Below are 144,179 nucleotides of genomic sequence, written 5' to 3' on the forward strand. Positions count from 1 at the left end.
AGATTGCCTTAAGGACCATATTTCATTTAGAACTCAAATACGTTGTGAATGATCCATCTCCACCAATGAAGAGTCATAACGATATGGGTGTCCAAGTTTATTTAGATCAAAAGAGATTCAATTCAGAGTTAAATAATTACATTTTTACGCGATTTTTCTAATGCTTTAAAATCTGTATTTAATCTTTATCTTTTGAAAATTGCATTTAATCTTCAAAATCACTATCATGTTGATAGTTTTCAGAAATAGAAGCTTCATTCGCCTTTTCTTTACGCAATGGTGCAAGAATTATAAAACGCAATAATGGAGAAACAGAAGAAACGCAACAATGGAGAAACAGAAAAAAAGAAGGAAGAAGAGAGAAGGAAGAATTCTAAATAGAGTGACTAACTAGGGAAGGAGTAATATTGAAAAGAGTAAAAGTATTTTCTTTTTACCTTACCTAGATTGTATCATATAAGGAATAAAATAAAAATAAATATTATATTAAATTAAATATCAGTCACTTGTAAAATAAAAAAATAATGATGGAAAGACTAAAAGTTTTTACTTTTACCTTACCTAGATTGCAGCACATAATAATAAAAAAATAATTATTTATCAAAGAAAGTAACGTGTTTATTTATTAAAGGAAGTAACGTATCGAATTAAAAAACATCCATAAATTTAGGCACGAATTCATATAAGGAGGGAGAGAGTAAAATCGGAAACTGAATAATTAACTTAAATTAAAAAATTAATTAATTTGTTAAGTTTGTAATTTTAAAACTATATTTGTAATTAAATATAAGTATATGTATATACGGTTAATTAAAAACTTAAGTTGTATATTATAGTAATTTTTCCTTTCAAATAAATAGATTCATTAACAATAATATTTATTATTCATAAATTCTTAACTATTATTATTTATATTATACAGAAAGAAATAAAAACAATGCTCATATAATTAACTACTCCCTCCGTCCCTTTTTAGTTGTCCACTTTAGAAATGACACACAGATTAAGGCAACAATGATTAGCACAGTGAAGTTACAACTTTACCCTTATGACAACTTTTCACTTCAAAATTACAACCACTTATTTGAATTAAAGTGAAATAAATTGGAGGGAAACAACATACACTTTTACAATTTTCAAGAAGTGTAAATAAGGGTATAATAGGAAAAAATTTGTTGTCCTTTCTTGATTTGTCAAAATGGACAACTAAATAGGGACAACTAAAAAAGGAAATATGGACAAGTAAATAGGGACGGAGGGAGTAACAAAGAGAGAAAAAATATCTAATAATGATGTGCCAGTGATTATCGCCGCCACTTACAGCTATGAACTGCACATTGCAGTTTTCCTTTTGTTTTAATTTTTTTTTGACAAAAACAAAATTAGAAAAAAAAACATTTCCTTTCCAAAAATTAAAGGAATCCTTAGCAGTGGTTGCCTATAAACAAAACATCATTTATTTTTCTAAGAAAATAAAATTAAAATAAATAATCAACAATCATCATAAATGGGAAAACTTTTACACTATGCACCTAGTAGCCGCCTACAATACCATTAATGATGGGTGCAATCATTAAAATTCTTCTAATCCCATTATAATCAACTAATTAGAATACATAGATGGCTTCATTCAATACCGTGCAAAGCAGACTAACCCAATTGGCAAATTTAGAAAATAAAGAGAAAAGAACTTACTTTGCAACAAATAGTCTACCACGGTAATGGCCCGATGCAAAGTAAAATCGATATTTTCTTCTTTCCAAGTATCATACATAATCAATGTGTATTTTATATTTGTTATCTATTTAGATGCAAGCAAGGCTCTGATATCAAATTGTTGGATGCACAGCGGAAGAATATCATAATCTTACTGCTTACATGAATAATAAATAACTAATACCGTTTATGCTAGAACACACAAACTTACTGAAATTTAAGTCAAGAATTACCTCTTGAAGCGTGATCAGGTACATTCAAACGAATCTCCAAGATAGACAGACCTTCAAGCGAATCTCCAAGATAGACAGACCTTCAAGCGAATCTACAAGATAGACAATAGCTATGGTTATGGTCTTCTACAGTGATCCCAAGTTCACATCCAAACTCTCTCAATACTTGGGTGGACAAGTATGAATAGATTACTAATCAATATTTTTCTAGGTTAGGAGAATATTTATTTATAGAGCGACTGTTCCAGGGGTTGCTCCAAAGTAACTTGTAACATTCTGCACAAAGTTACTTTCATTGGTGAAAACAAACAGGGCTATATTTTCTTCAATGTACTTCACATCAATAAGAAATATGGGATTGTTTTATTTGATATTATAGACTAGGGATGTGGTGTTTAATTTGATACTAGATGCAAAAATATATGGCTCATCTAAAATCTATTTCCAAGGAATTGATGTAATAAGATTTCTTTTACCAAAACTTAAATTTAATGCAAGTACAAGTTTCTGAATTTACATAACTAAATACTATGTAAAGACTAGATATTACTAGGAGAAGGAAACCCAGTTTTCTTGAAAAACAAGAAAACACATGCCTATTCCTTTTTCCCCTAAGAAATAGGATTATGTGTTTTAGTTAAATATGGGCACTGGAGGGACCACATAATTAATTATTGAGGCTTCCTATTATGGAAATAATTCAAACTAATTAATTTGAATTATTCCACTAGAAATTCGTAATTGCACTTCTCTATTTATATTTCGTAATTCCCCATTAAACACTTAGGTAATTCCTCATGTTATGATTTCAGATATTAATCAATAAATTAAATTACTGAAGAATTTAACCTAATGATTAATTTCCTTTAGAGCACTACTTAACTTATTTCATGTGTCGAATTCATAAATCCACTTGCAAGGTTTGACACGCTGAAAACTTATAAGTTTCTCAAAAAGGCATATCAATCAATCTCTATAACGAGACATGAATTCTATCAACTAACTTATTATTTCACCAATATATATTATTATCATCCAACTTACCAGGCATATTGACCCATCTCAGAATCTCACCTTTTAATAAATCAAAACGATAATTAATATATACAGATCATAACAGTTATATCAAGATTAATAATATATGTACATTTAATAGTTTAGAGAATATGTTTTGTCAGTCAGTCTAAAACAACTATCTCTACTCGGTTCCGTTCAATACATACAAAATGCACTAGCACAAGAAGTTAAAACTATACCGTTCCCATAATCAAGACAAATTACATATAATCTTGTGCTACAATCATACCGATGGAATGTCCAATTTTCATCCTAGATTGTGAACAGAAAACTTATACTTATAAGAACTGATGATTTAATCCTCTGTGTATAAGCTAAAACTCTACACACTAAATCATCTACTATATAAGTAAACAGACACCATAAACGAATATATGATCTATTAAAATTGGGCAAATATTTATTCTATAATAAATATTATTTCTTAACACATGGTTAATAGTATATATCCCAACAACATTTTCATTGTCCATTTGAAGCATCTTTGTAAATGACTCGATAAATTATTGCATACATTTAATCTGCATATCCTCAGTGCTTTTATGAGTTTTCTGACTTGCACTATATTCTTTAAAGAAAAATAGACATCATTAGAAAAGAAAATAGGTTTTCATGGCTTTATGGCTTTAGCTTTTAAGATTTAGGACTAAGAAAAGAAAAATATATAATTATTGTTATGTATAATGGTAAAATATTAAATGAGGCTAATATACCTAAAATAAAAATGTAAGTATGGTAACTCTTAACGGGTTAACGGTTTACTCAATAAGGAAATTGAATAATCCATCCCCACATCGATAAGCCATTAATTATAAAATTTTAATCCATTCCCGATTCCCCAACATAGTATTTGATAACCATTAACCAATAAACCATAAGTCAATTTTGCGGTTGGCTTATCGGTTACTATTCGATTTTGAAAAACCTAAAAGGAAGGAAGGAAATAAAGATACCAAACAAATTCTTACACCACATGTCCAAATAACTGCATAAATCCAAATATTATAATTCCAACACAATAATGAAAAATTGATATTGGTAATTTAAGAGAAACATAAGGTATAATATCAACTTGAAGGTACAACGTTTGTACTTTTCAAAAGGAGATTATTTACATGCATGTAGATGCTTTAGGCAAAACATGATGAAAAATATGCATGCACCTAATATTAAAAACAAAAAGAAACTCAAGTAGGATATTTTAAATCCTTATATTATAATTTCCATACAATAATCCAGTATCGAAATGATCCCTTAGAATTTTTGGCTTAATTTCAAGCAAGGAATTGACAATGTGGGTAAATCGAACACCGGTGACAAATAAAATATTGTATCTACAATCTGCATTCTACAAGGTATAGCTTCTCCAATTGTGAAATTCCTACCTCTATGTTCCCAAGACCTTTTAAAGTTATTCTTCAACCTCTACAGTTGAATATCTAACACACAAAACTTTTTGTTTGCAAAACAAGTTGCAACCTTATTGCCTTCCTTGTTCCACCACACTTCAAAAATATTGTCATCGCCATTGTAAGTTTTTACAATTTTGGCCACCTTCACTCACAATATATTCATGCATTTATTCAATAAACCACTTTCCATGTATTCACCATTCAGACTAAATGAAACAGAGTAAACAGCTTCCCTGGATTTAAAATGGAAGAGAACCTACTCAGTAAAAAATAAAAACATTCCACAAGAACGATACCTTTAACTTATTTTCACTCCTCTCCCCTCCCCTCACATCCCCACCCAAATAAAAGGAATAGGTATATAGGTTATCGATAGTTCAATTGAATACGAGTAAACAAACCACTGAATACTTGAGCCTGTATTTGACAGTTAAAAAGTATAATTTGATTAAGAGTCCTTATTTTTATCTCCAGTGTCCAAGTAGACATTATGAGTTCACATCCGTTACCTGTGTCCATTCAAGCTCTGAAGAAGACGCCCTTGTTATACATCCCATAGCTTTACAGTGGAGTCAAATGAAGCACTACACATATAGACAATAAAACAAAACCAATATGCTAAAGGAAATAAAAGGTTAGGTGTAATACATTAAATCAACACACACAAAAATTCCATTTGTTGGACGGCTAAAGTGAAATTATATCTCCGAATTATTTTACTCGCATGGCGATTATGAGTGAGATTGAGATCATTCTATATACATTAAAAAGTGAACAACAGAAGCATTGAAGACTACTAGTGATACATGTAAACACAACAAAGACATATAGCATAAACCTTTGCGTCAAAAATTACACGAAGTTCGTGAATGAAAAGTGTACTAACTCTTATGATTACTTGTTGAAGGTGGAGAGTATTGCTTATGCCGATGAGTCCTCAAAGAATGATAGTATCTCAAAGAAAAACAAAAGTGTTGAATCATTGGATGAGATGAATGACTTCTGGGAACCATTAAACAAATTGGTAACAAAAGGTGACACCTTGGAAAATTCCAAAGATCCAGTTCCAAAGTTCATCAGTAGTACTCCACTAATCAATCTTGATGATTATGAAAATAAGGCGACAATGATGATGAAGAAGAAGACAATGCGTATGTGCCTTCGCCAAAAGTTAAGGAACACAAAGTTAGCAAACAAAATGTTCTTAAAAAATTAGATGTTGTTCAAGCTATAGAAGCGCCATCAATTAGTAATAATAAGAATATTGATAAATGAAAAGGGAAAAAGGGACGATGTGAAAGAAAGAAAAATAAACAAATAGTCCTCCTCATCCACCTCTTATTGGACGCGGTGGTGATAGTGATGGATGTTGTGGTGGAAAAAATATTAATGTGGAACAACTTCAAATTACTACTGATACAACATGAGGTACAAGCAGTGGTAGTACAAGAGTAGTGAATGAAAGAGTTCATCCACTGCTCTTGTACTACCACTCCTTGTACCCCCTGTTGTCTCAGTAGTAACATGAACTTGTGCCAAATTAATATTTTTTCCACCACCATCAATATCACCATCACCACCATGGCCAATAAGAGGAGCAAGAGGAGGAGGATTATTTTTTTCTTTTTTCTTTCTTTTACATCGTCCCTTTTTCCCTTTTTCTTTATCAGTATTATTATTATTACTACTTGATAGTGCTTTTATAGCTTGAACAACATCTAATTATTTGTAAAACATTTTGTTTGCTAACTTTGTGTTCCTTAACTTCTGGCGAAGTCACATTCTCATCGTCTTCTTCTTCATTATCATCGTCGTCCTCATTTTCATAATCATCAAGATTGATTAGTGGAGAACTACTGATGAACTTTGGAATTGGAACTTTGGAATTGTCTAAGGTATCAAATTTTGTTACCAATTTGTTCAATCGTTTCCATAAGTCATTCATTCCATCCAATGGTTCAATACTTTTGTTTTTCTATGAGATACTATCATTCTTTGAGGACTCAACAGCATAAGAAATACTCTCAACCTTCAACAAGTGATCACAAGAGTTACTACACATTTCATTCACTAAGTTAGTGTAATTTTAGAAAAAGAAGAAACACAATAAGTAGATCTCCACTAAACAAAGAAAAAGAAGAACACACTACTTTGCATCTACCACTTATTTAAACTTTCTTAAACTCCAAAGAGTCAACTGATGAATATTAGTTGTTTCTTCCGCAGATCCGGAAGGCCATCCTTTCAATAAGGTCTTCCCTGTCTCGGGAAAGGGTCCTCCCTTTTACTTCCGGGGTTTAAATTTTGTTAAAGAGTTATTGAATGCGTTGTTCCACCAACTCCAGAAAAACAGTAGGCACATGCTCTAAAAAAGCATGAAGTAATACATGGCGATCACACCTTTCATTTTCAACATCTTGAATTCTTTGATCAACTTGAGAAAGTCTTTGAACTCGAATCTTGGGGCTTTAAATTCGTTGGGGCTTTAGGTGCGCCTTTGGGAATAGTGTACTAGAAAATATTTTAGAGGTAAGTCAACCCCAAAGAACCCAAGGTTGACAGCTTTTAAGTCAGGTGTCATTTTGTCTTTTCCCTATGCGTTGGACCCCCTAAACTACGTCATTTAACCCCTAAACTATATGGTTTTGCTCAGTTTTAGCCTTACAACTAAATTAGAACATACCCTAATCAATCATTCACCAAAATCAAGAAAAAATTTAGAGCAAGAGAGAGATAGTTGAGCAGGCCTTCAGGAGAATACATTAAGGCTTTCATCAGTTCCAACATTGAAAGATGTCTTTGTGAATTTCATCACCAGGTATGTGGGATTTCACTAGTGGGTTCCTTTCACCCATTAGGCCCCTAAAATTCAGTCAGATTCTTGATTCTCTATATCATGTTAGACCTAGGGTTTCTACAATTTTAGAATTTATGTTTTGATTCAGTATTTAGACCAATCCAAATCAGATTATCATGCTTTTCATGGAATTATTGCTTAGTTCTTGCTTGAAACTCAGAAATCTAGTTGTGTAGATTAGTTTAGTTCGTGAATTACACTTGCCAGGTCAGTTTATTCAGTTGTACATGCTTCAGTTAAGAATGTTTCATTATCAATATTTTAATGTTGCATTTTCAGTTGATATGTAGAAATCTCGAGTTATTCAGTTTATTACAGTTTGTTGTATTTCCGACATTCTATTAGGATTAGGCTTAATATTGAGTTGGACTAGGGTGAGTCACCCTCATAGTCCCAGATCTACATGGACCGTAGGTAAGTACCCTTTGTGGGCATTATACTTAGTGATCACGCCAGTCTCGATGAGGCATATACATCGGACTCCACATTCAGCTCATGTGGTTATATCGGTTATTACTTGCTCCCACAGACAGATTCTAGTGTATTGACTAGGTTATCAATTACAATTGAGCATTCAGTTTCAATATGCTATAAACTTGGTCATTATATTCAAATAGTTCATGCTCCACATGTTTTATCATATTATCATGTTCAGATTATATCATTGCTTTGTCGCTTTGTTCAGTTATATATTTTATTCAGCTTTATTCTCTCCTGCATACTCTGCGCTACATCTTCTTGTGATGTAGGTTAAGGTCCTTAGAATTCAGATCATGCTTAGATCGGCTCCCGATCTCCAGTTCAGCAGAATCAGTGGTAAGTCCTCATTCTTAGAGGACGATTCACATGATTACCTTTCTACTTTCAGTCTTTAGTTTCAATTTTTGCTAGAATTAGCTGGGGGCTTGTCCCAACATCTCTAGTTAGTTAGAGGCCTTATTTCAGACATAATTAGATTCAGTTTTTTCTTTTGAGTTTGATCTTGCAGTTGTCATTATACTTTTAGTTTATTTATTTAGATAAATATTGGGTATTCCCCATCATTCTAGTTTTATGATGTTTTAAGCTTCCGCACAGTCTTTTCTTTAATCAATTTTTCTCCTATGCTTATGATATGCCAACATGGTTAGCTTTGGGTCACTCATGATTCTAGGTCTGTGTCCACATCTTGGGGGTAGCCTCGGGGCCTGACAAACTTGGTATCTACTAGGTTTAAGAGTCCTAGGATGTCTGAAAATCCGCACTAAGTAGTGTCCTTTTCATTGGTGTGAAGTGCACTACGAAATGTTTTAGGAAAACTTCACTTTCTTTTTTAATCTTATCTTGTGTAAGGTATGATCCAACTTCTCTTTTCTAATCTGTCGTTATGTGTTTCAGATCGTGCCTCCTCGTAGAGCTTACAAAAGGAATGTTAATGTAGGCAACGCTAACGCAGCTCCTCTAGTCCCAGATCAGGAAGTTTCGAATGCAGAGTTTTAGAATGCTATTCAGCCTCTGGCTCAGAGTGTGATCAACCAGAACAATCAGTAGGTTGCAGTTCCTGCAAATACTGGTGGTGGATTAGTGGCGGCTAGGGTCCATGATTTTGTAAGGATTAATCCATTTGAGTTTCTAGGGTCGCAAGTTGGAGAAGATCCCCAGAAGTTCATTGATTAGGTCAAGAAAATCTTTGGAGTGATGTAGGCTACCGGAAATGATAGAGTAGAGTTGGCGTCCTATAATCTCAAGGATATAGCTCACATATGGTTCACGGAGTGGAAAGAAAACAGCGGTGAGAATGCAGATCCTGTGACTTGGTAATGCTTTACTGGAGATTTTTTGGATAGATTCTTTCCGAGAGAGTTGAGGGAGGCTAACGTTCAGGAATTCATGAATTTGAGGCAAGGTACAATGTCAGTCCAAGAGTACAGACTCATGTTCACCTAACTCTCCAGGTATGCCTCGCCTATGGTTGCTAATTCGAGGGCACAGATGTCTAAGTTTCTATTTGGTGTGTCTAACTTACTGAAGACAGAGTGCAGGAGTGCTATGTTGTTTGATCACATGAATATCTCTAGGATTATGACTCATGCTCAGTAGGTTAAGGGAGACAAGATTATGCAATAGGCTAAGGACAACAAAAAGTCTAGGAAAGGCAACTATGATTAATCTTAGCAAAAATTGGGTAGTTTCAGTAGAAATCTTCAGCTCCAGCACCTTCATCAGCCAGTGTTCCATCCTGCATGTTTCGACATGATCATAAGGGTAGGGCACTAGGCTCTAAATCTTAGGGGAGTGTTTTAGGTACTAGGACCTACCAAACTTGTCCTAAGTGTGGTAAGAACAATCTGGGCGAGTATCTTGCAAGAAAGGAATGATGTTTTGGGTGGTCAGATAGGTCATAGGTTGAGAGATTGTCCTTCTTCTAAACAGGGTCAAAGAGGTAATAATGGTAGAGCTCAGTCCACAACTTCATCAGCACCTGCAGGTCGCCCGACTAAGCAGGGTAACTCATCTGGTACAGGTGGCGGTCAGCGCCAAAACAAAATGTATGCTCTTCAAGCTCGCAAGGATGAGAATGATTCTCCTGATGTGGTCACAGGTACATTACGAGTCTTTCATTTAGATGTTTATGCTTTGTTAGATCCATGGTCTACTCTTTCCTTTGTAACTCCATATATAGAAATAAACTATGGTGTCAGTCCAAAAACTCATTCAGAACCCTTCTTAGTCTCTACTCTAGCTAGTGACCCAGTTATGGCTAGATGGGTATACATAAATAACTCTGTCACAGTCTCTCAGAAAGTCACCTAAGCAGATATTGTAGGGTTAGAAATGGTAGACTTTGATATCATTCTAGTCATGTATTGGTTACAATCTTGTGATGCCTTAATCGACTGTAGAACTAGGATCATTCGTTTTCAGTTTCCAGACGAACCAATATTAGAATGGAAGGGTAATAGCTTAGAGCCTATGGGTCGTATCATTTCTTACCTTAAGGCTAGAAAGTTTATCTTAAAGGGTTATATCTATCATCTAGTTTGGGTTAAGGATTCAAACTCTGAAACCCTAAATCTTGAGTCAGTTCTAGTAGTAAATAAGTTTCCTGAAGTTCTTCCCAGAGTTCCGCTCGAAAGGGAAATCGACTTCAAAATTGATCTCCTTCTAGATACCCAGCCTATTTCGATTCCTCCTTACAGAGTGGCTCTAACTGAGCTTAGTGAATTGAAAGAACAGTTGAAAGACCTTCTAGATAAGGGCTTCATCAGACCTAGTATTTCTCCATTGGGTGCACTAGTGTTGTTCGTTAAAAAAAATAACAGTTCTCTCAGGATGTGTATTGACTATCAGCAGTTGAACAAAGTCACAATCAAGAATAAATATCCCATCTCCAGGATTGATGACTTGTTTGACCATCTTCAGCAGGGTGTTAGTAATTTTTTCAAAGATAGACCTCAGATCCGGTTATCAGCAAGCTTAGAGTCAGAGATAGTGACATTCTGAAAATAGCCTTTAAAACTCAGTATATTCATTATGAATTTGTAGTTATGTCATTTAGACTAACCAATGCTCCTGCAACTTTTATGGATTTAATGAACAGAGCGTTCAAGCAGTATTTGGACTTGTTCGTTATCGTCTTTATTGATGATATCCTCATTTACTCTACAAATGAGGAAAGACATGCGACTTATTTGAGGGTTATCTTGCAAACTCTCAAAGATCGCTAGTTATTCGCTAAGTTTAGCAAATGTGAGTTTTGGTTGTAGTCACTTGCTTTTCTGGGGCATATTGTGTCTAGCGAAGGGATCCAAGAGGATTCTCAGAAAATAGAGGCAGTGAAACAATGGCCCAGATCTACCTCTCCTACATATATCAGAAGTTTCTTGGGTTTAGCTGGTTATTACAGAAGGTTCATGGAATGATTTTTATCCATAGCTTCTCCATTGACTAAGTTAACTCAGAAAAAGGTTAAGTTTCAGTGGTCAGATGAATGTGAGAAGAGCTTTGTAGAACTGAAAACTAGGTTGACTACAACTTCTGTTTTAACTCTACCAGAGGGTTTAGACGGTTATGTGATCTATTGTGATACGTCCTGAGTTGGCCTAGGTTGTGTGTTGATACAGCGAGGTAATGTTATAGCTTATGCTTCTAAACAATTTAAGGTGTATGATAAGAACTATCTGACTCATGACCTCGAGCTTGCAGCCGTAGTATTGGCCCTTAAGGTTTTGAAGTTATTACTTGTATGGTGTTCATGTAGATGTGTTCACAGATCATAAGAACCTCAGTATGTGTTCACCTAGAAAGAATTGAATCTTCACCAGAGGAGATGGCTTGAGTTACTCAGGGACTATGATATGAATGTGCTTTGCCATCCTGGTAAGGCCAATGCAGTAAAAGACGCTCTTAGCTGACTATCTATGGGTAATATAACGCATGTTGAGGAAGAACGGTAAGAACTAGCGAAAGATGTTCACAGGATTTCTCGCTTGAGAGTTTACCTTATAAGCATATCAGATGGTGGTGTGACAGTACAAAATGGGTCAGAATGTTCATTGGTAGCGGAGGTTAAAGAAAAACAAGACAGTGATCTAATATTACTACAATTGAAGGGTGCAGTTCATTTGCAGAGAGTTAAGGTTTTTTCCCAAGGGGGAGATGGTGAGCTTCATTATCAGGGTCGTTTATGTGTTACTAAGGTGGAAGAGTTGAGATAGCAGATCCTTACAGAAGCCCATAACTCCAGGTAATATATTCATCCAGGTGAGACTAAGATGACCGTGATATATGGGAAGTCTTTTGGTGGAATGGCATGAACAAGGATATAGCAGATTTTGTGGCTAAGTTCCCCAATTGTCAACAAGTGAAGGTAGAACATTAGAAGCCATGAGATATGACTCAAGAGATCAATATTCCTACTTGGAAGTGGGAAGTGATCAACATGGATTTCATTACAAGTTTACCTTGTACTCCCAGACAGCATGACACTATTTGGGTGATAGTTGACACAGTTACTAAGTCTGTGCACTTTTTGGTTATTAAGACTACATATTCGGCGGAGGATTACACCAAGCTTTACATTAATGAGATAGTTAGGTTGCATGGGATTCCTTTGTCTATCATCTCAGATAGAGGTCCTCAATTTACTTCTCATTTCTGGAAGTCATTTCAGAAAGGTCTTGGTACTCTGGTTAATCTTAGTACAACATTTCATCCACAGATGGATGGTCAGGCAGAATGTACCATTCATACCTTAGAGCACATTTTGAGAGCTTGTGTGATCGATTTCAAGGGAAGTTGGGATGATCACTTTCCTCTTATAGAGTTCGCCTATAATAATAGTTGCCATTCCAGTATTTAGATGGCCCCTTATGAGGCATTGTATGGCTACATATGTAGATCTCCAGTTGGGTGGTTTGAAGTGGGTGAAGCAACCTTGATAAGGCCAAATTCGATTCATGATGCCATGGAAAAAGTTCAGCTCATCAGAGGTATACTTAAGACAGCCCAGAGTCATCAGAAGTCCTATGCAGATGTAAGGAAAAGAGACTTGGAGTTCCAACTTGATGATTGGGTTTTCCTGAAAGTGTCACCTATGAAGGGGTGATGAGATTTGGCAAGAAAGGAAAGTTCAGTCCTAGATATGTAGGCCCTTACATGATCTTGAAAAGAGTTGGTAAAATGGCTTATAAGTTAGAGTTGCCAGCAGAACTAGCAGTAGTTCATCCGGTCTTTCACATTTCGTTGTTGAAGAAGTGTGTGGGTGATCCAACATCCATACTACCATTGGAAAGTGTGGCTGTGAAAGATAGTCTCACTTATGACTATGTGCCAGTTGAGATTCTTGATCATCAAGTTCGAAGGTTGAGAAATAAAGAAGTCACTTCAGTGAAGGTTTTGTGGAGGATTCAGTCTGTAGAGGGAGCTACTTGGGAAGCAGGAGCAGCCATGAAGGCCAATTATCCTCATCTCTTTCCTTTCATTTCCATTCTAGCGTGAGGTAATAGTTCCTCTCCATTTTTTCAGTCATTCATGCATAGATTCAGTCTTATTATCTTGTTCCTTCAGCTACACTTGCATATGCAGTATAATTGCATGTTCTTGGAACTTAGTTCAGTCAGATTTCAGTTTCCTGTGTTTAGTGGTAGGGTTTGCAACTATTTCCCTCCTTATTCAGCTAGTTTAGTCTTCATTGGAGGACGAATGTTCCCAAGGGGGAGATAATGTAACACCCCGTATCCTAGAAAGACCTGAATACAAATTTCAGAAGTTGTTGGGGCCACCCAAATACCGTAGGGTGACCCACAGACCGTAGATGGGGTCCGTGGATGACCACCTGCAGCCCTCCCTAGAAAGTTCAAAAAATTTGGTCTAAGGGTCGACCCACGGCCAGACCCACGGACTGTAGGTCATCCCACGGGTCATTTTCCTGGTCCATGGATCGAGACCATAACTTCTAGCTCCTAGTTACCAAACAACGGCCAACCAGAATGGACCGTTGGTGACCCCCGATAGCTTTTAAGTCAGGGGTCATTTTTTCTTTTCCCTATGTGCTGGACCCCTAAACTACGTCGTTTAACCCCTAAACTACGTCGTTTTGTTCATTTTTAGCCTTACAACTAAATTAGAAATTATCCAAATCAATCATTCACCAAAATCAAGCGAAAACTTAGAGAAAGAGAGAGAGAATATCGAGTAGCCTATCATGAAAACGCAGCAAGGTTTTCATCAGTTCCAGCCCCAAAATCGAAAGATTTCTCCATGAATTTCGTCACCAGGTATGTGGGATCTCACTAGTGGGTTCCTTTCAGCCATTAGTTCCCTAGAATTCTGTCAAATTCTTGATTCTCTATATTATGTTAGACTTAGGGTTTTTAGAATTTCAGAATTTATGTTGTGATTCAGTATTTAGACCAATCCAAATCAGATTATCATATTTTTAGTGAAATTATTTCTTAGTTCTATCTTGAAACTCAAAACCCTAGTTTTGTAGATTCGTTTAGTTCATGAATTACACTTGCCGGGTCAGTTTATTAAGTTATACAGGTTCCAGTTAAGAATGTTTCATTATCAGTATATTAATATTGCATTTACAGCTGATAAGTTAGAATCTTTAGCTATTCAGTTTATTACAGTTTGTTGTATTTCATTCATTTTATTGGGAATAGGCTTAATACCGATTTGGACTAGGGTCAGTCACCCTCATAGTCCCAGAACTACGTGCCTAGTAGGTAAGTCCCCTGAATGGGCATTATACTTAGTGATCACGCCAGTCATGCCTCTATACCCTTGGAAGGGGATATTGGGTCATCTCGATAGGGCTCATACATCGGTCTCTACATTTAGCTCATGTGGTTTTATGTCGGTTATTACTATCTCCCACAGACATATTCTTGTGTATTAACAAGGTTATCAGTTACGGTTCAACATTCAGTTTCAGTATATTATAAACTTAGTCATTATATTTAAATAGTTTATGTTCAGAATGTTTTAGCATATAATCATGTTTAGATTATATCATTGCTTTGTTGCTTTGTTCAGTTATATGTTTTATTCACCTTTATTCTATCATGCATGCTCAGTTGCTTTCAAGTACTGATGCATACTTTGTGCTACATCTTCTCGTGAGGTAGGTTCAGGTCCTCAGCATTCAAATGACGCTTAGATCGGTTCCCGATCTACAGTTAAGCAGCATCAGTGCTGAGTCCTCATTCTTTGAGGCGATTGACATGATTACCTTTCTACTTTCACTCTTTAGTTTCAGTTTTTGCTGGATTTAGCTGGGGCATGTCCCAACATCACTAGTCAGTTAGAGACTTTATTTCAGACATAGTTAGATTCAGTTTTAGCTTTGGAGTTTCATCTTTCAGTTGTCATTAAACTCTCAGTTTATTTATTTAGATTGTAATGGGTATTCCCCATCATTGAAATTTGATGATGTTTTAAGCTTCCGCACAATCTTTTTTTAAATAATTTTTTCTCATATGCGTATGATATGCCAGAAGGGTTAGCTTCGGGTCACTCATGATTCTATGTCCCGTGTTCGCATTCTGGGGGTAGGCTCAGGGCGTGACATTAAATATTTATCATTAAAGTGAGTGAAGATCATGGAGACTAGAGTTTATATCCTAAAAAGGAGATAAAGCTTTTGGTAATTACTTCCTATCGACCTAAACCTTGATAGGCAGGGTAAAGGTGTTGTCCTAGTGGAAGGCAAATAAGTAAGGTGAGGAAGGAATGTATCGCGAAATATGAGATGGGGAAGCGAACAACTGGTAAGTTATATAAAGGGGATGAAGTTAGTCAGCCATGGAAGAAGGTGTCATGGAACCATGGAGAGGATGATGAAGAATGAAGGGGGTGTTTGGACAAATATAAAAACTTTATTTCTTAGCTATGAACAATGATCCAACCATTATATACAATACTGATGTGTAACATACATGTAACTGAGAACCTATTGCTACCACCACATGTGAAAGAAAATTATGATAACATGATTGGTACCAATAGATAGAATAACTTGCCAGCAACAACTGTTGATTCGTATTGCTTGTACCAGCACCAGTTGGACTCCATTTGATGGTAGATATCTCCTTAAAACATAATAGTTAGCAGTTGATGTCTGATTTAATTAAATGAATCAACAAAGAAAAAAGAGAAAAAAAAATAGATACTTTGCGATGTTCTTTGAAATCATGCAAGCATGCATCTTTTTTCATGCTCCATATCTTACCTGAAACAATGAATTATTGATCTATTTATTTTAAATAGCACAATAGATATTCAAAGTACTGTGGTATCTTAAGAGCATGAAGCCGATAGGGAATCAGAGGGGTCCCACTCAATATCATTGATTTCATTCTGCAATGGCAAAGTCAATAACCCTTCAGTGTTCGAATCAAGCACAGATTCAGTGTTCAACTGGTAATTCAATTTGAACTTTGCACAAAAAGTCAAATTATTTAGAACATCATCTAGTTAATCTGTAATACATCAAAGTGATAAAGAGAAAATGTATATTACGCCATCAGTTTAGAACACCTGATGTCCAGAGAAATTTTTGACTGGTCTACACTCACCAACTTTACAAACGTAGATTATGCCATTAGTGGAGCTGGTGGAAAAGGCATTATTTTTTCGCCAATCAACATCAAGTAATGGACCTGAATGGGGTTGTATAACAATGGTGAGAGTATATACAAACCTATAAAATTAAGACAAAACAAGGGAAACAAATCACCTGAATGAAATTCAAATTGCTGCATCCATTTGCCTGACCACACCTAAGAAAAGTATATATCAATGAACGTCAGCCAAAATAAGGGAATAGAAAACTCACTTTTCAATCAAGTGTCATAACATTCTTGTTTTTCTAAGTTTTTCGCCTTTGGATAGTAGAGTTATATGGACCATCTCTAATAGACCAAATTCTAGTAGTAGAATCTTCAGACCTAAATTGATATTACACATCATTAGCTATAAGAAATATGATTCCTTAGATGAGTCTAAAACTACTCTCAACCTTGATAAAATCTCGGTGCTTATGATGGTCATTTCCAAAGTCGTAAAATGACAAGAGAATTAGAAACAAAAGTAGGATTATGATCATGAGTATACATAGACGAGAGCAATAAAATGAAGAAATGCAAGTAATGCTTACCCAGATGCAAGAAAAGACCCTTCTGGACTCCAAGCACGACCAAAAACCTAGAAGAAGAAAAAATTGTAATGCTAATATAGAAGACAGAAAAGATATGATATTTATCATTTTTCCTATAAAGAAATCATTTTGGATTAGGAGGAACTTATAAAGATGCGGTCAAACCTTAGATGTATGTCCTTCCAAAGTCGTTACATCATAACTAAGAATTTCACTCGGCAAAGATGTTGCGACTGTGCTGATATACATAGGCTCCAAATCTGTCTTGCAACAAAAGAAAAACTTTAGTGTCATAAGACCATCAAAACTTGAAAGATCACTTAAAGATACTGAATTGAGCACAAAAATGGAAGCTTCTATCGTTTGTCATCTAGAAAAAAGAAACGCAATATGCAGTTCAACTATAAAAATGAAACAAAAAGCACATGACAATTGACATGGATTCTTGGAGGCTAAAAGCTAGCACAAAAAAGGCACTCCTTTTTACATTTGTGGTGTTTGACCAAAAGCACCACAAAACACAAATTATTTTTCTACAAAAGTACTTTTCTGTAAAAGTTTTTTTGACAAAAGTGTCTCTAGATCAGAATAATATTAATTCTCCTACCTTTGAGGCAGTAGCGGAGCTAAAAATTTTAATAAGGGGATTCAAAATCTGAAGAAGTAAACATACGAACTAATCGAAGGGTGTTCGACATCTACTGAATATACATAAAAACTAATTTTAATCATGTATAAATAGTAATATTTTCCACCGAATGGGGTTCGGATGAACCCCCGACATACTGCTGGCTCCGCTCGTGCTTTGAGGTATATAGACTATTTTTGATAAACTCTCGATTTAGAAAAAAATTAACTTTCACAAAATTTAACTCTTTCAACAACAACAACAACAACATATTCAATGAGGTCTGAAGAGGGGTGGTTTATACTCAAGCCTCAAGTAAATCATATCAAAACATATAATAGAAACAAAACATCAAAATCTCCATAAAAAATAGTTCAAAAGAAGATGAAAATTGAATTACCGAATTCAAGTAGGAGGAAATCATAGGGTGAAGAAGCCATTGTTGTGAATTGACGACAGCTTAAAGAAACATACAAAGTGTCAAAGGATTGCTCTTAGCTATGATATATATATAGAGAGAAAAAAATATGGTAAGTGAGAATTTTGAGAAACAAAGTATTTATATATAAGACTGGAATTAGATATGTTTTTATTCCAAAAGACATTGTGAATAAAGTGTCGAATGACAATTGTATCCTCAAGTCATTTCAAAGAGTTGAAAGATTAAATTTTTTTAATGTGAGATAGATTCAGAATTTAAACCATATGTTTAAATTTGAAAGTATATCACAATATATTTAATATTCTTAAGTTCGTTTTATTGATTTTCTTAGTTCTCGAAGTTAGAAGATCTAAATCTTATTGTAGAATTATATCTTTTTAAACCTAAACCCTAATTTTATTAGTACATATAATTTTTTCATGTTTGTTTTGATTTGATAGTGTTTTAGGTTTTTAAGTTGTTACAATACCTAAATGCTTATTTTTTAGAAGTTAGAATTTTTTGAAACCTAAACCCTAATTTTATAAGAACGTATATTTTTTAAAAAATTCAACGTGTTGGTATATACATATATTAGGTCTGACCTAAACACTGGTTTTATTTTTTTTGTGTATTTTGTTTGTATTAATTTCTCAAAGATTTCTTTTACCAATTATTTCTCGTTAGTATTATTCATATGTTTTTTGGTTAGTTTGAACGTTGAAGTTTTTTTCCTTATTGAGTTATGAATCTTAATTCCTATATGACTTTTTTCAAATAATTTCTTCTCTAGGATTTTTTGACACATTTTAAAATGACTTTAATGGTAAAAAGTTGGGATTTGAAAGTTTTTTTTTTAGAAAAAGGGATCAATGACACAATATCCACTGAAAATTAGATGCATTTACCTTTAGGGAATATTCAGGTGGCTGTTAGGAGACCTCAGCTAGGAAATCATTGAATTGTCAAGTTCAAGGGTGAACCAGTTCGTTCAAGATATTGTGGATTCATCTAGGATCTTAGTCCATTTCCTTCGGACTTAGACCTTATAGACTCTTCACTTTATGTTTAGTTGTTTTGGGAATTGCATCCCCTTATATTACACCGTTTAGTTAGATGTTTTATTACAATGACTTTTTGGTTCTAGGGGTTGAATTTTCACTAGGTTATGTTGGTTTTTGATAAATTACTGAATTTATGGGAACTCGGATTTAAATAGATTATATAAACATGTTTCTCCATCTTTAAATGCTTGTCTTTTGGTTAGTATCGTTTATTTGGGTTGTAATAATGTTTCTCCAAACGGCGGGTTAGTGTTGGTGCCAATTACGGTTGTTTGTGTCGAGACAAAGTTGGTATCAGAGCCGTAGGTTTGTTGATCTCGTTGAACCAAAATGATTTTGGTAGATTTTTGCAGCTATCTTTTTCTTCGAGAGTTTATAGGACTTTAGGAAAATCTCTCCATCATCTTCTCCCTACGTGGTATAACTTGATTCTGATTGGCATATGGTGATCCAAATTGGTATTTAATCTCTTTAACTCTTCGATCCACATATCATTAACATGCAACACAATGGTGCCAGGCCGGTAACTCCTATCAATGAGCCAGAAGGGGAGCCCACATCGAGAGTATGTGACTGAGGTTAGGGTAGAGGAAGAGGAAGGAAAGAGGTCGAGGAAGGGTAGCACCCGCCAGTGATATATCCCCAGCTAAGAATGTACCTAGGGAAAAGGGCCCCTATCGCACCCAGGATGAGGTAGAAAAGAATGTGGAGATTGAGTTGGAAGAACAAGATGAGGATGCATAAGTAGGGACTGCAGGACTCCCCCTTTGAATAGAGCTATAGCTCATCAGTTTTTGACTTTTCTGGGTAGGTTGATGCAAGCTACTTAACCTCCAGTCATATGTTTATTGTTAAAGACCCTAAGATGGATGGAGTGTTGAATGCTGATACCTTCTTCCGTCCACTTTTGGGCGCTATGATGACTGACAGTAAGACAAGATGCTCACCAAGTTTTTGAAGTTAAAGTCGTCAGTGTTCCATGGTTATGATAGTGAGGATGCCTATGACTTCATCCTAGATTGCTATGAGAGACTTCAGTAGTTTGGCATTGTGCACCAACGTTGATTTGAGTTTGTGACCTTTCAGCTTCAAGGTAAGGTTAAGCAGTGGTGGAGAGCTTTTGTGGAATACTAGTCGCAAGTCTTGCCTTCACTTACCTCGGTTCAGTTCAATGCCTTGTTTCTGCAGAAGTATGTTCCTCGGACATTGAGGGACCACAAGTAGGATGAGTTCATGGCTTTGGGGCAGGGTGGTAAGACTGTAGCTGCTTATGATACGAAGTTTCATGCCTTCTCCAAATATGCGACGCAGTAGGTGACTACAAAACAAATGAGGATCTATTTTTCGTCAAGGTATTGAATCTGGAAATGCAGTTATTTTCTGTTCACATCACCTCTGCAGGTAAAAGCTTTAATGAAGTGATGAACTTTGTGAAGAAGGTAGAAGGAGTTCGACGGGATGGACAGGCCAAGGCATTTTCTAAGAGGCCTAAGAATAGAGGTAACTGTAATGGTTCCAACTCAAGAGGATTAGCTAGGCCGACAATTGTAGCTTGGCCAAGTCATTTAAATATGCCCCCTTATATGAGTTGTTACTAAAGAACTACAAAACAGATTCCTACTCAGGATGGCTACTATTTTGCACCAAGCAACAGGTTATCTCTTGAACTTTGTTGTTACAATTGTGGAGAACTAGGACACATTAGAAGAGATAGTCCCCACCCGCGCATGACTAAGCCCATACAACAGCAACCCAGAGCAGTGTACCGGGGGTAGATGAAGTAATGGCAGAGGACGTCCACAAGGTGGGCGAGGAGAAAATCAGAAAGGTTGTAGAGGCTGGGGAAATGATGATGCAGGTAGGGAAGCATTGCAACTAGACAGAGGGGTCGCCCGCCAGGATAACCTGGCTCAGTTTTATGCCTTTCGAGGCAAGACCGATGCTAAGGCGTCTGATGTAGGGATCACAATTATTGTTTTTGTCTGTGACCGGATGGCTACTGATTTGTTTGATCTGGGTTCTACTTACTCCTAATTATCAGTACCATTTGTGTGATGACCCAAAAATGGACGTGATGGCACTCGTCTTATCCCACCAAGACAAGTCAGCCTAAAGCTCAGGCTTTACGATAAAAATGCGAAAATTTATAATCAACTTAACCCCAAATCCTTGTTGTCACATGTACAAACCTCTAATGTGTTATAACAAAATTGAAAGAAAATACAAGTTTCAAATTACATTGTTTCTACAATAGAACAAGATCATAATTAAGGAGAAAGAAGGTCTACTGAAATGACAAGCAACTACCTCACAAACCTCCACAAGAAGCCTCAGACTAGGAGAAGAGAAACTATCACAAATGTCCGGGCAAGCAACCTACAAAAAAATGTAGTAGCAAAGGGTAAGTACCAAACAACACGGTACTCAACAAGTAAACCTCTAAACACAAGCTAAGGAAATAGAATACGAGTACTCCTTACACTACAATCGAATCTCCACAACTACAACCGCAATTCAACCAGCCCAACCTAACAGTTCACAATTTACAAGCTAGCACAAAAAAGGCACTCCTTTTTACATTTTTGGTGTTTGACCAAAAGCACCACAAAACACAAATTATTTTTCTACAAAAGTAATTTTCTGTAAAAGTTTTTTTGACAAAAGTGTCTCTAGATCAGAATAATATTTATTCTCCTACCTTTGAGGCAGTAGCAGAGCTAAGAATTTTAATAATCGGGTTCAAAATTTGAAGAAGTAAACATACGAACTAATCGAAGGGGGTTCGACATCTTCTGAATATACATAAAAACTAATTTTAATCATGTATAAATAGTAATATTTTCCACCGAAGGGGGTTCGAATGAACCCCCGACATACTGCTAGCTCCGCTCGTCCTTTGAGGTATATAGACTATTTCTGATAAACCCTCGATTCAGAAAAAGATTATACACTAAAATGGTTATAGAAAAAAATTAACTTTCGCAAAATTTAACTCTTTCAACAACAACAACAACAACATATTCAATGAGGTCTGACGAGGGGTGGTTTATACGCAAGCCTCAAGTAAATCATATCAAAGCATATAATAGAAACAAAACATCAAAATCTCCATAAAAAATAGTTCAAAAGAAGATGAAAATTGAATTACCGAATTCAAGTAGGAGGAAATCATAGGGTGAAGAAGCCATTGCTGTGAATTGACGACAGCTTAAAGAAACATACAAAGTGTCAAAGGATTGCTCTTACCTATGATATATATATAGAGAGAGAAAATATGGTAAGTTAGAATTTTGGGAAACAGAGTATTTATATATAAGACTGGAATTAGATATGTTTTTATTCCAAAAGACATTGTGAATAAAGTGTCGAATGACAATTGTATCCTCAAGTCATTTCAAAGAGTTGAAAGAGTAAATTTTTTTAATGTGAGATAGATTCAGAATTTAAACCATATGTTTAAATTTCATAGTATATCACAATATATTTAGTATTCTTAAGTTCATTTTATTGATTTTCTTAGGTCTCGAAGTTACAAGATCTAAATCTTATTGTAGCATTATATCTTTTTAAACCTAAACCCTAATTTTATTAGTACATATAATTTTTTCATGTTTGTTTTGATTTGATAGTGTTTTAGGTCTTTAAGTTGTTACAATACCTAAACGCTTATTTTTTAGAAGTTATAATTTTTCGAAACCTAAACCCTAATATTATAAGAACGTATATTTTTTTAAAAATTCAACATGTTGGTATATACGTATATAAGGTCTGACCTAAACACTGGGTTTTTTTTTCCTCTATTTTGTTAGTATTAATTTCTCAAAGATTTCTTTTAGCAATTATTTCTCGTTAGTATTATTCATATGTTTTTTGGTTAGTTTGAACTTTGAAGTTTTTTTGCTTATTGAGTTATGAATCTTAATTCCTATATGACTTATTTCAAATAATTTCTTTTCTAGGATTTTTTGACACATTTTAAAATGACTTTAATGGTAAAAAGTTGGGATTTGAAAGTTTTTTTTTAGAAAAAGGGATCAATGACCCACTATCCACTGAAAATTAGATGCATTTAACTTTAGGGAATATTCAGGTGGCTGTTGGGAGACCTCAGCTAGGAAATCATTGACTTGTCGAGTTCAAGGGTGAGCCAGTTCGTTCAAGATATTATGGATTCATCTAGGATCTTAGTCCATTTCCTTCGGACCTAGACCTTATAGACACTTCCCTTTATGTTTAGTTGTTTTGGGGATTGCATCCCCTTATATTACACCGTTTAGTTAGATGTTTTATTACAATGACTTTCTTGTTCTAGGGGTTGAATTTTCACTTGGTTATGTTGATTTTTGATAAATTACTAAGTTTGTGGTAACGCGGATTTAAATAGATTATATAAACATGTTTCTCCATCTTTAAATGCTTGTCTTTTGGTTAGTATTGTTTATTTGGGTTGTAATAATGTTTCTCCAACCGGAGGGTTAGTGTTGGTGCCAATTACGGTAGTTTGGGTCGTGACAAAGTTGGTTTCAGAGTCGTAGGTTTGTTGATCTCGTTGAACCAAAATGATTCCAGTAGAGTTTTGCAGAATGGTACAGAGACGTCTATCTTTTTCTTCGAGAGGTTATAAGACTTTAGGAAAATCTCTCCATCATCTTCTCCCTACGTGGTATAACTTGATTCTGATTGGCATACGGTGATCCAAATTGGTATTTAATCTCTTTAACTCTTCGATCCACATATCGTTAACATGCAAAACAATGGTGCCAGGCCAGTACCTCCCATCAATGAGCCAGCAGGGGAGCCCACATCGAGAGGATGTGGCTGAGGTTGGGGTAGAGGAAGAGGAAGGAAAAGAGGCCGAGGAAGGGTAGCACCCGCCAGTGATATAGCCCAAGCTAAGAACGTACCTAGGGAAAAGGGCCCCTACCGCACCCAGGACGAGGTAGAAAAGAATGTGGAGATTGAAGTGGAAGAATAAGACGAGGTTGCATAAGTTGGGACTGCAGGACTCCCCCCTTTGAATAGATCTATAGCTCATCAGTTTTTGACTTTTCTGGGTGGGTTGATGCAAGCTACTTAACCTCCAGTCATGTGTTTGTTGCTAAAGTCCCTAAGATGGATGGAGTGCTGAATGCTGATACCTTCTTCTGTCCACTTTTGGGCCCTATGATAACTGACAGTAAGCACAAGATGCTTACCAAGTTTTTGAAGTTAAAGCCGTCAGTGTTCCATTTGTTATGATAGTGAGGATGCCTATGACTTCATCCTAGATTGCTATGAGAGACATCACTAGTTGGACATTGTGCACCAACGTGTATTTGAGTTTGTGGCCTTTCAGCTTCAAGGTTAGGCTAAGCAGTGGTGGAGAGACTTTGTGGAATACTAGTCGCAAGTCTTGCCTTCACTTACCTCGGTTCTGTTCAATGCCTTGTTTCTGCAGAAGTATGTTCCTCAGACATTGAGGGACCGCAAGTAGGATGAGTTCATGGCTTTGGGGCAGGGTGGTAAGACTGTAGCTGCTTACGATACTAAGTTCCATGCCTTCTCCAGATATGCGACGCAGTAGGTGACTACAAAACAAGTGAGGATCTATTTTTCGTCAAGGTATTGAATCTGGAATTGCAGGTATTTTTTGTTCACATGACCTCTGCAGGTAAAGCTTTAATGAAGTGACGGACTTTGTGAAGAAGGTAGAAGGAGTTCGACGGGACGGGCAGGCCTAGGCTTTTTTGAGAGGCCCAAGAATACAGATAACTGTAATGGCTCCAACTCAAGAGGTTTAGGTAGGCCAACAATTGTAGCTTGGCCAATTCATTTAAATATGCCCTCGTATATGGGTGGTTACTGAAGAACTACACAACAAATTCCTACTCAGGATGGCTACTATTTTGCACCACGCAACAGGTTATCTCTTGATCATTGTTGTTACAATTGTGGAGAACTAGGACACATTAGAAGAGATAGTCCCCACCCGCGCATGAGTGAGCCCATACAACAGCAACCCGGAGCAGTGTACCGGTGGTAGAGGTAGTAATGGCAGAGGAGGTCCACAAGGTGGGCGAGGAGAAAATAAGAGAGGTTGTAGAGGCTGGGGAAATTGTGATGCAGGTAGGGGAGCATTGCAACGAGACAGAGGGGTCGCCCGCCAGGATAACATGGCTCAGTTTTATGCCTTTCCAGGAAAGACCGATGCTAAGGCGTCTGATGTAGGCATCACATTTATTGTTTTTGTTTGTGACCGGATGGCTACTGATTTGTTTGATCTGGGTTCTACTTACTCCTAATTATCAGTACAATTTGTGTGACGACCCAAAAATGGACGTGATGGCACTCGTCTTATCCCACCAAGACAAGTCAACCTAAAGCTCAGCCTTTACGATAAAAATGCGGAAATTTATAATAAACTTAACCCCAAATCCTAGTTGTCACGTGTACAAACCTCTTATGTGTTATAACAAAATTGAAAGAAAATACTAGTTTCAAATGACATTGTTTCTAGAATAGAACAAGATCATAATTAAGGAGAAAGAAGGTCTGTTGAAATGACAAGCAACTACCTCACAAACCTCCACAAGAAGCCTCAGACAAGGAGGAGAGAAAATATCACAAAGGTCCGGGCAAGTAACCTACAAAAAAATGTAGAAGCAAGGGGTAAGTACCAAACAACACGGTACTCAGCAAGTAAACCTCTAAACACAAGTTAAGGGGATAGAATACGAGTACTCCTTACACTCCAACCTGAATCTCCACAACTACAACAGGCATACAACCAGCCCAACCTAACAGTTCACAATTTACAAGCGCATATCTCCACAACAACATTCTAACAATCACATATTCGCAATAACAAGCTCAATATTCATCAATTACAACCTCCCCAACTACAACCTGCTTAAAACCAGCCCCACCTAATAGTTCATAATTCACATAGCACACAACTCAACAACTACACTCTAACAGTTACATATCCTCAACAACAAGCTCAATATTCATCAATCAAAGTACCACAAAGAGGCACTCACAAGATCAACAAAACACAATATCAAGTTCACTAATGATAAATATATGCAATGCAATGGAATGCAATGTCAAGTATAATGATGCATGTCTGCCCTAATGATACACACCCGTTGTCTCTCAGTCGAGACCAATGGGGGACATATTTTTCCATGCATCCATTGCGGCGCATGATACAACCCTCGATAATAGTAACCATCGCGATGCGCCATACGTACCTCAAAATATAGTATACATCGCGGCACGCCATACGTCCCTCGAAATGGTACATCCTCTTTAATTTTCTTTCTCTTTCTCAATTCACATAACACTTGTCACAACCATGTCTCAAAACAGTGCAAATGACATGTTCACACAAATAATGAGGAGATGACCATTTTCATAGCATTGCACAGCTCACAACAACACAATCATGATACAACATCAACAATGATTCAACAAGCCTTTCAAATCATTCTCAACACATCACACAAACAATTAATCACATTGCCTTTTTATTACCCCTTTTCCATCATTAGAACTAATTAATGTGGACAAGTCAACCCATCACCAAGTCTCATTAACCCCAAACACATATTACAAGGAAATACATGAATTCCATACACTTAACAAGGGTTTAGAAATCCACTTGCCTCAAATAGTCGAACAATCACTCCGAGATTTGAGCCTTTCCCTTTCGTTGGACTTCCAAGTCAATACAATCTATTCAAATAAATGACCACGATAAGATTTCGAAACTAACAACACTCATATTACTCTATGTTCAACTTGCCCCAAGAGCTCACCCAATCCTAAAATCAAGTTCTTATATCTTAGTGCCAATTAACATGTCAACTCTCATATTTTCTAAATTTCAAGCGTAGGGTTAAATTCCAATTTCTCCACATATCATAAGAAATTTATGAAGAACTAATGAAACAATAACAGGCCAACTTACTATAGTCAACAATACCCAGATTCCATGCACCCTAAAATATTCCAAATAATTAGAACATCCAAGACCTAATTCCAACTTTAACGTATAGTTACTGATCATAATGGCTTGTTCCAAATTTTTCCAATCAAAATTTTCACAACATCACTCAATTTATATATATACATAATCACTCCCCATCATTACAATTTCATGACCTTCCTCCCTTTTTAAAAATAAATATTTTTCGTGTCTACAATGACAACTTTCTCACTTTTTAATTCTCTTTTAATTTCACTTATAATATAATACTGATAACAGGGACACTACCCACCACATCTAATGATTCATTAATTCAAACTTCTACATATAATTAAAGTTACTGGAACGAAATTGAGAAACATTCACCTGAAGCTGCCGTCAACTTTCTCTGCTAATAGTGTCGCGGTCGTTTTTAAGTTTATGAATCAACCTAGGAACCTTAATTATTATTAATTATGTTTTACATATGGGTCAAATTGTATAAGTCTTAAATAAATTATCACTTTAGCTCACTAACTATCAATTAAGTCAATTATCTATAATTACCCATCAACTAATTAACTAAAGTTAAACGAATAGTTCAGAATTTCCAACAATGATATTCTGGGTCATTACATTATCCACCACTAAAATGTATGTTCGTCCTCAAACATAAGGAAGAAGAAGAAAGCATAACCGACGTTGCCAAAAGTTTTAGTTATGACCTACCTGTCAGTGTTTATCTCTCCAAGTGAGCTTCGCCTGAAGACAATTCCATCAAGATCAACTACTAAGAACTAAACTTTTGAATCAAACTTTGGCAGATCTATAAATCATGAGTAATTATCAAGCCACATATTAACCCATGAACTCAATCTAAATTGAAACTCATTGGACCTTAACACAAACCATCATGACGAATCTTTTCTCACATAAACAAGATAACTTTCTGAATCAATACTGATTACAACCAGAAATGAGCCTGAATCAACCACCAGACACTCATAATGCACATACCATCACATATCTTATCACGATTCCCTTTTCACAACACAATCTTTTCACGAGCTTAAGTTATAAAAATCTTATATTTAGACACTGGGTACTCATCAAGGAAGAATCAAACTTATCTAATCCAAAGAAGGAAATGATCAATTAACCACCTAGCGAGCGATCACCCAAGCATATAGTTACTCTAACAACACCACTGTTAAAATGTTAGATCACTAATTGTAATTGTAGACAACTCTTAAGAATGATAAAGCTAGACCCAATGCACCTTTCACATTCAATCACACGTAGCCGGTACGGGACCTCGACAACAAGATGAATAGTAAAATTATAGGACAACTTTAAATATATATGGTAGCTCTTCTATACATTTTCATAAGCAAGGTGGTACATGTAGAACCACTAGAATACTTCAACTTCTCCAAGATAACATTAAATATGTGATAAAAAAAACTAACCAAGTTTTCCCAAGGATGCCATTTTACCAAAAGGATAATTGTAGGATCGGTACACCCGATCCACTAGTAGGAATTCACCCATAGATATGAAAATATGGATGGGCATATGCAGCGAATCATACCCCAAACCATGTCTGGAACGAAGTAGGAGGTCACATAAGAATGCACATAACCAAGGTTGAATAACACAAAATACTCTCTCAATAGTGCTCATATCAAACATCTTCATTCATCTGGCTCCATTTCCTCGAATTTTTTTTCCACCAACAATCAACTAGTCTAGTCCTTATTACAATCGTACACATACTCGATTTATAAAACCTCACATACTTAACATAGTACTCCATTGAAGTCAACTTTTTTAATACTAACAAACATCATAACCACACCGGTCATTTACCTAACTCTCAAGCCATCACTAGTATCAAAGTCTTCTTAGCAAGCACATTGTAGCCTCCAAAATTTTTGAATTATGACTCCCTTTCTTTCCATTTAAGCATCTCATGATAGATATGGGTCTACCCAAGGATGGTAACACTAATTCCAAATTTGATAGAATTTTCTCCTCGAGATAAAGCCATTGAATCACGTCTAATGTCAACTCCACACAATCTTTCACATGCCAAGTTTCAACTATTATTCAAACCATCATATACCTCATACCAACACTTAAGAAATTCTTGGTCACTCCAATAATTCAGTATACTATAAGCTCATAACCTCTACTCACCATCAAATGCCTATGTAACACATCATAACAGTCCATGTTATCTAATAAAAATAGTAGTTTCAATCCCCTCAGAATCATCAATAACCCTCTAAAACTGTAGGTCCATAGTTTTACGTATCCACAAGTCACCACCATAATCTGAACAATTTAGCCCCACATAACAACACATAATCATACACACCTCACTATTTTTCACTCAAATCAAAACTCAATCTTCATAGATATTGCTGATAAATCCCTAGTAAGTCTGTACCGAACCAATTCACAACCATAGTCATATTAGAAATTATATGAAAAAACATGCATCCTCCAACTTCGAACCAAGAGTCTATATGAGAGGTCTTATTACTTCGCATCTCTTAAATTCTTCCTATGACGCAAATTTTAAATACCGTGAACTCTTCAATACACCATACTCTATTTCCTTTCACTGACTTGCTTACCAATCTTATCATTTGACGAACAACCCATGATATTTCTACCTTATCCTCTAAATCAAAACATTACATGAAACCCCCCTTAGGTATAACAATCAAAAGTAACCAAATTTACTACTCAAATTAATTAAAGTCCTTCCAAATACTTCATACTCAATGCGATTGATCATTTCTCACCATACCAATCCATACCTTGACAAAACACACTACCACAAACCTAAACTCACCATGAAAACTTGAATTTTGAATCCAACCGTGTAACTCAATCCCTTTATATATCAACATTAGCTCATACCTTGAAGATTTTTATGAAGTCATGTAGCTTATCTTGTCATTGATCTCCTCTCCTTCGATCTTATCATATCCTTCGCTAAAAATTGAACCATACTCATTATCAAACTCAAAACCAAAAAAGAACTTATCATCACACTCAAGTCAAATGTCTGTAGACTTCTTTTTTAAATTTTATCAAATATTATTTAACTAATATGAAAGAACCCGTGACACTATTACCATAACAAGAGCAAAACAAAAGAAACCACGTGTCTCTGAACCCAATTCTCAACCCCTTTGAAGATACCTCCTTAGCCCTTGCAATCAGATTAAAATATTCTTGTTCTCACCTCTTTCTGAAGGCTACACTTCATCCCATAATTTTTTTTCCTCATTATGACTCTAATTCCTTTAAGTTCTATTCAAGCGGTGTTCCTGTATCTTCTAAAACTTTCCATACAATCCCGTTACTCACCAAATACTATAAAACCACAACCTTAGATACTCGCGAGTCCTTATTAGTATACAAAATTTGTTTAACCAATAATCCTTATTATATAGTTGCATTCCAATCATAATTCATTCTAAAGCTTTATTACCATCATGCTTAGTTAGCCATTGCCATCACCACGAATTCAACCTCGCCATCAATATGACATCCCAAACCCAACTATGCCAACCATCCCAGGGACTCACTCAATTTATACACACTTTCTTACTAAAATTCTCAAATACCTTCACACATGAATACTCGTTGGAAATTTTCTTTCCCCATAAACTATTCATTCTAATATCGATCCACTTCTGTGGAGCCTACAATAAAATCACCACTCATTTAAAATTCTCAGGATACACTTTACAGCCTAAACACATTAATACCATACCAAAGATCCACCACTAAAGGCTTCCTTATAAATGATGCTTAACTGAAGCATCTGTAGTAACAAACTAGTTGATTTCTCAAATGTGAATGCAACATCAAATCAAATTGTATGAGCATGTGATACAATTGATTACTCCTTAAGTAGTTAGTATTTTCACTTGACAATCGATGTATCCATTTCCATAAACAACTAGTACCATACTGCGAAAGTCTGTTAGATCTACCACTAGAACACATCATACCTACCGAGAAGATTGTACCCAAATAGCCCACACATTTCTACCTATGGAATAACTGTAAAATATTACCAAATTCGTTACATATCTAGCCCAAGCTATATGTATTCTTTTGTAGGTCAGGTCGATAAAATAGTAACACACTCCATAATTCTAATCAATTACCCATCGATACCATTGTATTAGTTGTATCATGACTCTCTTTGATACACACACAATCTATGAAAGATTCTAACCTCAATTAGTGCAACATCATTCTCATCATTCGCTAAGCAATCCATACATGTTATAACAACTATACAACGTGCATTTTTCAAGTTACAATGTTCATTATCTAGCCATCACCTAACTCAACCCCTTCAAATTACTAAGCATTACGAATCTGACTACACATCCTTTTCATAAGTTTATCACTTCCACTTTAGTCCTAGGTCTAACATCAAAGACATACATGACACACAAACTGCTCACATGAAGAACTATACACGAGTCATCACTATAATTGAAAGAGAATGGAAAGAAGCGATAAGAATCATTCCAGATCAATAACGCACGATAGAGATTCAAGAAGTGAAGATTTTCCTAAAAGTCATTATAGCCTCTCAAAGATAAGTACAAACGTCTCCATACTGATCCTCAAGACTTTACTTAGACTCGACTTGTATACATGTGAGACCTATGAACCTAGGGCCCTGATATCATATTGTCACAACCCAAAAATGGACGTGATGGCACTCATCTTATCCCACCAAGACAAGTCAGCCTAAAACTCAGCCTTTACGATAAAAATACGGAAATTTGTAATTAACTTAAAAATACCCTAAAATCTGGTTGTCATGTGTACAAACCTCTAATATGTTATAACAAAATTGAAAGAAAATATAAGTCTCTAATGACATTGTTTCTAAAATAGAATAAGGTCATAATTAAGGAGAAAGAAGGTCTGCTGAAATGACAAGCAGCTACCTCAGACACCTCCACAAGAAGCTTCAGACAAGGAGAAGAGAAAATATTACAAATGCCCGGGATAGTAACCTACAAAAAAATGTAGTAGCAAGGGGTGAGTATCAAACCACATGGTACTCAGCAAATAAGCCTCTAAACACAAGCTAAGGGGATAGAATACGGGTACTCCTTACACCCGAACCGAACCTCCACAACTACAACCTGCATAAAATCAGCCCAACCTAATAGTTCACAATTGACAAGCGCATATCTCCACAACAACATTCTAAAAATAACATAATCTCAACAACAAGTTCAATATTCAACAATTACAACCTCCCCAACTACAACCTGTTTAAAACCAACCCAACCAAATAGTTCATAATTCACATAACATACAGCTCAACAACAACACTCTAACAGTTACATATCATCAACAACAAGCTCAATATTCATCAATCAAAGTCCCACAAAAAGGCACTCAAAAGATCAACAAATCGCAATATCAAGTTCACTAATGATAAATATATGCAATGCAATGGAATGCAATGGCAAGTATAATGATGCATGTCTGCCCTAATGATATACACCCGATGTCTCTCAGTCGAGACCCATGGGGGACATATTTATCCATGCATCCATCGCGGAGCACGATACAACCCTCGATAAGCCTTTCAAATCATTTTCAACACATCACACAAACATTTAATCACATTGCCTTTTTATTACCCCTTTTCCATCATTAGAATTAATAAATGGGGACAACTCAACCCATCACCAAGTCTCATTACCCCCTAACACATATTACAAGGAAATACATGAATTACATACACTTAACAAGGGTTTAGAAATCCACTTGCCTCAAATAGTCGAACAATCACTCCGATATTTGAGCCTTTCCCTTTCGTTGGACTTCTAAAGCAATACAATCTATTCAAATAAATGACAACGATAAGATTTTGAAACTAACAACAATCATATTAGTCTATGTCCAACTTCCCCCAAGAGCTCACCCAAACCTAAAATCAAGTTCTTATATCTTGGTGCCAATTAACATGTCAGCTCTCACATTTTCAAAATTTCAACCATAGGGTTAAATTCCAATTTCTCCAAATATCATAAGAAAAATATTAAGAACTAATGAAACAATAACATGTCAACTTACTATAGTGAAGAAAACTCAGATTCCATACACCCTAAAATATTCCAAATAATTAGAACACCCAGGACCCAATTCCAACTTTAACGTATAGTTACTGGTCATAATTGCTTGTCCAAATTTTTCCAATCAAAATTTTCACAACATTACTCAATTTATATATATACATAATCACTCCCCATCATTACAATTTTTAATGACCTTCCTCCCTTTTAAATTTTTTTTTTTTTCATGTCTACAATGACAACTTTCTCACTTTTAAATTTTCTTTCAATTTCAATTATAATATTATACGGATAACAAGGTTACTACCCACCACATCTAATGATTCATTAATTCAAACTTCTAGATATAATTAAAGTAACTGGAACAAAATTGAGAAACATTCACCTGAAACCGCCGTCAACTTTCTTTGCTAATAGTGTCGCGGTCATTTTTGAGTTTATGACTCAACCTAGGAACCTTAATTATTATTAATTATGTTTTACATATGGGTCAAATAGTATAAGGTCGTAAATAAATTATCACTTTAGCCCACTAACTATCAATTAAGTCAATTATCTATAATTACCCATCGACTAATTACCTAAAGTTAAATGAATAGTTCAGAATTTCCAAAAATGATTTTTCGGGTCATTACAATTTGCCTTTGCATTTGATGTGATTTGTGATGTCTTTGATTCCTCTACCCATATTTATACCCCAGTTGGAAAGTTTGTCGTAGACACCTATGTCGATCGTGCTTGTTCTATCCTGTTTATAGGTTTTTAGACTTTGACTGACTTGGTTGTTTTAGATATGACTGAATTTGATTTAATATTAGGCATGACTTAGTTGTCCCCCTATTATGTTTTGCTTAATTGTAATGCTAAGATTATTACTCTAGAGATCTCGGGTTGGGAAAAGTTAGAGTGGGAAGGGGTGTAGAAGCCTAAGCCATCTAAGATCATATCTTTTATTTGGGCTAGGAAACTAGTGGGGCAGGGTTGTTTGGTATGTTTGACTCATATCCATGATGTCGATGTAGAGTCACCTCTACTGAGTCTATTTCTGTAGTGTCTGTGTTTAAGTTAGTGTTTCCTACTGATTTCCCTGGTATGCCTCAAGATAGAGATATTGATTTTTGTATTGACTTGAAGTCGGGCACTCGTCCAATCTCTATCCCTCCTTATCGCATAGCTATAACAGAGTTAAGAGAGCTTAGGACCCAAATCCAAGAGCTCCTTGATAAGAGTTTCATCTATCTTAATGCTTCCCCATGAGGTCATCTTGTCTTGTTTATTAAGAAGAAGGATGGTAGTATGGGAATGTGCATAGACTACTGATGATTAAATAGGCTCACCATCCAAAATAAGTACCCATTGCCTCGTATAGATGATCTCTTGACCATTTGTTAGTGCATCAATATTTTCAAAAATTGATTTAAGGTCTGGGCACCATAAGTTAGAGATTTCGCCTGTAGATGTACCCAAGACAGTGTTGAGGACTCGGTATGGGCACAATGAGTTCTTTGTGATGTCATTTATGTTGACTAATGCACCTGCACACTTCATGAGTTTGATGAATAGTGTGTTCAAACCATTCCTGGATTCCTTTTTAATGTCTTTATTGATGAATTTTGGTCTATTCAAAGAAAGAGGAAGAGCATGCAGACCATCTTCGTAATTTTATGGATGTCCTTGGGAATCAGAAATTGTATGCAAAATTTTCTAAGTGTGAATTCTTGTTGTCCTCTGTTGCGTTTTTGGGGCATGTAGTTTCAAAAGTAGGGGTAATGGTAGATCCCCAAATGATTGAAGCAATCAAGAACTGGGTCTAAGCTAGTTTGTCACTGAGGTTAGGAGTTTTGTGGGGCTTTCTAGCTACTATCGGTGGTTTGTGAAGAATTTTGCCTCTACTTCCACGAACTTGACAAGGATGACTCAAAAGGAAGTGCCTTTTGAGTGGACTGACAAATGTGAAGAGAGCTTCCAAAAGCTCAAGATTCTTCTGACCACAATACCTATTCTGACATTGCTAGTGAAAGTTAAGGATTTCATTATTTATTGTAATCCTTCACATTCGGGCTGGAGTGTTTTGTTGATGCATGATAAGAATGTTATAGATTATGCCTCACCATAGTTGAAGATTCATCAGAGGAATTACCCGACACATGATCTGGAGTTGGCAGCAGTAGTGTTTTCTCTCAAGATTTGGCGACATTATCTCTATGGAGTCAAGTGTGAAGTGTTCATTTATCATCGCATTCTACAACACGTGTTCACTCAGAAATACTTGAATCTGAGACAACGAAAATGGATGGAGTTACTTAAAGATTATCATGTCACAATTCGATACCATCCAGGTAAGGCTAATGTAGTGGCAGACACATTAAGCCGGAAGATAGTGAGTATGGGTAGTTAAGGTTGCTTGGGTGTGTCCAGGCGATCACTGACTTTTTGAGTTAAAGGGTGAGCCAGTTCTTTTAGGCTGCCATAGATTCATCTAGGATCTTAGTCCATTTCCTTCGGACATAAACCTTTCAAGACTCTTTACTTTATGTTTAGTTGTTTTGGAGATTGCATCCCCTTATCTTAGACCGTTAAGTTAAAATCTACAATGACTTTCAGGTCCCAGGGGTTGTTGACGCCCAATTTTGACCCTCCTTTCTTCTAATTCATTATTGCCGTGCTTCTAAATTAATAACATGTCAAATTATCCCTTTTTCACAACTATTTTTACTACTACGACTATTTATCAATACTATTGTTATCGTTGTGTCACAATTCTATAATTACTACTAAATTTGTACGTTTTGCTCTTAAAATTATATTATCACCTTTTACACTTTCTTTTCTTAAAAATTAATTGTTATCGCTTTATATCAAGTTTCGTACTTATTAAATTAATTATAAGTCCTTATTTTGTAAATTTGTAATATTGATATTTTTATTATGTAAATTATTAGTTGTCATCTTTTAACATATTTTGTATTAGTTATTAATCTAGAAGCCCAAATATATAAAAAGAAATAAAGGAAACGGACAAGAAGTCCAACCTAAACCCACCATTCCAGCCCATATTTTATACTAAAATCTGTCCAAAATAGCCCAAACAAAGGCCCAAACCCGTGTCTTATTCATCCGCAAAATGCCAAATCGAATTAGGTCATTTTTCTTTCATTAATTCGTCGCTCCTTCCCCTTCAAATGGCTAAAGCCCCAGATCTCTTTCACCTTGGACCGAGGCTCCTCTCCATTTTCGTACAGGCTTCAATAACTCCATCAACTCTCCTCAGTTATCACTTTATGTGTAGATTCAGTCAGGAAGAGGCCAAAAGATTTCTGATTTTTTTATTTGTTAAAGAGTAGAGGTTTGATTCAAAATTCAAATGACTATTTACTCCTTTGAATCCAACCCAAATTGCAATAAGAGGTGCCCTAGTTCGTCACTATAAATAACAGATTTTACATACATTTTTAACCAAGCTTTTCATCCCCCGGTATCACCTTGAACCACTGCTTTCTGCTCTCAAAAAAATATTATTTTGTACTCTTTTGATCTCGGCTAAAAATTCTGGTTTGAGCTTACTCGAGTTTGTCGTTATTCGAACGTAGGCCTTCGACCAAAGCACCATTGTTCACTGCCCGACAACAGGTAACACTCGCCCCTTTCTCCTCCGGTTTGTCAATGCGGTTAAAGTGCTATGTATTCCTTAAGAGATTTAGATGTCAAGATTAAATTTTGCTTATTTTGGCTACACTGAAAGAAATGTTAAAAATGTGAATGCGTTTCTCTCCCATATATTTAGAAATAGTAGTTTTACGACACGTGTGCTGCACGTGTGTATCTTATATGTAGTACATGATGTTGTAAAACATAATTAATATTACTAAATTAAAGCTTTTTAGTAAATAATTATAATTGAACAAACATAGGACAAGTGTTTTTAAATTATTAATACATATTGTCATAGAGTTAGTTGTATTTTGAGATCAAAATTACCATATATCATTAAAACATTTTAAAATACATTCAATAATATTATTTCTTACTTCACTCAATTTTGTAAACCAATCTAACCAACAAAATGGAAAAAATATTCATTCAAAAAATGTCACCAATAGCCTTTCCTCTTGAGGTTATTAACATAAATGATGTACACCATTTAAGTATAAATTTTATCTTAAATATTCGTACTTCAAATTTAGTATGTGCATGACCCTAATAAGGATTACCATAAGTATTTCAATATTTTATTTTCTATGCAACATTTCTTTTACAAAATATTATTACTCGATTAATATTTGAGTAAGACTATCATAGAGAGGTAATTTTACTAAAAAAATGTACTTGGTTGTTATCATGAATGATGGTTATATATACTTCAGTAGAATAATTTAATTTTAATATATGAATAACATCACCAATGATGAAAAATATTTCAATTCTTTAAGTTTCTACCTTATCTTTTGTCACGACCAGACCATCGTGATTGACATTCACACTAACCCTCCGGTAGGAGAACCATTTATACTAATTAGCTAACCAACTCTAATCAAATGCTAAGGCATTTAAGTTACGGAAGCAAGTTAAATGCTAAGAAAAGAATTAAAATAGGAGTTCCCATAAACTCCAACAAAAGTCTAACAACTAAACAAATGCGGATAATACGCCTAGAACCTGAAAGTCAATGTACCAAAACATCTATCAAGATCCATAAGTATAACAAGAAGGGTTACAACCCCAAACTAATGTACTAATAACTAACTAGAAAGTCTAAGTCCAAAATGTGGACATCGATAGAAAGAGAACTCATGGCAGCCCGGAAGAACTGGCTTACTCTTGAATTCGAACGATCACTGATCTTCTAAGCGAGGTCTGTCAATAGCTGCTTGAAAATGCCCTGTACTCATCAAAGAAAGAGCAAGTGCAGTATTAGTACACAACCACAACGTACTGGTAGGATCACGCGGCTATCGCACTCAGTGCAACATACATAACTCATTACATCATAATAATAACATGCAAACACTGAACATATACAATATCATCATCATTTATAGACAACGTACAATTTCACAATCTCAAATATACAATTTTTATCAAGTCATGTATCCTCTCATGGAACCCAAACTTAAACAGTTAGCATCCCGGAACGTGGTACCTGATCCAATGTTTATGCCAGAACGTGGTAGCCGATCTAATATATATGTTGAAATGTGGCAACCGATCTAAGTTAGTGTGGCGGAACGCAACACCTGATCCATTTAACAAGCCACATTCACAATCACAAGTAAATTCTAATAATCATACAATCAAGTCATGATTCATGGCATTCATCATTCATCTATCTCATTTATAATAGTGTGATCAATAATGCAACATTTGCATGCATACACGTATTATAATGAAGAAAGAGAAAACATATATAAAAAAAAACCATGAAATCACAACCATCACCTACCTCTAAACAATCTTGAATCCCCTAAGAAACTTGATTCTTCCCTTTTCGGATTTGTTCCGCTTGTTCTTGGTCTACAAACAATAATTATAACACGAGAATCAATAAACGATAACTAATTACCCAAATTACCCACAATTCTATCAACCCTAGATCATACCGGCCATGCTCCTAATATCCAAATTAGGGTTGTTCCCACCATAATTTCCAGATCAAAACCCTCCCCCATTGATAATTACCCATTAGATTATGTTCCACAGATCAAAAAATGGATTTGGGGAGTTTAGCTCTCAAGTTCAAAAATTGTAGAATAAAATATTTTTGGGGTTAATTTCTGACTTTAAGTCGCCTCTCTCCCGCCACAGCGACCTTACCCCGCTATAGTGGACCCTCCCTTATGACAGAAAATACCACTATAGTGGCTTGCACGGAACAGTGAAAAAAATTAATAATTCCAATACCCCCATTTCACAACACATCTTCCAGCAATGACACTCAGAAACTACCCGTTCACGCCAAGATCAGTTTCGAGAGTTCTACTCACCCGAATTAATTCTTTAAAGTCATATGGGTTCCTTAACGTCTTAGCTATCTACTCAAATAATAAAAATCAGAATTAAATCATCCAATTGCTACCATATTTCCCTAGACCTCACAGACTCCGATTTCGTCCAAATCTGGACTAGGTTGGGAAATTCCAAGTTACTACGAAAAAGTTTTCCAACCCAAAATATTTTCCCATTGGCTTTTCTATAACGACGGGAACATGTCGTTATATCATTGTGAAATTTTAGTCTTCTCCTTTTTTCTGCCGCATACATATCATATAGTTGTGTTCTAATGAAAGTATCTAGTATCTTTTAGGAGTGGTATGATGATATAAAATATATAAATTTTTCTATAATAAAAATTAATAGATGAATAAAATTTAAAGTATTATTTATAGAATCATTAATTTGATTTAAGATCCTTTTATGATCAATCACTATTTTCTTATATATTTTTATATAGCTAGTAAAGAGTGTATCTTGTGATATAAAGAAAATTATATGGAACAATACATAGACCATGAAGAAGGAAAACAAAAATATATTTTCATACTAAATTCACTAGTTTTCTATATCATTTAAATCTCTTGCCACCAATCCTTTACTTTCTCCATTATTTTACATACATATCTATTAAAAAATAATTATTATCATGGCTATGTTATCATATTATAAGTAAAAGTGAAAATCTATTTTTGAAATAGTGAATTTAACATCAAAATTAATAATTCAATGGACTACGTTGATACCCATTATTTTAGAAAAATTAGGAAGAAACTCCTTCGTTTGAGGGAAAGGAATAAAAAAAAAACAAAGAAGATATATCTTTCCCAAATCATATGCCTTTTTTCATATCTGTTTAATAATATTGTCTCTTCCACAACTTTTCGTCACTGTTAACTCATGAAATGGTAAGAAAAATACTATTGTGAATTGATGAATGATTTGCAACAATTTTTTCACCAACTCTTTCTTATGAGGTACCTCAAATTTTGTGTAATTTTGAACTTAATCAATTTTTGCAAATAACACTTGAGATTTTTTAAGAATAAGAAGAGTAGAGAACTTAAAGAAATTGTAGTTGAAAAGTGTGAGGAAACCCCTCTATTTATAGGTACCAAATAGTCGTATGAATTGGTTTAATTGTGCCTTATTCGAAAAGTCACAACCTTTCGAAAAAGTCACTGCTTATCGGAAAAGTCACAACCCTTTAAAAAAGGCACAACTCATCAGAAAAGGCACGACCCTTTAGAAAAGTCACATCCCGTCAAAAAAAATCACAACCCTTTGAAAAAGTCACAACTCATTGAAAAAGTCACAACCCATCAAAAAAGTCACAACCATTTGGAAAAGTCAAAACTCATTGAAAAAGTCACAATCCTTTAATTTAAAAAGATATCTACTTTCAATATAATAAAATTGATTAGATTAATAACTAAAATAAATTAAGTATTTCTAAGGTATTATAGTAATTCAACATTCAAGTTTGGAAGTTAATGCTTTTAAGGTAGTATAGATATAGAATAGATAGATTATGTATGTGCTCATTTTCTTGTTTATTTTCAATTAAAAAATGTGATTAAAAATTAATATAAAAAGCATCTTAGTGTATAAAATATTTTACGATAGGAGGGTTAGAAAAGAAACTGCAACTATGAAATGTGATTCAAATAATCTATCTAGTGTAAGAGTTTATTAATTAATATTTAAAGTCCATTTTGGGCATTTAGGGAACAAATTACATGAATTAGGGGATCTTCAACCCATGAGAATTTTGGTGATATTACTTTCGGATGATTTCTTTGCGAACCTTTAAGGAACCCTCCCTAGGGAGTTAGGGGAGCAATACATACACTCTTACAATTTTTAAAGTGCATTTTGGGCATTTAAGCCTCAATTACAGGAATCAGCTTCAATTGGGAGTAATACATATAGTCTCACAATTTTTCAGTCCATTTATAGCATTTAGGAGCCAATTTATAGGAATTAGGCAATTTTTTTTTCCAGTTTTTCATGCTTGTTAGCCCATGAATATTTTGGTAATATTACTTTCAAACAATATTTTTAGCAAAACCTTTATGGAACCCTCCGTAGGGAGTTGGGGAAGCAATACGTATAGTCTCTCAATTTTGAGAGTCCATTTTATGCATTAAGGTGAGTGTTAGCCCATAAATATTTTGGAGAAATGTCTTCTGGAGAATTTCTTTGCGACACCTTTATAGAACCCTCTGAAGGGAGTTGGGGGAACAGTATGTACAATCTCACAATTTTTAGAGTCTATTTTTTGCATTTAGGGGCTTATTTAAAAGAATTACGTGATTTTGTTAGTTTTTCATGTGTGTTAACCCATGGATATTTTGGTGATATCGCTTTCGTACAATTTCTTTGTGAAACCTTTACACAACTCTTTGTAAGGTTTTGGGGGAGAAATATGTATTGTCTCACAAATTTTAGTGTCTATTTTGGACATTTAGGGGCTAATTTACAAGAATTAAGCGATTTTCTTAGTTTTTGGTGTGTGATAGTACAAAAATATTTTTTCTTAAATAAAAGGCTTGATACCAACTATTTAAACAAGTCAAAATATTCTATTTAAATATTCAAATTAGGCATGGTCAATTGAAACATCACTTAGATTGAATGGCTTAATTGAATATTTTGACAAGTTTAACAAATTAATTATGTATTAAGCCAAAAAGAGCCTCTATATAATTGATAAAGCAATAAAAGAAAGCATGTTACCAAACAAAGTCTAATACCACATGTCCAAAATAAGCGCCCAATACCAATATTTTAAAATTACACAAAAATGAAACATTTATATTGGTAATTTATGAGAAATCGAAGTAAGAATATCAACTTCAAGGTAAAAACATTTACAAAATCCTCCATAGGGAGTTGGGGAAGTAATAAGTACAGTACCATAGTTTATAGAGTCCATTTTGGGTTGGGGCCAATTTAAAGGAATTAGCACATTTTATCAATTTTTCGTGTGTGTTAGGCAATGAATATTTTAGTGATATGACTTCCAGATGATTTCTTTACGAAAACTCTACAGAATCCTTTGTAGGGTGTTAGGGGAGCAGTACGTAATGTCTATCAAATTTTAGAGTTTGTTTTGGCCTTTTAGAGGCCAATTTATAGGAATTAAGTGATTTTCTCAATGCCATGAATATTTTGGTTATATGGCTTTCGAACGATGTCTTTGCGAAAATATTATGGAACTCTTCGTAGAAAGTGTTGGGAGTAGTACGTATAGTATCAAAATTCTTAGATTCCATTTTGGGCATTCAGGGGAAAGTTTACACGAATTATGTGAATATTTCAATTTTCGTATGTGTTATCCGATGAATATTTTTGTGATATGGCTTCTGGATGATTTCCTAGTAAAAACTTTATGTAACCCTCCATAGGGATTTGAGAGAGCGTGCGCACAGTCTCACAATTTTTAGAGTTCATCTTGCACATTTAGTGTCCAATTTACATGAATTAGGAGATTTTCTTAGTTTTTCATGTGTGTTAGCCCATGACTATTTTGGTGAGATGGCTTCTGGACGATTTTTTTGTGAAACCTTTACGTAACCCTCCATAGGGAGTTGGTGGAGTAGAACGTACAGTCTCACAATTTTTAGAGTCCATTTTTGGCATTTAGGGGCAAATTTAGAAGAATTCGACAAATTTCTCAGTTTTTCGTATGTGTTATCCCATGAATATTTTTGTGTATGGCTTCCGGATGATTTCTTTGTGAAACCTTTACTAAATACTACATAGGGAATTAGGTGAGAAGTACGCACATTATAACAATTTTGAGAGTCTATTTTGGGCATTTAAGGGTCAATTTATAGGATCTAGGTGATTTTCTCAGTTTTCGTGTTTGTTAGCGATAAATATTTTGATGATATGACTTCCAGATGATTTCTTTTAGAAACCTTTATAGAACCATTAGTAAGGAGTTGGGGGAGCTGTATGTATAGTCTCACAATTTTAGAGTGCATTTTGGTCATTTAGGGGTCAATTTATAAGAATTAGGTGATTTTCTCATTTTTTTAAAATGTTTGTTAGTAAGCCCATGAATATTTTATCATTAAATAACAGGCTTGATACCAACTTTTTAAACAAGTCAAAGTATTTTATTTAGATATTCAAATTAGGCATGTTCAATTGAAACATGACTTAGATCGAATGTCTAAATGTAATATTTTGACAAGTTTAACAAGTTAATTACATATTAAGCCAAAAAAGAACCTTTATATATTTGATAAAGCAATTAGGGTTGTTTATCAAACGGATCGGGTAGATAATTTCGCTTAATGGTTTGGTTTTTCGAACATTGGTTTTTAAATTTATTAATATGCTAGTCCATCTATAAGATATTTGTTGGTTTGGTAACGGATTAGCAATTATCGGACGGTTATTGGCGGCGTATTGGATAACCTCTAATTTCTATGATAACTTTTTTTCGATGAACGCACCTTACAAAGAGGATGACTTTTAGCCAGTAACAAGATAAAATGGCTAAACTGATCCAAAATTTTAACTGGTTGTCACATTTTCATTGTCTATTTGAAGAATCTTTGTAAATGACTCGATACATTGTTGCATACATTTTATGTACATATCCTCAGTGCGTTTATGTGTTTTCTGATTTGCTGTAACACCTCCATATTTTAATGATTTAAAAATAGAAAGAACTAAATTGGAAATAGCAAAATCTAAAAATTTTACAAGTTAGGCATAGATTATGCATTTTGGGTCAACTTCAAACGACCATAACTTTTAGTACCGAATGATTTAGGTGTTCCATAAGATATCAAATGAAAGGTATTGGAATCCTCTTTCCAATGCCGCCAATATTTCTAATTTTTGATCTCGTATGAGGGAGATATGCCCGTTTGAAGTCAGACTGCCCATTTAAGGAAAGTGACTCGAAAATATGAGGGGTATTTTGATATTTTCCTTACCCAATCAGCTTAAAACATTTTTAGTAAATAATTAGGGGTCTTAACTGATTTGGTTCAATTTTACAAATCCTAATTTACGCTATGGTTTTGAGAGGAGTTCAAGAAGAGGAGAAAAGGAGAAAAGGAGAAAAGTTCAATGCGTTCGTCAAGATTCTTGATTTTTGTTGCAGATATCTCCAAGGGTTTGATCCCTATAAGGTATCTGACTTCTCATAGTATTGGGTTCATTCACCCACATGCCAATCATGTTATTTTCAGTGCAAATTCATTCTTAAAGTTGAAGGATTTGAGTTCTTGTTGAGTTTTCTTGAAATACCTTCCATAATCTTGATTGTTGGGATTTCGATGAGTTCTTGAGATAAGTGTTAGTGTTTTGAGGGTCTTTTAGAGTAGATTATTGTGTACATATGTTGACTATTAGATTCTAAGTGATTGGGGAAGAAACAATTCGATTCTAGTCGAATTAAGGTCAGAAAACAAGTAGATAAGTTCGTTGAAATTGCCTGGCGGAATAGTAGCGCAACGCGCCACAAATGCGGCTCCAGCAAGGCTGGCGTGGCGCGCCGGCAGTGAGCCAGATTATTGTCTGAAACATTAGTGGCTGGGGCCCCGCGCAAACAGTGTGCCACGGTCACCTGCCTCCACCCTTTTTCCATCGTTTTACCCATCTATTTTTTCCTAAAGTGTGCCTTCACTCCCTATTGATTCTAACTACTCTAAACTACTTCTAAACATATTGAAATCATTCACACATGAATCATAACCTTTAATTCATAATTCATAATTCAAATTCAAGGTAGAGCTAAGAGTCAAGTCTTGAGAGTTCTTTGAGTTATTTTAAAAAATCTTTTTACAAATTGTTTTTAAACTTGTTTTAAGACTTGAGCTTTGAGTTGAGGAAGAACAAGAGCAGAGTTCATTTTCTTTAAAATGATATACGTGACCTAAATATTCTCAAGAGAAATGTTTTTACATTTAAGAATAGTGGAAACACCGATTTTCAAAGAGTTCATGAACAGTTTTCTGTATTATCTCTTTTCAGAGAAACCTTTTTGAGTAATAATCTCATATTTGAGGAAGAGGAAATATTAGCTTTAAAACATATTGAGCAAAATTATATCTTGGGAGTAGTATTGAGCACCGATATGGGGGAGAGTTCTAACAACTCACAGCCCACATAAACCATGTAGCCAACGTGGGTAAAAAAGGGTCATACTTTTTAGATGATTCCTTTATTGCTTTTTTATCATAAACTAGTGGACCAACTTAGTTAAGGAGTTCTATATCTCGGCAAAGTTTACGACAGGTTTGGGAGCGTAGGCTAGATGTTGTATCATCACAGAGCTCATAATGATGGTTGTCGGTTAGAGAATCTCCTAAACAGGGTTATTTTGTATTTTCGCATACAAACCAAGTTATTATTGTATTTTTCAATACATTGAGCTTTTATCTATTGTTTTAAAAACTTTTCTTTATATTGCATCTTTATCACTACTTTAAATTGAAATGACGTAAGATGAGATGAGGTAAGTGTTTTTATAATTCCAGTTCAATCTTATGTCTTGTTTTAGATTTTCCCTCACATGCTCGTACATTCCATGTACTAGCGCCATTTGGCTTGTATATTTTATGATGCTTATACAGGTAATCAGGATCAACATCCAGTGCTTCGTTGATCCAGTTGAGCTCTATTGTTGTTGGTGAGCCTCCTTGCTTTCGGAGGATCCCTTATTTACTTTCAGTATTTCAGTTATTAGGATGATCGGAGGTCTTGTCCCGACATCCCTCATAGTATTAGAGGTTTCATAGATAGTTAGACAGTATTAGTTCATGAGTCTTGTTCCTTTCAGTTGTTATGTTCTAGACTTGAGTTGCTGTTTTGGCCAGTGAATGTTTCTTTAAATATTCTGAGTTAAAGGTTTACTTTTAAAGTTCTCTTATTGTGACTAAGTCTTCCGCTAAGAGTTAAGCCAGGCCAAGGGTTTGCTTGGGACCAACAATGGTTCTCGAGTGCCGGCCATGCCTAGGGTGTAGGCTTGGGGCTTGACACTTGCGCTCTAATCTTTAAAGAAAAATAGATAGCAATAGAAAACCATATAGGTTTTCATGGCTTTATGGCTTTTGCCTTTAAGATTTAGGACCAAGAAAAGAAAAATATATAATTATTGTTATATATTATGGTAAAATATTAAATGAGGTTACTATACCTATAATAAATATGTAAGTATGGTAATTCTTAATAGGTTAATGGTTTACCAAATAAGAACATAGAATAATCCGTCCCCACAGTGATAACCCATTAATTATAAAATTTAAATCCATTCCCCGACCATTTATTCGATAACCCAATACCAATAAGCCATAAGCCAATATTCTGGTTAGCTTATCAGTTACTATTCGATTTTGAACACCCCTAAAAACAAGGAAGGAAAGCATGATACGAAACAAATTCTTACACCGCATGTCCAAATAAGTGCATAAATCCAGATATTATAATTCCAACACAATAATGAAAAATTGATATTGGTAATTTAAGAGAAACCTAAGGTAGAATATCAACTTGAAGGTACAAACTTTGTACTTTTCAAAATGAGATTATTTACATGCATGTACATGCTTTAGGCAAAATATGACAAAAAGATATGCATGCACCTAATATTAAAAACAAAAAGAAACTTAAGTAAGCTATTTAAAATCCCAATATTATAATTTCCACACAATAATCCAGTATAACATGTTTGCAAACCAAACGATCCCTTAGGTGTTTGGGCTCAATTTGAAGCAAGGAATTGACAATGTGGGTAAATCGAATACCGGTGACAAATACAAAAAAACTTATCTACAATCTGCATTTTTACAAGGTAGAGTTTCTTGAATTGTGAAATTCTTGCCTCTTTGTTCCCAAGACCTTATAATGTTATTCTTCAACCTCAACAATCGAATATCAAACACACAAAGCTTTTTGTTTGCAAAACAAGTTGCAACCTTGTTGCCTTCCTTGTTCCAACACACTTCAAAAATATTGTTATCACTATTGTAAGGTTTTACAATTTTGTCCTCCTTCACTGACCATATATTCATGCATTTATCCAATAAACCAGTGTCCATGTATTCAATATTCGCCCTAAATGCAACAGAGTAAATAGCTTCCCTGGAATCAAAATGGAACAGAACCTACTTAGTAAAAAATAAAAACATTCGACAAGAACGATACAATTAACTTATTCTCACTCCCCTCCCCTCACATCCCCAAATAAAAGGAATAGGTATATAGGTTATCGATAGTTTAAATGAATACGAGTAAACAAACCATCTAATACTTGAGCCTATATTTGAAAGTTAAAAAGTATAATTTTATTAAGAGTCCCTATTTTTATCTCCTGTGTCAAAGTAGACATAATGAGTTCACATCTGTTACATGTGTCCGTTCAAGCTGTGAAGAAGACGCCCTTGTTCAACATCCCATAGCTTCAAAGTAGAGTCAAATGAAGCTCTACACATATATACAATAAAACAAAACCAATAAGCCAAAAGATATAAAAGGTTAGGTGTAATACATTAAATCAACACACACCAAAAATCCATTTGCTGGACGGCTAAAGTGAAATTATATCTCTCTAGATTATTTTACTCGAGGGGGGATTACGGGTGATATTGAAGTCATTCCATATACAATACAAAGTGAAAAATGGAAACATTAAAGACTACTAGTGATACATGTAAACACAACAAAGACAATTAGCATAAACCTTTGCGTCTAAAATTACACTAAGTTCATGAATGAAAAGTGTACTAACTCTTATGATTACTTGTTGAAGGTTGAGAGTATTGCTTATGTTGCTAAGTCCTCAAAGAATGATAGTATCTTAAAGAAAAACAAGAGTACTAATGGATGGGATGAATGACTTATGGGAACCATTGAACAAATTGGTAACAAAAGGTGACACCTTAGACAATTCCGAAGATCCAGTTCCAAAGTTCATCAGTAGTACTCCACTAATCAATCTTGATGATTATGAAAATGACGCGACAATGATGATGAAGAAGAAGACAATGCGTATATGCCTTCGCCAAAAGTTAAGGAACACAAAGTTAGCAAATAAAATGTTCTTCAAAAATTAGATTTTGTTCAAGCTATAGAAGCACCATCAAATGTAATAATAAGAATATTTATATATGAAAAGGGAAAAAGGGACGAAGTGGAAGAAAGAAAAAAGAAACAAATAGTCCTCCTCATCCACCTCCTGTTGGTAGTGGCGGTGATAGTGATGGTGGTCGAACAAATATTAATGTGGAACAAGTTCAAATTACTATTGAGACCACAGGAGGTACAAGCAGTGGTAGTACAAGAGTAGTGAATAAAAGAGTTCATCCACTGCTCTTGTACTACCACTGCTTGTACCTCATGTTTTCTTAGTAGTAACTTGAACTTGTGCCACATTAATATTTGTTCCACCACCACCACCATTATCACCATCACCACCATGGCCTAGAAGAGGAGGGGGACGAGGAGGAGGAGGAGGATTATTTGTTTCTTTTTTCTTTTATCCACGTCGTCCCTTTTTCCTTTTTCCTTTATCAATATTATTATTACTACTTGATGGCGCTTCAATAGCTTGAACAACATCTAATTTTTTGTAGAACATTTTGTTTGCTAACTTTGTGTTCCTTAACTTCCGGCGCAGTCACATTCTTATCGTCTTCTTTTTAATTATCATCATCGTCCTCATTTTCATAATCATCAAGATTGATTAGTGGAGAGCTACTGATGAAATTTGGAACAAGAACTCTGGCATTGTATAAGGTGTCAACTATTGTTACCAATTTGTTTAATGGTTTCCATAAGTCATTCATTACATCCAATGGTTCAATACTTTTGTTTTTATTTGAGATTCTATCAGTCGTTGAGGACTCAACAACATAAGCAATATTGTTAACCTTCAACAAGTGATCACAAGAGTTAGTACATATTTCATTCACTAACTTAGTGTAATTTTAGAAAAAGAAGAAACGCACTTAGTAGATCTCAACTAAACAAAGAAAAAGAAGGAACACACTACTTTGCATCAATAGACACTTATTTAAACCTTCTTAAACTCCAAAGAGTCGACTTACTCTTAGTTGTTTCTGCCGAGGATGCGAAAGGTTATCTTAACAATAAGGTCTTTCTTTTCTCGAGAAATGGTCCTCCCCTTATCTTTCAGGGTTTAAATTTGGTGAAAGAGTTGTTGAATGTGTTATTCATCCAACTCCGAAAAAATAGCAGGCACATGCTCTAAAAAGGCATGAAGCATTTGCTGACGTTCGCACCTTTCATTTTCAACATCTAGAATTCTTCAATTAACTTGAGAAAGTCTTTGGAACTGAAATCTTGGGGTTTTAAATTCATTGGGGCTTTAAGTGCACCTTTGACAATAGTCTACCAGAAAAAACTTCAGAGGTAAGTCTGCCCCAATGCACCTAAGGTTGTTTACTAGTGAGCAATAAAGTGAGTGAAGATCATGGAGACTAGTGTTTATATCCTAAAAAGGACAAAAAACTTTTGGTTATTTGTTCCTATCTACCAAAACTTTGATAGGCAGAGAAAAGGTTTTGGCCCAGTGGAAATCAAATCATTAAGGTGAGGAAGGAATGGATTGCAAAAGATGAGATGGGGGAGCGAACAACTGTTGAGTTATATAAAGGGGAAGAAGTTGTGGCGCTGTGGAAGGGGGTGTCATGGAACCATGGAGAGGATGATGAAGAATGAAGGGGGTGTCTGGAAAAATATAGAAACTTTATTGCTTAGCTATGAACAATGATCCAACCAGAATTTACAACACTGATGTCTAATATACATGTAACCGAGAACCTAGTGCGACCACCACATGTGAAAGAAAATTATGATAGAAAGAATACTATAAACATGACTGGTACGAATAGATAGAATACCTTGCCATCAACAACTGTTGATTTGTATTGCTTGTACCAGCACCAGTTGGTCTCCATTTGATGGTAGATATCTCCTAAAAAATATAATTGTCAGCAGCTGATGTCTAATTCGATTAAATGAATTAACAAAGAAAAAGAAAGAACAAAAAAAAATACTTTGCAATGTTCTCACACTTCAATCAAGTGTCGTAACATTCTTGTTTTTCCATTTTTGATAGTAGAGTTACATGGACCATCTCCAATAGACCAAATTCTATTAGTAGAATCTTCAGACCTAAATTGATATTACACATTATTAGCTATAAGAGAGATGATTCCTTAGATGAGTCTGAAACTACTCTCAACCTTCATAAAATCACGGTGCTTATGATGGTCATTTCCAAAGTCCTAAAATTACAAGAGAATTAGAAACGGAAGTAGGAATATAAACATGAGTATACATATATGAGAGAAATAAAATGAAGAAATGGAAGTAATGCTTACCTAGATGCATGAAAAGACCATTTTGGACTTCAAGCACAACCAAAAACCCGGAACAAGAAAAAATTGTAATGTAAATATAGTAGACAGAAAATATGATATTTATCATTTTTCCTATAAAGAAATCATGTCTGATTAGGAGAAATTTATAAATATGTGGTCAAACCTTAGATGTATGTCCTTCCAACGTCGTTACATCATAACTAGGAATTTACTCGGCAGAGAGGTTGCGACTATGCTGATATACATAGGTTCCAAATCTGTCTTGCAACAAAAGAAAAACTTTAGTGTCACAAGACCAACAAAACTTTGAAGATCGCTAAAGTTTACTGAATTGAGTACGAAAATGGAAGCTTCTATCGTTTGTCATCTAGAAAAATGAAACGCAATATGCAATTCAACTGAAAATGAAACAGAAAGCACATGACAATTGACATGGTTCTTGGAGGATAAAAGCTAGCACAATAAAAACACTCCTTTTTACATTTGTGGTGTTTGATAAAAAATAACACAAAACACAAATTATTTTTCTACAAAAGTACTTTTATGTAAAAGTTGTTTTGACAAAAGAGTCTCTAGATCATAATAACATTAATTCTCATACCTTTGAGGTATAGAGACTGTTTCTGATAAACCCTAGATTTAGAAAATGATTATACACTAAAATGGTTATAAAAAAAATTAACTTTCGCAAAATTTAACTCTTTTAACAAAAACAAAAACAACAACAACAACATATTGAATGGGGTCTGAAGAGGGTGGTGTATACACAAGCCTCAAGTAAAGCATATCAAAGCATCTCATACAAACAAAACATCAAAATCTCCATAAAAAATAGTTCAAAAGATGATGAAAATTGAGTTATCGAATTCAAGTAGGAGGAAATCATAGAGTGAAGAAGCCATTGCTGTGAATTGACGACAGCTTAAAGAAACAAACAAAGGATAAAAAAATTGCCCTACCTATAATATATATATAGATGAAAAATATGGTAAGTAGGAATTTTAGGAAATAGAGTATTTATATATAAGACTAGGATTAGAAATGTTTTAATTCCGAATGACATTTTGAATAAAGTGTCGAATGACAATTGTATCCTCAAGCAATTCCAAAAAGTTGATAGATTAAATTATCTAAGACAGATTCAGAATTTATACCAGATATTTAAATTTGATAGTATATTTAATATTCTTAAGTTCACTTTATTGGTTATTTTAGGTCTCGAAGTGACAAGATCTAAATCGTATGGTAGAACTATAAATTTTTAAACCTAAACCCTAATTTTATTAGTACGTATAATTTTTTCATGTTCGCTTTTTTTGTTAGTGTTTTAGGTATTTAATTTGTTACAATACCTAAACCTTTAATTTTTAGAAGTTATAATATTTCGAAACCTAAACACTAATTTTATAAGTACATATATTTTTTAAAAATTCATCATGCTGGTATACATATATAAGGTTTGACCTAAACACTTGTTTTATTTTTTAAGTGTATTTTGTATGTATTCATTTCTCAAAGATTTCTTTTGTCAATTATTTCCCATTAGTATTATTCATATGTTTTTTGGTTAGTTTGAACTTTGAAGTTTTTTTGATTATTGAGTTATCAATCTTAATTCCTATATGACTTATTTCAAACAATTTCTTCTCTGGGGGATTTTTGAGACCTTTTAAAATGACTTTAATGGTAAAAAGTTGGGATTCTAAAGGTTTTTTTAGGGAAAGGGATCAAAGACCCAATATCCACTGAAAATTAGATGCATTACCTTTAGCGAATATTCAGGCGGCTGTTGGGAAACTTCAGCTAGGAGATCTCTGACTTGTCGAGTTCAAGGGTGAGCGAGTTCGTTCAGGCTACTATGGATTCATCTAGGATCTTAGTCCACTTCCTTCGGACTTAGACCTTATAGACTTTTTACTCTATGTTTAGTTGTTTTGGGGATTGCATCCCCTTATATTACACTGTTTAGTTAGATGTTTTGGTGCAATGAATTTCAGGTTCTAAGGGTTGAATTTCCACTTGGTTATGTTTAGCTTTGATAAATTAGTGAGTTTATGGGAACTCGGATTTTAAATTTATTATTTAAACCTGTTTGTAAATCTCTAAATGCTTGTCTTTTGGTTAGTATCGTTTAATTGGGTTGTAGTAATGGTTCTACCACCGGATGGTTAGTGTTGGTGCCAATCACAGTGGTTTGGGTCTTCATAAAGTTGGTATCAGAGCCCTAGGTTTGTTTATCTCGTTGTACCAAAACGATTCTAGTAGAGTTTTGCAGAACGGTACAGAGACGTCTATTCTTTTCTTCCAGAGGTTACATAACTTTAGGAAAATCTCTCCACCTTCTTCTCCCTGCGTGGTATAAATTTATTCTTATTGGCATATGGTGAACCAAATTGGTATCTAATCTCTTTAACTCTTCGATCCATAAATGGTTAACATACGAAACAACGAATTGGCCAGTAGCTCCCATCAATTAGCTAGCAGGGGAGCCTGCATGGAGAGGATGTGGTTGAGCTAGGGGTAGAAAAAGAGGAAGAGGCAGAGGCTGACGAAGGGTAGCACCCGCCAGGGATGAAGCCCAAGCTGAGAATGTACCTAGGGAAGAGGCCCCTCCAACACCCCAAGACGAGGTAGAAAAGAATGTGGAGATTGAAGTGGAAGAGGATGCTGAACAAGAAGAGGATGCATAAGCTGGGACTGTCGGACTTACCCCTTTAGATCTTGCTATAGCTCATTAGATTTTGACTTTTCTGGGTGGGTTGGTGCAAGATACTCAACCTTCACTCATCCATCCCGCTATTGCTACAGTCCCTAAAATGGATGGAGTGTTGTGTGTTGATACCTTCTTCTGTCCACTTTTTGGCCCTGTGATGACTGACAGTGAGCACAAGATGCTTACTAAGTTTTTGTAGTTAAAGTCGTCAGTGTTCCATGGTTATGAAAGTGAGGATGCCTATGACTGCATCCTAGATTGCAATGAGAGACTTCACAAGTTGGGCATTGTGCACTAACATGGAGTTGAGTTCATGACCTTTTAGCTTCAAGGTAAGGCTAAGCAGTGGTAGAGACCCTTTGTGGAATGCTGATTGCAAGCCTTGCCTCCGCTTACCTAGGTCCAATTCAATGTTTTGTTTCCGGAGAGGTATGTTCCTCAGAAATTGAGGGACTGCAAGTAGGATGAGTTCATGGCTTTGGGGAAGATTGGTATTGTAACGACCCGAGAGCACCCCCTAGTTGTTACCGGCGTATTCGACCTCTAAGAGGTCTTATACAAGCCCTTAGCATTCATCATAGCATGCATCATAGAATAAAAAACACGGAAAATTTAAAACTTTTACTTTGGAAGTTCAACTTCACTTTATATATGAAAATAGAATCTAACTTCGTCACAATGTACCATCTAGACATAGAAGTATCAAAAATGGGACTTAGCCCTTACATCAATAAGAAGTCTAGAAATAGGAAAGTACAACATTGTCTTTCAACATAAGCAAAGAACTAAACATAGAAGCTAGATCATAAGGTCTTATCCTCGGACTTGAGGACTCACCAACTTAGGGAAGCAACTCCAAGTGTCTTGAGAAGTAAGCTTGAATCCTTAACGGCCCGAACCTAAATGTTTGGGGAGAAAGGAGACAAAATGGGTTAGTACAACACACATACTAAGTATGGCTACTATGCATAAAAACCATAGAAACCTGCATAAAAGGTCCATTTTAGTCGAAACATGTTTTTTACCAAGTAAATCCAATATGCACACAAAGTAAGTATCATAGTACAAACTAACATAATATCATCCCAACACGTAGACAACCCAAGTAATACTAGTGCAATGCAAGAAATAGAATCCCATAACCCTATTCAAAGCCAAGTATCACATTAAGCAACCTACTTCATGCATACATACATAAGATCATACTTCATCATAACTTACCATATTCATAATGATCATACACAACATAGCTTCAACATACGTAAGTTATAATCATCTAGCTTCAACATACGTAAGTCATAATCATCATAATCATAAGTGAACACTACTACAACCATCTCTTAGGATCCCACAAGTGCAATGTGCAAGAGAAGTCCTATACCCTCCCTTACACAATGAAGAAACCCTTAAGAAAGCCCTAGTAAGAGTTCACACATTTCATACCTTCATTTAGTTTTACATTAGGGAGATATTGCCATAATCGACATAGACCATGAAAGCTACATGGAATTCGGTGTTCTACTCCCACATCGAAAAGAGAGGGTTAACACTTGCCTAAGCTATAACCATTCGTACATAGCTATCTAGGTGGATCCACTAAGCTAAAGTCCTATGTGGGCACATAGTTAAGGGTCAAGGAGATTGCTCCTAGGAATCCTAACTTACTAAACGTGGGGATGTCCATCTCATGAGACAACACATACCATGGGTAATCCGGACTTCCTAAACATGAGGAAAGCCATGTGGGGAGCCGGACTTACTAAACGTGAGACCCCCATCTCATTTACATGCCCTTTCAGTGCTAAGCATCTAATTCCCTTTTGTAATCATCTTTAGTCATCACGTAAGTTCACATTAGCCTTTACTAGACTTTTATGAAAACATGTTACCATAATAGCTCATATGTGTTCATAAGTGAGTAACAATCCTTTCACTTTAGAAACACTTAGTAAGTGAGTAACCCTTTCACTTCACATTACACTATAATTATGAGAACTACCTTTCAATCATATAGCAATCATACCATAACATACATACATATTTCATAGCTAATTCAAGTGTAGAGGGTTAAGGATGAGGGAAACTAGGTCATCAACACCACAACAACACATTAGGTATAGCATCATTACAATCTAAGTAATTCACTTTTCATACTTGAGTTCAAAGAAGAACCAACCTTTATACCTTCTTGCCCTTCCTAGGACATTCATACTTCAATCACTAATCAGTTCATAACCAATACATAATACAAGGCAATTCATGAAGTAATAACATCATCAAGATCAATATAATCAATTGACATATTCCCTTCATAGCCTTCAAGGCTTCATTCAAAGATTCAACCCTAATTTCATAGAAATTATACATAACCTAGGGTAGAATCATCATACAAACATGAATTATATAACATCACCTTCAATTCATAGCCTTCAATCAATATCCAACACAAACTAGGGTTAGAATTAGGAAAAGAAGGATAAACATGGGTCTCATGGGGAATTCTTCAAGAAACCAAAAATATAACATAAATTAATTCATAATTGTTCATATAACATAAATCAAAGTCAGTTTATAACATCAATTTCACTTTAGAAAGAAGACTCACATTTTTGGATTGATATCCCAGAAATTGGAGCTTCTGAAATTCATCTTGAAGGGGCCTCTTGGGGAAAGGAATCCCAAGAGTGATAAGAAATTATACCTTAGTTAATTCCTTGAGAACTGATGGGGAAAAATCGAAACCTTGCTGCCCTAGATGAACCTTGGTCTTCTTTTTCAATGGGGTTCTTAGCTGAGAGAGTTTTGAGAAAGAATGAGTTTGACTTGTGTGAGTTAAAGTCTTAGGGTTAAGGTCTTATAGTTAGGGTTAGAATGGTAATTAGTTAACTAACCACCCTTCTTAACCCTTAATTAAATAACTAACTAAAACTAAGACCCCTAAACTAAAAACTAAAAACAAAAAACTTAAAACTGCCAGGACTTACGACCCTCCACCTATAGACCGTAGGTGGAGTTACGGACCGTGCTGCTCATCCGTCGTTTGGTACTGAGGCTCTCACGGCCATGACTTACGGTTCGTCGACCAGTCTACGGGCCGTGAGTCTTGCTCTCGTTGTTTGCTGCAGTTTTGACAGCTTTCGGGTCCATGTTTGGGCCCTCCTCAAGGACCCCTAAGGGGGTCCTTGGGGGGTTCGTACCCAGACGTTTTTATCCTATGAACATAAACTTACCTAATTTAAACCTTTTTACAAGATTATACCATCATACGACACTCCCAAACCTGCCCAAAACCTAAGGACACACTAGAACACATTCTTCTTTAGTTTTCGGACTTCGTGGTCGTTTCTTGACGTTTAGACTTTTACTCTTCCAAACCAAGTCAATTACATTAGTTTAGGTTTATAAACATCATTTTGGCTATTTTTAAGTCATTATTCATAAGGTGAAGCTCTAACTTAATTCATAGAATTCTGGAGTGTTACAGGTATGACTGTAGCTGTTTATGAAGTTAAGTTCCATGCCTTGTGTAGATATGCGATGTAGTTGGTGACTACTGAAGAAGAGAGGATCCGTGTGTTCATCAAGGTATTGAATCTCGAGTTACAAGTATTGTCTGTTCACATGACCTCTGCAAGTAAAAGCTTTAATGAAGTGACAGACTTTTGGAATAAGGTAAAAGGAGTTCAACGGGACAAGTAGGCCAAGGCTTTTGCTAAGAGGCCGAAGAATACATCTAACTTTAATGGCTCCTACTCTAAAGGTTTAGGTAGGCCGATAATTGTAGCTCAGCCAATTCATTCAAATATGCCCTCTTATACGGGTGGTTACACTACAACTAAAAAGATCGTTAGTGGCAATAAATTCTTAATTGTCGCTAAATATATACTTTTAGCGGTAATTATAACTCTTTGTATATGTCCCTAAAGCCTTTAGCGACATTGGATCTAATGACACTTAATTAATGCCAGTAAAGACTTTAGCACTGATTTTTAATATGTTTATTTATTGCCGCTAAAATTTGTTTTTGTTGTAGTGTTACTCAAGAATTACGCAGCAGATTCCTACTTAGGATGGCTACTATTTTGCACCAAGCAACAAGTCATCTCTTGATGTTGTAGTTACAATTGTGGAGAACTAGGACACTTTGGAGTGATAGTCCCCACCCGCGCATGACTAAACCTGTACAGCAGCAGACCAAAGACCTGTACCGGTGGGCGGAGGTAATAAGGGTAGAGGACATCCACAAGGTGGGCGAGGAGAAAATCAGAGAGGCCGTGAAGGCTGGGGAAATGGTGATGCAAGTAGTGGATCATTGCAACCAAACAAAAAGGTTGCCCGCCAAGATAACATGTCTCAGTTTTATGCATTTCCGGGAAAGACCGAGGCTGAGATGACTCATGTAGGGATCACATGTACTGTTATTTTCTATGACTGGATGGCTACTATTTTGTTTGATTCGGATTCTACTTACTCCTATGTATCGGTACAGTTTTCCTATAGATTTGATGCGATTTGTGATGTGCTTGATGCCCCTATCAATGTTTCTACCCCAGTTAGAGAGTCTATCGTAGTCACCCATGTCGATAGTGCTTGTTCTGTCTTGTTTATATGTTTTCAGACTTAGACTGAATTGGTTATCTTTTATATGACTGACTTTGATGTAATATTAGGCATGACTTAGTTGTCCCCATATTATGTTATGCTTAATTGTAATGCTAAGATTGTGACTTTAGAGATCCTAGGTAGGGAAAAGTTAGAGTGGGAAGGGCTGTAGAAGCCTAAGCCATCTAAGATTATATCTTTTATTTGTGCTAGAAAACTAAAGGGGCAGGGTTTTTTGGTATGTTGGGCTCATATCCGTGATGTCGATGCAGAGTCCCCCTCTATTGAGTCTATCTCTGTAGTGTCTGAGTTTAAGGAAGTGTTTCCTATTGATTTAGATGTTATGTCTCCAGATAGAGATATATATTTTTGTATTAACTTGGAGCCAGGCACTCACCCAATCTCTATCCCTCCTTATCGCATGGCTCCAATAGAGTTACGAGATTTTAAGACCCATATCCAAGAGCTCTTTGATAAGAGTTTCATCCGTCTTTGTGGTGCTCCTTCTTGTTCTTGTTTGTTAAGAAAAAGGATGGTTTTATGAGGATGTGCATAGACTACCAACAAGTAAATAGGTTCACCATTCAAAATAAGTACCAATTGCCTCGTATAGATGATCTCTTTTACCACTTGCAGGGTGCATCAATATTCTCAAAATATTATTTAAGGTCTCGGTACTATCAATTAAAGATTAGGCCTGAGGCTGTACCTAAGATGGTGTTGAGGACTTGGTATGGGCACTATGAGTTCTTTGTGATGTCGTTTGGGTTGACTAATGCACTTTCAACCTTCATGAGTTTGATGAATGTTGTGTTCAAACCACTCATGTATTCATTTGTAATGTCTTTATTGATGAGATTTTGGTTTATTCAAAGAGTGAGGAAGAGCATGTAGATCATCTTCGTAATATTTTGGGTATCCTTGAGAAACAAAAAATTTATGCAAAATTTTCTACGTGTGAATTATGGTTGTCCTCTATTGCCTTTTTGGGCATGCAGTTTGAAAAGAAAGGGTAATGGTAGATCCTCAAAAGATTGAAGGAGTTAAGAACTGGGTCTAGCCTAGTTCTATTACTAAGGTTAGGAGGTCACTGGGGCTTTCCATCTACTATCTGCAGTTTGCGAAGAATTTTTCCTCTACTGCCAGGCACGTGACAAGGATTACCCAAAAGGAGGTGCGTTTTGAGTGGACTGCTAAATGTGAGGAGAGCTTCCAAAACCTCAAGACTCTTCTAAGGATTTCATTGTTTAATGTGATGCTTCATATTCGGGCTTGGGTGTTGTGTTGATGCCAGATAAGAATGTTATAGATTGTGCCTCACAACAGTTGAAGATTCATCAAAGGAACTTCCAGACGCATGATTTAGAGTTGGCAACGATAGTGTTTACTCCTAAGATTTTGCGACATTATCTCTATGGAGTCAAGACTGAAGTGTTCATTGATCATTGTCATCTACAACACGTATTCACTCAGAAAGACTTGCACCTGAGACAACGTAGATGGATAAGTTACTTAAAGATTATGATGTCACCATGCAATACCATCCATGTAAGGATAATGTGGCGGCAGCCGCATTAAGCCGGAAGATAGTGAGTATGGCTAGTTTAGGTTGCTTGGGTATGTCTAGGCGATCACTGACTTGTCGAGTTCAATGGTGAGCCAGTTTCTTTGGGCTACTATGGATTATCTAGGATCTTACTCCATTTCCTTCGGACTTGGACCTTTCAGACTCTTTACTTTATATTTAATTATTTTGGGGATTACATCCCCTTATCTTTGACCGTTAAGTTAAAAGTTTTGGTACAATGATTGTCAGGTTCAATGGGTTGTTGACACCCAATTTTGACCATTCTTTCTTCTAATTCATTATTATCGAGCTTCTAAATTAATAACGTGTCAAATTATCCCTTTTCACAACTATTTTTACTACTACGACTATTTATCATTACTATTGTTATCATTATGTCACAATTCTATAATTACTACTAAATTTGTATGTTTTACTCTTAAAATTATATTATCACCTTTGACACATTCTTTTCTTAAAATTTAATTATTATCGCTTTATTTAAAGTTTCGTACTTTTTAAATTAATTATAAGCCCTTATTTTGTAAATTTGTAATATTGATATATTTATTATGTAAATTATTAGTTGTCATCTTTTAACTTATTTTTTATTAGTCATTAAGCTAGAAGCCCAAATTTATATAAAGAAAGAAAGGAAAAGGCCGTGAAGTCCATTCTAAACCCACCATTCCAACCCACATTTTATATTAAAATCTGTCCAAAAAATAGCCCAAACAAAGGCCCAAACCCGTGTCTTTTTCATCAGCAAAATGCCAAAACGAATTAGGTCATTTTTCTTTCATCAATTCGTTGCTCCTTCCTCTTCTAATGGTAAAAGCTTCAGGTCTCTTTAACATTGGACAAAGGCTCTTCTCCATTTTCGTACAAGCTTCAATAATTCCATCAACTCTCTTCAGTTCACTCTCTTTGTAACAGATTCAGTCAAGAAGAGGCCAAAAGATTTCTGATTTTTTGATTTGCTAAAGAGCAGAGGTTTGATTCAAAATTCAAACGACTATTTATTCCTTTCAATCCCACCCGAATTGCAATAAGAGGAACCCTATGTCTCTATAAATAATAGCTCTTACATCCATTTTTAACCAAGCTTTTCTTCCCCCGATATCACCTTGAACCACTGCTTCTGCTCTCAAAAATTATTTTTTGTACTCTTTCGATCTCGGCTAAAAACTCTAGTTTCGATCTTACTCGAGTTTGTCGTTATTCGAACGTAGGCTTTCGACCAAAGAAATTTGTTCACTGCCTGGCAACAAGTAACACTCGGCCCTTTCTTCCTCTGTTTTGTCACTGCGGTTAAAGTGCTATGTATACCTTAAGAGATTTATATGTCAAGATTAAAGTTTGCTTATTTTGGATACACAGAAAGTAGTGTTAAAAATGTGATTTCATTTCTCTCCCATATATTTAGAAATATTATGTAGGTGCTCATTTTCTTGTTTATTTTTAATTAAAAAATGGATTAAATATTAATATAAAAAGCATCTATGTGTATAAAATATTTTACGATAGGACGGTTAGAAAATAAACCGTAGCTAAGAAATGTGATGCAAATAATCTATCTAGTGTAAGAGTTAATTAATTAATATTCAGAGTCCATTTTGGGCATTTAGGGCCAATTTACATGAATTAGGTGATTTTCACCCCATGAGAATTTTGGTGATATAGCTTTAGGGTGATTTCTTTGGGAACCTTTAAGGAACCCTCCTTAGGGAGTTAGGGGAGCAATACATACACTCTATCAGTTTTTAAAGTGCATTTTAGGCATTTAAGCCCCAATTACAAGAATTAGACGATTTTCTTAGTTTTTTATGTGTGTTAGCCCATAAATATTTTGATGATATGGCGTTCAAACATTGCGAAACCTTTATGGAACCTTCCCTAGAGAGTTGGGGAGTAGTACATATAGTCTGACAATTTTTCAGTCCATTTATAGCATTTAGGAGCCAATTAATAGGAATTAGGCATTTTTTTTTAATTCTTTCATGTGTGTTAGACCATGAATATTTTGGTGATATCACTTTCGGACAATATGTTAAGCAAAACCTTTAAGGAACCCTCCGTAGGGAGTTGGGAAGCAATACACATAGTCTCACAATTTTGAGAGTCCATTTTATGCATTTAGGGGCTAATTTACAAGAATTAGGTGATTTTTCTTAGGTTTTTGCATATTAGCCATGAATGTTTTTCTAATACGGCTTCTGGATGATTTCTTTACGAAACCCTTTGTAGGGAGTTTGAGGAGCAGTACATACAGTCTCATTAATTTCAGAGTCCATTTTTGGTATTTATGGCTAATTTACATGAATTAAGCGATTTGCTCAATTTTTGTGTGTGTGTTAGACCATGAATATATTGGAGATATGGCTTCCGGACGATTTCTTTGCAAAACATTTAAGGAACTCTCCATATGGATTTGGAGAGCACTACGTATAGTCTTATATATTTGAAAGGAAAAAAGGACAAATATACCCCCGAACTATTGTAAAGGGTTTGCAGATACCCTCCGTCATACTTTTAGGACATTGGTTCCCCTGCCGTCCAAAAACTAGAGCATATATACCCTTTATACTAACGGATTTACACATGTCATAATCTTATCCATCGACCGACATTTATTAAATATTGGATCAATGGATAAGATTGTGCCACGTGTCCATATTTAGTCTTCCGTTAGAGTGAAGGGCATATATGCTCTAGTGTTTGGATGGTAGGGGCACCAATTTCCCAAAAGTATGACGGACGGTATCTGCATACCATTTTCGATAGTTCAGTGGTATATTTGTCCTTTTTCCCTAATTTAAATCCATTTTGAATATTTTGGAGACCAATTATAGAAATTAGGAGATTTTCTTAATTTTTTGTGTGTTAGCCCATGAATATTTTGGTGGTATGTCTTCTGGAGGATTTTTGTATGAAACCCTCCGTAGAGATTTGGAGGAGCAGTATGTACAATATAATAATTTTTAGAGTCAATGTGGGCATTTAAGGACAAATGTAGAGGAATTAAGCAAATTGCTTAGTTTTTCGTGTGTGTTAGACCATAAATATTTTGGTGATATGACTTTCAGACAAGTACTTTTTAAAACCTTTACGGAACTCTGAATAGGGAGTTGGAGGAGCAGTACGTACATTCTCAAAATTTTAAATCTATTTTGGACATTTAGGAGGCCAATTATAGGAGTCAGATGATTTTTTTAGTTGTTCGTGTGTGTTAGCCCATAAATATTTTGGAGATATGGCTTCTGGACAATTTTTTTGTGACACCTTTACAGAACCCTCTGTAGGTTGTTGGGGAACAATACGTACAATCTAACAATTTTTAGAGTCTATTTTTGGCATTTAGGGGCTTATTTAAATTAACTAGGCGATTTTCTCAGTTTTTTATCTGTGTTAACCCATGGATATTTTGGTGATATTGCTTTCATACAATTTATTTGTGAAACCTTTACGCAACTCTTTGCAAGGTTTTGGGGGAGCAATACGTATTGTCTCACCAATTTTAGAGTCTATTTTGAACATTTAGGGGCTAATTTACATGAATTAAAAAGTTTTCTTAGTTTTTCGTGTGTGTGTTAGCCAAAAAATATTTGTTCTAAAATAAAAGGCTTGATACGAACTGTTTAAACAAGTTAAAATATTCTATTTAAATATTCAAATTAGGCATGGTCAATTGAAACATGACTTAGATTGAATCGCTTAATGGAATATTTTGACAAGTTTAACAAGTTAATTATGTATTGAGCCAAAAAGAGCCTCTATATAATTGATAAAGCAATGAAAGAAAGCATGTTACCAAACAAAGTCTTACAACACAAATAAGTGCCCCAATACCAATATTTTAAAATTACACAACAATGAAACATTGATATTTGTAATTTATGAGAAATCGAAGTAAGATAATCTACTTGAAGGTAAAAACTTTTACAAAATCCTCCGTAGGAAGTTGGGGAAGTAATAAGTACAATATCATAGTTTTTAGTGTCCATTTTAGGCATTTGGGGCCAATTAAAAGGAATTATAAAATTTTATCAAATCTTCATATGTGTTATGCAATGAATATTTTGGTAATATGACTTCCAGATGATTTCTTTACGAAAACTTTATAGAATCCTTTGTAGGCTATTAGGGGAGCAGTACGTAATGTTTATCAAGTTTTAGAGTCCGTTTTAGCCTTTTAGAGGCCAATTTATAGGACTTAGTTGATTTTCTAAATTTTTTGTGTGTGATAGCCATGAATATTTTGGTGATATGGCTTCCAGACTATGTCTTTGCTAAAACTTTATGAAACTATTCGTAGGAAGTTGTGGGAGTAGTACGTATAATCTCAAAATTATTAGATTCCATTTTGGTCATTTAGGGGAAAGTTTACACGAATTAGGTGATTTTTTCAATTTTTCATATGTGTTATCCGATGAATAATTTTGTTATATGACTTATGGTTGATTTCTTAGTAAAAACTTTATGTAACCCTCCATAGGGATTTGGGAGAGCATACGTACAGTCTCACAATTTTTAGAGTTCATCTTGCACATTTAGGGGCCAATTTATATGAAATAGGAATTTTCTTACTTTTTCATGTGTGTTAGACCATGACTATTTTGGTGATATGTCTTCCAGATGATTTTTTTGTGAAACCTTTACGGAACCCTTTATAGGGAGTTGGTGGAGTAGTACGTATAGTCTCACAATTTTTAAAGTCCATTTTTGGAATTTAGGGGTAAATTTACAAGAATTAGACGATTTTCTCAGTTTTTCATATGTGTTAGCCCATGAATATTTTTGTGATATGGCTTCCAGATGATTTCTTTGTGAAACCATTACTAAATACTACATAGGGAGTTGAGTGAGAAGTACACAGATTATCACAATTTTGAGAGTCCATTTTGGGCATTTAGGGGCCATTTTATAGGATCTAGGTGATTTTCTCAGTTTTCGTGTTTGTTAGCCATAAATATTTTGATGCTATGGCTTCAGGATTATTTCTTTTCGAAACCTTTACAGAACCCTTAGTAAGGAGTTGGGGGAGCAGTATGTACAATCTCACAATTTTAGAGTGCATTTTGGCCATTTAGGGGCCAATTTATAAGATTTAGGCGATTTTCTCATTTTTTTACATGTGTGTTAGTAAGCCCATGAATATTTTGTCATTAAATAACAGGCTTGATAACAACTTTTTAAACAAGTCAAAATATTCTATTTATATATTTAATTTAGGCCTGTTCAATTGAAACATGACTTAGATCGAATGTCTAAATGTAATATTTTGACATGTTTAACAAGTTAATTACGTATTATGCCGAAAAAGAACCTCTATATATTTGATAAAGCAATTAGGGTTGTTTATCAGATGGATTGGGTAGATAATTTTGCTTAACGATTTGGCTTTTCGAATATCAGTTTTTAAATTTATTAATCTTCTAGTACATCTATAAGATATTGGTTGGTTTGGTAACAGATTAGCAATTATGAGACGGTTATCGGGCGTTGAATTGGTTAACCTCTAATTTCTATGATATGTTTTTTTTTTATGAACGCACCTTACAAAAAGGATGACTTTTAACCTGTAACAAGATAAAATGGATAAATTGATCTAAAATTTCAACTGGTTGTCATATTTTCATTATCCATTTGAAGCATCATCGTAAATGACTCGATAAATTGTTGCATACATTTCATGTACATATCCTCAGTGCTTTTAAGAGTTTACTTACTTGCGCTCTATTTTTTAAAGAAAAATAGAAAGCAATAGAAAAGTAAATAGGTTTTCATGGATTTATGGCTTTAGCCTTTATATTTAGGATTAAGAAAATAAAAGTATATAATTACTGTTATATATTATGGTAAAATATTAAATGAGGCTACTATACCTAGAATAAAATTTTAGTAGGATAATTCTTAACTGGTTAACGGTTTACCCAATAAGGAAATTGAATAATTCATCCCCACATCGATAACCCATTAATTATAAAATTTGAATCCATTCCCCAAATATTTATTCAATAACCCAATACCAATAAGCCATAAGCCAATTTTGTGTTTGGCTTATCGGATACTATTCGATTTTGAACACCCCTAAAAGCAAGGAAGTGAAGCATGACACCAAACAAATTCTTACACCACATGTCCAAATAAGTGCATAAATACAAATATTATAATTCCGACACAATAATGAAATATTTATATTGGTAATTAAAGAGAAACCTAAGATAGAATACCAACTTGAAGGTACAAACTTTGTACTTTTCAAAAGGAGATTATTTTCATGCTTGTAGATGCTTTAGGCAAAAAAGATGCAAGATATGCATGCACCTAATATTAAAAACAACAAGAAACTCAAGTAAGATATTTTAAACCCCTATATTATAATTCCCACTCAATAATCCAGTATAACTTGTTTGCAAACCAAAGGATCTCTTAGGTTCTTGGGCTCAATTTAAAGCAAGGAATTGACAATGTGGGTAAATCGAACACGGGTGACAAATAAAAAAAAACTTTTCTATATTCTACATTTGTACAAGGTAGAGTTTCTCGAATTGTGAAATTCCCGTCTCTATGTTCCCAAGACCTCTTAAAGTTATTCTTCAACCTCTACAATCGATTATCAAACACACAAATGTTTTTGTTTGCAAAACAAGTTGAAACCTTGTTGCCTTCCTTGTTCCAACACACTTCAAAAATACTGTCATCGTCATGTTAAGTTTTTACAATTTTGGCCTCCTTCACTGACCATATATTCATGCATTTATCCAATAAACCACTTTCCATATATTCACCATTCAGACTAAATGCAACAGAGTAAACAACTTCCCTGGATTTAAATTAGAAGAGAACCTACTCAGTAAAAAGTAAAAACATTCAACAAGAACGATATAGTTAACTTATTCTCACTCCCGTCGCCTAACATCCCCACCCAAATAAGAGGAATATGAATATAAGTTATCGATAGTTCAATTGAATACGAGAAAACAAAACAGATAATACTTAAGCCTGTATTTGATAGTTAAAAAATATAATTTTAGTAAGAGTCCGTATTTTTATCTCTTGTGTCCAAGTAGATATAATGAGTTCACATCTATTACCTATGTCCATTCAAGGTGTGAAGAAGACGCCCTTGTTCAACATTCCATATCCTCACAGTAGAGTCAAATGATGCACTACAAATATAGACAAGAAAAAAAAACCATTAAGCTAAAAGAAATAAAAGGTTAGGTGTAATATATTAAATCAGCACACACCAAAATTCCATTTGCTGGATGGCTAAAGTGAAATTATATCTCTATGGATTATTTTACTCGCAGGGGGAATACAGGTGATATTGAAATCATCCCATATACATTACAAAGTGAACAACAGAAATATTGAAGACTACTAGTGATACATGTAAACATAACAAAGACAATTAGCACAAACCTTTGCGTCTAAAATTACACTAAGTTCATGAATGAAAAGTGTACTAACTCTTAAAATTGCTTGTTAAAGGTTGAGGGTAATGCTTATGTTGATGAGTCCTCAAAGAATGATAGTATCTCAAAGAAAGACAAAAGTGTTGAACCATTTGATAGGATGAATGACTTATGGGAACCCTTGAACAAATTGGTAACAAAAGGTGACACCTTGGACAATTCCAAAGATCCAGTTCCAAAGTTCATCAATAGTACTCCACTAATGAATCTTGATGATTATGAAAATGAGGCGACAATGATGATGAAGAAGAAGACAATGCGTATGTGCCTTCGCCAAAAGTTAAGGAACACAAAGTTAGCAAACAAAATGTCTTAAAAATTTACATGTTGTTCAAGCTATAGAAGTGCCATCAAGTAGTAATAATAAGTATATTGATAAATGAAAAGGGAAAAAGGGATGATGTGGAAGAATGAAAAAAGAAACAAATAGTCCTCCTCATCCACCTCATGTTGGCTGCGGTGGTGATAGTGATGGTGGAACAAATATTTATGTGGAACAAGTTCAAATTACTACTGACACAATAGGAGGTACAAACAGTGGTAGTACAAGAGTAGTGAATGAAAGAGTTCATACACTGCTCTTGTACTACCACTACTTGTACCTCATGTTGTCTCAGTAGTAACTTGAACTTGTACCACATTAATATTTGCTCCACCACCACCACTAACACCATCATCACCACGGACAACAGGAGGAGGAGGATTATTATTTTCTTTTTTCTTTCTTCCACATCGTCCCTCTTTCCGTTTTCCTTTATTAGTATTATTATTATTATTAATACTTGATGGCACTTCTATAGCTTGAATAACATCTAATTTATTGTAGAGCATTTTGTTTGCTAACTTTGTGTTCCTTAACTTCTAGCAAAGTCACATTGTCATCGTCTTCTTCTTCATTATCATCGTCGTCATCATTTTCATAATCATCAAGATTGATTAGTGGAGAACTACTAATGAACTTTGGAACAAGAACTTTGGAATCGTCTAAGGTGTCAACTTTTGTTACCAGTTTGTTCAATGGTTTCCATAAGTCATTCATTCCATCTAATGGTTCAATACTTTTGTTTTTCTTTGAGATACTATCATTCTTTTAGGACTCAACAACATAAGAAATACTCTCAACCTTCAACAAGTGATCACAAGAGTTAGTACACATTTCATTCACTAACTTAGTGTAATTTTAGAAAAAGAAGAAACACACTTAGTAGATCTCCACTAAACAAAGAAAAAGAAGGAAAACACTACTTTGCATCAACAAACACTTATTTAAATCTTCTTAAACTCCAAAGAGTTTACTGACTCTTAGTTTTTTCAGCCACGGATGCGGTGCCATCTTAACAATAAGGTCTTCCCTGTCTCGGGAAAGGTTCCTCCCCTTTTCTTCCACGGTTTAAAATTTGTTAAAGAGTTGTTGAATGCGTTATTCCACCAACTCCAGAAAAACAACATGCTTGCTCTAAGAAAGCGTGAAGCGTTTGCTGACGTTCGCACCTTTCATTTTCAACATCTAGAATTCTTTGATTAACTTGAGAAAGTCTTTGGAACTCAAATATTGGGGCATTAAATTCGTTGGGGCTTTAAGTGTGCCTTTAACAATAGTGTACCAGAAAAACATCAGAGGTAAGTCAGCCCCAATGCACCCAAGGGTGTTAACTAGTGAGCAATAAAGTGAGTGAAGATCATGGAGACTAGAGTTTATATCCTAAATAGGACAAAAAGTTTTTTGTAATTTCATCCTATCTACCTAAACCTTGATAGGCAGAGTAAAAGTTTTGACCCAGTGAAAGGCAAATCAGTAAGGTGAGGAAGGAATGTATTGCGAAAGATGAGATGGGGGAGGGAACCACTGGTGAGTTATATAAAGGGGAGGAAGTTGTGGGGCCATGGAACCATTGAGAGGATGATGAAGAACGAAGGGGGTGTCTTGCAAAATATAGAAACTTTATTTCTTAGCTATGAACAATAAACCAACAATAAACTATGACACTGATGTCTAATATACACGTAACTGAGAACTTAGTGCGACCACCACATGTGAAAGAAAATTATTATAGAAAGAATACTATAAACATGATTGGTACCAATAGATAGAATAGCTTGCCATCAACAACAATTGATATGTATTGCGTGTACCAGCACCAATTGTACTTCATTTGATGGTAGATATTTTCTAAAAAACATAATAGTCAGCAGTTGCTGTCTGATTTGATTAAATGAATTAACAAAGAAAAAGAAAGAACAAACATAGATACTTTCCAATGTTCTCACATTTCAATCAAGTGTCGTAACATTCTTGTTTTTTCAGTTTTTTCGACTTTGGATAGTAGAGTTACATGGACCATCTCTAATAGACCAACTTCTAATAGTAGAATCTTTAGACCTAAATTGATTTTACACATGGTTAGATATAAGAGAGATGATTCCTTAGACGAGTCTAAAACTACTCACAACCTTCATAAAATCCCAGTGCTAATGATTATCATTTCCAAAGTCATAAAATCACAAGAGAATTATAAACATAAGTAGGAATATAAACATGAGTATACATAGACGAGAGCAATAAAATGAAGAAATGGAAGTAATGCTTACCCAGATGCAAGAAAAGACCCTTCTGGACTCCAAGCACAACCAAAAACATAGAACAAGAAAAAATTATAATTTTAATATAGAAGACAAAAAAGATATGATATTTATCATTTTTCCTACTAAGAAATCATGTCAGACTAGGAGAACTTTATAAATGTGTGGTCAAACCTTAGATGTATATCCTTCCAAAGTCGTTACATCAAAACTAGGAATTTCACTAAGCAGAGAGGTTGTGACTGTGATGATATCCATAGGCTCCAAATCTGTCTTGCAACAAAAGAAAAACTTTAGTGTCACAAGACAAACAAAACTTGGAAGATCACCAAAAGTTAGTTAATTTAGAATGAAAATGGAAGCTTCTATCGTTTGTCATATAGAAAAAACAAACGCAATATGCAGTTCAACTGAAAATGAAACAGAAAGCACATGACAATTGACATGGATTCTTGGAGGCTAAAAGCTAGCACAAAAAAGGCACTCCTTTTTACATTTGTGGTGTTTGACCAAAACCAAATCAAAACACAAATTATTTTTCTACGAAATTCCTTTTTTTGTTAAAGTTGTTTTGACCAAAGTGTGTCTAGATCTAAATAATATTAATTTTCCTACCTTTGAGGTACATATAATGTTTCTTATAAACCCTGGATTCAGAAAAAGAGTATACACTGTAATGGTTACAGAAAAATAGTAACTTTCACAAAATTTAACTCTTTTAACAACAACAAAAACAACAACATATCCAATGAGGTCTGAAGAGGGTGGTGTATACGCAAACGTCAAGTAAAGCATATCAAAGCATCTAATAGAAACAAAACATCAAAATATCCATAAAAAATAGTTCAAAAGAAGATGAAAATTTAATTACCGAATTCAAGTAGGAGGAAATCATAGGGTGAAGAAACCATTGCTATGAATTGACGGCACCTTAAGGAAATAGACAAATGGTCAATCGATTGCTCCTACCTGTGAAACATATAGAGGAAAAATATGGTAAGTGGGAATTTTATGAAATAGAGCATTTATAAATAAGACTAGAATTAGAAATGTTTTCATTCCCAAAGACCTTTGGAATCATGTGTTGAATGACAATTGTATCCTCAAGCCATTTCAAAGAATTGAAAGATTAAATTTATTTAATCCGAGATGGATTCAGAATTTAAACCAGATGTTTAAATTTGATAGTATATCACAATACATTTAATATTCTTAAGTTCACTATATTGGTTTTTTAGGTCTCGAAGTTACAAGATCAAAATCGTATTGTAGAATTATATTTTTTAAGCCTAAACCCTAATTTTATTAGTACGTATCATTTTTTCATGTTCGTTTTGATTTGTTAGTGTTTTAGGTCTTTAAGTCGTTATAATACCTAAACCCTTAACTTTTTAGAAGTTATAATTTTTCGAAACCTAAATCCTAATTTTATAAGTACGTATATTTTTTAAAAATTCATCATGTTGGTATGCATATATAGGGTCTGACCTAAACACTAGTTTTATTCTTTAAGTGTATTTTGTTTGTATTCATTTCTCAAAGATGACTTTTGTCAATTATTTCTCGTTAGTATTATTCATATATTTTTATGGTTAGTTTAAACTTTGAAGTTCGGCATTGGTTTTTTCATGATTTTTTTCATATGTATTTAAGATTATCATATGAATCTAATGCATCTAAAAGACTGAGAACACTAGCCGTAATAATATGCACAAAGAGCTGTAAAGTCTTTACCGACACTAGTTATTTGTCGTTGAATTCATTCTCACTATAGGAATTTAGGGACATTTATAAAGAATGCTAAATTATCTCTAAAAATATATGTTTAACGACAATTAATTAATTACCGCTAAAAAAGAATTTTAGTATAGTACAAGTCGATAAAGGTAATATAATTAAGCATTTCTATTTAAAGCTGATTAGTAAATAGTATATGGTCGGGGCCAAACCTTTTATCACCACCAAAGATAAAAGCCTGGATGAATGGATTCTATTAAAAAAAAGAATTAGTGAGTTGGCTAAAGTGGTTTGGGGTCATTTTTGTTACAGTAAGGGTATATTTATTTAGAGATCATACCCTTTTCATTTCTTTTTATTTTTTGACTTTTATTAGATCAAAAGAGTATATTTGGGTCATTTATTTTACAGTAACGGTAAATGGGAGCTACTTTTGATACAAGGGGTATATTAACTTTAAATTGAGAAGTTGGAGGGTATATCATACCCTTTTCTCTTTATTTAATTTTAATTTATTTTAGTAAGCTAAAATTCTTTTAAAGTGTTTCAAAGTTGTTATATTAGGATTGATAGTTTGAAATAATAATAAACGTTATATATTAGGAGTTTGGATGCAATAAATAGTTTGTATTTATACTCAATTTAATTTTTAACTATTAAAATTTGTGATTCAAATAAGAAAAATCAAAATTAAATTGAAACCTCCGATACCCGCACCGTACAACATCAACTTTTTAAAAGACTATTCCAATCTACTCCTCACCACACCCGTTTTGACCCGTTGTCATCTCTAATATCAGGGACAAATCTAATATATCATTAAGGTAAAATTATATTGTTATATAATGTTTACACATAATGAACACGAGACACATGTCTTGTATTATAATTTATAACCAATTATCGTTAATTGATTCAGATTATTACCTTAACTTATAGGGATAAGGCACAAGTACTCCCTAGACTATGGCTAAAATCCAAAAGACACACCTTAACTTAACAAAGGTCCTATTACCTCCCCCACCCCCACCCCCCCGAACTCATTTCTTTTGTAATTTTGTACACCTTTGGGCTTACGTGGCACACTCTGTGACTCCATATAGTTGAGGCCCGTGGGAGATGTTTTGATGCCACGTAAGACAAAAAGGTGTACAAAATTACAAAAAAAAAAATTGGGCTAGGGGGTTTATAGGACCTTAGTTTAGTTAAGGTGTGTCTCAGGAATTCTGGTCATAGTCTAGGGGTGTACTTTTGCGTTATCCCTAATTTATATCTTTACTATTGTTAACTAGTATAATTTTTTGTGTAAATATCAAATATACAAACCATTTTTCATGTTTAATTATCTATTTATCTAAATTAAATAGTTTAATTTGATTTGTTCACTAAATATTAGTATTAATATTAAATTTTGAATCCAATAAAGTAAATATGTCGTGATAGACTCTCAAATTTAAAATTTGATTCTATGTCTTAATTTTTAGATATGATTAAATAGGGATGTCAATTGAGCAAGTTGAGTTGACATTGGAGATAGTAAAAGGGAAAATTTCAAAAATAGAAAATATTAGGCACTTTATAGCTATAGTTTGCTTAATGGGTTGATATAGAAATAGGGTTGGGTCATGACCCGCCCAAATTTACTTTGGGCTCAAATGGGTTAAAATCGGTTGGGTTATGACCCGTCCAATTTGACCCGCTTAATCTCAATAATTTTAACATATTATTATTTAACTTTTATAAACATAGTTTGAATTTTAACTCAAGAAAAAAAAACAAAATTTACAAATAAAAAGTTTTAAACGGGTTGAAATTTGATATTAAATTGGGTGGATGAAAGATTATCTTAAAATGGATTAAGACTTGAATGGGTTAATATTGATCTGAATTCAAATTATCTTGATCTCAACACATAAGTTCTAGATAGATTAGGTGGGTTACCTTTATTTGGGCTCATTTGGACACCCCTAGGAGAAATTTTGCAAATAGCTACTAAAATAAATTTAATAAGGCTCCAAAGCTATAGTAATTTTCTAATTACGAATCATAGTTACATGTTAAAGGGAGGAGAGAGGCGAGCAAGATTTGGAGATGTTGGAGAGAGGTGATTGAGATTTGAGAGGGATAAGAGACCAATGAGAGAGGCGAGCGAGAGAGGGCAAAGAGTGGAGAGAGGCGAACTGTATTTGTATATCTGTCAAATAATTGTATATATCTAACTGGTATACATATGTATCAATAATTGTATTTATATATCTGCATATTTTTATATATATAATTAGTATGTATATGTATCAATGAATAAAATAGTATTAACGAAATACAATTTATATCTATGAATAAAATTGTATACAATCACATCAATTTGTAATTGTATATGTATAATTTATTGTCAATATTTATAACAATATTTGTATCAACGAATACATATGTATTTGTATTTGTATCACTAAAGATATATGTATAGTTGACACTAATAATTTGTATTTGTATAAGCTACTGTTAACATTTGTATTTGTATAATTTTGTTTGTATAAGTCAGAGAGACACAACAAAAAGGAGCGAGAAAGAGATTGAGAAAATAGTATGTATCTGTATAATCTATTGTTATCATTTGTGTTTGTATAAACGAATATTAACATTTGTACTTGTAAAATTTGTATTTGTATAAGCGCATAGGCGAAGCCACCTTAAGTGAATGGTGATCTACTGCACACCCTTTGAATAAAATTATGTGGTTTAAAGAAGCTAAATTTATTGCTATTATGAGTGTATATTTAATTTTGCACTCTTAATGCAACTAAAAAGAAAATTGGCTTAACCTTCCTGAACTTTCTGCTCCACCACTATAAAAGCGAGAGAGATTGGACATAAATAAATGAGAGAGAGATTGGGCAGGGTGAGGAGAAAGGCGAGGGATATATGTGTAACGACCTGATTTCGTCGTTAGGGAAAAGCCAATGGGGAAAGAATTGGGGTCAGAAAACTTTTTCGTAGTATTTGGATTTTCCCAACCTTGTCCAGATTTGGATAAAATCAGAGTCATCGAGCTGTAGGGAAATCTGGTAACAATTGGGTGAATCATTAATGATTTTGATTACATGTGTGGTTAGATAACTCGTTATGGAATCCGTACGACTTTACGAAATTAAATTCGGGCGAGTAGAACACCCAGAATCGATCTTAGCGTAAAGGGTATTTTCTGAGAGTCATTGGTTAGAGGTATGTTGTGAAATAGGGATTTTGGAATTCTTTAAATAGCTCACTGGTTTCGTGCAGACCGTTTTAGCAGGATTAGTATCGCTCTGGTGAGGCCGCAAAAGCGGGGTGAGGGCTGTTGTGGCGGGTTCGACGTGACTTAAAGTCGTAAATAAACCCTTGAACGACCTTTCTGGCACTTTTCAATTTTTAAAGCTAAGGAATGAACCCCAAGCGACTCCTACTCATTTTCACCATTCTTGAGGCTAAAGTAAGCTTTTCACTGCCCGAGTTCATTTTTCGATCTATTGAACGTAATAGAATGGGTGAATGTTGATGGGAGAGGGTTTTTTTTATAGATTCTATGGTGGAAACAACCCTTAATTGGGTTTTAGGATCTTGGGTTTGGTCTAGGGTTATTGGGTTTGTTATAATCCCGATAATTAGACCTTTGATTGTTGATCCTTGCGTTAATTGTATGTTTTTAGACCACGAACAAACGGGAAGAATTTGGAAAGGGAAGATTCAAGTGCCTTAGGGTATTCAAGCTTGGATTCGAGGTAGGTGATGGTTGTGATTCTATTATTGTGTGATGTCTGTTTGTTCTTGTTTCATTATGATACATGTATGTATATGAATTTTGCATTATTGATCACACTTGTAGTAAAAGAGGTAGATGAATCATGATTACCATGAAATCATGATTAATTGTATGATCTTGAGGATATACTTGTGATTGTGGTTGTGTTGTGTTGAATGAATTGGTTGCCACGTTCTGGCATAAATAACTAGGATTGGTTGCCACGTTCTGACATAAATATGGATCGGTTGCCACGTTCCGGCATAAACTTTAGATCAGTTGCCACGTTCTGGCATAAATATGGTATCAGCTGCCACGTTCCGGCACAATAACTTGGATCGGGTACCATGAATCGGTATGCTAACTGTTTAGGTTTGGGTTCCATGAGAGGACCATTGAATTGGGTTCCGTGAGAGGACCATTGAATTGGGTTGTGTATCTACTTGTGATGAGTTCGCTTATATCTAATAATGATTGATATTGGAAAATGATATGTTTCTCTAAATGGATATAACTGTGATATGTGAGATTCGTGAAGTTGTTGATAGTTTGTATATGTTGATGATATTGTATATGTTCGATATGTGCATGTGGTTATGTTGTTGTATTGACTAATGTATTTTACAGTTATTGGGATAGCCATGTGATCCAACCAGTATACTGTGGTTGTGTACTGATACTGCACTTGTTTGTTCTTTGTTGAGTACATGGCATCTTCAGGTGGCTATTGATAGACTTTAGCTAAGTGACTATTGAGCGTGACCGGATTCAAGGGTGAGCCAGTTCTTTCAGGCTGCCATGGATCTTTCTTGTTTAAGTCCACTCTTTTCGGACTCAGACTATTTGGTTAAGGTGTTTGTTTAGTTTCGGGGTTGTACCCCTTGTTCTTAGACCTGTCGTTAGTAGAGTTTTGGTACATTGATTTTCAAGTTCTAGGGGTTGTTATTCCGCATTAATTTGGCTAGTTTATTTAAAACCTTTGGAGTTTATGAGAACTCTATATAATTTATGCATTTAAACCTGCTTTCGTATCTTTAAATGCCTTAGTTTTTGGTTGAGTTTGTTAGTTTGGGTTGTAGTAATGGTTCTCCCACCGGAGGGTTAGTGTGGGAGTCAATCACGACGGTCTAGGTCGTGACAGGATGACTGAAAAAGTGGAGTGAGGTGAGCGAGATTCCAGAGGGAGGAGAGAGGCGAGAGAGAGAAAAAGGGCGATATATATAAGGTTAAAGTTTAGTCATGAATGATAATTAGTACAAACTATTGCTATGTTAAGTAATTAATGTTAAGAAGTCCCACATCGGTAGAGGGATGAGAATGTGGTCTCCTTACATGGACTTGGACAAACCTCTCTCATGAGCTAGCTTTTGGGGTTGAGTTAGGCCCAGGTGCCATATCTTCACATGGTATCATAGCTAGAACCATCCCAATCTGTTGTTCATTGATGTTGGACCCCATTTAGAAATGCTCATGCTCCAGTTGAGGTTTGGGCGTGTGGAGGAGCGTTAAGAAGTCCCACAATGGGAATTTGGTCTCCTTATATGGACTTCGACAACCCTCCGTCATGAGCTAGCTTTTGGGGTTGAGTTAAGCTCAGGTTCCATATCTTCACAATTAACAAATATGTGTTTTCTTATCCGCGCAATTTCTCCTTAAATATATTTAAAGCATCATATCTTTTGTTTTATAACCACACATTTTTTTGCTGGAGTGTGGAGGGTATCTTAGTCATTCAACAACCGATACTTGATTAGAATTGCCTTTTGGAACGAAAACAAATCAAATTCTAACCTCATATATAAATACCCTCTCTCTCACATTTCCCTCTTTACATCACCCCCCCCCCCCCTCTATATGTCTTTTTACTTAACTCTACCCTGTAATTCACAAACAATGGTGTTGATTCCCTCCGATGAACTAAATTGCATTGTTTACCGTTACCTCGATGAATCAGGTACTTCAATAATTGATTTGATGTGTTTTACTTGAGGTGACAGTGTGTTTTGAAATAGTGTAAGGCTCGTGTATAGATTGGTTATGTTGTTGTTGTTAAATTCTGCAAAGTAAACATTTTCCTGTAACAATCTCCAAGGAGACAAGAAATTAAGACTAGTGGATGAATTGTGGCCGTTAGACCAAAGTGTGATTAACAGCACCCGTGATCATTGTTGGGTCACATCTCCGATCGTGGTGCCTGGGATAGTCTAATGGTTGTTTGACAAACTCTTTAAAACTTTTGCTATTTTGGCATTACCTAGCTCCGATTTTCAAAGCTAAGCAAGGCTCCAATGGCAGTTGGGCTCAAAACTACAATAATCACTAGAAATCTTATCTAACAGTTGAACTTATAGAATTTATTAAAGGGAAAAGGGTATGATATAATCTTACTTTGTGATTTAGAGCTAATATGTCCTCGTTATAACAGTGGTTCACATGTATTTTAACAATTGCAAGAAATGTTTTAGTGCATAAGCATTTTCTTAGCTAAGGATTTATCGGAAACAACCTCTCTATCTCAACGGTAGGTGTTAGGAATGACAATAACTTGTCAGCATTTAGTGTATAGGGGGTTCATCTAAATGAAATAATAAATTTTGGATTCAGTAAATTGAGTGTGTTGTGGTATATTACAAAAATTTTAAGCATCTCATTAAAATTATAAATCTGTCTCTGCAGTTGGATATGATTATATTTAACTATTCAACTCTTGTTAACCAAGTGTTTTTGTTTTAAAAAATATATTTTTTTGGAGCTTGGAGGGTACATTAGTCATTCAACAGTCAACACTTCATTCGAAATGCCTTTTGGAACGAAAACAATTCTAATATCTAATATATAAATGTTGTGTCTCCAAAAATTCTACTTTCCATTTTTTTTCCTTCTCTCTTTATATCATAGGTAGTAGTACCCTAGCCTATATCTCTATTTACTTAATGGCGCCGCTGATTCACAAACAATAGCCTCTTTAACCTCTAACTTCTTAAATTACATTATTTTCTGATACCTCCAGGAATTAGGCAATTCAAATTTTATCTTCCGAACATGTACAATCTTTTAAAGTTCAAATCATAATTTATGTTCTTCTAAGTCCTAGTTATAGGTGTGAAGCACGCCACATCTATAATTAGGAGGCTGCAACATTTAGGAACTATCTCACTTATTTCATACTTTTTTTCGTGCGATAGAGTTCATCTCTATAGAAATTTCTTTCTAATTTGTGCTTGCGCGTATGTTTCAAATCATGCCTCAACGAAGACTTAACTGAGGTCGTCTTGCTATGAGGAATGTTGAGGATCAAGGGGTATCCAATGCACAAGAAGTGCAACCCCAATGAGAGGTAACTAATGTTGAGTTCTGAGATGCTATCCAGATGTTGAGTCAATTTCTGACCAACCAAGCTAAGAAATAGAGAGAGGTTCGATAGGATGTTGCTGATACGTCCAGGCTCCGGCAGTTCTTAAGGATTAATACTACAGACTTCACAGGTTAAAGTGTCACTGAGGATCCAAAAAACTTTGTGGAAGAGATACAGAAGGTTTTTGAGATTATGCATGTTGTTGATGCCGAGCGAGTGGAACTAGCTGCATACCAATTGAAGGGTGTCGCTAGAATATAGTTTGACCAATGGAAGAAGAATAGAGTTGAAGGTGCACCAATTGTGAGAAGGACGGTGTTTTAGGAGGCCTTCTTAGGGCGTTTCTTTCACCGTCAACTAAGAGAGGCCAAGGTAATGGATTTCCTCACTCTTAAACAAGAATCTATGAGCGTACATGAGTATAGACTTAAGTTCACCCAACTGTCCTGTTATGCCCCAGAGATGGTTGCGAACATGGAGAGCAGAATGAGTTTGTTCGTTGTTGGGTTGTCTCGTCTGTCAAGTAAGGAGGGCAAGGCAGCTATGCTGATAGGAGATATGAACATAGCAAGACTTATGATCCATGTGCAAAAGGTAGAGGAAGATAAGCTGAAGGATAGAGAAGAGTTCCAAAAAAAGAAGGCAAAGACATCAGGAAATGAGTTCGGGCAATAGAAGAGTCATGCAAACTTGTCTTCTTTTCAACACAAGACAAATAGACCTGCTCCATCATCTTCTAGTGCACCTGCACCAAGGAACAAAGGTGAGTTCAAGAATCCGAATTCACAGAACTTCAGAGTTAGACATGTACAGTCTTAGGGTAGTGTGGTACAAGGAGGTAATGAGACTCTTGTATGTACTAAGTGTGGTAGGACCCACTCAGGAGGGTGTCGTGATGGCTCCACTGGTTGTCTGAAGTGTGGTAAAAATTGTCAATTCCTGAGAGATTGTAAAAATAACAGGCAAGGTAACAGCAATGGGGGCAATAGAGCCCAATCTTCTTCAATTGCTCCACTAGACAGAGCTACACCTAGAGGAGCTACTTTAGGGACATGCAGAGGGGCAAACTGTTTGTATGCTATCACTAGACGCCAAGAGCAAGAGAATTCGCCAGATGTTATCACTTGTATGATCAAAGTCTTTTCTTTCAAAGATTATGCTTTGCTAGATCAAAGAGCGAGTATATTTTTTGTGACTCCTTATAATGCTATGAATTTTGATGTTCTTCTTGAGCCCTTCAGTGTTTCTACACCTATTGGTGAGTCTATTATGGCTAAGAGAGTTTATTGTGATTGTACCATTTTTGTCAATCACAAGAATACCATGGTTGACTTAGTTGAGTTAGATATGGTAGATTTTGATGTTATTCTAGGTATGGACTGGCATCATGCATGTTATGCCTCAGTTGATTGTAGAACTTGAGTTGTTAAGTTCCAGTTTCTTAATGAGCCATTTGTAGAGTGGAGGAGTAGTTCAGCAGGGCCGAAGGGTCATTTTATTTCATACCTTAAGGCCAAAAATCTAGTTTCCAAGGGGTGCGTCTATCAGTTAGTCCGAGTTAATAACTCTATTGTTGAGACACCATCTATTCAGTCAGTACTAGTTGTGAGTGAGTTTCTTTTTTGGTAACAAATGTAAATATTACCATTAACCATCAACCAAAAATCCTAAAGACCACCTAACTACACATCAACAACCTTTCGTAGAAGGGGCTATGTATGTTAAGCCTCAAATAAACTAATTACATGATAAATTGCTAAGTCAAATAGTTACATCATTGGTGTTTCCTTGTCTTTCTATGTATGTCTAATCTAGTCTTGAAGCTTTTCTTTATCTGAGTAACTGTTGTATCTATAGTCCCCTTTGCTCCTCTATAAAACCTCAAGTTCCTAGCCTACCACACATGATATACTATTGAGGCCCAAAGTGCTGCGATTATCTCCTTTTCCAGTTGCTTCCGATTCTTCCTCCTACTTTTTCTAGCACTTGTTTCACATTTCCTGTTGGAATCAGCATCCCAGACCATTGCGCCATATCTGTAATGGTTCCTCTAATCCAGACACAATTATAAAATAGATATTTTTGTGTCTCTATAGTTTGCGCATCACATAGACTACATGATGTGTTATCCACTGATTTATTAATCATGAGTAGTCAGTCTTTAGTCAGCAATATGCCTTGCACAACTAACCAAATTATGAATCGATGCCTTGGTTGAGAGAATTTTTTCCAGTTTAATTCAGTAATTCTGATCATCCTCTGACCCCTAACATTGAGTTGTCGCTTGCTCTTATTGAATATTTTCCATTTGTTTTTAGGACATACACACCTTGTTCATACTGACGAGTCCTGGATTTGGACTCATTTAGGGCTTTGTTTATATAGATTTATTGTCCTTAAATTCTTAATTTGTGCCATTAAGTGATATTAAGTCCTTGATTTTTAGGTATATGGATTGAGGAACAAAGTAAGGACACTAACATGTAAAAAAGAACAAAATAAACTGAATAAATAAAGAAAGGCAAGCCTGGTGATCATCAAGGACATTCGACGAATCACCGAGTGACTATCTGACCACCTAAAGTTCGAGTGTACCAAGCCCTAAAGGAAACAACCAAGTTGGCGATGAAAAGGAGCAGTTGGTGAATTGCCAAGTAGTTTCGTGAAGCCAAAATAGATCGCCCAAAGTTGTAGACCTTGAGGATGCTGAGTGTCAAGGCGAAAAGGCGATGAAGGGGATCAAAGGGTGTCTTGCCGAGGTGTTCGGCGAGCCCAACTTACTTTGCTGAAGGGTCCTTCGTGGCTTATTTTTGGCTACTATAAATGAGATTTTAAACATTTTTAGAAGAGAGCCGAGTTAATCTTGGAAATGAGTTTTTTTATCTTTTAACATTGAATCATCTTTTAAGAGTCTAGAACAGTTTCTTTAGAACATTTGAAGGTTCTGAGACTCAACTTGGAGATTTCACAAGTGGGTTTCTAATTTTCTTCGAATTGGAGCATTTTAAACCTTCAATTCCTCTTACCCAGTTGATGGCTAATCAATTCGGTAACAATTTTTATCTTTTTATGATGTCCGGCTAAAACCCCAATTCTTGGGGTGTGATCATGTGATTATGGGTTGAATTAGTGTATTGGTATTATTAATTACTAGTTTAAATGTTGTTTAAAAGTGATTTTAATCATTAATTGAGGTTTAATTTATGAATTGTAGTTGCAAATGTAGTTCTACTTTTGTGTTCTTTGGTTGTTCGAGGGAGAGGTTTTAGAACTAAGATTTTTGATTAATGATTTGTGGGTATTGGGTTGACCTGGGTTTTAGCTCAAGAGAGTGAATCCTAAACCCAATTCCACACATTTAGCTCGTGAGAGTGAATGGATTAAGGTGTGGGTTGTTCTTCATTGTCATGCTTGTTGATGTTCGAAAGAAATCACTTGATTTAGGGTAGTTGTTTGAGAGAAAGATATCTTCCTAATTGTCTAGCCTACTCACTGATTTTCAACTGTTTACTAGTAGTTTCAATTGCACATATATCTATATTTGCCTATCATCGATCACATCCCGAGAATCTATCTCCTTGTTATTATTTTGAACCGTTTGTAGTTGATAATTACAAAAAAAAACCCATTTGACATTTGTGTCACCCCTTTTATTTGATATGTCTTTTTCCGATAATGTTTATTCCTATGGTTGATTAGACCGCATTCATACTTCTTGATTGAATTTAAAACACGTACCGCTCCCTGTGGGATTCGATCCCAACTCATTTAGTTGGGTTTTATACTAATTTACGATTGTTGACACTTAGAATTGGAAGAAGTGTGCTTGAAACGTTAAATCAAAATGGAGTCGCTGCCGGGGAGTTGTGTTGTTTGAAATTTTTTTGGGGAAGTTGTATTGTTTTCTTTTTAACCATAGTTGAATCTACTTACTTTGTAACACCCCGACTTCTCAAAACGTCTAAATTAACTTGTATCTCCATGAAAAGACAATGAGGGTGGGTAATAAATTAAGAATGATGTGATATGTCCTATTTTAAGTGTTCAAGTGTTGCATCTCAAGTTTTGACGTTAGGTAAGTGGCAAAATAAAAGTTGGCGGAAGTTATCGTAAGTTCCTTCTTAAAGATTTCTCTGAAATTTGGGTCAAATGTCTTGGAGGTTTTCTCCCAATCTATAAAGAGTTATGGGGCCCACAAACTATTGAATCGAAGGTCTACGAGTCTAGTTTCCAACGCATCAAACCGTTCATTCATATGACTTCAGAATAGAGAGATATTCGCATTTTCGTGGGACTGCGCAAGCAGGCACGTGAGGTGGGGCCCTAGGTCGGTGGAAAGTTGTATATATCTTCTTCTTCGATTTTTTTCTCCATTTTAAGCTAAATATACAGAGAAAACATAGAAACCCATTTTTAGGATCAAGTAAAATATCGATTTTCTCGACGTAAGTTCTTGACGAAAGTTGTTCTACGCGTTGGGCTCATCATCGTGGTATAATTTGTTTTATCGATTGCGTAGCATATCACATTTTAATGTTGGGACAGCAGGGGTTTGAATATATTTAAAGGTTTTGAGGTGAATTACAAACCTAAGATCGAGGTAAGACCCTTCTTTCATCGACTCTAGCTTTTATAAGCACCAAATAGCAATTTGCGACGGAAACACATATCTTTTATTGTATTGTCATGGTATCTTTTATTTTGTGTGTTGATTACGGTCCTACCTTGTTGTAGTATCGAGGGAGTTACGGGTTAAAGTCTTTAGGCGACGTGAATTTAGCGAAAAAGGTATGTTAAGGCTATTCTCTTCCTATGGCATGTTCCTTAAAGCTTAGGAGCAATGTAATTGAGATGTTATCGTTGTTATACTTGTAGCCATTATTGTTGATTGTTGGCTGCTCGAGTGCGTATAATCCTCTCTTATCGGGATTCTTATTCAGTAGTAACATTCGTATGTTGGACACGACTTAGAGGCTAATTGTATAAGTTGCCTATAACTAAATTGCTCACTTTTAGCTGTTGGATTGTTATTGTTGCCATTGGGCTATTGTTGTTAGCTGCAGGAATGTGATCTATGCCTAGCAGGGTTATGTTCTGCCTACAGGGCTGTATGGATGCCTAAAAGGGCTATGAGTTGCCTACGGGGCTATATTGATGCCTAGAAGGGCTATGAGTTGCCTACGGGGCTATATTGATGCCTAGAAGGGCTATGAGTTGCCTACAGGGATATATATTGATGCCTAAGAAGGTTATGTGCTTCCTACAGGGCCATGTTGTTGCCTAAGAGGGCTATGAGATGTCTATAAGCTATGTTGATGCCTAAGAGGGCTATGTGACTGCCGCGGGGCTAGGAGACTACCGATAGGGGTATATAGGCTGATTGGCACCTTTTTGGCTTATGGTGGCCTGAGTAGGTGGTCTTGTGTGCTGTTTGTACCTACCGAGCTTATGGGGGCTTGGTTAGGTTGTTGTTTTATTATTTTTGATAAATTTAGATTTAGAAGCAGGTCAGTACAATTATCTTATCCTTAATTTATTTATCAGATTATTCCAGTATATCAGGATACCTCATCACAGTCTATTGCCTTTCATACTCTGTACATTATTTTGTACTGACGCCCCATTGCCTTGGGGCGCTGCATTCATGCATGCAGGTCCTGACAGACGACCGAGTAGACCTCCTTATCAGCAGGATTGACTTTTATCCGGTTGGTCAGCCCCTTTCCTCCGGAGCTGCCAGAGTTGGGAGGTTTGTTAACTTTAGTTGTATATATTCTCATGGGTAGGCTGGGGCCCTGTCCCACCAATCTTTACTACTCTTAGAGGCTTGCAGACTAGTGTGTGGGGTTTATAACTACGTTATGGCCATGCTGGCCTAGTTTTGTTGGTTTGCTGAAGCTTGCTGGTTGTGTGATGCGTTGTCTTGTTATATGCATACTTTCAGTTTTGGTATAGAGATCATGGTGGCCTTGACGGCCCAATCAGGACTTCTGTGCTAGTTGACAATTTCTTTATATGAATTCTTGGGAGTAGCTGTTTCTTTTGTAGATCTGTTGACAGGGGCCTTGCCGGCCGAGGGCTTAGTTTTAAGCCGAGATATACTTGTTTGTTTTCTTAATTGCATGTGATTGCCATGCGCTGGTAGCAAATGGTTCAGCAGGGTCGGCTCAGGCCTGGGTTTTGGCATTAGGAGTCAGTTGCGCCCCCTTGAGTTTGGGGCGTGACATACTTTTAGTTTTGGTTTTTTGTTGATTGTGTTAAAACATAGGAGGAAATGAGCGTCAACAGGAGTAATGGTAGCCAAGTGGGTCATCAAGATGACATCGGGAATCTCAATGATGTCAATGACCCGAATGCCAATGACCCTAATCTAGTGGGTAGTGTTGGTGCCATTTGTTTGCCTCCAGCTGAAGAAAATGATGTTTTCCATATTACAAGCACTATGTTTTAGCTGCTACAACTGAAGGGTTTGTTTGGTAGGCTAGCTCATGAGGATCCCCATTAGCACCTCATGAATTTTGTTAATGTTTGTGGACCGTACTCCTTTAAGAACATATCTCAAGAATCGGTCCGGCTGAGCTTGTTCCCATTTTCTCTAATGGGAGAGCATGCAAGTGATTGGCCGAGTTGCCAAGAGATTCTATCACTTTGTGGGACGAGCTTATTACTGCATTCCAAGTGTGATTTTTCCCTTCTTCGAAGATGACTTTTAGGGATAGTATCCAAAGCTTCAAATGCTTGGAAGGTGAGCCTATCCATGAGACTTGGCTGAGGTTTAAAAAGATGGTGTTGCAATGCCCAATTCATGGATTACCCGATAATGTATTTTTGTAATACTTCTATAGAAACCTCGATTTGGTGAACTAGGGAGTGCCTGATTAACTCTCTCTGGGTGGATTAATGCAACAACCTTATGCAATAGCAACCCAACTCTTGAATGGAATGACCAAGATTAACCGGGCATGGTACACTCGTGAAAATTGAGTCTCCTCTCTTACTTATAAATTGACAAAGGAACAGATTGAAAAAGATCAAGAGAGAGACAAAAACATGGCAAAAATGATGACCCAACTAGACATCTTGTCCAAGAACGTCATGGGTGATGGTACAAAAAGTGTTAATATTGTAGGTGTTGGGGTGTAAATCCTGATGAGGTCAAGCTTGAAGTGATGTAGAATGAGAAAGTGAACTTCCTAGACAACCAAGAAGGAGGTTATCGTGCAAACTACCCAAGCCCGGGTGGTAACCAAGGTTGGAGTAGAGATGAGGGTTGGAGAGACCGTGAGAGAGTTTGGCTTGATTGTAACACCACTTGGAAGGAAAGAGAAGGGGAGAAGGATAGATATGTGCCTCCCCATGAGCGACAAAATCTCAAAGAGTCTGAGGGTCGCCGTACCAAATACATGCTCTCACGCATTCTTAACAAGGTTGAAGGGTCCAATAAAGTGTTGAAGGAAATGAAGAAGGATGTATCGACCCTCAACAAGACTGTGACCTCTCATTCCATCTCTATCAAGCATTTGGAGACCCGAATGGGTCAAATTTATTCGCATCTGAACCAAAGACAACAAGGGGGTTGCCTAGTGATACTATGGCAAACCCCAAGAATGAATCTTGAATGGGTATTTTCATCGTGCCACAATGTTAACTAAGGCACTTCTTGGGAGGCAACCCATGTTTTTAATGCTTTGTGTTTACTTTTGAATAACGAGTGTTGATTGGGCAGGTTGAAGAGTGGAATGAGTTTGAAAAATGCAGGTTGGCGAGCCAAGAGTCCAGTCGGCGATCTCGACTTGGACTGCCGTTGGAACCACAAAAATCAGAGGTAGAAGTCTGTAAAACTTGGCGGGCCAATGGATGAATCGACAACTCACCGAACAAGTGGGTGAGCCCGATTTTGTCCACCCTTTGGACCTCCAAATTAACTAGAGGTCCTGTAAAACTCGGTGAGGTAAGTCAGCACTCGGTGCATTGCTGAGTGGTTCGGCGTGGTCGACTAACACCACCGAAAGGGCCGCGAACTGAAATGTTTTAAAAGGCCAGACGGTTTAAAAATTCAAAATATTTCATATTCCCTCATTTCAAACCTCGTACTCTCTCACCCGTACCTTAGATCTTTTATAATTCCCTATTTTTATTGTTGTTTATGTTGGATCTCATGTTTGGATTTATATTACATTGCCGCCTAGCATTTTCAAAATCTTTATTCATCTTAAAGATTGGTTTTCCGAACCCCGAACTCTAGTTTAGAAGTTTAACTCAAATGCATTTTATAATTTTTTCTTGATGTGTGTTGGGCTTATGTTGAATCGTAATTAATGTGTTGTTATGCCTATTTTATGTTTTGAAATTGAGGCAATTTATTAAAATGTTGATTTCCGAGTTTTGTGTGTTAAAATTGATCTTAAATTGTTGGGTTGAGGTAAACTTATGTTGAGTCTAGTTGGGTGAAGTCTGAGTATCCCCCTATTGCGCTAAATGACGTACTTTACCCAATGATGGAGTGGTTGACGACATTCTTAATGGCAAAAGTTGTCAAATGGCCGATTATGGCCAAACCGGGGGAAGTCTGGGTACCCTGGAGGGTTGGGTCGATTTTGTATGGGCTTAATTGCATAAGTCAGTGGTTTGATTTTGTTTTTGGGGGTTGCGGGCTTGAATTTAGAATTCAAGGTTGAAATTTGACACGTTGGGCAATTCGGCGAGTTGGGCCGAGCTCATCGAACTGTTCGGCGGTTCGCCAACGTCCCCCTTGATTGCCTTTAATTTTGTGATTTTTCTAGATTAGAGTCTGTAACTTTTGACGGGAAGCCTGAGCTCACCGAGTTGACTCGGCGACTCACCGAAGGTTTCATTTGATCGCCCTTTCTGCTCCCCTAACCCCTAAAACACAGTGTTAATTTTGGGGGGCTAGTCAGCTCGCCGAAAGGCCTTGCATATCACCGACCTGCCATTTTCTGGGAAATTTTCAAGCTAGTCCTTTCGGCGAGCCGGATCTGGCTCACCAAGATGACTCGGCGACTCACCGAATGGTTCAACAATTCCTTCTACAACGTTTATTGAAATTTTTGTAACTCTTTTTGATGTGTTTTGTATATATGGCTAGACCCAAGGTACCCAGATGAGACATGCCGCTCCGCAAGCGGGCAAAGGGAATCATAATAAATGAGGATGCAACTGCATCCAAAGCAAATGCGACCAAACTTCCTACCACAGGTGGGAAGGGCAAAGGAAAAGGGAATGAGCCCGCAACTACATCATCGGAGGTCAGCACTGACAATGAGGGAGTCTATGCGACTAACCTCACCACTTTTGAAAGTGAGGGAGAACAACAAGATCCTCAAGCTGTCTTCTCTGAACCTGAGGACGATCAATTGCTACTGGCCCAGAGAGCTAAAATGCTCTCTAAGAGGATGCACGATCCGTCTAGGATCGAGTGCCTCAGAAACTACTCCTCCTCCAGTTCCAGATGAGGTTGTGGTCCCAACACCACCTGCACAGGGTCTTCCTCCCCAATCTCTCAAGAGACTAAAGGTCGATGGACTGAGAACCATCATTGAGGAGAAGCGGTTGTCTATCGATGGGGTGATAAATCGACACCCAGAAATATGGCGGACCCTGAAGTCCCACAAGTTTTAGATATTTACTAGACCCCGGGGTCCTTATATTCCTAATTGGGTCCAGGAATTATACACGACCTATGGAGCTTTGGTGCCATAGGGGAAGAAAAGGTCCGCCACCTTCAAGCCAGTTGACTATGTAGTTGTCAAGGGCAGGAAAGTGAAGTGTGACAGTGATGATATAAAAGCAGTATTAGAGTGCACCAACAACATTGCAAATGACTACCAATACATGATCAAGACAAAATCCTTGGAGACTATGAAAAGGTAGTTAACCCCTCTTTTATCTGACAGCACTCCTACGTGGATCGAGGCTGGAGTATCCATAGAAAAGAAAGATCGAAATGTGGCAATGAGGTACTGGTTTGGGTTTATTAGCAGCACAATCATACCGTCCAAAAATGAGTCTATTCTCCGCCATACGAAGGAAGCCTTTCTTGGTTGCATCATTTATAAGACGAAGCTTAATTTAGGCATAATTATTGGACAAGAAATGACCATGAGGGCCAGATAGACCCAAACATCACTCCCTTTTCCAGTGTTGATCACCAAGTTGTGCAGACAAGCTCGAGTGCCACGTGATGAGAAGAAGGACGTGGAAGTGATTCCCACCTCCTCTACTAACATTCGGCATATTGAGGCCTAGTACTTAAAGGATGAGTCTTAGAAGAAGAAGGTAGAACTGGTGGATACATGCCCGACTGTTGAGATTGAGACACTACCTGCAGAGGCAGTATTGCCTACTTCGGCCACTGGGAATTCAGGTATCTCTTGTACTACCCCTTCTATGACTCTGAGTTCTTATACCGCTACCCTGCCTCCTAGTTTTATTGCTAGTGATGTTGCATCCCGACCTCCACTCACCTAGGCCGCAATACTACTGTTGTGGAATGTAGCGCATTCTGCTGATATGCATGCCTCCAGGATATAGTCTACAGTCCCTGGGATGATTGAGAGTGCTATGACCGCTGCTGTGACCCCTCTTATAGAGTCTATTGATGCCCTCACGGCAAGAATAGAGGTGTGTGAGAGAGGGAAGGAGCCACTCATGAGGTAACGACCTTAAAGGCTGCTATTACTCAGTTGAGAAAGGATGTGGACCAGCTGAAGTCCACATATATGTCATTGATTTTTAGGACCCTGGAGATCCCTAATGACCTGGACACGAGTATGCCAGCTTATTATGAGGTACCTCCGACAACCACCGAAGATGAGGTTAGAGCTGAGCATGTAACTGCACAGTCTAAGGCTGAGACTGATGATGTGGTTCTCGGTATCTAGGAGGAGACTACATATGACGCCCTCACTGAGATTGAGGCGGCCATGGTGCATTCAGTCATTCAAACTTCATTGAGGGAGACTTTCATTACAAGCTCAAGTGGATGCAGTGTTGCTGTTACCTCGAGCACTGATATCCAAGATCAGAGTGTTACACTGGGCATTGATTCCCCGACAGACGGAGTGACTGTGTAGACAAGATCATTCTTTACCTCCCCTCTCTGTTGTTTTTGTAATTTTTATGTTTTTAGTTACATTTGAGGACAACTTCTTTTCTTTTGTGGGTGGGGTGAGATATTTCCATACCTACTTCTTGCGTTTTGATTTTGTTTGTGAATATTGGTGAAATTGGGTTTGGTGATATATATGTGTGTTTTGATTTCAGATTTTGTGGATGTTTGAGCTTGTGGCTCCTTGTTTTGAATGGAAATATAGTTGCAAATGCAATTCTAATTTTGAGTTCTTAGCTTGCTTGAGAAAGAGGTTTTGGGACCAAAGCTTTTGATTAATGATTTGTTGGTATTGGGTTAATATGGGTTTAACTCGAGAGAGTGAATTCTAAATCCAATCCTACCCATCTAGCTCGAGAGAGTGGATGTAGTAAGTTTGTGGGCTAGTTATCGTGTTAAGCTTGTTGATGTTTGAAAGAAATCACATGAGTCGTAATAATTGTCCGAGAGAAATCTACTGCACTTAAAGTCCAACCTACCCAAATATTTTCAGCAAATCATCGTTAGATTTCAATTACCCATATAGCTTAATTACCATATAATCGATCACATCCCGAATACTCCTCTCTATATTGTTGTTTTCCCCTGTTTTCATTGTTGTTTCAGTTGTTCATTGCAAATCCAAACACCCATTTAACATTCCTTGTCACCCTTTTATAGATTTATTTGTTTGTTTTTCGATAGTTTTTATTCCTATAACCGTTTAGAACATGCTTATACTTCTTAATTGAATTTTAGACATGTACCACTCCCTGTGGGTTCGACCCCAACTCTTCGTTGGGTTTTATACTGACTAATGATCATTTATACGTAGAATTGGATGAGGCGTGCTTGAAAAGTTAGATCAAGTTAGCAAAAGATGTGCACAAACTTGCATGATTAGGAGTCCTATTAATGGATTCCAATGAAGGTGGAGTGGTGGTGATGAATCAGGCTGAATCATTATTAGTGTCTGAAGTGAAGGAGAAACAAGATCAAGATCCTATTTTGCCTGGATTAAAGGCAAATGGTCATAAGCAGATGGCTTTTGAACAAGGGGGAGATGGTGTATTGAGGTATCAAGGTAGATTGTGAGTACCAAAGGGGGATGAACTTCAAGAGAGGATCATTGAGGAAGCTCATAGTTTGAGATACTCTATCCATCTTGGTTTCATGAAGATGTATCATGACTTGAGAGAAGTTAATTGGTGGAGTAGTATGAAGCGGGGCATTGCAGAGTTCGTTGCTAAGTGTCTGAATTTCCAACAAATCAAGGTAGAGCACCAGAGGCCCGGTGGTATGGCTCAGAATATAGATCTATCAGAATGAAAGTCGGTCTCGCAGGCAGCATGATTCGATCTGGGTGATTGTAGATTGAATGACTAAATCAACCCATTTCTTACCAATAAAGATTACATTTTCAGTAGAAGATTATGCTAAGTTATATATTTAAGAGATAGACAGACTTCATGGAGTTTGAGTCTCTATTATTTCAGGTAGATATGTGCAATTCTCCGTGCAATTTTGGAAGTCTTTCCAGAAGGGTTTGGGTTCGAAGGTGAACCTTAGTACTGGTTTTCATCCATAGACAGATGGTCAAGAACATCATACAATTCAAACTTTATAGGATATGTTGAGGGTGTGTGTGATCGATTTCAAGGGTAATTGGGATGATCACTTACCTCTCATTGAGTTTGTCTACAACAATAGTTATCACTCTAGCATCCAAATGGCTCCGTATGAGGCTCTTTATGGGAGAAGATGCAGATCTCCTATTGGATGGTTTGAAGTTGGTGAGGCTCGGTTGATAGGACCAGCCTTGGTTCATCAAGCTATCGAGAAAGTGAAGACTATTCAAGAAAGATTGAAAATAACACAGAGTCGTCAAAAATCCTACACTGATGTTAGGGGAAGAGACTTAGAGTTTGAGTTAGATGATTGGGTTTACGTGAATGTGTCACCAATGAAGGGTGTCATGAAATTCTGTAAGAAGGGGAAGCTTAGTCCCCGAAATATTGGCCCTTAAAGGATATCCAAGAGGATTGGCAATGTAGCCTATGTGTAAAAAGCTACTGTCAGAATTAGCAGCAGTCCATCCGGTATTGCACATTTCAATGTTTAAGAAGTTCATGGGTGATCCTTCACTTATTACATCAACTGAAAACAGTGGTATTTATGATATCTTGTCTTATGAGGAGATTCCCATTCAGATTCTGGATCGTCAGGTTCGCAAGTTCAGAACCAAGGAGGTAGCATTAGTCAAGGTCTTATGGAGGAATCAGTTTTTTAAGGAAGCTACTTGGGAGGCTTAGGAGGATATGAAGAAGATATACCCACATCTCTTTGAGTCCGGAGAATTTCCAAATTAAGGTACTAATCCTTTTCTTGGCATTTGTTTTAGTTAAAATGTTGTGTTACTTTGCATATTGTGTTTGAGATGGGTGCTAGATGTTACCACCCTTAGTCTACTTAAAGTAATCTCATTTGAGCATGAATTTTCCCAAGGGGGAGATATTGTAACACCTTGGTATTTGAAAGAGCTAAAAATAGAAAGAACTAAATTGGAAATAGCAAAATCTGAAATTTTGCAAGTTAGGCATAGGTTATGAATTTTGGGTCAACTTCAAACGACCATAATTTTTAGTACAAGATGATTTAGGTGGCTCATAAGATATCAAATGAAAAGTCTTGGAATCCTCTTTCCAACGCCACTAAGTTTGCTAATTTTCAAGCTCATATGAGGGAGAAATGCCTGTTTGAAGTCAGGCTGTCCATTTAAGGAAAGTTACCTGAAAATATGAGGGGTATTTTTGTATTTTCCTTACCCAATCAGCTTTAAAAAAATTGGTAATATTTAAGGGTCTAAACTAATTTGGTTTAGATTTACAAATCCTAATTTACGGTAAGGTTTTGACAGGAGTTCAAGAAGAGGAGAAAAGGACAAAAGTCAAGGCTTTCTTCAAGTTTTCTTGCGAATCGAAGGTTGTTTCGCCAAGGGTTTAATCCGTAAGAGGTATGTGAATTCCCATAGTGTTGGGTTCGTTTACCCACATGCCAATCATGTTATTTTTAGCGCAAATTCATTCTTAAAGTATAAGGATTTGAGTTTTGTTGAGTTTTCCTGAATACCTTTCATAATCTTTATTTGTTGGGATTTCGATGAGTTCTTGAGATAAGTGAGAGTGTTTTGAGGATTTCTTCGAGTAGATTATCATGTACATATATTGAGTATTCGATTCTAGTTGAATTAAGATCAGAAAACGAGTAGAAAAATTCATCGGAATGGTCTAGGGGAATGGTGGTGCGGTGCACCATGGACGCACCAGTAGGTCTGGCGTGGCGCGCCAGCAATACGCCAGAAACAGGTCTCTGAACTTTAGGGGCTGGCACCAGCAGTGCGCCCAGGTCATCTACCCCCACCCTTTTTCTGTCATTTTACCTGTCTGATTTCTCTTAAAGTGGACCTTTACTCCCTATTGATTTTAACTACTCTAAACTACTTCTAAACATCTAGAAATCATTCATAAAAATAAATCATAACCTTGAATCCATAAATTCAAATTCAAGATAGAGCTAAGAGTCAAGTCTTGATAGTTCTTCGAGTCATTTGAAGAAGTCTTTTACAAATTGTTCAAAACTTGTTTTAAATTACTTGAATACTGAGTTGAAGAAGAGTAAAGCTGAGTTAATTTTCTTTAAAATAAAATATGGGAACTAAGTATTCCCAAGAGAAAATGTTTTTACATTTAACAAGAGAGGAAACACCGATTTCCAAAGAGTTCATGAAAAGTTTTCAGTTTTATCTCTTTTTAGAGAAACCTTTTGAGTAATAATCTCAAAGTTGAGGAAGATGAAATGTTTTCTTTGAGACATATTGAGCTAAGTTATATTTTGGGAGTAGTATTGAGCACCGATGTGGAGGGAGATTTCTAACAACTCAGATGCCCCATAAACCATGTAGCCAACTTGGGTAGAAAAGGTTCATACTTTTAGATGATTCCTTTATTGATTTTAGCATAGACAAGTCGATCCACTTAGTTAGTTGGTTCTATACCCAGCAAAGTATAGGATAGTTCTGGCAGAGGGGGCTAGACGTTGTGCCATCACATAACTATAGTGATGGTTTTCGGTTAGAGAATCTGCCAACAATTTATTTGTATTTTTCCATACAACAGAGTTTATATTGTATTTTCTAAAACATTGAGTTGTTACCTACAGTTTTAATGCTTTTCTTTATATTGCATCTTTATCAGTGCTTTATATTGAAATGGGTTGAGTTGAGTTGAGATAAGGTAAGTTGTTTCTTCAATTCTAGTTCAAGCTTAGGTCATGTTTTAGATATTCCCTAACATGGTCGTACATTCCATGTATTGACGTCATTTGGCCTGCATCTTACGGGTAACCAGGATCAGCATCCATCACTTCGTTGGTCCAGTTCAGTTCCAGAGTTTTTGGTGAGTCTCCTTGCTTACGGAGGATCCCTTATTTACTTTTAGTCTTTCAGTTTTTAGGATGATCGGGGGTCTTGTCCCGACATCAATTCATATTATTAGAGGCTTCATAGTGAGTTAGACAGTATTAGTTCATTAGTCTTGTTCATTTCAGTTGTTATGTTCTAGACTTGAGTTGCCGCTTTGGCCAATGAATGTTTCTTTAAATATTCTGATTTAGTTATTTTAAGTTAACCTTACTTTTAAATTTCTCTTGTTGTTGGTAAGTCTTCCGCTAAGAGTTAAGCTTGGCCAAGGGTTAGCTTGGGACCAGAATTGGTTCTTGAGTGCCGGCCACGCCCAGGGTGTAGGCTCGGGGTGTGACACTTAAGTTTTTTATTTTTAGAAAAAATAATTCGAAAACATTTCTTTTGATTACATAAATTATTTTTACAAAACACATATTTTAAATAAATTTATCTTCTTTAAACTCAAAAGAAGATTTTTTTGTGATGGTGATACGTGACATTTTTTTCTTTCCTATTGTATAGGTAGAATATTATAATATATATTTGAGTTTTAAGAGATTAGGGTAACCTTGAGTCTGAAAAATCACAAGCATACCGAAATTTAACTAAGAAAGCGGAAGCATAACAGTAAAGTGAGTCAGAACTAAAAGAAACTGAAATGACAATATAACTGAATGTCAATGGGAAAACAACCCATAACAACTTAATACTGACTATATGTTTGAAAGCCTCTACTACTTACGAGCTGGCGGGACAAGTCCACAGCTAAATAAAAAAATAATATTGAAAGACTAAAAGTAAGCTAAATAAACTAAACTAGATATAAAGAAACTGTCACGACCCGAGTCTGCACCATGGACGTGGCCGACACTCGAGAACTATTGTTGGTCCCCAAGCGAACTCTCATCCTATCTGACTACAAGCGAAAGACAAACTAGAGCATACATAAACTTAAAACATAATTACATTCATTAAATATGAATAGTCAACTTAAAAAACAATTTGAATAATGCTTAATGAGAATACGTATAGTTTGTAAAATAACTCAAAGAAAGTAATTACTGAAAAAACTCATCAACTCTGTCTATCTATGGAGCCTCTACTATTACAGAAGGATATCGGGACAAGTCCCACAACATCTGAAAACTACTAAGTGTAAAGTAAAGGTGAAGTCCTTAGGAATATAAAAAGTCTCACCAAAGCTGACTGGAATGTCAAATGAGCTCAAAGAAATGCCTATTGATAATCCTGGACACTTGTATCTACATCATAAAATGATGCAGGTCGAATGACATCAGTAGATTGAATGTACGAGTATATAATAAGGTTAGAGTAAACAATTATCTTGCTTGAATGACTGAAAGCAATAACTAACTGAACTGACAAGGCTGGAAGAAAAACTCACCCCAACTCAACTCAATACAAAGCAACCATGATAGATGCAATAGTTAAAAACATTATAAAACAGGAGATAAAACTCAATGATATATAAAAATACAATAAAATACTCTTTAATCTTATTTTGGAGATCCTATAACCGACAATCATTACTATGAACTACGTGATGATACAACATCTTGCCCACGCTGCCAGAACTGTCTTATACCTTGTCGAGGTATAGAACACCTCAACTAAGTGGAACCACTAATCTCTGCTTAAAGGCATTTAGGATTCATCTAAAAAGTATGATCCTATACCTATGTTGGCATACATGATTTAAGAGGAATGTGAGTTGTCTTGAATTCATCCCCATATCGGTGCTCAATACTACTCCCAACAATATACACTCATTCTCAATGTTTAAAAACATACTCTTCCTATGGTTTGAGATAATTGCTCAAAATATCCCCTTAAAAGAGGTATCTGCTCTTGAAATATCTTTGAACTCATAACTGATTTAGAAATCAAAGTTTCTCTTTTATCAATGTAAAAAACTATTACCTTTGGGAATGCTTAGCTCCCTTATGCTCTTACTCAATTCATACTTGAAAACTCTTTCTTAAAATATATCAAAATCATATTGTGATATAATCATTGAAGACTCAGGAAGTCATACTGCATAAACATTGAATGTATATGAAGATACCATACTGCTTAAACATTGATGGCATACTCGATTGTTACACTATTCATGATTTAGAAACTCTTTACTTCCTCAAAAACTGAATTCAAAACTTAAGTGTTGTCCTTAAAAAAACTTTTCAAGATTTATAACAGAATTCATAGAGTTCATACAGAATTATTGACATGAGTGACTCAACTCAGGGATATTAATAGCAATATGGATACTCTTTACTCGGAACTCAAGAACTCAACGATACTATTCATCTCAAGAATACTCACTTCATAGGGTTCATGCGGAATTATAGGCATGAATGACTCGACTCAAGGATCTCAATAATAATATAGACTAATGAATACAATTCTTCTCATTCTCATACTTATTTACTCAAGACTTATTTCAAGTCTATAGTTAATTGCAAAAGACTTCCCAAAATGACTTAAAAATGACCTCTTGAAATTCTCGCTTAACTTTACTTTAATTTGAAATTTAAATTAAGAAATGTTATTAGGATATGTTGGATCTCTCAAGGATTAATGACAACTTTAAGAGTAAATATCAAGAAAAGAATGAAGAAATGTTTCAAAGGAACAAATACGGGATGAAGAACGAAGAAGAAAAAGGGCAGAATACTCTGTAGTATTGGTGGCGTATCCCGCTAGCCACAAGTGTACTGGGAGTACTTTGTGGTGCACTGCAAGTGCAGGACGCCATCCCTCCTTGCATTATGGGGTTGCATTGCCCCAGCTCGGACCCAGAAATCCGATGAATTTTCTTGTTAAATTTCGGGTCCTAACTCATCTAGAATCGTTTGATTTCTTCCAAACTCTCTTTTATTTATCAACCCAACACAAATTCATTGAAATCTCACTCAAATTTTATCAAGAAACACCACTCATTTGAAAACTGTCACTTCAAGAACTCAAAATATCCATTGATAAAGAATGGGGCTAAAACTCAAGAACTACTCAAGAATCATTACATATATGATTTCATGAATAAATTAATGAAAGAACTATATTATTGGTGTGAGGACAAATAATTCCATCACTATGGAAATGTCACATACTTGGAAAGATTCGCGTTTGTGAAAATCAACTTATCTTGAAGAATGCTTGCAAACCTCGTTTTTCTCCTCTTGAAACCATTCTCTAAAAACTCCAAGTGATTTGAACGTGAATGGATATTTTAGAATCTAATTAAACCCTTAGTTGGGTCAGGAAAAATATTTTAAGAGAAGTGGGTAAAAGGAAAATACCAAAATACATTTTCCTAAAACAAATGGAAAGCCTTAAATGTAGAGGCTTCACTCAAATGAGCATAACTTTTTACTCGGAGTTTAGAATTTAGCAAACTTGGTGGCGTTCGAATGATAAATCAGAGACCTTCAATTTAATATTTCATGGGCCACCTGATTCTGTATATGTTGAACGATATAGTTGATTGAAATTGACACAAGAAAAATCTCATACTGAAACTCAATAGGAAGAAAAGTTTTCAACTCACCTTTATGCTAGGGAATTTTAGTGACCTTAACACCTAAGAAAATTTAGAATCACTAGGTACAAATATTATTCACCATAAAGAATGACTCGAGTTTTAAGTTAGAAATTTTTGGGATGTTACAGTATCTCCCCCTTGGGATCTTTCGTCCTCGAATGACAGCAGGACTGAGAATTGAAAGAGGTTAGTCTTACTATATTCAATCCTAACTGAAAATCACAAAGTAATTATCATATGGTGATTATTTTGATCTATATCACAAGATTCGGGTCCTACACTTCGGTAGGAAATTTCATACCAAGAACACTACATTCAAGCCTAGTTCTATAACCACTACATGGACTCCTACTGACCACTTCTTATAAGTATTTCTCATCCTCTCGTAATCTCTACCAACTAAAATGTCATGCATTACCCCCAGAAAGCTGACTTAGTATTCATCATAGAACCTTATCTCCTTTTTTTTCTCAACATATATAACCTCAGATGGAATAAACACACTAGCACTAACACAATAGGAAAATAGCAATTCTTTTCACTATCACCATACCACTACTATCAACAACACCACCCTTAACTAAAAAGGATCACTGAGAGAGCTTTAGGGCAAAAGATCATAACCACGATTCATTCGAGATATCTGATGTAAGAATAAGCATATCATAATATTATGTTGCTAGCCATTGAGAGTAAATAATGAATTTGTGAGAATGAACATACTGTGAGACATGAATGCTTATATGAATATGTTCATATCATGAGGTTGATATCCATAACTTTATGGATTAAGCTAAAGATTAATGGGCAAAAGTCTTTGCCCCATATTCTTAAAATAGAACATAGATGTGAATCTCTCTAAAATGTGTGAGAATAGGTCGTGAACATAATTCTAATATAAGAAATATCATCATGATGTTGAAATGACTGAACTTTGAGGAATACGCTAGAGTATGAATGGATTCATATATCTCTAAAACTCTTTCTAAAGACAACCTATCTCCTTCTCAACACTTGACTTGATTTCTTATCTTATGATCTCCCCCTTGGGTCTAAAGCAGACACTTAAAATTTATAGATCTATTCGATTATCTCTACACTGGTCTACATTTCCTTTACTCTAATACTTGGGAAAGGCTTAACTCATGCCTATTGAACTCTCCATAAATAGGTACGAAGACTCCTTCTAAGACCTCATTCGAAGACACTTCTATTAACCTCTTCTCATTAGCTTATAAGGCTGGTTCATCTAACTCTTAAGGGAAATAAATTAATGCTTACATCAGTCTATTCCACATTGAGAGCTCAAATATACTATCTAGGCACAGATGGAAAATCATTAACTTAATTGGAACCTCGTCTTATTACATACAATCTCGGGTTCACCTCTAATGCTCTTGCAACTCTTATGACTTAGCCACAGTTCACTTCGCTTATCTAAAAGTTAGGATCTCTCACTGGTAAGATTCATATTTATTGTAGCTAAAATCTCAATTCCTCACCTATTATATGTCAAGTCTACCAGATCATATCTCAACACTAACATCATCACCCTCATGTTATCATTCTCTTGATCACGACGCTCATCTCAAATTCATGCTTAATATTTATTATTACACCCGAATATCAATATTATTGCTCGCTTACTATACTAACTTACAACTACTAGTTACAAATTAAGAAATACTCGCTCACTAAAACCTCATGACAAATAGTCAATCTTTATCTCTAAGTCTTCATACTTACAATTACCGTCACACTACCTTTCACAACTTAAGTACTATTTACCCATTCTCTATACAACATTGGCTAATTAGTTCTGTAACCCTCTGAATATTATGGGCTCCCCTTTAAAATCATATGCCTAGTTTAGAGTACTAGGTGCATGACTACAAAACATAATTTGCCTAATCACTGTCTCCCTTTGTTAGATTACTGAAGCTCTACCTGCAGTTTTCTAACTCTGGGCTCTTTTACTACTACTACTTATAATCTCATAACTCATACTGTCTTTTTGGGTGCAATTAAAATCCAAGCTTTAAAACACACTTCCTCATATGGGTCTCAACGGAAACAAGGTTTAGAAAAAAAAGTATGGGAATAGATCTCGCTTTTAGCTCGAATGCATGATCCATATGAATAAGAGTAAATTATTTCAAATTTGAACACTTAAGCTCACTCAGAGGCTTATCTGAAGCCCCTCTACATCTGATGACTTCCTCAAGACTTTTGCTAAGAATAACTCATCGATAAGGATGTTGGGCTTTTCTTTTCAACCATATTTAGTATGAGGGGTATTTAAATGAATATGAGAAATGCACGAGTTTGAATAAGTTCCTTATCAGATAGCTCTATTGCACAATTTAGAGTTTGAAAGAAGGGAAACTTTTCTTAAATGTTTGTAGTCCCTCATTAATAGAAGTAGGACCCTCACAACCATAAATAAGATCCTACTAACACAGCTTCATAGACACCCTAGGAAACTTGATCTCTGGTGCTCTAATACAATGTTTATCACGACCCGAGTCTACACCTTGGACGTGACCGGCACTGGAGAATCATTGTTGGTCCCCAAGCGAACCCTCATCCTGGGTGACTACAAGCGGAAGACTAAATCGAGCATATATAAGCTTAAAACTAAATTACATTCATTAAACTCGAATACTCAACAAAAAAATTAATTTTTCTAACACTCAATGAGAATACTTATATTTTGTAAAGCAACTCAAAGAAAGTAAATACTGAAAAAATTCCTCAACTCTATCTATCTATAAAGCCTTACTATTACAAAAGGATATCGGGACAAGACCCACGACATCTCGAAACTACTAGTTGTAAGGTAAAGGTGAAGTCCTCCGGAATATAAAAAGGCTTACCAAAGCTGTCAAGAATATCAAATGACCACAACGAAACACCTATTGATAAACCTGAACACCTATCTCTGCATCATAAAATGCCATCAGTACAGTGAATGTACGAGTATGTGATAAGGTTAGAGTAAACAATTATCTAGCTTGAAAGGGTGAAAGAAATAACTAACTGAATTGACAAGGCTGGAAGAAATACTCACCTCAACTCAACTCAATACAAAGCAACCATGATAGATGCAATATTTAAAAACATTATAAAACATGAGATAAAACTCAATGTCATATAAAAATATATTAAAATACTCTTTACTCTTATTTGAGATATTTTCTAACCGACAACCATCACTATGAGCTGCATGAAGATACAACGTCTCACCCACACTTCCAGAACTTTCATATACCTTGCAGGGGTATAGAACACATCAACTAAGCGGATCCACTAAGCTCTGCTCGAAGGTACTTAAGATTCATCTAAAAAGTATGATCCTCTAACCATGTTGGCATACATAGTTTATGAGGAATGTGGATTTTCTGAACTCATCCCCATATAAGTGATCAATACTACTAATAATATATATAATCATGCTCAATGTTTAAAAACATACTCTTCATCTGGTTTGAGATAATTATTCAAACTATCCTCTTAAAAGAGGTAGTTGCTTATGAAATATCTTTGAACTCATGACTCATTTAGAAATCAAATTTTATATTTTATTTATGTAAAAAAACAGTTACATTTAGGAATACTTAGTGCCCTTATACTCTTACTCAATTCATAGTTGAAAACTCTTTCTCAAAAATATCAAAATCATATGATGATATTATAATTGAAGACTCAGGAATTCATACTGCATAAACAATGATGGTATATCTACATACCATACTACTTAAACATTGATGACATAGTCGATTGTCACACTAATCATGTTTTAGAAACTCTTTCTCAAAACTCTTCTTTACTTCCTCAAAAACTCTTTGAAACTCATGTGTTGGCTTTAATAAGCTTCTCAAGATTTATAACTCAATTCATAGGGTCATGCGGAATCATGGACATGAACGATTCAACTCAGGGATCTTAATAGCAATATAAAAACTTAGTACTTAAAACTCAAGAAACTCAATGATACTAATCATCTAAAAAATTCTCACTTCATAGGGTTCATGCGGAATTATGGGCATGAACGAATCGACTCAAGGATCTCAATAACAATGTAGACTCATGAATACTACTCTTCGCATTCTCATACTGTAACACCTCAAAATATAGCAGGCTAAGATAGGGCTAACTGAGAGGGCAAGAGCCAACGAAGTGAGCTTGGGCAACCTTCACCAAGATGTGCTCACCTCCCATGACCACCATGACGCCTCGTGGTAGGGACCACGGGTCATGATGAGGGGCATGGTGAGCTAGGCAGTAGCTAGCCCAAACTTACCAAAACACATGCCCCTCCCACGAGACACTTAACAGCTCCACCACGGGCTGTGGGAAAGGTAGTGGTCATTAGTTAGACTTTTGGGGTTGAGTGGTGGCAATGCCTAGCCACTGGTCACGGACCACGAGCACCACTATGGGTTGTGAAGTCCTTGACGAGCCATGGTGCCACTCATGAAGGTAATTCGGCAGTTTTAGTTCAGGGATTTTTTGGTCTTTTATGGGTTTTAATGAAATTAATACTATGTCATTTAACCCAAGCCTAGGACCCCGATATAAGTGATTTTAACCCCAAAACTCACCCATTCAAGTCATTAATTCCAAAACCTAAAAGAAATTCCAAGTTCTTCCTCTCAAATATTTCTCTCTCTAGAACTTGAAGAAGAAGAAAGAGTTCAAGCTAGGATCAAGACCAAGTCTCCATTCCTCAAACAATTATGGTCTTTGATATCAAGGTATGATGGCTTTTCATCCATGGAGCCCTGAAGGTTCCCCAATTGAAAAGTAGAAACTCCCCTATTTGAGTTAGGATTTTCTTCTAATGTTGTGGGTCTTGATGAATGTTTATCCAATTGAGTGGATTATGATTTTTTATGATTGAGTTGATAGGATTATATTTTTTAGGATAAATTTATATGTGCCCATGCTTAACTCATATTTCTAGGTTGAAATTGATATAAATGGGTTTGATGCCATGAAAGGAGATTTGTGGGTTTAGATGTATGCTTTTAAGATTGACGAGATACATTAGAATTGCTTTGAGATTGAAGCATATATGATGATTACGATATACATTGCTTTGAGAGTGAAGCATATATGATTATTATGAGACGTAGTTCTTTGAGGATAAAGCTTATGATATGAAATGTTGATTATTGATGTAATTGTTATGGAAGGGATAGTTCCTACATAAATTGCTTAAATATTGTAACGACCCTCAAAATGAAGTAGGATAAAGTAGAACCTCACATGAGTTTTATGCATTAATAACTTGTCAAAATAATGAAGAAGCCTTTTAAGTCAGTTTTAACGAGTTTGGAAGTCAAACATCAAGGGACGACCAAGACGTTCAGAAACTAGTCTTTTACGTGTTGGTGTGTTCTAGTATGTTGCTCATGTTTTTATGTGTTGTTTGGAGTCTAAAATCAGTGGAGGTGACCCTAGTGTCTTAGTAAATGTTTTTAGGGTCAAAACGTTCATATACGACACCCCGGAGGCAACCCTATGAGTCCCCGAAAAGGACCCCAACCTTGGCCAAGCAAGCTGCCAAGGCAGCTTGAAGTTGTGCTTGGAGGGAGCATGTCCGCATTGCGGACTAACTCCACCAAGGGCCGAAAGTTTGGTCCGCGTCGCGGACATATCGCGCACTCTACTTTCTCGAATTTAATTTCCAGAAAACTTGTAGGAATAACTACGCGTCGCGAACTTGTTTCTCGGCGAAATCTGCGAAAATCAAACTCAAGTTTGACTTGTTCAAAAGGTCTAACTAAGTGAGGGGTAGTTTGGGTACTTTGGGGAATTACTATAAATGGTTATTCTACCTATTTTAGGTTATTTTAAGTTGGTTAAAACCCCAAAACCTAAAATTAGACCTCATTCTTCAAATTGACCCTTCCCTCTCAAAATAGATTCTCTCAAAAACCCCATTGAAGACCTTGATAAAGCTCAAGCTAGAAGATGGGTTTTCAACTGATTTATTCTTCAATTTCATGGGTCTTCAATAATTAAGGTATGGTGACTCTTGATTCTTCAATAACCTCTCATTCAAGGAGTTCTATCAAAGATTTTCAAATGTGATTCAAAGACCAAAATTCCTAATTTTCAATCTAAACATGGGTTCCTTGTCAAACGATTTTCTAAATCATTCTATTGATGAATTAATGTAGAATTAAGGCTTTTAAGATAATTTTCAAAGGAATTCTTAAAGAACCCATGATCCCCAAATTCTCAAAAATTGGCCTATGATGTGGGTCTTTGTGAATATGATCTCTATTGGTGAAATTATGTTTAGATTAGATTGTATTGATGTTTCCTATGATTATCTATACTTATTCATGTTGAATTGTTAGTATATTGATTAGTTGAGAATTATGGCCTTATGGGCAAAGTTATGGGTTGATCCCTTTCTTTATAGAATTGTACTTAGATTGTGTTTATGTTATTGAATTACATTGTTGATTCCTATTACTATTTATTTCAATTGATTATGAATTGTTGAGGATTGATCCATGGTGATCATGGCTTGGAGAATTGGTAAGTTGACCTACCTTCTAGTCTATAGTATGAGAATTGATGTTGTGTGGTTTGATCCACTTATGGTAGAGGTGTTCACTTCTTGTCTCTCTATGCATGTTGAGATCATGGCCTTGAAGGCAATAGATGTGAAGTGAATTGATGATTATGATGCATATGTTTATGAAGTTATGTTATGAAGGTTATGTATGAAATCCTCAATGCTAGCATGATGTTTAAAGTGTGTTGATGATGAGGAGTATAATGTGAATGATAATGTTAGGGATAAGGTGTGGTCTACATGATTGATTATGTTAGGTACTATTGTGGATGACCCCTACCTATAGGACCCTTATAAGAATGTTTTATCATATACATGTTAGGAGTACCTATTCAGTGTTGAATGTGTCCTTGTCTCCTATGATGTAGTGTGGGTGTGTGGTCTAGAATCCCTAAGGGATTTATATGTGAATTGCTCATGAATTGGGGACATTGTGAATGTGTTGTGATCCCTTTAAGGGAAGAACACTCAATATCAATGTTGTTGCTAATATGTCACTATGAGGACCAATATGCGCGCACACACACTCTACATGTATAGCTATGAATATGATGTGTTATGGTGTCTATTGAAAGGTGAACTCTTATATGCACCCTTACATCTTATTATGCATGCAAAGTGTATAATTAGGAAGGTGTGATTATGTGTTGTATAAAGGTGTTAATGTGAAATACTTTCTCACATATGTACACACACATGAATGAATGAATAAGTTTTATGATAATCTAGTGAAAGTGAGTCTCTTGAAAGGTTTCCTCAATTGTACTCTAAACTAGACTATGTTATGAATATGGTAAGATTATGTGAAAGGTCATTCTCACATAATGTAGGTTCTATGATGAAAGGTATATGACGGATTAAGTCCCTAAAGCCTACTTTATGAACTAATGTTAAATAAAGGCTTAAAGATGTTTAAAAAGGGAGTTGGAGCTTAGCACCGAGTGAACATGAAAAATGAGAGTGGGGGCTTCACGCTTAGCAAGTCCGGCTTCCCACAAGAGAACCTTCACGTTTAGCAAGTCCGGGTTCCCAACATAGATCTTGTCTCATGAGATGAAAACCTCTACGCATAGTAAGTCAAGGTTTTCTAGTAGCAATCTCATTGTTCCATAACTACGTGCCCCCGTAGGTATTAGCTTAGTGGATCCACTAGATAGCTATTATGTATGTAGGTCCTACTTTGGCAAGTAGTACCCTCTCTTTTCGGTGTGGGAGTAGAACACCGGATTTCATGTAGCTGACATGGTCTATGTCGGTTATGGCAATGTTTCTCGAAAGTTAAGAAATGAACTAAGATGAGAATATGAACTCTATTCATGATTTCTTGAAGAGCTACTTAGTTTAAGTAGGACTATGGACCCTACTTATGCATTGCACAAGTGTACTCTAAGGGAGGTTATGATTAGGCTCTTTATGTAATGAAGACTATGGTCTATGTATGTTAATATCAAAGCATGTTAAGGTTGACTTTACTTATATCAGTACATGAAGTATGATTATGCATGTGAATTACACTTATGACTTATTAATGGGTTTGCTTAGTATATGTGGGGGTATGGGACTCCATGTGTACATTGCACAAGTGAGCTTGAGAAGGGGTTGTGAGGGTGGTTTACCTATGATATGAACTAAATGGGTTATAACTAATGATGTAGTAAAGGAATGAGTCCTTATATGATGTTATGAAGTATGTTGGTCTTATGTCTAATGTTAAATGAAGATGTTACGACTTGCTGAATATGATGTGCCTATTCTATGGTGGCTTCCTGGGAACACTTGGTGTGAGTTGTATTATGGGATGCTACTTGCACATTGCACTAATGTGACTTGGGGGTTATCTTAGGTAATGGTTCCTATGTGAAGACTATGTCTTATGGTGTACTTATGACTCTATGAATATATGTGGTTGGATTGATGAAGGCTATATGTAAGTTCACCTTTGGTAACCTTAAGGCGATACATTGCACCAAGTATTCCCTAAGGGTTGCATTAGGAAAGGAGTTAAGATAAAGAGGAAGGTAATGTATTGTATGCATTGAATGTGCCTAAAATGTTATAAGTGGCTCAATGTGCTATTATGAATGGTTTCCATGTGTATGATGATGTATGTGGTTTATATTGTGCCTAATGTACTAAATGTTCTTGAAGTTTCTCTAAAAAGGCATGATGCATGGTTTACAACTAAATGTCCTTTTAAGAGCATGTTTTGCATGGTTATCATACTTAGTGCATTCTTGTACTAACACCATTCTTCTTCATCTTTTTACACCAAGTGTAGGTGATGGTGACTAAAGGGTCTTTCCTAGAAGTGATGAACTTGGCTTACTATTCCCAAGTTCGGGTGTGTCCTTAAAGATTCAAGGACCTTTATGTTAAAGAGTTTCCTTAAGTTCTATGTACTAGATAGTAGTTTCTTTTGTATTGTAAGGGTTGTGTCCCTATGGCAACCTTGAGACGTAGTATTCCGATTTTTGTATTAAAGGTTTAATGAGGTGACTTTTATGTCTTTGTTATATTATGAAAAAGTTTTAAATTTTCCTCTATTTTTCTATGATAAATTCTATGACGAATGCTAAGGGCTTGTATAAGAGCTCCGGGAGGTCGAATACGCCGGTAACGACTAGGGGGTGCTCTCGGGTCGTTACAAATATGAATGTGAAAGGCTTTATCACATTGAATGATTCTAGGTTGAAAGGATTACTCACCTAAAATGAATCTAGACTAAAATTCTAAGAAACATATGAGGCAAGAGGTGGTTACCCATGACCTCTAATTGAGAAGGATATGAGGTAATTTATCATATTCCTTAGAGGAGAGTAAGAGGCGACTACCCGTATTCCCGTATATTGAAAAATGTTGAGGTGAGTACCCATATATTATATTGAAAGATGTGAAGGCGAGTACCCATATCTTATAATGAAAGGACATGGAAGCGAGTACCCATGACTCCTTATAGAATGATGTGGAGGCGAGTACCCGTGTCATATGATGTTGGGCATGAAGGCGAGCACCTATGATCCTATAAGATGGACATGGAGGTGAGTACCCATGACCATATATATAAGGCAAGAGGTGACTTCCCATTAGCCTTTATAGGAAGGCAAATAGGTGATTCCCCATGTCTATTAAAGATAAGCTAAAGATGAGAATAATTGGTGATGAGGTTGGTTGATTGCTAAGGTTGCCTTCTATGATGAGTAAGACTAATGGGGGCTTACCTATGTCTTCGCTCAGTATGCTTTGAGGTTACTTTAAGAAGTATTCCTTATATATTGAATTGACCTATATGTGCATTGATTATGCTTTATGACTTATATTGTCTAACTCTTATGGTTATGTTGATGTTTATGCAAGCTATCATATTTAGTACATTTTTGTACTAGCGCATACTCTTGCCTATATTTCTTATCCAAATGTAGGGCCCGGCGTTCCCGACTCTCATCCCCATGACTAGGATTTTAGTAGAGGCAAGACTTGAAGATTGGTGAGTCCTCATAACATTCGAGGATTTTGCCACCATATCCTTATGTTCCTTTGCTTTTATGCTTTGAACATTATTGTATGGGTTGTGTCCCAGTGACTCTTTGTTTTAGATTGTTTTGAGACAATTGTATGAGAATTCTGCTTCGTTTTATATAAATTTGATTGTGTTGAAAATATTTTAAAATTTTATGGATTTCTATTATCTTGACTATGAAAGCTAAGTGGCTTATATGAGGCCTCTCGGGGTCTTCTATGACATGTTACCTCTAAGGTGTACCCCTGGATCGTGACAAATTTGGTAATCAGAGCACAATGTTTAGAATGGTTCTAGGATGTCTCAAAACCACGTCTAGTAGAGTTTTGTTGTAACACCCCAGATTCGAAAAAGGGAAGCCTAGGAAATTTTAGAACTTACGAGTGCCATTCACGGAGACCCAACCACGAATCGTGGGTCAAACCATGAGCCGTAGGTGGGTCCATTGAAAAGGCCACCTAGAAGTCTATCCAGGACATGAACCATGGCTGGACTCATGAGCCGTCGATTGGTCCACGCCCTGTGGTCCAAGTATCGTAGGTCAAACCAAACTTTCTAACCACCAACAATGGTCGTGGAAGACGGTCTGTCCTCCTAACCACAGTCCGTTAGTGGTGTATCTTGGGTCACATGTAACACTTATTTTTAAGGGCAATTGGGTTTTTCATAATTAATTAGTACCTATACTACGCCATTTTCCCTATGTTTAGCACCCCTATATAAGTCTTTTAACAACCAAATACATCCCATTTGATTCATTCTTCCAATTTCACGAAAGAAAACCAAATTTCTCTCCAAATATTATCAGTCTAGAAACTTAAAGAAGATGAAGAATAAGAAGGGTTCACCTAGGGTTTCAAGCTAAGGTTCCAATTCCTCCATTGAAGGCTAGCAATTGGAGTCAACGTATGATAGTTTTCATTCACGGATTCCTTTCATCCATGGAGTTCCTAAATCTCTCTATTTCTAAAGGTAGAATTCTCTAATTGAGTTAGGGCTTTCATCAATTATCATGGGTTCGCTTTATTATTGATTTAAATGAATTACTTATAATTTATTATGCATGAATTGATGATACATGATGATTTTATGATGATTTCCCCATGATCCCATGTAATTCCCATGTTTTTAAGGTATGAATCATATGATGTTGGATTTTCATATTCAAGGAAAAGTTTTATGAAATAAAGCATGTATTGCAAGCTTTACATGTATTTATGATGAAATCTATATCTAACCCATGCTTTGTAAGAGTTGATGATTGAAAGTGGGTATGGACCTCAAGAGGTAAATTATGGACTTGTGCATTGTTTTATGAAATCTATGCAAATTTTTTAAGGGTGCTTTGAGAGTAAAGAACCAATTATGATGATGTTGTGTTGTGAAAGGATATTCTCACTAAACACATAACTAGCATGATGTCAAAGGTTTTCTCACATAGAAAGGATTCTTAGGAGATGGAAGCTCTTCGATAGTAGAGGTCTGGTTTCCAAAGTAATCTCATGAGATGAAAGCTCCCCCGTAGTAGAGGTCTGGTTTCTCTTTTCGGTATGGGGTAGACACCAGATTCCATGTTATAGCTCACATGGTCTCAATGTCAGTTAAGGCTGATTTGCCCACAAGTAATAATGAACTAAGGGTACTTCAAGAAGTATCTCATATGAGTTCAAAGGTTTTATAGATGAAGTTAGCTTGCATTGACCATGAATTATGACTTATTTTTTATAACTCTTTTATATGACGTTTAACTTGGTCAATTGCATGTAATGAAATAAATGTCCATTTTTAGCACTATTTAAATGTTGTATGCATGGCTATTATACTTGGTGCATTGTTTTGTACTAATGCATACTCTTGCCTACATTTTTTTCCAAATGTAGGGCCCGATATTCAGGGTGCTCCGTTTTTTGGCAAATTGGTGATTTCATTGATTCCCAAGCGTTGGTGAGTCCTCATACTTCGAGGATGGACTTTGTTGTTTTAGTTTCTTTCATGTATTTCTCTTTTAGACATGATGTATGGGCTAGGCCCAATTTTATTCTATTTTATTAGATGGATATGATGAGATAAGAGTTTAGACTTCCGCTTTTCATTTTATAAAAAAGATTTGAACTTGGACTATTGTTTTACTCTTATTGTTTTACTTCTTATGTTATGAGGACTAAGTGGCTTGTATGGAGACTTTGGGGTTCTTTATGCCAAGTTACATCTAGGGAGTACTCCTGGGTCGTGACAAACGTGGTAATCAGAGCACAAGGTTTAGAATGGTCATAGGATGTCTCACAAGCCATGTCTAGTAGAGTCTTGCTCATGAGTGTGAAGCCCACCACATTTATGAATGAGAGGCTACAAGATGATTAGGAAAGTCTCCTTCTTCATTACTCTTAAGTCGTGTGATAGAGTATAACTCTATAGGGTCTCTCTCCCCATCCTTATCCTATGTTCTTTAGGATATGGCTACCCGAAGAGCTCATGCCAGAAGGAATGTGAGGGAGAATGCCGAACAAAAAGCTCCTCCCCAAGCTCCTCAAGTTACAGTCGATCCTTTGACTAAGCAAGTATCCAATGTGGAGTGTAGGGCTGTTTTTCAAGTGTTTGCTCAAGTGGTTATGGCCCAAGCCAATAGGAAGTTGTGGTTCCTGGAAGCTCAAATATAAATTCGGTGGCTTCAGGAGTGAGGGACTTCACAAGTATGAATCCTCCGGAGTTAAATGGTTCCAAAGTTAAGGAAGATCCTCAAGAGTTTATCGATGAGCTCTATAAGGTGTTGATGGTCATCGGAGTTATGATGGTGGCAAAGGCAGAGCTGGCCGCTTACCAATTAAAAGGTATTGCTCAAATATGGTATAACCAAGGGAAGGAAGGGAGACTGGAAGATGCAAGTCCTATTGTTTGGAGAAGTTTAAGGTTGTGTTTCTTGATAGGTTCTTTACCCCTGAAATGAGAGAAGCTAGGGTGCTAGGGTGCATTAACCTTGGACAAGGGAGTATGAGTGGGAGGGAATGTGCTCTAAAGTTCACTGAATTGTCTAAATATTCTTTAATAATGGTTGCGGATTCAAGAGCTAATATAAGTAAATTTGTTTTGAGTTTTTCTGAAATGGTTGTTAAAGAGTGTCAAAGCGTATTGCTCATTCATGATATGGACATCTCTCGTCCCATGGTACATGTACAAGAAATTGAGGAGGAGAAACTTATGGAAAAGTCTAGGGAGGAATAAAGGTCTAAGACCTGTGATGGTAATTTCTCTAACACAAGGTCCGATGGACAAGGTCGTCAGAGATTCTGACAAATATTTTCCAGTCAAGGTTCTTCCAATGATAGATGATTTATTTGACCAACTTTAAGGGAAAAGTTATTTCTCTAACATTGATCTCCAATCGGGTTATCACCAATTGAGGGTTAAAGATGATGATATTCCGAAGATGACTTTTCGAACTCAGTATGGTAATTATGAGTATTTGGTAATGTGTTTGGGTTGACTAATGATCCGGTGGCGTTTATGGATTTGATAAATATGGTTTTTAGACAATACCTTGACATGTTTGTGATCATGTTCATTGATGATATTTTGATCTACTTTAAGGAGTGATGATGAGCATATTGATCATTTGAGGATCGTATTGCAAATTCTCAAGGACCAAAAACTTTTTGCAAAGTTCAGTAAATGTGAATTTTGGTTAAGATTTGTAGCTTTCCTTGGCCATATTATTTCGAGTAAGGGTATTGAGGTAGATCCTAAGAAGAGGATGTGGTCAATATTTTGCCTAGACCTCTAACTCACTTTGATATTAGGAATGTCTTGGGTTTAGCCGGTGACTATAGAAAATTTGTTGAGGGTTTCCCTTCAATTGCCTCTCCTTTAACGACTTTGACTCGGAAGAAGGCTAAGTTCATATAGTCCGAAGCTTGTGAGAAGAGTTTCCAATAGTTGAAAGATAGACCTACTACCGCTCTGGTGTTAACCTTACCGGAAGGAACAAATGGTTTTGTGATTTATTGTGATGTCTCAAGAATTGGGCTAGGGTATGTGCTTATGCAAAATGGGAAAGTTATTGCCTATGCCTCAAGGAAACTTAAAATCCATGAGAAGAATGATCCCACTTACGAACTTGAGTTAGCGGCGGTCATTTTAACCTTAATGATTTGGAGACACTATTTGTATAGAGTACATGTAGATATGTTTATCGTTCACAAGAGTTTGCAATATGTGTTTAATAAAAAAGATTTGAATCTTCGCCAAAGAAGGTGGCTTGAGTTATTGAAAGATTATGACATGAGTGTTCGTTATCACCTCGGTAAAGCTAATGTGGTAATAATGCTCTTAGTTGGTTGTCTATGGGTAGTGTTGCTCATATTGAAGAAGAAAAGAAAGAGTTGGTTCGAGATGTTCATAGATTGGCCCGATTAGGTGTTCAACTAGTTGACTCCACCAAAGGTGGTGTTATGGTTCACAATGGTTCTGAATCTTCTTTTGTGGCGGATGTGAAAACCAAGCAGGGTCTTGATCCAATTTTTGTATAATTGAAAGAAGTGATGCTTAAGAAATCTGTAGAGGCTTTCTCCCAAAGGGGAGATGGGGTACTTAGATACCAAGGTAGTTTATGTGTTCCAAATGTGGATGACTTAAGGGAACATATTTTAATAGAAGCTCATAGTTCACGGTATTCCATAAACCGGGAGCGATCAAGATGTACCATGATTTCCAGGAGGTCTATGGTGGAATGTGATGAAGTATATTGCGGGATTTGTGGCTAAATGTCCAAATTTCCAACAAGTGAAGGTTGAACATCAGAAACTGGGAAGTTTGTCCCAAGACATTATCATTCCTACTTGGAAGTGGGAAGACTTGAATATGTACTTTATTGTTGGTTTGCCTTGCACTCGGCGAAAACATTATTTCATTTGGGTTATAGTAGGATGACGAAATTGTGTCATTTTGTTTCCGTCAAGGTTTCCTATTCGGCGGAGGACTATGCCAAGTTGTACTTGAGATAAATGGTAAGTTTGCATGGAGTGCCCTTGTCAATTATTTACAATCATGGTACCTAATTCACTTCTCAGTTTTTGAAGTCATTCCAAAAGAGGCTTGGTATTAAAATTAAGCTTAGCATGATTTTTCATCCCAAAACCGATGAAAAGCAGAGCGTACTATCCAAACTTTAGAATATATGTAAAGGGATTGTGTAATCGATCTCAAGGGCAATTGGGACAACCATTTTCCATTGATTGAGTTTACCCACAATAACAGTTATCACTCAAGTATCGATATGGCTCCATTTGAGGCCTTATATGGTAGGAGGTGTAGATCTCCTATAGGATGGTTTATGGTGGGTGAGGTTACCCTAATAGGTCTCGAATTGGTACAACAAGCCATGGAGAAAGTTTGGCTTATAAGGGAAAAGTTGAAAATGGCCCAAAGTCGGCAAAAGTCCTATGCCGACGTGAGGAGAAGGGATCTAGAGTTTTAGGTTAACGATTGAGTTTACTTGAAAATCTCACCCATGAAGGGTGTGATGAGGTTTGGTAATAAGGGGAAGCTTAGTCCCCGGTATGTAGACCCATATCAGGTTTTGTAACGCGTTGGTAGAATTGCTTATGAGTTAAATTTACCAAATGAGTTGGCAACAGTGCATCCCGTATTCCATGTCTCTATGCTTAAGAAGTGTGTTGGAGATCGGACATCCATAGTTTCCCTAGAAGGGTTGGGATTTGATGAAAGTCATTCTTATTAGGAAGTTCCGGTTGAGATTTTGGACCGGCGAGTTAAGAGGATGAGAAACAAAGAAATAGCTTCCGTGAAGGTATTATGGAAAAATAAATTAGTTGAGGGTGCTACTTGGGAGGCCGAGGCCAACATGATGTCCTGATATCCTCATCTCTTTCCTTATACTCCTATTCTAGCTTGAGGTAATTAGTTTCTCTTGGGTTGTCCTTGTTTTGGCAGTCATATGTTTTTATGTGTTTCCATAATTTCCTTATGTGATGCATGTGCATGAAAACTTGTGTTGTGAAAGAAACTGAATTTATATGATTGATTTTCCTCATGTTGTTGCGCATTGAGTATGAGTTGCCTAAAGACTTCGTAAGACGAATTGATGAGCATGTTTTACATATGCTTTTTTAGAGTGATTTGGATATGAGCTCCATGAGATTGAGTTGAGCATGCCTTTAGCTCAGAGAAGGTAGTTCCTCTTAGAACATGAGTAATTGTGAAAAATTCATGCATATTAAGTTTCTAGATGTAGTTCATACTTCCTTATGATGCATTTGAGTATGTTAAGCTTGGACTTGATATTTCCACCTTATTTATGTGCATTGCATGTATAATGGGATGATTGAGTTAGTTTCACCCCTCTTATAATGTTTTGAGAATGTCTTAGCCTGCAGTCGATAGTTCTTCCTTGGTTTCATGCCTTGCATTTTAGGTTCGATTGCTAGTTCCTCTCCTACTCTTTTAGAAAAAGTTTGAATCCCATTCAAGGACGAATGATCCCAAGGGGGAGATATTGTAACACCCCGGATTCGAAAGAGGGAAGCCTAGATAATTTTAGGACTTACAGGTGCCATCTACGAGTATACAACCACGGATCGTGGGTCAAGCCACGAGCTATAGGTGGGTCCGTGGAGAGGGCCACCTAGAAGTCTATCCAGGCCATAAACCATGGCTGGACCCACGAGCCGTCGATGGGTACACGACTCATGGTCCAAGCGCCGTAGGTCACACCAAACTCTCTGACCATCAACAACGGTCGTGCAGGATGGTCCATCGTCCTGACCACAGTCCATTAGTGGTGTGTCGTGGGTCACTGCTGAAAGTTATTTTAAGGGACAGTTGGGTCTTTTTCTAATTAATTATTTCTTGGAGTACGTTGTTTTACCTATGTTTAGGACCCCTATATAACCCTTTTAACCCCCAAATCCATCCCATTTAATTCATTCTTCCAATTTCACAAAAGAAAACCAAATTCCTCTCCAGATATTCTCTCTCTAGAAACTTGAAGAACAAGAAGGGTTCACCTAGGTTTCAAGCTAAGGTTCCAATTCCTCCATTGAAGTCTAACAATTGGAGTCAAGGTATGATAGTTTTCATCCATGGAGTTCCTAAATGTAACATTCCCGAAATTTGCACACTAAACTAGAGCCTAACGTAAGGGTTAGAGTCGTAAATAACTCCTGCTACTCAATATATATGTTTTTGGGTTAATACATCAAGGTACAACCCCCCAAGTACCAACCATGGGTCATTGAGGATGACCCTAGAACAACCTAAAACCAGCACCACCCATGAGACCACCCACGCCCTGTAGGTGGGTAGCGTGGGTGAGGTCTCCTTGGAATTCGCCTAAGGTACTAGCTACGGGCAGGACCCATGCCTCGTGGATGGGTCCATGCCACGTGTCTTGGTTCCGTAGGTCAAGCCCCAGACCCCGAACCACGGTTCACAAACATGGGTCGTGGGTCCAACCACGGTCTGTTCATGGTGGTCGTGGGTGAGGGATGGAAACTACCTTTTTACAATTAAGTGGAGGGGTGTTTTGGGGTTTATCTTTTTAATTAACTATTAAGTGGTGTCATTTTGCACTAATATAAACTAACTATATAAGTATTTTATACACCTAAACAAACTCATCTAAATCATAATTCCTAAATCCCCAAATCACAAACCAAAACCCTTTCCAAAATTTCCTCTCTAGAACTCCAAGGAAGAAGTAGAAGAAAGGTGAAGCTAGGGTTGAAGGATCCATATTTTCTCCTCAATTTCATGGTAACTCTTCATCAAGGTATGGTAGTCCTTCATTCATGGATAGTTCTCATCCAGGGATTCCTCCAAACTCAATTTCAAAACTTGTATCTTTCCCCAAAAGCTAGGGTTTTACTCCAAGTCATGGATTCACTGCAAAAACGATTCTAATGATTTAATTGCTTTATATTATAATCAAATTGATGATTTATCACTGTTTTTATATTGAATTTCCGAAGAATCCATGAGTTTCCTTATTTTCCCAAATTAGATCTAATTGTGGGGATATTGCTTCATGCAAGTAGAATATGATAGAATTATGCATGTAGTAATAAAACTACTTGAATTATGTTATCATCCATGTCTAAATGTCGTAATTCTAGATGTGTTGATGGAATGTGATAGATGGTCCTAAAAGGGCAAAGTTTATGAATTATGCATGATTATGAGATCGAAATAAATGCTTTATGAACACTTTGAGAGTAAAGTGATTATGACTATGATCTAGTTGTTGTATTGTTGAAAGATTCTCCTTATGTACACACTTATGCATTAGTATGATATGATGTGAAAGGTTTGTCACATGTAGTTATTTTAAGATTGGAAGACTAGTCTCACCTATTGAATCTATGAGATATAGTATGAATTATGTTGGTTTTAATGTCAAGACATTCTTCCATGAATATGAACTTAAGTCAAGACTTAATAGATAATATATGGGAATTAATTCTTAGCACCGAGTGGATATGAATATGAGATGGAAGCTTATACATTAGTTGAGTCCGGCTTCCCCTTGAAAGCTTTTACACTAGTTGAGTCCGGCTTTCCAAATGAGTTATTTCTACCTTAGTGGAGTCCAGGTTCCCAAAGTATGTATCTCATGAGATGGAAACCTTCTACCTTAGTTGAGTCCGGCTTTCTAGAAGCAATCTCCTAATCCCGTAAACTACGTGCCCACATAGTTCTTTAGCTAGTAGATCCACTTAAGCTAAGAGTTTGGTTCTACCTTAGGCAAGTAAGTAGGACAACCCCTTTTCGGCGTGGGGTAGACACCGGATTCTATGATTAAGCTCACATGGTCTATGTCGGTTAAGGCTAATCCCATTATGATAGTATGAAAAAGAATATGAGGTATGAACTATAGTTACTCAAGAAGTTTTCCTTAGTATGGGCACGATTATGTGATCTTATTCATGCATTGCACAAGGATGCTTTAAGTGTATTTATGGTATGTTTCCATTATGATATGATGACCTATATGTTCAATATGCTTATGACTCATGCTTTTACATTAATCTTCATGGTGATTCTTAAGCTTGGTAAAGTGAATGCTTTTCAACTAAATGTCCCTTTTTAGCATGATTTCAAGGATTTTATGCATGGTTATCATACCTAGTGCATTCTTGTACTAAGCCATATTTTCTACATTTTTTCTATAAGTGTAGGGTCCGTTTGAGGTAATCTTCCTTCTTGGTCAAAGCATGGATCGACTATTCTCCTTGCTTGTGGTGAGTCCTCACCGATTCGAGGATGAGTGATATCTTATAGTTCATTTCTTTTATTGTACTAGACTTTTGGATTTTTCTCGTAAGGGTTGTGACCCTATTTGATACTCGATTGTAAAAGATGGCTAATTTAGACTAGTTAGACTTCCGCTTTGCTTTTATGAAACTTTTGGAATTAAATGTGTTTTTACTCTTATTATTCTAATTCTTTATGTTATGATATGCTAAGTCTCTTACATGGTTCATTTAGGGATTTATCCCAAGGGGGAGATGGTGTACTTAGGTACCAAGTTCGATTATGTGTTCCTGATGTAGATAGGTTGAGGGAACAAATTTTAGAGGAGGCTCATAGTTGTCGGTATTCTATTCATCCGGGAGCCACCAAGATGTACCGTGATTTATGGGAAGTCTATTGGTGGAATAATATGAAAAAGAATATTGCAGGATTTGTAACCAAATGTCCCAAATGCCAAAAAGTTAAGGTTGAGCATCAAAGGCCAAGAGGCTTTATGCAAGATATACCAATTCCCACTTGGAAATGGGAAGAGGTGAATATGGATTTTATTGTGGGTTTGCCTTGTACCCGAAGGCAACATGATTCTATTTGGGTCATTGTAGCTAGAAGACAAAATCAACCCACTTTATTCCCATCAAGGTTTATCATTTGGTGGAAGACTATGTCAATCTGTATATAAGGGAGATAGTGAAGTTACATGGAGTTCCTTTACCTATCATTTCGGATCGGGGTAATCAATTTACTTAACGCTTTTGGAAGTCATTCCAAAAAGGGATTGGTACTCAGGTGAAGCTTAGCACAAATTTCCACCCCCAAATGGATGGTCAAGCGGAACGCACCATTCAAACCTTACAGGACATGTTGAGGGCATGTGTGATAGATTTTAAAGGAAATTGGGATGACCACTTACCATTGATAGAGTTTGCCTACAATAATAGTTATCATTCTAGTATTGGTATGGTCCCCTTTTAAGCCTTGTATAGTAGGAGATGTAGGTCCTCAGTTGGTTAGTTTGAGGTAGGTGAAATTGCTCTTATTGGTCCCCAATCGGATTGTGAAGCTATTGCGAAGGTTCAGTTCCTTAGAGAGAGATTGACAACGGCTCAAAGTAGACAAAAATCTTATGCCGATGTGAGAAGGAGGGATATAGAATTTGAAGTTAATGATTGGGTCTATTTGAAAATCTCACCTATGAAGGGTGTGATGAGGTTTGGAAAGAAAGGGAAACTTAGTCCCCTATATGTAGGCCCATATCAAATTTTGAAGTGTATTAGGAGAGTTGCCTATGAGTTGGATTTGCCAAAGGAGTTGGCCCCGGTTCATTCAGTATTTCATCTTTCCTTGCTTAAAAAGTGTATTGGGGATCCAATGTCCATTATTCCCCTAGAAGGGTTGGGAGTTGATGAAAGTCTTTCCTATGAAGATGTTCTGGTAGAGATCCTAGATCAGCAAGTCAAGAGATTGAGAAGCAAGGAAGTAGCTTTCGTGAAGGTTTTGTGGAGAAATCATTTAGTTGAGAGTGCTACTTGGAAGGTCGAGGAAGATATGAAGTCCCAATATCCTCATCTCTTTCCTTCTACCCCTATTCAAGTTTGAGGTAATTAGTTCCTCTTGAGTTTTAGTGTTTTGGAAGTCAGGTGTGTTATATGAGTTTTTCCATGATTTCCTTATGTTATGCATATTCCTTATGAAATTCATGATTTAGTAAGAAAGTGAGTTTTCATGATTTATGTTATTCATGTTGTTGTGCATTTAGTATGAGTTGCCTATTAGACTTCATAAGATGTGTTGATGAACATGCTTTAGTATGCTTTTGAGAGTAATTGCATATTGGCTCCATGATGTTGTATTGAGCATTATTTAGGCTGGAGAAGGCAGTTCCTCCTATGAATATGAGAAATATTGAGTTCCCTACATTTTGGGTTGTTAGATGTAGTTCCTAGTTACTTGTATTGCATTGACTATGTTTTGAGAAGGAGTTGATGTTTCATGCATGATGGGCTGGTAGTCTTTAGTCTTTAATTCTGTTAGGTGTCTAGATCGTCATTTGATGATGAATGTTCCCAAGGTGGATATACTGTAACATTCCAAAAATATGTAGACTAAGGGTTAGAGTCGTAAATAACTCCCGGTACTAAATATATATGTTTTTGGGTTAATACGTCAAGATACGACCTCCAAGGATCAACCATGGGTCCTTGAGGAGAACCCTAGAATTGCCCAAAACCAGCACCACCAACGAGACCACCCACGCTACGTGGATGGACCCATGCACCGTAGGTGGGCAGTGTGGGTGAGGTCTCCTTGGAATATACCTAAGGCAGTAGCCACGGGTAGGACCCATGTCTCGTGGATGGGTCCATGCCACATGGCTTGGTTCCGTAGGTCAAGCCCCCCATTTCAAGCCCCAAACCCCAAACCACGATTCACCAGCACGAGTTGTGGGTCCAACCACGATCCGTTGATGGTGATCGTGGGTGAGGGTTGGAAACTGCCTTTTGGTAGTTAAGTGGAGGGGTGTTTTGGGGTTTTCCTTTTTAATTAACGATTAAGTGGTGTCGTTTTGAACTAAAATAAATTAACTATATAAAGTATTTTATACACCTAAAGTAACTCATCTAAATCATAATTCCTAAATCCCCAAATCACAAACCAGAACCCTTTTCAAAATATTCTCTCTAGAACTCTAAATAAGAGAGAGATAAAGGATCCATCTTTTCTCCTCAATTCTGTGGAGTTTGGGTTCCCAAAGTATGTATCTCAGGAGATGGAAATCTTCTACCTTAGTTGAGTCCGGGTTTCTAGAAGCAATCTCTTTATCCCATAAACTATATGCCCATATATGTCTTTAGCTAGTAGATCCACCTAAGCTAAGTGTTTGGTTCTACCTTAGGCAAGTAGGACAACCCTTTTTCATTGTGGCGTAAACATGGGATTCCATGCTTAAACTGACATGGTCTATGTCGGTTAAGGCTAATCCCATTATGATAGTATGAACAAGAATATGAGGTATGAACTATAGTTAATCAAGAAGCTTTTTCTAATATGGGTAGGATTATGGGATCTTATTCATGCATTTCACAAGGATGCTTTAAGGGAATTTATGGTATGTTTCCATTATGATATGATGACTTATATGCTGAATATGCTTATGAGTCATGCTTTTGCATTAATCTTTATGATGAATCTTAAACTTGGTAAAGTGAATGTTTTTCAACTAAATGTTCCTTTTTAGCATGATTTCAAGGATTTTTATGCATGGCTATCATACTTAGTGCATTCTTGTACTAACCCATATTTTCTACATTTTTTCTATAAGTGTTGGGTCCAGTGTTTGAAGTGATCTTCCTTCTTGGTCAAAGCTTGGATCGACTATTCTCCTTTCTTGTGGTGAGTCCTCACCGATTCAAGGATGAGTGATATCTTGTAATTCCTTTCTTTTGTTGTACTAGACTTTCGGATTTTTGTTGTAAGGGCTATGACCCTATTTGATATTCGATTGTAATAGAGGGCTACTTGAGACAAGTTAGACTTCCGCTTTGCTTTTATGAAACTTTTGGACTTACATGCATTTTTACTCTTAATATTCTAATTCTTTATGTTATGATATGCTAAGTGGCTTACATGGTTATTTTAGGGGTTCTATGTGCCATGTTACTTCTAGGGTGTACCCCTGGGTCGTGACACTAAATCTCTCTATTTCAAAAGGTAGAATTCCCCAATTGAGTTAGGGTTTTCATCAATTATCATGGGTTCTCTTTATTATTGATTTTAATGGTTTAATTATGATCTATTATACATGATGATTTTATGATGATTTCCCCTTGAACCCATGTAATCTTCATGTTTTCAAGCTATGAATCATATGATGTGGGATTTTGATCTTGAAAGAAGAGTTTTATGAAATTAAGCATGTATTGCAAGCTTATATGTATTATGATGAAATCCATATCTAGCCTATGTTCTATAAGAGTTGATGATTGAAAGTGGGTTTGGACCTCAAGAGGTAATTAATGGACTTATGCATGGTTTTATGAAATCTATACAAATGTTTTAAGGGTGCTTTGAGAGTAAAGTACCAATTATGATGATGTTGTGTGGTGAAAGGGTATTCTCACTAAACACATAACTAGCATGATTTGAAAGGTTTTCTCTCATAGAAATGATTCTTAGGTTTAAAGGCTTTCTCACCTAAATGAATAAAAAACAATGAGATATATTGATGAACCTAGCTTGAATTGGTTGTCCAAGGGAACCTATTCATGAGTAATAAAGTCAATTAAGAAATGACTATTTCGTGAGAATTTATGCTTATCACGGAGTGGATATTTACAATGAGATGGAAGTTGTCCCTTAGTAGAGGCCGGGTTTCCAAAGTAATCTCATAAGATAGAAGCTCCCCCGTAGTAGAGGTGGGGTTTCTAGTAGCAATCTCATTATCCCATAACTATGTGCCCCCGTAGGTTGATTAGCTAGTGGATCCACTTCAGCTAGAAGTTTGAGGTTCTATCTTCGGCAAGTAGGATACCCATTTTAGGTGTGGGGTAGACACTGGATCCATGTCATAGCTCACATGCTCTCTATGTCAGTTAAGGATAATTTCCCCAACAAGTAATAATGAACTAAGGTTACTTCAAGAAGTGTCGTATATGAGTTCAAAGATTTTATAGATGAAGTTAGCTTGCGTTGACCATGATTTAAGACTTATGTTTTATAACTCTTTTGTATGATGTTTAACTTGGTCAATTGCATGTCATAAAATGAAATGTCCCTTTTTAGAATGATTAAAATGTTTTTATGCATGGCAATCATAATTGGTACATTGATTTATACTAACGCATACTCTTGCCTACATTTTTCTCTAATGTAGGGTCTGATATTCAGGGTGCTCAGTTTCGTGGCTAGTTTGTGATTTGATTAATTCTCGAGCATTGGTGAGTCCTCCTACTTCAAGGACAAACTTTGTTGTTTTTGTTTCTTTCATGTATTTCTTTTTTGGACATGATGTATGGGACATGCCTGATTTCATTCTATTGTATTAGATGGCTATGATGAGACAAGAGTTTAGACTTCCACTTTTCATTTTACAAAAATGAATTGGACTTGGACTATTGTATTACTCTTATTGTTCAATTTCTTATGTTATGAGGACTAAGTGGCTTGTATGGTGTCCTTCGTGGTTCTTTACGCTATGTTACATCTAGGGGGTACCCCTGGGTCTTGACATTTGTTCATGAGTGTGAAGTGTGCCACATTTATGAATAAAAGGCTACAAGATGTGTTGGAAACTTCACTTCTTCATTACTCTAAGTCGTATGATAGAGTTTAACTCTATAAGGTCTCTTTCCTAATCCTTACCCGATGGTCTATAGGATATTACTACTCGAAGAGCTTTTTCTAGAAGGACCGAGGGAGAAGTGATTGATCAAGGAGCTCCTCCTCATGCTCCTCAAGCTCCAGTCGACCCTTTGGCTGAGTAAGTGACTAATGCGTAGTTTAGGACTACTTTTCAAGTGTTGGATCAAGTCGTGATGGCCCAAGACAATAGGGAGGTTTTGAACCCCATGAACCCAAATGTGGGTACGACGGGATCTAGAGTGAGGGCCTTCACTAGGATGAATCCTTCGGAATTCTATGGTTCTAAGGTTGAGGAAGATGCTCAAGAGTTCATTGATGAGGTTTACAAGATTTTGTCTATTATGGGAGTGACTTCGGTGGAAAAGGCAAAATTGGCCACTTTTCAACTTAATGGGGTTTCTCAAATTTGGATCAACCAATGGAATGAAATAAGACCGGTAGATGCGGGTCCCCTAGAATGGGAAAGGTTCAAGTTCACTTTTCGTGATAGATTCTTTCATCTTGAGATGAGAGAGGCAAAAGTGCTTGAGTTCATTTATCTTCGACAAGGAAATATATGTGTGAAAGATTATGCTTTGAGATTTACTGAATTGTCGAAATATGCTCCTTTTATAGTTGTCGACTTTAGGGCAAGGATGAGCAAGTTTGTTTTGGGTGTGTCTAAATTAGTAGTAAAAGAGTGTCGTACGACTATGCTTGTCCACGACATGGATATTGCTCGTCTTTTGACTCATGCCCAACAGATTGAAGAAGAGAAACTTAAGGAAAGATCTAGGGAAAATAAGAGGTCTAGAACCGGTGATGGTAATTTCACTTGTGCTAGGTCAGATAGACATGGTGGTCCTAAGTATCGACGAAGGATTTTCGAGAAAGGTTCTTCAAATATTCCTAAGATCAACGAAGAGAGGGTGTCTAACGATAAACTTCAAAGAGGTGGTAATGGGCCTTCTTTGTCTAATTGTGCTATGTGTCGAAGAAACCATATAGGTAAATGTTTAGCGGGTTCCAATGGTTGTTTTGGTTGTGGTAAGAAGGATCACTAGAAAAGGGATTGTCCTTGAGTTGCTAAGAATGAGGAAGATAGTCTTCATAGGGATCAACCCTATCCTTCATCAGGTCCAACTGGTTCGAGAACTAGTGTTCAAAAGAAAAATAGGTTTTATGCACTTCAGACTCATGGTGAACAAGAGGGTTCTCCCAATATGGTTACCAATAGGTTGAAAGTCTTTCAACTTAATGTTTATGCTTTACTTGATCCCGGTGCTTCTTTGTCTTTTGTGACGCCATATGTGGCTATGAGATTTGATGTGCTCCCTGATGTGTTGTTAGATCCTTTTTCTATCTCTACACATGTTGCTGATTCTATTGTTGCTAAGAGGGTCTATAGAAAGTGTCTTGTTTCCCTATCCCATAGAGTTACTCTTGTTGATTTGGTAGAGCTTGATATGCTAGATTTTGATGGTATTCTAGGTATGGATTGGTTGCACTCCTGTTATGCGTCTATTGATCAGAGAACCCGTGTAGTCAGATTTTAATTTCCAAATGAGCCTATCCTAGACTGGAAGGGGGGAAATTCTATGCCTATAAGTCAGTTTATGTCTTGTCTTAAAGCTATGAGGATGATTTCTAAGGGTTGTATGTACCATCTAGTTAGGTGAGCGATATGGATTCCGAAAACCCTACTCTTGACTTTGTCCCTGTTTTTAATGAGTATCTAGAAGTGTTCCCAGATGATCTACCCGGTATTCCTCCAGAAAGGGAAATAGATTTTGGTATTGACTTTCTTCCAATTACACAACCTATTTCTATTCCTCATTATAAAATGGGTCTCGTAGAACTTAAAGAATTAAAAAAACAATTGAAAGATTCGTTGGATAAGGGTTTCATCTGACCGAGTATCTCTCCATGGACTGCTCAAGTTTAGTTTGTTAAGAAGAAAGAGTGTTCACTCCGAATGTGTATTGACTATCGGCAATTTAATCAGATGACCATTAAGAATAAGTATCCTCTTCCAAGAATAGATGATTTACTTGACCAACTCCATGAAGTGAGATACTCACCTAAGATTGACCTTCGATCGGGTTATCAACAATTGAGGGTGAAAGAAGACGATATTTGAAAAATGGCTTTTAGAACCTGGTATGGTCATTATTAGTTTTTGGTGATGTCATTTTGTTTGACTAATGCTCCGGCGCATTTATGGATTTGATGAATATGGTGTTTAGACAATACTTTGATATGTTTGTAATTGTGTTCATTGATGATATATTGATTTATTCGAGAAGAGTGGATGACCACACAAATCATTTAAGGATTGTGTTGCAAATTCTCAAGGACCAACGACTCTTTGCAAAGTTTAGCAAGTGTGAGTTTTGGCTAAGGTCTATAACTTTTCTTGGCCATATTGTATCAAGTAAGGGTATTAAGGTAGATCCTAAGAAAATGGATGCAGTCAAGAGTTGGCCTAGACCTTTATCCCCTTTGGACATTAGAAGTTTCTTGGGTTTAGCTGGTTATTACAGAAGGTTTGTTGAGGGGTTTTCTTCTATTGTCTCTCTATTGACAACTTTGACTCAAAAGAAATCCAAGTTCATATGGTGTGAATTATGTGAAAAAGAGTTTTCAAGAATTGAAAGATAGACTTACTTCTGCTTCGGTGTTGACTTTACCAGAAGAGATGGAAAGTGTTGTTATTTATTGTGATGCCTCACGAATTGGGTTAGGATGTGTGCTTATGCAAAATGGAAAATTTATTTCCTATGCCTCAAGGCAACTTAAGATTCATGAGAAGAATTATCCTACCCACAATCTTGAATTAGGGGCGGTAGTTTTGCCTTAAAGATTTTGAGGCATTATTTGTATGGTGTTCATGTAGATGTGTTCACCGACCGTAAGAGCCTACAATAGGTGTATAAACAAAAGGACCTGAATCTTCTCCAAAGAAAGTGGCTTGAGTTACTTAAGGATTATGATATGAGTGTTCTCTATCACCCTGTTAAGGCGAATGTAGTAGCGGATGCTCTTAGCCTGTTATCCATGGGTAGTGTTGCAATATAGAAGAAGAAAAAAAGAATTGGTACTAAATGTTCATATATTGGCTTGATTGGGTGTTCGGTTGATGGACTCTACTAAGGGTGGTGTTAGGGTTCATAATGATTCAAAATCGTCTTTTCTGACAGATGTGAAAGCTAAGAAATGTCTTGATCCGACATTAGTAGAATTGAAAGAAATGGTACTTAGAAAGTGCATTGAGGCTTAGATATCAAGGTCGTTTGTGTGTTCCGAATGTCGATGAATTGAGGGAACAGATTGTGTCAGAAGCCCATAGTTCTCGATATTCTATTCACCTGAGAGCCACCAAGATGTACCGTGATTTGCGGGAGGCCTATTTTTGGAATGGGATGAAGAAGGATATTATGGGATTCGTAGCTAAGTGTCTGAATTGCCAACAAGTGAAAGTTGTGCATCAAAAACCGGGAGTTTTATCTCAAGATATTAGTATTCCTACTTGGAAGTGGGATGTTTTGAATATGGACTTCATAGTTGGTTTTCCTCACACTTGACGATAACATGATTCTATTTGGGTTATAGTAGACCGAATGACGAAATTGGCCCATTTTAATTCCATCAAAGTTTCTTACTCGGTGGAAGACTATGGTAAGTTTTATTTGATGGAAATGGTAAGGTTTCATGGAGTGTCCTTGTCGATTATCTCGGATAGAGGTACTTAGTTTAATTCTAAGTTTTGTAAGTCTTTCCAAAAGGGTTTTGACACTAAAGTTAAGCTTAACACAAATTTTCATCCACAAACCGATGGGCTAGAAGACCAAACTATCCAAACTTTGGAAGATATGTTGAGAGCATGTGTCATCGATTTCAAGGGAAATTGAGATGATCATTTGCCATTGATTGAGTTTGCTTATAATAATAGTTATCACTCTAGTATTGGTATGGCTCCATTTGAGGCTCTTTATGGTAGGAGGTGTAGATCTCCTATAGGTTGGTTTGAGGTTAATGAAGTTGCCTTGATAGGGCCCGAGTTAGATCATGAGGCTATGGAGAAAGTCCGACTAATTAGAGAAAGGTTGAGAACAGCCCAAAGTCAAAAAAAGTCCTATGACGATGTTAGAAGAAGAGATCTTGAGTTTAATATTTATGATTGGGTTTACTTCAAAATCTCACCAATGAAAGGTGTGATGAGATTTGGGAATAAAGGAAAGCTTAGTCCCCGTTATGTAGGCCCATATCAGATTTTGAGGCGTGTTGGTAAAGTTGTTTATGAGCTTGATTTTCTTAATCATTTCGCATCCGTGCAATCTGGTTTTCCCTGTCTCCATGTTGAAAAAGTGTGTTGGAGATCCGACATCTATAGTTCTCTTAGACGGTTTTGGAGTTTATGAAAATCTTTCTTATGAGGAAATTCCGATTGAGATTTTAGATCGAAAAGTTAAGAAATTGAGAAACAAGGAAGTTGCTTCGAAGAAAGTATTATGGAGGAATCATTTAGTTGAGGGTTCTACTTGGGAGTCCGAGGCTGATATGATGTCCCGATATTCTCATCTTTTTCCTTCTACTCCTACTCTAGCTTGAGGTAATGAATTCCGCATGGTTTGTTCTTTGTTTTGGGTGTCATGTTTTGAGATATTCCCATGATTTCCTTATGTCATGAATGTTCATGAAAAACTTGTGTTTTGAAAGAAAATGAGTTTACATGATTGATTTTCCTCATGCTGTTGTACATTTAGTGCCTATAGACTTCATGAGATGAATTGTTGAACAGGCTTTAGCTATGCTTTCGAGAATAAGTTGCATATAGGCTCCATGAGACTGTGTTGAGCATGCTTTTAGCTAGGAGATGGTAGTTCCTCCTTCAGAATGAGAAATTTAGAAATTTCATCCATATTGGGTTGCTAGGTCTAGTTTCTACCTTGCGTATAGTGCATTGAGTATGTTTAGCTTGGAGTCAATGTTTCCTCTTTGAGTTGTGCATTTAGATGAGATTGCATGTATGATGGGCTGCTAGTATTGAGTCTTTTCTTTCATAAGGTGTCTAGAATTCCATTCGAGGACGAATGTTCCCAATGGGGAGATAATGTAATACCTCAGAACCTAGTAGGCTATGCTAGGGCTAAGGGAGAGGGCAAGAACCAAGCAAGTGAGCTTGGGCAACCTTCACCAAGTTGTGCTCATCTCCCACGACCACCATGACGCCTCGTGGTGGGGACCTTGGGTCGTAGTGAGGGTTGTGGTGAGCTAGGCAGTAACTAGCCTAAACTTCCCAAAACTCAAGACCCTCTCACGAGCCACTTGACACCTAGTGATGGCCACCACGAGTCGTGGATGAGGTCGTGGTCATGAGTTAGGTTTTAGGTGTTGAGTGGTGGCAATGCCTAGCCACTGGTCAAGGACCACGAGCAACACTACGGGGCGTGAAGTCCTTGACGAGCCGTGATGCCACTCGTGAAAGTTGTTCGACAGTTCTAGTTAAGGGGTTTTTGGGTCTTTTCCCATTTTAATTAAATTAATACTATGTTGTTTTACCCAAGCCTAAGACCCCTATATAATTAAGTGATTTTAACCCCAAAACTCACCCATTCAAGTCATTATTTCCAAACCCAAAAGAAGTCCCAAGTTCTTCCTTTCAAATATTTCTCTCTCTAGAACTTGAAGAAGAAGAAGAAAGAGGTCAAGCTAGGATCAAGGTCAAGTCTCCATTCCTCAAGCAATTGTGGTCTTTGATATCAAGGTATGATGCTATTTCATCCATGGAGCCCCCAAGATTCCCAAATTGAAAAGTAGAAATTCCCCAATTTAAGTTCGGGTTTTCTTCTAATGTTGTGGGTCTTAATGAATGTTGATCCAATTGAGTGGATTATGATTGTTTATGATTGAATTGATAGGATTACATATTTTTAGGATGAATTCACATGTACCCATGCTTAACCCATGTTTCTAGGTTGAAATTGATGTAAATGGGTTTGATGCCATGAAAAGAGAATTTCTAGGTTTAGATGTATTCTTTTAGGATTGGTGAGATACATTAGAATTGCTTTGACATTGAAGCATATATGAAAATTGTTATATACATTGCTTTGAGAGTGAAGCATATATGATGATTATGAGATGTAGTTCTTTGACAGTAAAGCTTATGATATGAATTGTTGATTATTGATATAATTCTTGTAGAAGGAATAGTTCCCACATAATTTTCTTCAGTATGAATGTGAACGGATTTCTCACATTGAATGATTCTAGGTTGAAAGGATTGCTCACCTAAAATGCTAAGAAATAAATTAAGCAAGAGGTGATTACCCATTACCTCTAATTAAGAAGGATTTGAGGCGATTTCCCATATTCCTTAAAGGAGAGTAAGAGGCGACTACCATTATTCCCTAATGTTGTACATCGATGCAAATACCCATGATCTCTTATATTGAAAGATGTGGAGGCGAGTACCAATATCTTATATTGAAAGATGTGGAGGCCAGTACCCATATCTTATAATGAAAGGACATGGAGGTGAGTACCCATGACTCCTTAAAGAATGATGTGGAGGCGAGTACCCGTGTCATTGATGTTGGGAATGGAGGCGAGTACCTATGATCCCATAAGATAGACATGAAGGCGAGTGCCCATGACCATATATGTAAGGCAAGAGGCGACTACCCATTAGCCTTTATAGGAAGGCAAGGAGGTGATTCCCCATGTCTATAAAAGATAAGCTAAAGATGAGAATGATAGGTGATGGGATTGGATGATTGCTAAGGTTACCTTCTATGATGAGTAAGACTACTGGAGGATTACCCATGTCTTGGCTAAGTATGCTTTGAGGTTACTTTAAGAAGTATTCCTTATAGCGTGAATTGATCTATATGTGCATTGATTATGCTTTATGACATATATTGTATAACTCATATGGTTATGTTGATGTTTATGCAAGCTATCATATTTAGTACATTCTTGTACTAACACATACTCTTGCCTATATTTCTTATTCAAATGTAGGGTCCACCGTTCCCGACTCTCATCCCCATGGCTAGGATCTTAGTAAAGGCGAGACTTGAATATTGGTAAGTCCTCACAGAATTCGAGGATTTGGCCACCATTTTCGTATGTTCCTTTGATTTCATGTTTTGAACATTATTGGATGGGTTGAGTCCTAATGACTCTTTGTATTAGATGGTTGTGAGACAATTGTATGAGACGTCCGCTTCGTTATATAAAACTTTGATTGTGTTGAAAATATTTCACAATTTTACTGATTTCCTATTATGTTGACTATGAAAGCTAAATCACTTATATGAGGCCTCTCAGGGTCTTGTATGCCATGTTAGGTCTAGGGTATACCCATGGGTCGTGAAACTTACTCATTTACTCAAGACTTAGTTCAAGTCTATAGTTGATACACTCAAATTACACCTCCCTAAAGAAGTATAAGCTATCATTATCAAGTAAAAGAACCCAACTTGTAGGTTGGGGTCGATCCCATTAGGAATATGGTTTAGACTCAACTTTAACTCACTATTATATCCGTTTAGTCAACTTATTTCTGAGGAAAGTACACAGGGGGGATTTTGTAAATAAGTAACAGTTTAGAATGCTTAAGTAAAAAGTAAACACAATTCACACTTTGGTTTATCAATAAGAGAAAGAAACTAGAGTATGTGTGTTCCCCACAAGCTCTTGACGCGGTAATCCTAATAATAGTTATGCTTTCCTAGTGTTTTACATGCAAAGTTTCTATGTTAGATATTCCTAAGTGATTTTTCCTCCAAGTAGGGAATTTCACCCACTACAACATTTAAGGCCTAAGGCCACATTAAATTTGCGCAACACTTGTAAATTGTTGTCTAAAATATTTTTGAGTACACTTCCAAAGTGTAGCCTTAGTTTTTAGATTATGGTAACACGAATCTTTACAACACTTGTAAAGCGTGCTCTTTAGTGATATACGCTACACTTTATAAGCGTTGCCACATCATGATATAATTGGCAACACTTATTTTCATTTATGACTACACTTTTTAAAGTGTACTATTTTTATAATTCTGAAAACAACACTTTAAAGTGTTGCATTATAGAATTCCTAGAAGTTTCACTAAAATATTGTAGTCCCTCCAAAATATTTAAATCTCCCTCCAATTTCTTTATTTCTTATCAGATCCCTCTAATTAATAATTGGACAAAAAATGAACTTGTAAAAGATAATCATTGATAACCCTTCATATCAGTTTAATTATTAATTATAATAAAAAATAATATTCAATAATAAAATAATAAAGTAATATATAAAATTAACAAAGTGAATCAATTTATATTAATAGTAGCAGAAATATAACTTAGTGGGTGGGCAAAACGTGGTCCTCATTATTAATTCTAGATTAGTGCTAAATTAAATTAAACGTGGTTCAACAGCTGTTAAGTTAGAAAGCCTTTTAACTCTAAAATAAAGTTCTTCTCCAAAGAAGAAATTAAACCCTAAACCCTAGTTCCCTCTCCTCCTCGATCATTTCCGCCCAATAGTTCGCCATTGCAACCTTTTTTTTCGAGTTTTTCAATCGGTAAAGTCGTTGTCTCTCTACTTTGATGGCAGGTGGTGATTTTCCTAATCCTTCTTTGTCTTCGTCTTAAAATTGGAGAAATAGTTCAAAGAATTTCGACATCGTTTGGAGTAATTGGGGAATCTACAGGAGTGTATACGATTTATTTGTGAAGGAGATAGATTAAGGAACTCGACTTATATATGCAAGCCTTCTTGTTGTTCATCACTCTCACCCTATTGGTATTCCAAAATCACAATTTATATTACTATCTTTCACAATTTATATTACTATCTTTTCATTTTGTAAGTTTTGAATGTTAGATGCAATTTTAGCTGTAAATAACCTTCACATTTAAACTCTGTGTTCATTTAAATAGTTCAGATGTTCTGGAGTGGTGTTGTAGATTGAGTTTTGAAATAGTACTAATTGCCCGATGTTCTTGGCTACCGGGATTTTATTTGGGCAAGTATCTATTTTTCTTTTTGTTGGATTACATCCACTTGTGTTGAATATCATGAGGTATAGAGAATTGCTAGTTTTAGAACCTCAAGTTTTCCTCAAAAGACGAATTATCATGTACTGGAATGAAAAATACTCAGATATAGCTGATTTAGCTATCTTTGGGTGGAGCTTTAGCTTTCTAGTGGATGTTCTGTTTGATTCTAATAGTTGCTAATGTTTGAATATTGTGCTATTGCAGGAGAATTCCATCGACATTGGAAAATTTATCAAAATTAGATCAACTAATCAGAAATGAATATGGGACTTCTATTGCACACATGAAATTATTGAATTCGGTAATTCATCTATGTGATTACGTTTCATATGTAGAACATATACTATGGTCAAATAGATAAAAGAAAATTCTCTTCACTAATTAGAAGGTGGAAGGAAAAGAATGTCAACAAAGTTTGTTTATAGTTTTCGTCAATGCAGTGCTAAAACTAAATAGTCGGTGCTTCGTGTAATCTAACACTATTCAAGAAACAAAGGATAGATAGGAACAAAGAGAATTGCTTAGTAACAAGCAAATAGTAAATGATGGAACAAGTCAAAACATTTGATGGATGTTATTTTGTAAGCTCACTGCTAGCCCCCTGAGATGGGCAATAAAAAATGTACTTGTGCATAAAGCTTGACAGTTTTGATAATAGTGTCATAGACTTACTGTTAGGAAACAAAAAGCAACATAATCGATAACTCTGCTCATTGAGGATGGATTAGGAAGATGGGAAGAAGTCACCTAACTATTTTGCATCACTAAAACGCAGACCATGCGACACCATTGACAGCTTTGGCATATGAACATTTTAACTTACTAAATAAGTTTCTCTAGTTTAGCAAATTTGAGTTGGGTTGAGTATACTATGATTCATACTGGCCCTGAACCTAAATGCTATTGCTCAGGGTAGTTAGGAAGAATTATCTAACTCTGTTTGGTCTAAGCAAGTTAATCCAGCTTGACTCAATCTAGTCAAGGCGCCGTGTCGTACATTTTTATTAGTTCTAGTCATCATGAAGAGATAGTTGCATATATCCCAATCATGTATTTTAGAAGAAAATAAATATAATGATATGATGGAATGCAGATCGAAAATAAATTTGTTCTCTCCAGCAAGTTTTCTGTTGACGGACCTCTTCAGATGAAAGAGGAATATGCTGAAGGGATATTTGAAACTCCGAATGTAGATGAGGATATCGTGCCTGAGCAACTAAAGGGTGCTTTGGATCATGATGTTAACACTCTCCAACAACTTCTTGTTCCCCTAAGAGACATTGTGTCCCGTGGCTTGAAAATTCCTCTTGGTAAGCATTTAATACATCTTTAGGATAACATATCTTTTCAACATTACCACTTCATATCGCTTAGTCTATCCCATTTTCGTCTGGAATTTTGAGTTCTCTCATTCACCTGTTAACGACATCAGTCCAATATACTTGGTTCAAATCAGATTTCTCTTCCTGGCTGTTCAGTCCCTTTCAGATTTCCAATCAAATTTTACGCACTTAACTTTCCTAAATTTATATTTATGCTACTATTCTAGTCAAATCTTAAATGGGCAGTATATGATGAAGAGGCTAGTAAATGGGAAGCTCTTGAAAAACTTCCAACGTTCGATCGTTTGAGAAAAGGCCTTTTGTTTGGATCACAAGGTTCTTGAAAGGCTTGTGAAAGTTGCAGACGAGGATAATGAGAAGCTCTTGTTGAAACTCAGGCAAAGAATTGACAGGTAAGTTGATGTATCTTCTGTCATTTTTTATGGTGAAAATATCTATATAGACGATACCAATTAGTTGTGATTAAATATCAACAATGTTGGTTATTAGGAGTCTTTAGAACTTGTTCGAGATATATACGTTGTTAGAAATTTGTGGTCTTAAATATGTCATAATGTGGCTGTAGGACTTCTGAAACTCGCTGCCTTAATCATGTCATATCACTTGTGTGGCTACAGAAGTTTCTCACGGAAGCGAAGGTAGAATAAAAAGCTAAAGTTTGGTGTTTATAAGTATTAAAATGTATCATTCTTTCTGTAATGAATTAATAAGGATATATTTTTACATAAACTAAAATGGAGGGAGTAATATGTAACTGAGACATATGTAAACAAAGTGGCATGAATAGTGAGGAATCATATAGTCAAACTGTCTTGCGTACAAACTGAGACGTTGTAGTTGTTATGCTGCTGTTTATCGAAGACTATTTTTTATAATATTTAATTGAGACGGACTTAAATGGAACAACATGGACGACGATGACTCAAATTGTCAGTCTAACTTGATTACGAGTAAACTTGCATGATATGGATCTGTGGCATCAGGTGAGTGACAGGTTGTTGAACTGCTCGAAGATTAATCAAGGAAACAAATCAGCCAGTCATTGCAGTTCCAACACTGCAACACATGTATCCTTATGTTTGGTATTACAACAATATAATTCAAAAGTTATACATGTACCAACACTGCAACACATCCTAATTTAACAGTCCCCTAGACAAATGATTTTTATGTGGAAAAAATTACAACAGCTAGGCCGGCCTTTAATGCTGTAACATGAGATGACAATTTGGATTTGAAGACCGAACATGATCTGGAAACAGTCTCAGGAACTAGGATAGACATGTATTGCACTTTAATAGTACCATGATCTGTATTTTCTCTGGAAGACATTGGCTTTTATATGATAGGGCTACTTAAATTCCTTGGAAATTTCATGTTTTGCTTTCTTCCCTGTCTTTATAAATTTTTTATAACATACTTTTTTAAGTAAGTACATAAACAGCCAATTGAGAATATCACTATATTTGTATTAAATAAGCACGTGACAAGTTGTTGATAAAAGCGTGCATTGATGTTTTTCTATCTTTATCTGTTGTAGTAGTTTTCTCGTTTTTTGGTTATGGGTTTTGAAGGTGTCAAAGAAATTACTCCGTTGTTCTTGTGCTTGTTTTCTAAGACTAGATTGATCAGTTCTCACTCATATCAGTAGGTGCAGATTTATTCAACCTTTGTAGGGTCGTTTTGTGTTGTGAATGATCTCTTTTGATACAGGACATTTTTTTTTCTGATTCTCACACTGAATTTGTATTTGATATCTGTCATTCTGTGTTTTTTCAGAGATGTGGATACTGTTCATTTGTTTGGGGTGAGATATTGCCCAGTTTCCTTGAAATAATAAGCCTCAAATGAGTTCGTATTATCTCTTTCGGGTTGTTCTGCATAAGTGTATGTTCTCTAGTGACAAATGAATCTGCATTTTTTCTTTACTGCTTGTGACCTCTGTGAACTTCTTTTTTCTTTATAGAATGAAATTTTGCATTTTAATGTCTTAGGAATGCACTGTCTTCAAGATGGATTAGCTTTGCAAGTGCTTCTTTGTTTCTTTTAGATGTCTCGTCTTTAAAATGTTTAAATTTATAAAGAGTTATCTTCCAGTAGTCCATTTATGCCTAAAGAGTTGTATCTGCAATGCAACCTGGTATGGGTTATGCAGCAGGAGGGCTCTCTGTTGTTGTGTGTCAAAAAGTGATGGGAATGGAGACACGTTAAGCATTATTGCTTCAGCCATTTGAGCAGTACTGCTGCCCTCAGATGCTTAGGGATTTTTCATTGGAGATTTATGACAAGAGAGAGCTTCAGTTTATGGTTGGTTTTGGTTCCAGTTAAAATGATCAAACTTCCTCTTCTGAATCGTGATTAGGGTTCTGATAAGCATCTACCTGTAGTTTTTCAGAAGATTTTTTTTGCCTAATTCATAGTTGCTTTAGCATTTGGCTTGTAAATTAAGTTAGAAACTAATCCCTCCTCCAGGAAAGGAGGTTTCTTGAATGTCAACTTCTTGTTGATAAAAACGTGCATTGATGTGTTTGGCATGTTACTTTATTGTTATGGATTAGATTAGTTTGGCTTATTGTGAATTTGAGCATATTAAAACACTTGATTTATTTCACTAACTTATAATTTTATTTTGAATGTGCAGGAAAATGCTGGTAATTGAATTTGAATAGTGGCATGAAGTAAACTCAGTGAACGATGAAGGGTTTTTGTACTATTGTCATATATGTTTGAATTCATTTGGTTGTGGAATTTATTGATTGTAGAGATCTTTAAGCAATCGCTTTCTAAGTATTGGTTGTACATGACATGTTTCTCGAAGTTTATTTGAAATATATAGCTTCGATTTATTTATTAGCTAATTTTATGCTTTAGATCACTTATATATTTAATTATGTGATTATTGAATATATGCAAATAAAAATTATTATTCTTAAAAATGAAAAAATTGTGGCTACAAAAATTCTGCACAACATTGCCACACTTCAAAAGTGTTGCTATAGGGACGTCCAAGTTACACTTTGTAAGTGTTGTTCTAGATGGGATATAAAAGGCAACATTTCTTAAGTGTGCCCAATAACAAAGCAAAGGCCACGCTTTTAAGTTTAGTATAATGAAACAAAAGGTGTTGCTAATGAATTACTATAAAGCGTGCCCTTATACCTCTTTGGCCACGCTTATTAAGTGTAGCTGCTATGGCGACATTTAAAAAGTGTGGCCTAATGTCAAAGGTTATGCTGCTTTTGGCCACCCCCTAAAAAGCGTTGCTTAAAGTCCAAAAGTGTAGCCTTTTATCAAAGGTCACACTTTTTGTTAGTTTAGGCTACACTTTACTGGGGTGGCTAAAAGCCTAAAATGTTGTCGTGACCACACACCTTGGTCCGGCTACGGGTGTATGCTTTACTAACCCTTACATTTACCCCAGATTAGTCATCACATCAATGCATGGCTTGGTTTTCACCCTCACTCCAATTGACATTAGTCTATTAGATAGCATCGACTAAATCTATGTTGTTAATTCTTTTCTCATTCAGTACCTCCTTTGTCCGACAAGTAGAAACGAGGCGAGTTCTAACGTTTGCAACTGTTAAAAAGACTTCTAAGCGAAAGAATTAACAGTACATGCATAAACACGACACAAGAATTACTTAATTATTATTTATACTTTGTTAATTGCTCATGGTTCCGACAACCCTAGTTGTGGATTTAGCTACTCATGCATGAGAGTTCACAATTCATAATTAGATAAGAAAAATTCATGAACTTACAAGTAGAATTGATGAAACCCGAAATCTTCAATTGAATTTCAAAGTGAAAATCTTATAAAACAATATTCGGAAAGTTAATTGCTAAGAGTTTGCAAATTAATTCCCAAAGAACAAAACTAAAACTTTAAAATAATGTCTAACCCCCAAAAACGAGGATCAAAACTCCTTTTTATAGAAAAAAAGTCCTAAATAAAAAAGGAAACAAAAGAAGGAAATAAACTGCTGGAACGCGGCTTTTGTCAACGGCACAACCTATGGACCGAGGTCACCCTCCGTGGTTCAACACTTAGAAACTTTCATCAGGTACTGGAAAATCAACTCCCAGATCATCAATGACGGATGCGCGGGATAAACCGTGGGTCGACCTACGGTCCGTCATATACTCTGTGGTTTCATACTTGATAGGACTTCCTTGATGTTCCACTTACGATGCATCACCTATGGTCTATGGACTGGACTACGGTCCGTCCTGGATTTCTGTGGACTGAGTAGTGGAACTTCAACCCCCAGACCAGTACCTACGACTACCCATCTATGGCCCATCGTTGGACCTACGGTCTGTGGGTCACTCCGTTGGTGGCTGCTTCTGCACATTTTCAGCTCTCAACTCCATCAACTTCATCCAAGCCTGTTTCCTGCAAACATTATTTTTAATACAAAATAGCCCTAGACACACACAAACTCTAAGTGAAACACATAAAAAATAATGTAAACTCACGTATATCAACACCCTCAAGTTAAATTTTTCATTTGTCCTAAAGCGACACACTACGAGTCTAAACGACACTTATGTAGAAGCACTCATACAAACTCAAGCAATCACATGGCTTTATCAATCAATTCCATCACATTAGTGCAAATATTTTCTTCTAAACTCAACAAGCTAACTTATGCGGATCAAAACATGACATAGATTGACCAATAGACACCACAACATACACTTTTCACAATAAAAAAGGTACCGATTCTCCAACAATATAACTAGAGCCCTCACTTCAAAAGAAATCCCTTTTTCACACAATAGATATAAAGTTCACATTTAATGATTCATTCAACACTCATGCTCAGAAGTGACTTCAAGTACAGTTAGTGCTCAATACCATAGGTTTGCCCTTATTTTCACTGCATAGACTCTCCAAACTAGTAACTAGGATCACAATAGGACTTTCTTAGCTTGTAACGTAGGCTCAGGGTCAAGTATGGTACATTTGGGTACTTTTTAGTTACTATTCTACCCTCCTTGACATTACATTGACTTTTTTCCTCTTTCATCAACCAATTCTTGACATCTTTTCATTTTCTTTTCTTTCCCTTGACTCTCTTCAACACAGATGTGACTTTTGACTTTATAGCTCATATTTTTCACTTTTCTTCTTTTTCTTTTACTTCATTTTTCTTTGTTTCTTTCAGCACTTTTGTCATTCATCTTTTTTCTTCTTTTGAATAAAGTCACATCTTTTTCTATCTTTTCTTTTCTTTTTCTCTATTCAAAATGAAACTCTTTTCATGCCCTCTTTTTTTTGGTTTCCTTTTTCATAGCCACCCATAACTTTAGTATTTTGCATTAGTTGAGGTGCAGAATATCTGATGTCGGACCGGGGCAAAGATCAAGGTAACTTTTTGAATTAGCCACCCTCAACTTAGGCTTTTGGCCTAAGTCAAGGTGCACATGTCCAAGGAGGGACCAAGGCTAAAACAATTATTTTAGGGAAGGTGAGTTAGGTGTATTAAAAGAAGTGGTCTACATTAGGCTCAAATATTTGGATCAAAGGGAACATTTATTTCTTTTGGTTCCATCATTTTAGGGTTGAGTGTACTTATTTGAACAAGGGCCTATGATCATTTCCTAACTTCTAGCCTAGATTATCTTAGCAGGACCAACGGGGTAAGTTCTAGATTGGCACATACTGTATGAACATTCAAACTTTTCTCACACACACATGGCACATTGTTACCCAGTTCAAGTTTTAGCTTAAGTTATGAGGTAAAATCGGTTCCTTATCATGTCATATTGAGATCTAACACATTCAACTCATAAAGCCTATAGATCTTGCAGATTTCAAAACATTTGGATGGGTATCAATTTCATGCTATTTATGCCATCATGCTTTCATTCTTCTACTTACTTCTACACATACATTCCTAAACATGCCGGTTCAACATAAAAGTAAATAGTCCCTTGGGGAAAAGAACAGATGCAAGAAAACTCTAGAGGAGGATTATGAGTTGGGTTACTCAGACTTCACCTTATAACTCAAAATCCATTTACCCCACCCCTAAAAAAATAGGTGCAACTGCTCTTAATGCATAAAAAAATAAAGAGTAAAGCTTAAGGTAAAGCAAATCTGTGGCGTAATTGCACCGAAGACCTTTGAAGATGCTGGTGGGTTTGGTTTCCTAGATCCCACTGGATCAACACTCGGGATGCCATCAATAGCACCCTAACCAAGCTTACGGTGAAGCAAATCAGTAGTGCTCAAAATACTAGATGGGCCAACTTCCACTATACAGGCTCGCTGTTGCATCCTCTCCTCATCAAGAATGGACTGCCGATGTGCTATCTCAATTTGCTGGTACTCCATCTTCTTTGAGCGATGAACCTCCTCAGTGTCAGAATTCTAATCATAACGAGGGTGCTTCCCAATAGCACAGAAAGAGTCAGGTGGTGGCATAGAATTGACTAATAAGGCAGTCATCACCACATCATCTTCCTCCGCTACAGGGGTTTCCTCTGGTGCAGGCTCAGAAGGGGCTAGTAGGGCAACAACATCAGCACAGAGGCTAGCCAACTCCATCTGGAAAGTGGACACATCAATGGCAGGGGCAAGGCTCTTTAAGACTCTCAACTCGAAAGCATCCAGGTGCTTATGAACGGCCTGGATCTTCCAATCCATCATCTGCCACATCCTCGCCTTGGACATATCAATAGAACGCTGCATCCACGACCTCATGTGCTGCAGCAAAGTGGCCATCTGTGTCTCCAGCTTTTGGACTCGGGCTAAAGACACGACAGTGGACCCTGAAGAGAAAGTGGCACGGGAGGAGCTCTATGCCTGGCTAGTGGTCGAAGAAGGTTAAGCCTGAGCATCTGCTGCAAGGGCTAGGATGGTGGTGTCATTGGCCTGCATCTGCTCCACATCCGCAACAAGGTCATCACCTAAGGGCGGTACGACAACCTGTGGCTCTTTTCGTTGAGTAGCTAAGTTGGCATCATCCCGAATGAGGCTGATGTCTAGAGTCATGGTTGCCTCAAGCAACCAGTCACAATGCTAAATAGGCATTGAAGCATCCTTATAGAGCTGGAATATCATACATGGGAAAACAGGGTGGTGGGGGCCTTGAAGGCCCTCTTGTGGATCTCTGCGATCAGAATTCTTGCGAAGTCAATCTTCAACCCCGCTACAATGGCAGCAATCATCACTGACCGGTCCCATGTAACCACATTATCCGCCTGAGTAAGGGACACTCGATTCTGCACCAATAACCAGAAGAACTTGGCAGTGAAGCTCATAGTTGCCTTCCGAATACCTAGAGCAGGAGTCCATACCCACTCAGTATGCTCCCTATCCGTGGAAATATGACTTGCAAGAAACCTCAAAAGTGTCTCACTCTGCTAAGCATCCCTCCAAAATGTCCCGCTCTGAATGATGCATATCATGTAGTCATACTCTGTATAGTAATTGGCAGAGTGTGGGCTAGCCATAGATGAATCGGTAGATCGTGGTCTCTAAGTTGTCGACTTTGAAACCCTGCACCAATGTGGACTGAAGTGGAAACTGATTTATGTGCTTGGCCCGTTTAGATATGGAATTCCGAATGGTGGCAGCATAAGAGACATAGAATTCTCTAGTCATCTTCTCAATGTAGGTCCCAAGGTTCCGTGCCATCCACTCGCATATGTGCATCCAGAAAAAACTCATCAATTAATGGTACAGTATGGAGGCTGCCTGTGAGGACCCTGCGCTCCTCAGTAACAGTCTGAGCCATCCTTTGGTGCTTATTCATCATAGTGCCATTCTCATACAACTGATGCTGGTGTGGAATGCACCATCTATTCGATTAATCGTCGTTGGGGGCAAGCACAACTATGGTAGGTACCGGGCTGTCACCTGAGCTATCGTCCTCAGAAGAAGAAGTGGTACTGACACTAGTACTAGATCCGGACTGCTACTCAGAACCGAAAAGTGTGGCCCCCTCCTCAGACTGTAGGGTTGTGGCCTCGACCTCTACACTGGTAGAGACAACTTGCATAGATCGCCTAGTAGTACGTGGGGAAGTGGGGGAGATCCTGGTGGTAGGTGGAATGCACTCGGTATCAATGTCCACCTCAAGCAGACATTAGGAAGTAGCGACGAATTTGGACTTTCCCTTTTGTGCGTAGGTTGGACATTTTTTGGGACCCATGGTACATGTGGAAGACTTGTTAGTACTGAAACAAGACAATATGACACATGGAATAATTTTAGAAGAAGTTTTGGACCCAAACAACAACTCAAAAAAATTCCAGGCAGTAGCTAAACTGGTGACCTAGTCGATGGACTGGCAGTCTGTGGGTCCCTCCATAGGTCAGGAGGTCACATATTTGGGTTCCACATCCACATGGGGAAATACGGATGTGCAGAATGATCCCTTGATCAAACGATGGACCGTAGTCCACACCGTGGTTGTACACTTAAAGCAATTTTGTATGTTTCACTGGTCCACAGACCTTGACCTACCGTCTGTAGGTTGACCTACGGTTTGGGGGTTGAAGTCGTGGGTCAGTTATGTGCCAGGTTACACTCAACTTTTAATCAATGCACAATTTCATCAAGTAATGACTCAATTTAAGTATAAACATGAATTTCAAGACATTATTTGGTAGTTCATCATCCTTAGGGTTCCATTTACACACATTCCAATTTTTTAACATACTAAAAAAATGAACCCTAAGTCAGAACTTCCAATTAGACCTATTAATTGATTATATGGGTTTTAATTTACAACACACTCACATACCGTCATTCCAAGGGTGTTTCAAACTACAAATTCAACATTCAAACACTTGATGTAACAATCCAAGGTCAAGTTCATTGTTGTGATTTCAATATGAAATTATGAAATGGTCAAAGTTTTAGTGAAATAAACTTACCTTACAAGTAATCAACAATGGTGAGTGTGTGATCGACTGCAAAAACTACTAGAACAACGTGGACACCTAACCCGGACTGTAAAATCGCTTGGGGAAGAAAATGGAAGTGATTAGGGAAATGATTTGGGATAGAAGAAGGAGATATGGGAGATGGGGGAATGATATGTATCAATTGGATAGTGATATGAGTGTGATTAATTGATGATCATGGGTATTTGAGGGTTAAAACCGGCTGGGGGATTTGGAAACGGGAAGAGTTTTAAAAATGAACGGTTTTATTAAATAGGGGTCCGGGTCAGGTTAGGCAAAAGCCTTAGTTTGGACCCACAAGACCCCATCGACGGTCCGTGGGTCGACCTACGATCTATCGATTAGGTCTGTAGGTCACTCTAACACTTAGAAAAATTAGAGCCTAGGATCTACGGACACCATCCACGGTTTGTGGATTGACCAACAGACCATCGATGGGGTCCGTAGACCACTACACAACATGTTTCTGCAGATTTTGCCTTTTTGTCCTTGCACACGTAGCAACCATTAGGACTTTCTTTTTGCATTTTCCTGATAATTTTTAGACACGGACCCTATTATTTATCTATCCATATATCTAAAGATCTACAAAAATAAAAAAGAAAGAAGAAAACTCTTAAATTGAAAAGAAAAAATCCTATAGTTGGCTAGATTGTACATCTTGGGTTCTCTCCAAAGCAGCACTTGATTTAACGTCACGGCACGACGCACACACCTTGATTACTCAAACTTCATCAAGATAATAGGTCTCAATCACTTCTTTCACACTTTCAGATTTTCCCAAGTAAACTTTGATTCTTTGTTTGTTCACTTTAAACCTCATTCCTTCCTTGTTCTCGAGCTCGACCGCTCCAAGTGGAAATTCTTAAGTGACTCTGAATAGCCCGGTCCACTTGGACTTGAGCTTGCCAGGAAGCAAGCGCAACCTTGAGTTGAATAAGAGCACCAAATCACCCACAACAAATTCACGCTTTTCAATATTTTGATCATGGTACTTCTTCATCTTCTTCTTGTAAAAGGGGTGAACTTTCATATGCTTTTAGGTGAAACTCATCAAGCTCATTCATGTCATTCAGTCTTTGGCTCGATGAGGAGCCCCACTCAAAATTCAACTTCTTTAGCGCCCACATTGCTTTATGCTCTAGCTCTATAGTCAAATGACATGACTTCCCATATACAAGTTGGTAGGGGGACATACCTATGGGGGTCTTGAATGCGGTGCAATAGGCCCATAGAGAATCATCAAACCATTTTGACCAATGAGTTTTGTTGGAGTTCACAGTCTTTGCATGGATTTGCTTTATCTCTCTATTTGACACCATAACTTGCCCACTAGACTGCGGATAATTCGGAGTGGCTACATTATGACGAACCCCATATTTTCTAGAAATGCCTTGAACAACTTGTTACAAAAGTGAGAACCTCCATCGCTCATAATCACCCTAGGTGTACCAAATCCCGAGAGGATACTCTTTTTTCTGGAATATGGTGACACTCTTTCCCTCATTGTTTGAAAACCCAATTTCTTCCACCCATTTCGACACATAGTCAACCACAAAAAGAATATATTACATCCCACGAGAGTTTACAAATGGACCAATGAAGTCAAGGCCACAAATATCAACTAACTCAATCACCAATATTAGATTCATAGGTAGCTCTTGCTTCTTTGAAATACCCCTTCACTTTGGCAACGGTCACAAGACTTGGTGAAATCATGAGCATCTTGGTGGATGGTAGGCTAGTAATACCCACACTGCAAAATTTTGTGAGCAGTTCGGACACCACTATGGTTCCCACCAACATGCAATGAATGACACGCCTCTAGTATACTCATCATCTCAACCTCGGGCACACAGCGACAAATAATCCCATCAGAACAACTACAGAACAAGTAAGGCTCATCCCAAATAAATTTCTTCACATCATACATGAATTTTTTTCTTTGGTGGAATGAAAAATCCGATGCAACCAAATCATTTGTCAAGTCATTAGCAAAATCTCTGAACCAAGGGATAAGATCATAAGAAGCCGCCAATACTTGTTCATCAGGGAACGCATCATTGATCTCAATACCATCCTCAAACTTAATCATAGCTTCATTCTCAAATCTAGACAAATGATTGACAACTTGATTTTCGATCCCCTTTCTATATTTCACCTCAAAATTGAACTCTTGCAACAACAACAACCATCTAATCAACCTCAATTTTGCATCCTTTTTAGCCATCAGATACCTCAATATAGAATGGTCAGTATGCACTATGACCTTAGAACCAAGCAATTAGGACCTAGATTTCTCGAATGTGAAAACCACATCAAGGAGTTCTTGTTTAGTCACTGTATTGATCTTTTGAGACACATTCAGAGCTTTGCTGGTAAAGTAAATCTGATGAAGAATCTGTTCTTGCCTCTGTCCCTATACCACCCGAAGCACCACCCCACTCACATCACATATAACTTCAAACGGTCGTCCCAAATATGGTGAAATAATGATAGGTGCGGAAGTTAACTTTGCTTCCAACTCTCCAAATTCTCTTAGAAAAGCATCATCAAAATCAAACTTACACTCCTTTTCAAGCAAATTTGCACAATGGGTGTGAAATTTTTGAGAAATCCTTTATGAACCTCCAGTAGAAACCTGCATGCCCAAGAAAACTCGAAACACCATTGACAGAGATGGGTGGTGGAACCTTTTCTA

At 36.3% G+C, this 144,179-nt stretch overlaps 1 pseudogene; it reads right to left on the minus strand.

Annotated features, from left to right (window-relative positions):
- Positions 1 to 4,451: 4,451 nt before the first annotated feature.
- Positions 4,452 to 67,898, minus strand: LOC125838310 (WD40 repeat-containing protein HOS15-like; annotated as a pseudogene).
- Between the last annotated feature and the right edge of the window lie 76,281 nt (positions 67,899 to 144,179).

The sequence above is a fragment of the Solanum verrucosum genome, unplaced genomic scaffold (assembly GCF_900185275.1).
Source record: "Solanum verrucosum unplaced genomic scaffold, falcon-dt-bn FXZP01000110.1, whole genome shotgun sequence".
NCBI lineage: Eukaryota > Viridiplantae > Streptophyta > Magnoliopsida > Solanales > Solanaceae > Solanum > Solanum verrucosum.